Source organism: Aedes albopictus, chromosome 3, assembly GCF_035046485.1.
Source record: "Aedes albopictus strain Foshan chromosome 3, AalbF5, whole genome shotgun sequence".
NCBI classification, from domain to species: Eukaryota; Metazoa; Arthropoda; class Insecta; order Diptera; family Culicidae; genus Aedes; species Aedes albopictus.
The window spans coordinates 367349643-367493821 of record NC_085138.1 but is presented as its reverse complement, the minus strand read 5'-3'; positions in this window follow the sequence as shown (position 1 = coordinate 367493821).

Genomic DNA, 144179 nt, shown 5'->3' with positions numbered 1-144179 from the left:
TCCCTGGAGAAATATCTGAACAAATTCTGCATGGTTCTCTAAAGACATCGCAGGAGATATTTCTGATGGAATCGTAGATGCATTTTTTTTTTTTCGTTTTTAGACATTCTTGTGGAAATTCTGAAAATTTTTCAAGAATTCTTGGATAAACCTAAGAATTTCCGAAGCAATCTCCGAAGGATTTGTAATTTTCGGACTCATTTCTGAAAAACTCCATAGATGAACTTTTGAAGAAATTCCTTTCCGAAATTTCAATCCCTAATATTCTGAAGAAGACTCTGGAGATAAAAATATTTCCTTAAAAACATTTCAGAAGGAACCCCAGCAGCATTTTTAGGAGATAAACTGTGAAGGGATTTCTGAACAAATCTTCAGTTAAATCCCTGTAGCAATTTTAGATTGTATTTTGAACGAATCTCTGCACGAATAGCCGAAGGCATTTCTTAAGTGCTTCATGGAGAAATGTCTCGGAAGCCTGTGGATTTCCTGGAAAAATACTAAGGAATTTACAGAAAAATGCCTGGGGAAATCATTAAAAATATCTCGAAGCATTTTCTGAAAGTATTCTAGAATTGTTTGGGCGAATTTATGAAAAAAAAATCCTGAATACTTGAAACGCATAGAAGACTAAGATTTATAAAAAAAAAACCCTTGCGACATTTTTAAAGAAATGTCCGTAGAAATTTCTATAATAAATTTTCGAATTAATATCTTGAAGAGTCCATGTAGAAATTATTGGAGTTATCCTAAAAGGAAATTCCGGATAAATTTCTGAGATAATACATGGGGGAATATCCTAAGGAAATCCTGAAGAAATCTCTACGTGGACACCTGCTTGAATCGCTTGAGGAATTTCTGCAGAAATGTGGACATGTGGAAATTTGAATTAAATCCCCAGAGAAGTACCTGAACAAATCTCTGGTGGACTTCGTGAAGAAATACCTGAACAAATTTTTGAAGGAACATATGGAATATTTTCAGAACAAACCGTTGAGAGAATTTATTGAAGAATCTATGAAAGAAAATCTATCTAAATCCCTGTAGAAAATTCTAAAAGTATCTCTGGAAAAATTTCTACATGATTTGTTAATGTTTCGACACGGGGATTGTGTCTTCCTCAGGGGGTACTGTAATTTTACATATATTCTAATTGTTTGTGTTTATGTCTAATTGTTTTAACTTACAATATTTGTGTCGTTATTTGTCCTATGTTTGGTCTAACTATAACTGTCGGGTTTAGCGGTTTTTGGTACATGCTGTAAGGGTCAAGTTTGTTATAAAGTGGAAAAATTAACATTAAGTTCACTTATTAAAAATCTTACACTTTGAAATTTCTAATTTTTCCCGCACAACTTGTACTGCTCAATGGCGCAATCTTTCTAATTTCTAGTCCTTCTTTCTTCTATTCTACGGACTGGTTAACGTGCCCTATCGGTGTTATTCATTCCCTCTCATCTATGCTATCGTTTCTCGGTGTCTTACGCTCCCTTCTGCTTTTTATGTCGTGCAACACTGCTGCGTATGTCGTACTCAGTCTATCTATGTCGGTTCGTTTATTAACTGTGTTGTCGGTGTTCGTGATGTGATACATCTCTAAAAATGGAAGTGTGGATTGTTTGTAGCTGTCAATAATTTGTGTGTGTTCTAAATCGAATCGGTGATCTTGTTCTATACAATGTTGTATTAGTGCTGTGGTTGTTTCTATCAGTGATGTCTTGGCTATTTCTGTGTTAGTATTGTTATCATTTATCAGTTTATCTAACCTATTTACATTCGATCGGTGCCCTGCTAGTCTTTTTCGTAGTGTGTTAGTGGTCATGCCGATGTAGCAACATTCACAGTTACTACATGGTATTCTGTATATTGCATTACATAAGATTTAAAAAAAAAAGCGAACTTAATGTTAATTTTTCCACTTTATAACAAACTTGACCCTGACAGCATGCACCAAAAACCGCTAAACCCGACAGTTATAGTTAGACCAAACATAGGACAAATAACGACACAAATATTGTAAGTTAAAACAGTTAGACATAAACACAAACAATTAGAATATATGTAAAATTACAGTACCCCCTGAGGAAGACACAATCCCCGTGTCGAAACGTCGGGCAAATAAAGAACGTCGTTTGTTCAATAAATGACTGCGTAGCCAAACATAATCAATTCCACCGAATCAGTCGATTTATCATCAGCCTAAAAATATATATATATATATATATATATATATATATATATATATATATATATATATATATATATATATATATATATATATATATATATATATATATATATATATATATTTTTTTTTTCAAAAATAAAAGCAGAAGAGTTGGTGCTCCCGGATTAAAGTTGTTTACACATGTTTGATACTGAAAATAAGAAAAGAAAAAAAACATAAATGTGTGAACAAATTTCTTCCATAAAAGCACTGCCGGTCAGTGGGAGATGGATTGTACACACACATTATGTTGTAGAAGAGTTGGGTAGAAGATCCCTGAAAAAAATTTAACTCGGGTCACAGACGGCTGAGAACGAGCTGTTCAAACTTTTAGTTCCCACTTTTTTCCTATCACGGTATTTTGAGTGTTAATAAGGGAACCAAATGCCCCTCCGTCTGAAAAACGGAAAAAGTGAAAAACCCCTCTCTTGCCGCTTTTTCTGTACATGGGCGTTGAAAGTACAAAAATGTCGAAACAATCACCTAGGTTATTTTTTTATATCCAGTACTTACTTTATTTTCAGTCCTGGTCACCCACGGTGGTGCAGAGGGTCAAATTGAAAGATTTCCATCCTCTGCGATTGCCAGGCATCGCCTTGACCTGTGGCCAGGTCAAATTTCTGTCGACTTGCTTGATTTCGTTGTTGAGGCTGCGCCGCCATGAGTCTGTGGGTCTGCCTCTGCTGTGTTCCAGTCTAACGCTTGTTTGCAGATTTCGTTTCTGCCCCTGCTTAGAGTGTTGGCTACCCTCCTCCACATTCGCTCCAGAATTTCTGTCGCTATCGGCTTTTGATGGCATCGACGATGGAGCTTCACGTTGGAGATCCAATTGTGAGTAATGGAGACCTGCAGCCGTTGCGTGTTCTCCACTGATACACACCAGCTTTCACTGGCGTATAGCAGCAGAGATTTCAAGGTTCGAGTTAAAAATTCGGATTTTGGTGCGTCGACTGATCTGGTTGTTTTTCCATACATTTCTTAAACTCGCAAAAGCAGCCCTCGCCTTTTTGATCCGTGCACCTATATCGATCTTGGTGTCGCCATCGGCCACCATTTGACTACCAAGATATTGGAAGCATTCTCCACTGATTGCTCAGTAGCGTGGGACACAAAAAGACATTTTACTCCTGTACACTTTTTGAGTTCCATTTTGGCCCCATATCAACTGTGCAAAATTTCAGCTCGATCGGAGAAACTATATTTTAGCGCTAGCTGTTTTAAGTTTTCATACGATTTACTATGGAGAAAATCACTTTTTTAAAGAAAAGTAAATTTTCCCCATAGTAAATCGTATGAAAAACTAAGAATGACGGGCGCTAAAATATAGTTTCTTCGATCGATCTGAAATTTTGCACAGTTGATGTGGGACCAGAATGGAACTCAAAAAGTATACAGGAGTTAGAGTTTTTACATTTTTTATATTTTCCCATATAATCCGTGTACCAGGCTATTGCCCAGTTACCGTAAAGCTGGAAGTGTTTACATTCAACGATTTGGTCTTGTTGACGTTGATGGTAAGACCTGCCGCTGAGGAGCGATTGGCAAGATCCTCGATCTTGTTCTGCATATCAGAGCGCTGTTGAGCTAGAAGAGCAACGTCATCGGCCAATTCTAAGTCATTTAGGTGCTCCATGGTAATGGGCGATTTGGTACATCCAGTAGGGCGGAAACAATTCCTTATTTCACTGAGAAGCTATTTTCTAGCATGTATGTATGAAAGCACAGAATAAAGGTTTTTCCTAGGCTTTTCCTTATATTCGCGAGGGCGTTCATATTGGGATTTTATTTTTTTTTTACCTCAAGAGCTGGTTACTCAGTAAGTAATTTGGAGTAACCACGATATCACCACTGGTCCTTGGTGAAAATTGTAGACATTATTGTAAACAACAATGAACAAGTTTGCCGAACATTACTTTTTAATGTAAGGCTCGACAAATGACTCAAACGATTGCCAGGTGATCAAAAGCATCCTTGTCTGTAATCTTGTCTATTGTCGTGATCACCAGGTGTCACGTTTGGAGAGGGTTCATTGAAAAGGTGAAGGACATCAATTCTGACGTATTTGCATACTTATATGGTACAACAAGAGACTAACTTCTATAATGCTGTGCCATCTGTAACTAACGATGTACCCTAATGGTTTCTAATAAAGAGATATTAAAATAATTTCTGTAAACGAAATTCATTATACTAAAATTGATTTAAAAAGCTTCCAATAAAAGTTTTCCTCACAGCAGCTCAATAATGATGATTTCCACATAATTGCAAAAATTGATTTTACATGTTACACAAGCGTGATAAGTATCAGCGGGTCCGTGCAGCTTGCTGTCCCATCCCATCATCGGTAGCAGCCGGTCAATCCCCATCTAATGATCGATCAATTACCGTTGGTATTCCCCACCTGCTCCTTACCACCTCTCCACCAACAATGTTGCAAACTGAGCAAAATTTGTCACGCGCTTTGCATACCCTCACCGTAGGGGCTCACGCCCCTGAAACGAACCCCAACACAAGAGATTGATTCGTTCAGAACGCAACCCGGACAGGTCCTATCTTATCATCCGCTCGAAAAATTACACTCTTTCGGTGACGACGTCGATGACGACATGGATCTCGCCTCGTCTTTCATGGTTTTTTTTTTCTCTTGGCTTAGTGCTCGACTTCAAAGCAGAATGTTATCAGACTCAAATCTACCACCACCCGTCTGCGTCCTGGAAAACGTTACGGGAAATTTAAATTTAATTTTGAAACATTAACAGCATAATTACAGCGTTTCTCTTCGGGGCAATGGCATGGCAGCAGTGCTTTTGGGATTTTTTTCTTCAGCATTTGGCATTTTCAAGTCCCTCATTACTCGGCAACTGCAAGGTGCTGGCACACGTCGTGTCTGATAAGGCAAATAAAATACAGTTTTATTTGTTAGTTGAACCATGCGTTGAGCTCATTTGATGCGTGATCGAGCTACTGCTGACGGTATATGTACCGCAATTATTAACAAAATAATTAAGCACGGTGGTTTTCGGAAACGACGATGAAACTTTGTTGCAAGGTTGCAGAGTGTGGAGCGCCGAAGCACTTTGGTTTTATTTTGGTACATATCAGGAAGTGAAAATTTTGTGTCAGCATGTTTGAAAGTTCTTGCAATTAAATATGTCATTTCGATGTCATTCGTTCATTAGGCAGATGGAAATAGTAGTTTTCGCAACAAGGTGCAGAATGAAGATTTTTACAGAACGAGTCGTACGTTGATCAAACGAGGCTTGCCGATTGACCATAACTCAAAAACAAAAATTGAGCATAACTCAAAATGTGCATTCCAAAAATTTAAGTGATTAAAAATTATGAAATAACCTTCTCAGAAATATTTTTTTGAAAATTTTTCACGAGTTCGGGCATTGTTTTTCCGGCTTTTCTTTACGATTTTTTTAACTGTGGAAAATTTTGTGGAAACTTTCCCAGTTCATATTTTTTTTTATTTCTGAGAAAATTTACTTTGATTTCCTAAAAAAAATGTTTCTATGATGCTTCGTTCTCGTGTTATGATTTTTCAAAGTAAGTAGTATCAGGGGAAAACAAAGAATTCCCACCTGAGTTTTCCGGGAAAAAAGGCGACCCTAAATTTTTCTAATATTTTGTTCATATATTCATGAGCCCAGCCTGTAGAAAAAAAAATCATGAAAATCTGAGACCCTTTGGCCCAATTTGTATGATAATTAAAAAAATGCCCACCTGCCACATGATATGCACATACAATATGCTTTTTTTTTTTTGTTTTTATTAACGTGTATTTTAACCTTTTGCCAATTCTACACTTAGCAATATGGTTATTGGCAGAGAAAACTGAAAACTCTCAGTTAATATCTGTGGAAGTGCTCATAGAACTCTAAGCTGAAAAGCGGGCTTTATCCTAGTTGGATCGTTGCGACAAAAGGCCGTTGTTTTATGAGTTCTGTTTAAAAACAACATCAAATTAATTTTGTCTATACCGTAGCTCAACGGTGTACGGCCATGCGGCCGAATATCGTTTGGCCGAATATCGTCGTTTAGCTGAACGTCATTGAGCCGAATGCCAACTGGCCGAATGGGTGGTTTTGCCGAATCATGATCCAAAGAAATTCAGGAATGCGGACAAACTCCGGGTCATTACAAAGCGTAACAATTTATTGCTCAAATTTTCATCAAAAATTATCCCTTCTTTAAACTTGTACAGGTCTATGTCAATGCAAACGAACTAAAAATCTCGCTGTTCTGCGTATATCTATCAGATTGTATTTTTTTTTTGCAGTATAGTCGTACCTATGTTTAGTTTGTAAAAGTGGACTGCGAGCGTTTGAATGGTCCCTGTGGCCGGAGTTATTGCGGTAGTGGGTCAATGATAATTGAAGAATTCCCTGGAGGAATCACGGAAGGAATTTTGGAGAAATTCCCGTATGGAACATAGGGTTCCCGTAGAAATCAATGTTGGAATTCTAAATGCAACAACAATCACTTGCGTATCAACTTTTTATTTTCTCACTCATTCTCTTTGATAAATATGAAAAAGAGGAAGAATAAATACTGTCCTCCATCCTCCTCTTTCTCGTGTTTGTTTATAGAAGAGTGAGTAAGAAACAAAAAAAACTGCTTATGGTAGTAGTTTATGCTGTGATTCCTGCAAGGATTACAGCAAGATTTTTTTTAGAATTTACCAAGCAACTCCTGTTGAAAATCCACTTACGATTTCTTCTGGAAACTTGCTGGGGTCCAAAGAAGCTGCTGGAATTTATTCAAATATTTCTGGTAGAACCCAGCAGGATGTTTCGCTCAGGTTCCTCAGGAAATTCATGCTAGAAATCTTTTAAGAATTCTTTGAGGACTCTTTAAAGCATATACTGAAGAAATCCCCTAAATGAAAATACTTGAAAAATTCCATAAAGAATTACTGGAGAAATCCCAGTTACGATCAATGACAAAATCAGCATACCCAAACTTATATCTAACACATCTGCGTAGGAAAAAATGCGAAAAGTTCAAGGCACTATTACACGCTAAATATGGGATATATATGACTATTTTTTCATGACAGTGTATCAGTCAATGTCTATATTCTAGCACTGAAAAATAAAAATGAACACATTTGATGTTTAACATGTGATAATGTAGGCCCAATAAGCGAATATCAATAAACTGCGCGCCCAATGGTCATTAAACAAAATGACTATAACAGTAACAAAATTAGCTCAAATTCGATGAACAACCAGACCACACTGATCCAGAGCCATGTAGTTTCACATACCAGATGAAATAAGTACATATATTTGATGATATTGTAGAGAAAATCCAAAATTTTGTTTTATCAGATGCGAAATTTAGCAACCTGTGCGATTTTCTGCGGTTTGAAAATTCTGGTTGAATTCATCTTCAGGCGCCGTCCTGTAAAGGTTAGTGACCAAAATGGGAAATTTTTTAATTAACTTTTCAGAAAACTAGCCTATTACACTAGTTTACAGCATTTTTTAACTCGGTAAGCTGATGATCATTTTTGGTGTAGAATCAAGCCCTGAGTTCGAAAACGTGAAAGAAAAAAATTACAGTAGAGAGGAAATTTTTTCGACTTTCCATACAAGGTTGATGATTTGAAATCGATTTTTGTTCTATTTTAAAGCAAAGTCGCTCACTTGTCATATCTCATTCTCCGTTATCAATGCTCCGATTGAGCTGAATTTTTTACTGTAACTCGCCTACATATGATATGTCAAATAAACGTCGAGAAAGAATTTTTAAGTTGTTTTTTTCTTATTGAAAAAAAAAAATACATTTCTTCAAAAAAAATTGGAAATTATGCGAAAATTTAGGAAGATCGTCCCTAAAACTCGCCAATATTTTGAATTTCATCAATCTGACGCAAAACCTGTATTCAGATAATCGAATGGTTTTGTATTCAGCTTTCAATTTATGGAAAAAGATTTAAAATTGGTTGAGCAAAATGCAATATATTTGAATTTTAGTAAATCGCATATTTTGAAAAGTTGCAAAATTCAATATTGAGCTAAAACTCAAAAACTGTTCTACTTAAATTTTTTTGAAGGTCGGTTTCGAAATCAGCACTAAAATGTGCTTCATAAATTTTGGTCGTTGACAGATGTTCACGACTTTCGTTTTATTTTGTAAACTTGTGTTATAGATCATGGAACGTTGAAATATAGATAGGTTAATGTCAAATGGACGAAAATGAGGTTTGAAGTTGAAAAACACTTTCGCATTTTTTCCTGCCGCATACTGTACATGTGACCAGTTTCATGCAAAACAACATTAGATCTAACCTTAGTGGAAATACTTTTATCAAACTTTGAATTATTACTTGCTTAAATTTTAAAAGTATGTTGTGATCTAAAGTGGCCAACTATACAAATATGGAAAAAATTTTAAAAGATTTTTTGGAGAAAACTCTGGAGGAAACCTGGAAGAAACCTCTGAAGCAATGTTAACAAAATTTTTAGAAGAATCTCATCAGGCATTTGTGGAGGAATTTCAAAAAGGATTCTTCAAAAGATTTCTTCATAAATGCCTCCAGGATTACCTGGCAGGATTCTCTAGAAATGTTTGCTGCAGAGAAAATTTTTTCAAGTATTTCTCCTGGGATTCCTCCAAGGAGTCCACCAGAAGCTCCCCCATGAATTCCCATTGTTCCCATTTCTTCAAGAATTTCTTCATAAATCTCTAAAGATTTATACGAAAATTCCCGCAGCAATTTCTCTAATGATTTATCCAGATTTTTTTTCCTATGGTTACTTCAGAGATTTTTCCAAGGATTCTCTTGACAATCCTTCAAAATTTATGCAAGGTTCTGTCCAAGAATCTACTGGCATCAACAAAAGACGCTCATTGTGGGATTCCTCCAGCAATTTCTGCTGTAGTATATTCATGGATTTATTCAAAAATGTGGTATTCCTACTGCTGGAAGACTCTCAAGAGCAGCACTTGGAGAAACTCCTGCAGAAAATGCTTGAAAAATTGCAGCATTCACGAAAAATTTCTAACATGAATTCCTGAAGGAATTTCAGCAATAATTACTGGACCTGTTCCAAAAGAAATTCCTCAAGAAATTAGTTCAACAACTACTTTACAAATCCTTCCTTAGATTCCTTCTGAAACTGATCCATGGTTTTTTATTAAATCCTACAGGAATTCCTGTCAGAAAGCCTTCCACGGAGTCCTTTTGAAAGTTCTTTTGGAACATCTAGCATGTGTTTCTTCAGAAACTTTCCTAGAATTTCTATCAGAATAACCTGTAGAAAACCTTTCAGATATTTCTCCAAGAGCTCTTTTACTAAAGCTTCCATGGATTTCCTCATGCAATCCTTCATAAATTCTTTTAAAATTCCACACGAGAATAATTTCAAGAAAATATGCTCGGATTTCTCCAAAAAATGGTTTCAGTGATTCCTGCAAAAAATCAAAACTTCAGAAATGTCTGTCCGGATTTCGTTAGAAAATATTACCCAGACTCCTTCAGAAAATCATTCGGAAATTCTTTAAAAGATTCCTTCGGAAATTTGTCTAAGTAGCTTCCAAAACAGCTTCAAAAGGTTTTCTTCAGAAATTCCCATAATGAATTCTCAAGAAATATATCGAGGAATATTTGTATTCAGATTTCCATATATTGCAGTGATATATATTGTCCTTTACTGGCTTTGACAGATTTGCTGGTATGTCATACAGGAAAATTTATAGTCAGAAGGTACAGAATGTTGCTAATTGACCAATTGAGAGATTAATATGTGAAAAAATGCGTTCTGGTGGGATTCGAACCCACGACTCTGTATTCGCTAGACCGGCACGTTAACCAACTAAGCCACAGTACAGGTAATGATTCTGCGGCATAGAAAGCCAAACTGATTCCGAAGCCACACTATGAACACTCCTTTTTCACAACTCCATCTCTCTTTCGACTTAGATGCCAATGCCGCTACCTAAATATACGTAAAACGTCTATATGGCTATTTTTAAGTTTTTACACCCTCATATGTATGAAAAAAATACCAAGACAATGGATTTTTTTCTTCCGCTCTACCAAATATAAGGAATTCTACTATCTCAGGGTTTTGATATGTTTGCGTACTCACAAAAAAAAATCTACTGGAGATGTTTTTCAAATATTCCTTCAGGGATTATTTTAAAGATTTCTGCGTTGACTTCTTCCAATATTCCGTCAGAAATTCTTTGGGAAATATCTTCAGAGACTTCTTCAGATTTTAATCGATATTTTCAGGAACTTCAGTGAGCGATTCCTTCAGAAGTTCACTCATGTTTTTTTTTTAATTCATTAGAGGCTTTCTCCAAGAATTCCATAAGAAATTTCTTCAGGGATCCCGGCAAAAAAATCTACATTTTTTTGATTACTCCTGTTGCTATCTCCCGCAGTTGTTTCAAAAAACCCTGTAGGAACTTCAGATATTCCACTGAAAAAACTTGGAAAAAATCTTGAAAGGAACTCTAAAGAATATATTAGAGAAATACCTGGATGATTGGCTCAGAGAATCCCGTTCTTCAAAAAATCTTTCAGTGATAACGCTGGACTTTTAAGAAATTCTTAAAAAATCTAAAACTATTCCTGGACAGTAAATACTAATATATTTTCTGAAATGTCATGGTTGGATGCTTTAGAAAATACCTAAAGAAATACCTTAATGTGACTGATTAATTCCTGAAACAAATCATTAAAAATGTGTGGAGGAGCCTAAAAGTAATGTCAGGGAAAAAAATGCTTGAGAAATTTCTGGAAGGAACAAAAATATTGGAGAATATTTTCGCACAATTAAAAAAAACCTTAAAATAGCAGTAGAACTCTCTGCCGGTATGGGTGGTCGAACCATGCCAAGAAAATTTCAGAAAGATTCGCAATAAGGCCGACACCGGGTGAAACATTCGCTAATTGTTCAGTGGTTGTCAACAGCGTGATGCAATTTAATCCAAATCGGTTCAACGGTTATAAAAAACGGTGCTCTAGAAGTTTTGAGCAATGTACTCCCAATACCTTGTCCTTATCATGTGTATTATTTTTCATACTTTTTTGATAAATTTTAATGCAATTTATTGATGCATAGATACATCAAATCTTGTGCCATCAGAACGGAAAGCATATAGAAAAATCCTCAATCCTCAATGAGAAATACGAATAGAAAATGTGATGGAAAATGTTTGCATCGATTTTTCTCAGTGTTTACATTCTGGGGATCAGCCCTTTTCAAATGTAACGCGAGAAATGCCACAGAGCTTTTGTGTGGTATGAATCGCAAGTGAATCTGGAGAAGTGAAAATTGAACGGTGATGAAGATCAATTCGGCTAGCTGCTGCTTTGGTACGGTTGCCTTCGTCGTACACAAAAAGATAAAAAAAATGTCAACTTGTAAGTGGAGTGAATTTGATACGTGAAATTTAGTGTAATTATTCAATTTCTAGTACTTAAGAGGCAGGTTATTAACAGTCTGCATCTTTTGCTTCCATCGCCATTGGCAAAGTAAGTCAGAACATTTGTAATAATTGGTCATCTTCCGTCTGATGTAACGGGAATTATCGCATAAGACGAAGTAAATGTTTACCCTACTTCAAATCATATGATGGCGGAGCGGATCTGGTGTGATGGTTAAAGCCCGTGACTGTCACGCCGAGGACCTGGGATCGAATCCCACTCCCGACATACTCACAAAATGTGAGTTCTTCCTTCGGAAGGGAAGTAAAGTGTGGGTCCCGAGATGAACTAGCCTAAGGCTAAAAATCTCGTTAATACTCTGTATTAAACAAAAAAAAATCATATGATGTTCATTCGAATAATACTGGTGTAGCGATGGTCACTTAAATTCATCATTCCTGTTTCGGCGAAACGTCGATCAGCTAAATTACTCTTTTTGTCAAATGGCTTTATACCTGGTTCAACCTCTGTGATAGATATTTTTCGTTCGATCAAATTTCCTTGAATTTCATTTGCATTTTAACAGAAGCAGCACTATTCCATACTAATTTCTCTACACCCATTTCAAGTTCAACAAACCAGACGTGCATCCTTCCAACAAGGATCATTCACCCTTGCTGTTTTATTCCTTTCCATCATATGGCGCGGTTCGTCCTCCGCCGGTTGGTACGTACGTCACTATCCAACGGCAACGAATGAAAGCGAAAAACGGAAGGAAATGATCAATTTGATTCGCCTTTGAAGTTCGAACTCCATTGGGAAACAAAACCCAAAAGAAATAATTAGGAAATCCAAAGTTAGTAGGTACTTGTTGGCAAGCCACTCAACGCAATTGCAAGTCGCGCTTACCTAAATGTTGGCGGATAACAGGGCGATAAAAGTCCAATGTGGTTGTTCACGCCACACGTGAACTATCTTTGTTCCAAGCTATTATAGGTGTGTTGAAATCTGGGGATTTGCCATTTGACCTGCTGCGTCCTGTTCCCGAGGGAGCGTCCGCACCGGACGGGATCCCGATGAAAGGAAAATCGTTCGGTATCTAAGGTGAAAACGGAGCGCAGACACTGGCTGACCGGGAGCAGATGGGTTCTACGATTTCGAAGGTCAATGGCATCCGACAATACTCAACGAAATTGTAATTGATTCATGTGCATGGGATGCACTGCACACGGTACATGTATCGCACCTCATCGCTCAGTATCGCAATTACCGGCTTTAATTACTTCCTTCCCGACCATAAATGGGGATACTCGAGTGTCGGATGCCATACTGGATGATTTATTGCTACTCCTTCGGTGACCGTTCCGATTCAGATTGAGTTGTCCACATGGCACACGGAGAGCAAACATCCAAAATCTCCGAAACATTTCATATTACTTCTTCCTCTGTGCTTCGACCGGTTGATATGGACTCTGTACGGTATCCAAATTCATAATTGATTATTTGGCGAAAGAAAGGTGAATCAATTTCTTCCATTCAGGACCTCCGTTGCAATCGATGCATCTTCCCTAAATGGACAGGGCTCCCATGGTCCCGAAATTGGACATGGAGCGTGTGGCGCTCGCTTTTCGGAGATTTTTTTTTCTTCGCTGGCAGTTGTTACTTTTGGCAAGAGGATATCAAACCATGTTTGGCCTGGGCTCGCTGACAGGTTTTGAAAGGTGCCTGCCAGAAGTGATCAATTAAATAAGTATTTTATCCCGTGTCTTGATTATTCGTCTGCTGCATTTTCCGAGGCACATTGACAAGGCACAATCGGATGCGTGCGAACGTGCTCCCAATGACTGATGGGTTGAACTTTTTGCTTGACACAAACGATACAGGTCAACTGACGCGGTGTCAGTACCTGAGTATTGTGTTGAACTACAGGTGGCTCGATGAGAAGATTAAAAATAACCTTGTTTATTTTGGTTCTTTGATCATACATTGCATACATTGCAATCACAAAACACTACTTCACCGGAGTTGTATGTATGAAAATTCTATCGCATTTTTTAGAAAACAATGTTCACTGGAGTATCCAAATGAACATTGTTATACTTTTTTGGCAGAAGAACTTTAAGAAAGGATTAAGGGGGAAACTTTAAAAATATCTAATGGAATTCTTGTGGAATGCCTAACCAAAGTTAATATCATTAATCCCTTTGTATAAACAGGAGCTTAAATTTCCTTAAACGTAACAAAGCTCACGAACAGATAAACCGATCACCATTGTTTTTGCACGGTTCTTTTCATCTTCCTGTTGGCTGTGTTTATAAGTAGAAAAGGTTACGAGAATCAACTAAAACTTAATCTCCAGGCGTTTTCCCGACCGTTTAGGATTCGTCCCTATGTTTCGGCAATTAAATTAAGCACCAGCATTTTCCAAAATGTTGAGACGAATTCTAAACGGTCGTTATAGAGATCTGAGAACTCCAAGCCGAGCTCCCACGAGTCAAGTAGAATTAAAAGGAACAGTACTTAACCCGATTTTCTTTTTACTCTCACGAATCGTTTTTCTCCTGGGATTCCTTCAGGGATAGCTTCAGAATTCTTTCTGGAATTCCGTTTGTAATAGTAATACTGGTTTGGTTCATAGATTGATTCCTTCCTTGATACCTTCATGAAATTCCTCCGGGATTACTTCATGGAATTCCATCACATTTTCCTTCTGGGATTCTTTAAAGAATTACTTCCAAGATTCCTGCATTATTTCCACTTGGGATTTGAAAGAGGCTCCCTCTAGGCTTCCCTAGATTTTCCCTGTAATTCTTTCATCAATTTCTCTAGTGTTCTTTCAGAGATCTATCTCGAGATTTTTTTTTTGAAATTCATCTGGGATATTCAAAGGAATTTCTTTTGAGACTTTTCTAGAAATTTATTAATTATTATTCAGGAGTTTTTCTCCCGTGCTATTTCATGGATTACTTTTGCGAATCCTCCAGGAACTTCTTCCAGGATCCTTCATTAAGTTCTTTCGATATCCTTTCATTGTTTCTTCCAGGGATTAGTTTAGAATTATGAAAATATTCTTTCAGATATTACGCGTTGCAAGAAAAATTTTGATTCCAGGAAAATCCAAACCCGTGGGAAGGGATATTTTCCTGGACAACGATCGTAGGTAGCTATGCTCAATGTTGTTTTGTCTTTTGACAGAATGGAAACTCGGTAGAACACTACCCGGAAGCTCATGAAAAATGCCAATTTGAGCGAGCATGTTGCAGATTGGGAGAAACCGATCATTAGCTTGGAGGATGTGTGGTCTTTTGATCGTGGATTTTCCCTTTATAATGTGAATCGTGATACTAAAGAGGACAGAGGGGATCGCTAACTTTTTAGATTGTTGGATGTTCGTTTATGATCCGGCGGGGTCGGGTTAATATCGGAAAAAAATAGATGAAGCAAGACGGTATTCGGCAGTGTTCTATTCTGGAATCATCTACATATTGTGGGAACTTAGTGTCGTACTCTAGAGGAGTAAATTTGCACTGGAGAACAGGCCATTTACGGGGAAATCTACATTTTACTCAACAACCGACATCCACTTACACGGACATTCATGTTCTGGAACCAGTACGTCAATGACAGTAAATTTTCAAACTGCCTAGATAAATCAAGGCATACTGGGCACATTTTCTTCTACGCGGGGATAGCCCTCTGCGCGTTAATTCCGCACCGGAATCTAAATTTTTAAATTTCCGCGTAATATTTTTTCACATATTTATCCCACGATTTCTTCATTGATTTTCAGAAATAATCCCGAGATTTTTTTCGGATTATCTAAGATTCCTTTAACGATTTCTCCAGAAGTTCTTTCAGGATTCCTTTTGGGATTTCTCTCTGGAGTCCTTACAAGATTACTTCTGGGACTTTTTCAGGAATGTCTTCTCACATTATTTTAGAGATCCCTTCAGGATTTTCTGAATAATTTATTATGTTCATTTCATAGATCACTCCAGTATTCTTTCTCGGATTGCTCCTATGTTTTTTGCCAGAGATTTTTTCCGGGTATCGTCTCGAGATTCCTCCAGATATTTCTCCCAGAATTCTTAAAAGGATTCCTTTTGTGTTTCTTTTCCGATATTTCTTTTAGCACTTCTCCCGGAATTTATTCTGAGACCAGAATTCTTCAGATATTTTTTCCTGGGTTTCTTCAAGGATTACTTTAAGTAGAAAAGCAAACGGTAGAAAGAACATATTTGATAGCTGACAGGTGTTAAGGCTTTTGTCTTGTTTGGGAATCCTACTAAAAATTTATTTGTTCTAAAGGAGAATGGGCAAAAATTTATGGGATGTGCTCCACCCCATGTACAAATGTTTCCTGGTTCTCAAGTCCACCCCCATATTTTCATTGGCAATTGGCATCCTAAATTAAGAAACAGGTTAAAATTCCAGCCACATCCATAGAAATTAAGAGGTGCAACAAATAAACTTTGTGTTTTTCGACTACTACTAACTATTCCGAGGAGAAATTTTTCCAGGATTTCTTGAAAAGTATTGGTGACAGAAACAATTACCTGAGACAGGTCGGATGGAACTGCTGGATAATTCTCCGGAACAAATTACTGGAGTTTTCCTCACAAGGGATTTCTAGAGGATCCCTAGGAAGGAAGTTGTGAACTCTTGGGAAATTCTTTCAGGAGATCCTCTGGGGAATTCCTCCAGAAGTTACCGCTGTGGACTGCTCTAGATGTTCCTTTTAGGGGTTTTCCTAGTGTTCTTAAGAAGAAGGTATTTGAAATACATAGCTCAAACTTTCTAGAGCACCGTTTTAACCCTTCAGCGCGCGCGTTGTTGTAAAAAGTACAAAACCTCGCTTTTCGTATACAGCGCGAGTGCGGTGCAGTTTCGGTTGTTTGATGGCGCGCGTCCTGGAAGGTTAAAGTACAGTTCAACAGATATAGCTGAAAATGCAACATAATGGTTGATGAGTCATTGTCAACATCGGGATGCATTTTCAGCCAAGGTTCATCAAAACGGTGCTCTAATAAATTTGAGCCAGGTACTTCAAATACTTTGTCTTCAAAGAAGCAGTTTCTGGGGATTCCTCTTGATCATCATTTTGAAGATATCTCCTGGAGTTCCATCTACAGAAGCATTTTCCTTTACTTTCTGTACACACTCAGTTTTATTTCACGAGCTCAGCTGTGCAAATCTCGATTTCTGAATTTTAACCGAGACTCAGCTATCACGATGGTAGGATGCTTAGCAACAGGGCGTGTTATACTGTTACTGATTCTCGGCATTTTTTAGCTGATATTTCATCAAAACATTAAGCTGACTACTCAGCTGTGTAAATCTCGGCATTCTTAAACCGAGATTCGGCATTCTAAATGAAGTGTGTAGAGATTCCCTTATAAGTTACCTCTGGAGATTATCACAGGAATTCCCTGTGGGTATTCCTCCAGCATTGTACTCTGTGGGTATTAATGAAGGGGTTTTCTCCAGGGCATAGGTTCCCAAACCTTCAGGTCGCGCGACCCCCTTTTGCACCAGACGTAGTTTTCGCGACCCCCCATAGAAATTACCTCATTTGTTGTCTGTTACAGTAAAATATTTTATTGTCCCTCGCGACCCCCTGGATGAAGACTGGCGACCCCCCTGGGGGGTCGCGACCCACAGTTTGGGAAACCATGCTCCAGGGGCTTCCTCTGAGGGTTACTCCTGAGGTTTCTTCTAGATTTATAACTCTTCAGGGATTCCTCCAGGGGTTCCTTTTGGGGATTATTTCAGGAGTTATCTCTGGGGATTCCTCTAGGGATTGCTTCTGGGGATTTCTGCAGGAGTTTCCTCTAAGGCTCCCCTCTGAAAATTCACTCAGGGGTTCTCTCTAAAGTTTTCTTCAGGAGCACCTACTGGAATATATTCAAGAGTTTCTTCTAGGGATATCTACAAAAGTTATTCGTGAAGTACCTCCTAAGGATTTCTCTATGAGTTTTCTGTGGGGATTCCTCCAGGAGTTCCCTTTGAGGATTCCTCAATGGGTTCCCTCTGGGGATTCCTCCAGAAGTTCTCTCAGAGGATTCATCCAGGAGTTTCTTTTGGGAGTTTTCCAGGAGTTCCTATTGTGCACTCCTCCAAGAGTTTCATCTAGGAGTACCTGCAATAGTTATTCTTGGAGTTCTTCTTAAGGATTCCTGTAGGGGATTTCTGATGGGATTCCTATGAAGATTCGTCCATGGGTTTCCTCTGAGGGTGGGGACTCCTCCAGGAGTTCTCTCTGAGGATTTCTCCAGGGGTTTCCTCTGGAATTTTTTTTATGAATTCCTGTTGTACACTCCTCCAAGAGTTTCATCTAGGAATACCTGCAAAAGTTATTCTAGGAGTACTTCCTATGAATTCCTCCAGGAGTTGTATCTACGATGTCTTTCACGAGTTCTGGAGTTTCCTTCAGTGGATTTTCTTGAAGATTGACTTGGGGGTTCTCCCTGGAGCTTGTTTTGATTCCTCCAGAAGTTCCTTCTAGCGAATAATGCTGCTCTTTGGATCTTCAGGAGTGATTCTACCGAAAATTTCGTCCTTGGAGTCCGCCAAAAATTTCCTGTGGACATTTTGCTATGAAACCGTTTGCAGATTTTGTCAGCAATCCCTTTGAAAATGTCTCCAGTAGTTTTTTTTTTGAGGATTTCCCAGGGGTTCCTGCAGAATTCCTCAGAAGATCCGTTTGGAGAGTTTCCAGAAGCACATCTGGGTATTGCATCAGGAGCTCCTTTGAACAATTTCTATCGATGATCGTTCTAGGGATTCCTCCAAAGACTAATTTTAAAGATTGCTCCACAAATTCCAGGGAACTCCTGAAGAAATCTCTAGTTGAAATTCTAGGCATCTCTATAAGCAATTACTGGAAAAAGAATTTCCTAAGAGGTAATACCTTAACGAAGTCCCAGAATGAACTCCTGGAACTCCTAGAGTAATCTCCAAAAAATATACCAAGAATTTCTCGGAACACTTCTCCAATAGTTCCAAGTAATCGTTCAAGGACTCGCCTGGCAAATCTTCTAAGAACTACCTCAAATTTATAGGATTCCTCCAAAAAAAATTCCGCTGATTTATTAGGGATTTTCCAACGTTTTCTTCAAGAACTCCTTATGTTAGCGGGGATTTTCGACTTCCAGTCTCTAAGCAACCATAAAAGGATATTGGTTCAACAGCTGAGGTTTCGGTCACATATATTGTGCCTTTTTACCCTTCTTACACCCATAAGAAGGGTATAAATATCGCTCGAAAACCGACTTTCGATCCGAGGCCCGGAGGGCCGAGTCTCAGCTCGACGAACTGAGCAAATGTCTGTGTGTGTGTGTGTGTGTGTGTGTGTGTGTGTGTGTGTGTGTGTGTGTGTGTGTGTGTGTGTGTGTATGTGTGTATGTGTGTGTGTGTGTGTATGTGCGTTACAAAAAAAAGTCACGCACGTTTCTCAGCCGTCTGTCAACCGATTTGAGTTCTCTTGGAAGCAAATGAAAGCTACTACATCCTAGTAGAACGCTATTGATTTTTTTCTCGATTGGACGTTTGGTTACCGAGATATCTCTCGAAGAGTACTTATGAGTCATACATTTAAACTTCTTAAGATTTTTAACCAAGTGTATCATAATAAATATTTTGGCCGTTTGTCGATCGATTTGGGTTCTCTTGGCACCAAATGAAAGCTACAGCATCCAATATTCCAGAATATGTACGCTATTTTTTGAAAATTTCACACAAGATTCTAGAAGGTGTCTGGCATTTCTGGTAGTTTAGTCCATGGTCCATGATGCTATTTTGGAAACCAATGCCAAATCCACAATATTTTCTAGAACTTTTGATCCATCACACAAAATAAATATGTTAAATACAAATAATACAACAATAGTTTTAATAAGTGTAAGAAGGGTTCTGTTCACCATAGGTGGATTAAATCGGGTTTTTATTATTATACTAGCTGGCCCGGCAAACCTTGTCTTGCCAAGCTGTGGTGGTTTGACAACTGTTGAGCTCATAACAACACCGCACTCTAGATTGGTTTAATTTCGATCGTGTTGATTTCCTTCCCAGTTCATAAAAAATCAGTAATTTATCAATTTTCTTACTTTTCAAATTGATTTTCGTAACCTTTTATACATATAAACACAGCCACCATGAATACGAATCTAACCATGCAAGAGTCATCCTGATCGGTTCAGCCGTTCGTGAGTTTTGTTGCCTCAAAGGGATTTCAAACTCATTTTTATATACATAGATTCGCTTGATATCTTGCATGAGCTTTTGACTAGCCTAAGGAAAATTATTTTTCTATAAATAATGCTGACCTCACATAAAGTGTATACTAGCAGGTTATTATTTTCCACAAAATTATAAATAACAAATTACAAATAAACTGGAATTCTATGAAAACTAACAATATGTTAAATGAAAGCTTTGAATTTATATATTGTGGGAAAATGCAAGAGCCGGACAGCCAAAATAACTAGTTAATGCCAAAACTGATTTACATAATAGATATATCATTTTTTCACCATAACCATGAATACCAAGTACTTCGGAGCTAATTTATTCGACTGATTAAGAGATATTAGACAAAGTGTATCTCGCTGATTTTCTTATCCATTTGTTAATCGATTCAAGATCTTTTGGCAGGTCACAAAAGATACAATATTCCAGAATATGTAAGCTATTTTTTAATCATTCCATACAAGTTTCTAGGAGGTGTCTGGCATTTCTGGTAGTTTAGTCCATGATCCATGATGCTATTTTGGAAACCAATCCACTAGATGCCAAATTCACAACATTTTCTAGAACTTTTGGTTAGTCACGCAAAATAAATATGTTAAATACAAATAATACAACAATAATTTTAATAAGTGTAAGAAGGGTTCTGTTCACCATAGGTGGATTAAATCAGGTTTTTTAAGGATAGATACAGTCCCTCCGTTTACTCGTGAGGTTATCTACCGTAAAACGGGGTGTTAAGAACTCATGGGGTGTTAAGGGATTCGTCTTCACATACTACTTCGAGAAATCACCAGACCGTGTAAAAATTGATTTACAATTTCCAATTTCACTTAAAATGTGTGTTGGAAATAAAGGCATACTATAAGGATTATCACTCATGAAAATACGTCTTTGACTGGACACTAGATGTCAAAAACTGAACGGCATCTCGCTACCATTGAAACATTAATTTGTATGGTCAGAAATATTATTATAAAAAATATTGTGAGTAATCGTAAGGTGTTCTACAACTGATTTCAAATGAAACTAGGGCTAAATATTTGATGTTACCATGGTGGTTTTCGAACCCTGATACTTTTTATATAAAAAGTCTAGTTTTTAAAACTGGTGGGGTATTAAGGGATGAAATTCCTCATGTAATCTCCCAAAAAATGACCACGTGATTTATGGACAGCCCCTAGGGGCTGTACCGGAAATTAACTATAAACGTTCACAACTTCCTTAAAATAATCAATTCGAAATAAACATAACTTTATTTTTGGAGATACTATATAAATCTCTTAAATAAAGAATGGCAGTTCTGATTTTCAAAAAAATATCATTTAACTTGGACTTTTATCTCAAAGATTGCACATATGTTATTTACAATTTTGTGCACCTCTAAAAAACTTGAAATTGCAAAACTTTGGCAAAATATTCAGTTTTTTATCTAATTTTTGCGCAAATATATTCTTTTCCAGAATGCTCATGATATAGGAAAATTATTTTTATCAACAAAAATTTCCTCCGCAGTTAGCGCAATGAAATGAAAAAAGATCATTTTTCGAGGAACGCTTTTTAATGCGTTTCTAAAGAACGATTACGCAAATGAAAAATACACAAAGTTGAAAATTCGCTTTTTTATCCATTGGGCATGTATTTAAATTTATTTAAAAGGTAGTTTTACCATAGATCGTAATTATATAACCTCTGAAGATATTTAAAACAGACCGTCAAAGTTCGACCCAAAAGTAGGTGTTTTTTTTTGGGGTAGATCATTTTCTAAATGTTGGAGGTTTTTCTAACCAAAATAAGAATTTCAAAAGTCAGTATTGAGTGATATGTTATGTGTACCTAACTGCGTGTAATAATCGTCATTTTGGTGATTTTTCCCCGTACAATTTATTAACAAATTATTGTAACGTTAAAAAATTAAAAAGAAATGCATTTTGTATAAATTATTATTTTGTGTGGTGTGCTCATAGTACTAAACATTTTCCAAATTTCTTCAAGCAATTCTAAACATAACTATAGCAAAATAGTAAAGATTTCATGGAAGAACCGGAATAAAAAGACCAACCGTGCTTCGAGATAGAGCATTTTAAACATTTATAGTTCATTTCCGATACACTCCTTAAGCATAAATGCTCCCAGGATATGCTACTGACATTTCTAAAGTGCAATGTTTTGTCGTGATTGAGCTTAATATTTTTTGGGTTTTTGAACCAAAAGGTTCATTCAACTCTGCAATTTATGCTTTTTTTGTGTAGATTAGGTATATATTTTTCTAATTTCATATCTCAAATAATACCTTTTTATTTAAGAAGGCGAGTGATTTTGGTGGGGACATGGTTGTTGCATATACACATGTGAATCTTATACATTATATGTCATGTTATCAACCTTCGAAATCATACTTCCGAAGGAAATCGAAGATAGCAAGTAACAAAAAACCATCTGAATACATCACAGCCCAAATCGAGGGTCCCAATCAAACGATCTATAAACCAAAAATCCTCTCGTTTAACACATGTCGTCCTTAATATCGATCAGACTGTGCACAGCTCCGGTGAGCTAAGAAGAAGAAGGAAAAAACATCCTAAAAGAAACCCACCTTCAAAAGGAAGTCAAGAGGCGCGTGCCGGTTTTTATTTTTATTACACTGCCCACTTCTCCTCACCTCGCCGCCTTTATTGCCAGAAGCAGGAGAGCAAATAAACAACTGTTGTAGTTCACGGTTCGGACCTCTTCAGGGATGGATGAATCTCGCTTTTGACTGAGCACCTTCCGTCGTCGTCGGTCCCCTAGTCAAGAGGGGGAGAGCGACGACCACAATGAAACTGCAATATGGTCTCAGTCGGTTTCTTCTGTCTCTCGGTTTTCTCTTAGGGGTTGCTGGGTAGAGTGTATATAAATATAAATTCACACAGAGTTTACTCACCCTCTCGAATTTTGGCGCTTGAACACTCCTATTGATGAGGTCTTCATGCCATTGACTGCAGATGAAGCTTGCAATCTTTTTCGGAAATTTTTGTTCACCCAGAGAAAAAGTAATTGTCACTCAAAACATAATTTACCTAATTAAATGCTCAGATCTTACCGAATGACATGTGTTTATAAATTACGGCCGTTAATCCTCTGGCTGAGTGCAAATAAACCCAACAGCCGGTTCTTCAATGGTCTCGCTTTTTGTCTTAACCACATTCTCACCCCTCAGTCAGGAGAACCAACAGAACCAAGCAAAAAGTGGTGTTCGTTAGGGTGTGACATAACAAAATGATATGACAGAAGTGTAAGGAATCTTTGGTATTGTGAGAAACCTTCAACTAATTACCGGTAGTGTACTTAATTCCTTATACATATTTTTTTTTCACGTTCAGTTTTCTATCAGAACTTTTTGAACTATTTTAAACGTTTGTTCATAATTTGGATAACTCATATTAACTTCAGTCCTGGAGATATTACAAGCCCTAAGCCTACATGACCACATGCGCCCTTAGCTTACATGCTGAAGAAGTCGCACCCTATCGTGCAATTGCAGTTAATTATTTTGATTTCTCATTCTACTTTTGTACGATTCCTCCTGTCGAGCGAGCAACCCTCGCTTTCGAGCCCCGAAAGTGCCAATCGACAATCTGTTGCGGCGTGACTTGGCGCGCGAATCGCACACCGTGCACCCTCCGTTCGCGGTCGAGCCCTTCTTCTAGTTGATCAGACGTTACTTGGCTGGGCGCGCATTGCACATCGGTCGAAACTTTAACGAGCGTTTCCGGAGATGATCCATATGGGATATCCTTGCTGCTGCTGCTGCGGCTGCTTTCCACAGCTTGTTCAATGGAAATAGACGCGGAGCAATTACACACAAAATGCCTCTCGGAGGGTGATGAACGTTCGATTTCGACACTCGGTATGCATCCCTACAGACTAATTGCTCTCCGCCGCGGAGCTCTTCGATACCTATAGGAGAACGGAGCAGCTGGTTGCCAACCACATAGCCGTCGCTCGGGTTCGTTGGCCTATCGCGTTGAAGTCTTTTATTCAGGTTTTGGCAGCGAGATGGTGCTGTAACTAGAATTGATCTTTTCGTCAAATAAATCACCCATTACTGAACCCAAATAGCCGCAGTGTTGAATGCAGTGGTGTCATCGAGGTAACTCCTAGTTACTCACTGAGTACCCAGCTCTTGAGATATAAAAAAATCAACTCCCAATATGAGCTCCCTTGCAAATCTAGGAAAATTATCCTTCATATGTATTTTTTATTGCGCTTCCATACGTATAAGAAAATAGGATTTATATGAAATTCCAGGAAATGCCGTCAGAGATTTCTCGAAGAATTCCTTCAGGAATTATTCCACGGTTTAATAAATTCAAAGATTCTTTTAAAATTTTCTCCAGATTTTTCTAGAAACAATTCCTAAAATTATTCCTTGGATTCCTCCAGAAACTGCACCATGCATTTCTTTAGAAATTTCTACAAGAATTTCTTTCAGAAAGTCTTACACGAATTCCTTTTGAAGTTCTTTTAAAACATCTTTCATGGATTCCTTAAGAAATTCCTTTTATATTTCTTCATAATTTCCTCTAGAGGATTTATCCAAGAACTTCACTAGAAAAGCGTCTATGGGCTTCCTCAGAAATCCGTAGGAGAGGTAGTCCACGGGTTTCTTCAGAAAAGCTAAAGTTCAGAATTTATCAAGAACTCATTTATAAGATTTGAAATTTCCCTGGAGATTCCTTCTTAAATTCTTTATGAGATACCTCAACAAATTTGTCCCAGGACTTTTTTAAGACATCTTCTTTGATTGTTTTTTTTTTAATTTCTCCGTAGATTTCTTCAGAAATCACTCCAGAAATTCGATCTTAACATCCACAGAGGATTCCTTCAGAAACTGCTTCAAGGGTATCTCCAGAAAACTTTCATAACGCCAGCACTTTTTTTCAAATCTTCCTAAACGAATTTCCAAAACCAATCCTTCAAGAACTCTTTTAGGAAGATTGCTTATGAAATTTGCCTTGGGAATTGGGATAAAATGTAAAAAAAATCGTCGGGAATTTCTCCAGCATTCCTTTATTAATTCTTTTAAAGAAAATCTTCCAGAGACTTCTTCAGAAATTCGTTCGGATATTTCTACAGAAATATTCTAAAATTCTACAGAAATTGCTACATACTAGGATTCCTTCAAAAATTTCCCTGGGATTTCAACCGATATTTCTCCCGAGATAAATTCAAAAGTACTTCCTGAGACAAGGATCGGTATATTCGCCTCACTCCATTCATATTCACTCCTCTTTGCTGAAGCGAATCGAGAAAGATGCAGCAAACGGATCGTCGTGATCAAACATGCAAACCCATCACCAGTGGGAAGCGATGAGCCAGCTGCTTGATATGAATATTCGTTGCCATTCGTCGCCGTTTGGATCGCAAGCGAATGAATGGATGGCGAATGGTGAAGAATGTTGGTGAGCGATCGAAGCGGCTATTATCATAAGTAGAAGAGAATTTCTGCATGTAATGCATACATTTTTACTGTATTGTTGCTGAAATGCTAGATTAGCAAAGAAAATAATAAGAAAACATCAAAAATTCGTATGCACAATATCAATCGCATCACTCACAAATCGCATTCGCTTGCGATGCGAATGTGGACGAATGAGTAATTTCCAAGTGTGGCTTCCCACCGTTCGCCGGAGTTTGCGGTCGTCGCTGACAAGCATACACACGAACTAAAGCGACAACCGTTCGCTGCTGACTGTCTTCGAATGTGGAAGAAGATGAAAAGTGGAAATCAGGAACCCTGTCCTGAGATATCTACGAGTACTCTACTAGCGATTTCTTCAGATCTTTCCAGATATTCAAGGTAATTCTTCAAAAGTTTTTCCATGGAGGTGATTTTTTTTCAAAAATATCTCTAAACTTAAAAAAAGCAGCGGAAGTTCCTTCCCACACTAGTTCAAGAGCTCCAAGAGATTTTTCTTAGAAATCTGGGATTCCATCAGGGGTTCCTGCTGAAACTGTTTCAAATATTGATCCAGGATTTTTCTCAGATATTTTACAAATAATGAACAAATAATACTTGAAAGAATCCCTGAAGTAATTCATTAAAATCTATGCTTTTGAAGATTCCCGGAAACAGTTCTTGAAAATTTTCTGGAGAGATTCCATGACAAAAAGTCCTGAAAACGTTTTTAAAGTTACCCATAGAAACTTCTTAAGACACCTTTTTAATTCCCGAAGCTATTCCTGAAGAAATCAGTGGATGAATTTCTGTAGAAATCATTTTAAAAATATCTACATAAAGGGCCCATATAGCCGAGGCGGTAAACGCACGGGTATTCAGCATGACCATGCTGAGGGTGACGGGTTCGATTCCCGGTCGGTCCAGGATCTTTTCGTAAAGGAAATTTCCTTGACTTCCTTGGGCATAGAGTATCTGCGTGCCTGCCACACGATATACACATGCAAAATGGTCATTGGCAGAGGAAGCTCTCAGTTAAAAACTGTGGAAGTGCTCATAGAACACTAAGCTGAGAAGCAGGCTTTGTCCCAGTGAGGACGTTACGCCAAAAAGAGGAGGAGGACATAAATTGCTGAGAAAGGTGCTTGACATTCAAAAAGAAATTCCCCATCAAATTTATGAGGATCTTTTCGTCCTCTGGAGATACCCCTTTAGTTTTTATGAGAATTTCGAATACAATTTCTGAAGGGATTAGTACACAAAAACCTTGAAAGTGCTACCTGGAGAAGTTTCTGTATGAAATCCTGCAGAAACAAAACAGTAATCCTGGAGGAATTCTCCAGAGAACCATTGAAGAAATTTAAGAAAAAATCTAAAAAAAATCTGAAGAAATTTAAGAAAAAATCTTCGAAATTTAAGAGAATACCAAGAAGAGCTGTTCTAAATAAATCTTAAGCAATCCCTGCTGGAGGAACTTTTGCAGAAACCCTTGAACGACTTTCACATCTATTGGGAATTTTCTTTTGGAATTGCTAAATTAATTCCTGAGAGAATCTTTGATTGTACGTAGAAATACTCGAACGAATCTCAGAAGAAATTCCAACTATAATTTCTGAAAGATTCCTTGAGAAAAAATCTGAATTTCTAATGGAAAACCTTTAAGGAGTTTCTTAAAAAAATCCTAATCTTTGCAAAAAATCTCTAAGAGTTGCATCGTTTAAAAAAATTGGGGAAATTCCTAAAAGAAGTGCTTCAGAAATTTCTAGAGTAACTCCGGGAGGATTCCGAAAAAAAAACTCAAGAAAATTCCGATAATTCGGGAGGAATGCACTCAAAATGTTTGAAGAAATACATGCACGAACTCTTATAGCAATCCTTGAAGTAATTTCCAAAAGAATCACTTTAGGAGCCCCAGAAGGATTTCTTTTTGGGATACCCGTGAACTTGTTTTAGGATAGATCTAATTGACGTGTGAAGAATTAGCTTTAGCTAAAATTCACAAATAAAAAGAAATGAAAAAATATAATAAATCTTTTGAAAATTTCTTCAGGAACTCCTGAAGAACATCCAAGGAATATTCATGGAGAAATTCCTCAAAGAATTACTGGAGGAATTCCGGGTGAAATTTTCGGAGAAAAGCATGGATGAGAATGCATTCCAAAGGGATTGTGGAGAAATTTATGAAACAATTCTTACTGGAATAATTTTATGATATTCTTTAAATTTTTTTTTTTTGTGAAAGAAAATGATGAACACTGAAAGATTACATTCTAAAAGAGTGCTGAGGGTTTTCACTGAGCTCATAAAAGCAATTCCTGCAAAAATGCCCCTTCCACGATAATTAGTAAAATTTAGTTTTAAAAATTGTGAAAAACTACTTTACGGTTTTCGTGGAGGTTTCCCAGCAATAATTCTTAATTAGGTGCAATATTGAAGTTTCTTCTATGGGGGCGTGCTAGTATAGAAGCGCTGGAATTTGGAAACCTTGAGTAACCAGCTCAGATCTTACCATGATAGCACTGCTTAGGGAAATCATCATGTGAGTTGTAAGTTTCGCGTTTGAAAATAGTGTTTTCGCTAGGGTTCGGTTCGCAAAAAGGAAAAACTTGGACAACTGTTTGTGCCTCCATTTGTATTGGAAATTTCCCCTCCTGAATGATACGAATTTGTGTGCACCCCCGTTTATGTAAAAAAAATCCTTTCAGAGTTTTTTTTATTTTTTATATAAGGACATTCCTTCAGAAATGAAGAAAAAGAACAGGAATTCTATTAGATATTTGTCTTAGGATTCCATCACAAATTTGTTCAAGTGCTTTCCAAAAAATTTCCTCAGAAATTCCTCTAGAGGCTCTTTGAAAAACTCTTGCAAAGAATCATTTGTAATTTTATTCCAAGAATTAGGAATTCAGTTCCTTAAAGGAATTATTTCTGATATTTTACTAAATATTCTTCAAAAATTTCTCTAAAGATTATTTCAGAAAATATTGCATAGATTGCTTCAGAAATTTTCTCAACAATTTCTTTAGAAATCTTTGAGAGATTCCTTAAAAAATATCGAAGGAATTATTTCTAAAACTATCCATGGATATTCTTAGAAATGCCTCCATGAATTCTTGAAAAAAACAATCTGGCATTCTTTTAAAAAATCTTCCAGGGCGTTTTTGAGAAATAAGTTCTGTAATTTTTATGAGAATTGCTTCAGGAATTCTTCAAGGGATTACTATGGGAAATGCTTAGTTTCTGTTTCTTTTTTTTTCATTTTTTTTAGAAGTGAACCCGGAATAAAATTTAAAATTCCTTTATTAAACCTTCCTTGAATTTCTTCCCAAAATTGCACCATGGATTGATTCAGAAAGTTCACTGGGAATTTCTTTCAAAAAGTCTTTCACGGGTTCTTAAACGTTCTTTTATAATATCTTGAATAGTTCAGCGGTTATCTGGAAGAGATGAACTAGTCCAAAGCTGAAAGTCTCTATAATAAAGCGAATTGAATTGAATTGAATTCCTCTGGGATTTGATTCAGAATTTTCTACTGGGGATCCTTCAGAAATTTCTTCAACAATTCCTCAAGAAAAGCTCCCATGTGTTTACTCAGAAATTACTCCATACATTCTGCCTAAAACAGAACGAGACAAGGATTCTTTTAGAAATGCATTCAGCGATGTTTTCAAAAAAATATCAAAGGATTTATTTAGAAAATCTTCCATACCCTTCAGAAATTCGTCAAAGTTTCGTCAACAAATTCTTCCAGAACTTTTAATAGATTTTCCAAGAGATTCCTCCAGAAATTATTTCTCGCGCTTAGTATCAAATTTGTTCAAGGATTATTTTAAGAAGTCTTCTAAGGATTCCTACCAGAATTACTCCATGTGTTCTCTCAGAAATACCACGAGAAATCCCGTCTGAATATCTACGATAGTTTTTTCAGAAACTTGTCCAGCGATTTCTTTAGAATTTCTTTTAGGGATTCTTTAAAGGAATATCTCCATATATCCATATTTGCTCAAGAATTTCTACGGAAATTTCTCCCAGAGTAAAGGACTGGGATTGCTTTCTATGTTTTGGCCTAATACTCCATCAGGGATTAATTTAAAAGTTTTCCAAGGGTTCGTTTACATAACTCTTCAGAAAATTCTTAGGAATTCCTTCAGAGTTTTCTACAGTGGCTCCTTTAGAAATTCTTTCATTAACTCTACCATTGGTTTATCAGGAAAATTTTTAGAATTTCTTCTAAAATTTGTACACGTATTTGTTCAAGAATTCAGTGATTTTTCCAGAAAATCCTCCATTAATCCCTCCATAGATTCTTGCATAATCACTTTTAGTGATTCGGGCAAGAATTTCTTCAGGTATTCATACAGCGTTTGCTTCAAGATTTCCTCCAGATATTGCTCTAAAAAATTTTCCATGGATTCTTAAAATAGTTTCTACAGGAATTCAATGAGAAATATCTCAAGAGATTTTAATAAATATTTCTACATAAATGTTTCTATTATTTCTTCGAAAATACGCCACAGATTGCTCCAAGAGTGCTTCCAGAAATTAATTTTGAAAATTTAATCAATTTTTTCTCCAGGAATTGTCTTAAAAGTCGATTTTTTTCTGGGAATTTCACAAAGGGTTTCCTGAGGATTTCAAGATCTATCTCTAGAAATGCATGCAAGTGTACTTCCTGAGATTTTTTTAGAGATTTTAATGAATTCTTCAGGAAATCCTTCAAAGATTCTTTCAGAATTTCCTGTTCGAATTTATTCAAGAATTTCAGCAAGAGTTTTCTTCAAAAAAAATCATACGGTTTTCATTAAATCCTTTTAAAATATTTCTAGCATTTGAGAAGAGCTTTCTTCGGAAATTATTCGAATGGTACTTCCAAGAATCCCTTGAGAAATTCCCTTAGAGATTGCTGCTGAAATTATTTCAGATAATACTCCAGGATTTCCAGGAATTCTGCCAGAAATTGCTTAACTCTAAAAGGGATACCTAGGGTCCATTGGACCCCAGGCGCCTTTCAGAGCTCGTCTTTGATGGAACACACTCAGCGTGGTGACGAAACTGAGGCCATGAAGGTATCCCTTTTAAGGTTAAAAATAATTAGAACAATTCTTGAAAGAATCTCTGAAGGAATTGATGAAGTAATACATGGAAGATTAAAAAAGCTTAAAAAGCTTGTGATGTTACCTTAAGAAATTCCCAGAAGAAATTCTGTAACATTTTCTGGGAGGATTCCTGGACAAAATTCCTGCAATTCAAACAATTTCTGAAGTTATTTCCGGAAGAATTCTTGGAGGAACGTCTGAGTGGAAACATTAGAAAGTCTTTCAGATACCTCCTCAATTCCCAGAAAAAAGGAAACGAAAAAAATGCTTTGAAAATTTCTGGAGGGATTGCTGAACAAATCTTTTATAGGATACTAAAGAAAAATCTGAAAAAAAAATACTGCAGAAATTTCACGCTATAGAACTGACGAAGTGCTTTAAGAAATCCCTCAACACACTTTTGAGGGATTCCTGGAATAATTTCTGAAGGAACCCTTAAAAGAACTCCTGGAGATATTTATAAAAGAATTTCTAAAACAATTTTCGGAGGAAATTCTGCAGAAAACAATCTGGAAGATTTTTTTAGGGAAGCACCAGAAATGGATTTTTTTTTTCGAGAAACCTCTAGAAGAATACTCAGAGGATAAATCTTTGCAGGTATTAATGGAAGAGTTTCTTGAAAAAATCCCTTAAAATGGTCAGAAATCCCGAGAAAATAGCTAAATTTCTGAAGGAAACCCCAAGAGGAATTTCTGAAAGTATCTACCGACGAATTTCTTGAGAAATTTCTAGAATGTTCCTGAAGAAATTCCATAGAAAATTCCTGGAGCAATTCTTTCAGAAATATTTGAAGGAATACATGCACGAACATGTGCAGCAAACTTTGAAGGAATTTCCTAAAGAATATCGGAAGGAATCCCAGAGGATTTTTACCAGGAATTTATGAAGGAACTTCTCGTGGAAACTCTCAAGACGAATCTTTTGAGAAATCTGTTTAAAGAAAAAAAAAAACAAAAGAAGGAAAGTTAATGGTGAAAATCCTTCAAGAATTTCTTAAGGAATCTCGAAGAAATTTCCAAAGAAATTCATGGACAGAAGTGCCATCTTAAAGGGCACATGAGGAGGAATCTTTGGGGAAATTCATTCAATTATTCTAGGAAATCCTGCAAGCATTTTCGATCTAAGGGTATTTCGGAAAAATATTGATAGAATCTTGAAACAAAACCCTTTAAAGATTCTGGTGGTTTTCGTGGCGGTAATCGTGCAGAAAATTCTATAAAAAATACATGAGGTGAAACACATTCTAAGAGAATTTTTTACAAGAATTTAAGATAATCTCGTTAGAGAAAATGCTGCAAGAATACTTCTTCCACGATAATTGCAGAAAAAAATCGTGAGAAAATTTATGGAGGATTTTCCTGGAATTATTTAAAATTAAGCGCCGTATTGAAGTCATTCCCATGGAGCGTACCAGTAAAGGGGGCGGTGAAATCTAAAAACCTTGAGTAACTAGCTCTGATTTTACTATGACAGTACTAGTTAAATGTAGGTTTCGGTCAGCTCAGGAGCTTTTCGTCGTAAAAACTGGCTTGACTTCTTTGGCATAGAGTATCTACGTGCTTGCCGCACGATATACACATCCAAAAAAGTCATTGGCGGCAGATGAATAGCTGTGGAAGTGCTTATAGAACACTAAGATGAAATGCAGGCTTTATCCCAGTGAGCAAAACACGTTAAGAAGAAGAAACCCACTCGAAAAAAACATCTTTGCATCCAACCGAAATTCCTCCACGAGTTAATGGCTTAACCGTTCATCATTTTCATCTGGCGTCACCTTGAGCGCATCACAATCAATCTTCGCGGACCTCTCCCGGTACTCGATCCTGCAGCAGCTGCCTGCTTCCGATTTTCACCGAAATCCGGATGAGCGTAGCGCAAAACTGATATCCCCTCACCTAATCGCCGCCACCTCCACCGCCCGACTCCGTCCACTCCGGAACCGACTGATTTATATCGATTAGGAAATTGGACCAATTTCCTTTGTCTAACTGTTTTTTAATTATCTCACATTGCATTGGTTCCTCACAGCAAACGATGACGGAGGACGATTCTCCGACGGCTGCTGGTGAACCTTCTGTGACCCACATTTTATCTGCCGTGCAGAATCTCAACTCCGGGACCCTATCCCGCCTTCGTCGTCGCTGCGAGGATTTTATTGGGCATCATGGATCGAAATCGATTTATTTCACTTCCTTCGTCGCCTTTCGACAGTACCTACTGACTGTGGTAGCAGACGCAGTAGCAGCAAAGGGTATTTTTTTTTTATTTTCGGAGTAGACATCTATCTCCGTTGATCAGATGTTACCGGTAAAGCTTGAACTTTTTCCTCCTGTTTCCAGCTTAGTGGTTGCTAAGCTAGCTTCTGCCTAAACGGGGAAGAGTGATGAGATTTTGACCCTCGCTCGGCGCGCTGGTGTGTTGAGCAGGCGGAGGGACATCTCGATAGAGGGTGCAACAATGTATAGTCTTTCGTTATAAATTCATCTGAAGGTAACACGTGTTCAACGTCAGAATAAAGCAGACGGTGAGGAATTTAGTAGGAGGATGTCTCTTATATACCTATTATAAGCAAAAAGTTTTCGGAATGACTAAAAAACGTCGGCTCTTTTTCTTAGGGCAATATTGGGCAATGTGGAACTCGAGTTGTTCAAATTACACATTCGATAAGCTCGACAAAATCTTTGCTGTGATAGCTGAAAGAGTGGTAAACTTGGTCAACTGAAATAAGTCTAATTTTACCAATGCCAATTTTTGGACTGCACGATACGAAATTCACTGAATCAATCGAAATACAGTACTTTTTCGATTATATCACGAATAAAAAAAATAATCGCGTGATATACTGGAGCGTGATAAAATTGAAACATATTTTTGCGAGTGTTTTTATTTCTCAAAATACACCCAAATACAAAAAAGCAAATAAAAAACTAACAAAACATCAAACCACGCAATAAAAATTGAAAATTTCAAGCAGCATTTTGAAAAAAAAAAACGACTGTCAATAAAGATCAAGGAGTCATCCTAGACAGTATTTATGCTGCATTGTAGAGCAATGTGAAGATATCCCTTCAACGCCTCAAATAACTAGTGAAGACGAAATGGAGCCACATGAAATGGAACGCATGAAGTCTGAAATGGCACTCAATAGTTTGCTCAAGTAAGCAAGCAATGAGTAGCATTTTTAGTCTTGAGTATTATTAAGTTATGACATCCGTGCTGTCGGTATTTGCATGGTAACAATTGATCATTGATCATTTCATAACAGCCGTTTAAGTGATTTTAATGGTCTATTATGACTAACATCTTTGGATTCTCTTATGCTAGGAATCTTCTAAAACTTATATGAAGTTGCGAACGGAATCCCTTTTAAAGCTTGGACGTTTTGTCAAACCAACTTTTATTGAAATGAGTTAAAATTGAAGTTTTATACAGCTTTTCGTATGTTAGGTAAATATTTGAGATGTTTTAGAATGCGATTCTAGATAATCAAGTTCAGTACCCGATCTGAAATCCCTCATCATCTTTACCACTGAAACCATTTAGGGTAGAAGCATTTGTTTTAACCATAATACAGATTGAAACCTTTCATATTGGCATATTGGTAGTTTTAATTTATTAATTTGTATTTTTTTAGGACTGGTTTCCCTTAGACTGACCAAAACTGGTGAACGACCCTACTAATGTGCAAAAGTAGCATAATTATGACAATTTATATGTCCTACTTAGTTTGGAATATGTACTTGTAAATATTTCTATCAAATATCATAGCGTGATAAAATCGAAAAAATACCGTGCTAGAATCGAGCGTGATATAATGGAGCGTGATTAAATAGAACCGCGACAAAATCGAAAAACCACTGTACTTAAAAAAGTGAAAGGTAACTTTTAGATGCTGGAAAATTGTAAGGAACAATACGTCTTTCGGGGTGGTTCAAAACGACCGACGACATTTTCCATTTTGGCATTTGTTGAAATACCAGGTAGCTCCAGCTTTTTAACTATTCCCGCTTACTTATTTTCAGTCCTGACCACCCATGGTGATGCAGAAAACCGAATTGAAAGATCTCCATCCTGAGCCAGTGTCAGCCTTGGCCTGTGGCTAGGTCAAATTTCTGTCGACTTCCTCTATTTCTCTGTTGAGACTGCGCCGCCATGAGCCTCTGGGTCTGCTTCTGCTGCAGACATTAACACTTGTCTGTAGATCTAGAGTATGGCCGACCCACCTTTACTTACGCTCCCGAATTGCTGTCGCTATCGGCTTTCGATGACATCGTTCACGTTGGAGATCCAGTTGCGAGACCACCATGCACGAATTATATACCGCAGGCATCTATTGATGAAGACCTGCAGGCGTTGAGTGTTCTCCACTGATACACACCATGTTTCACTGGCGTACAGCGGCACAGATTTCACGTTCGAGTTGAAAATCGGATTTTGGTGCGTCTACTAATCTGATTGTTTTTCCATACATTTATAAAACTCGCAAAAGCAGCCCTCGTCTTTTTTATCCGTGCTCCTATGTCGATCTTGGTGCCACCATCCGTCGCTATTTAGCTACCAAGATGTTGGAAGCTTTCTACAATCTCCACTGCTTGCCCAGCTACCACGAAGTTGGAAGAGTTGACCGTGTTTACATCCAACGATTTGGTCTTGTTGACGTTGATGGTAAGACCTGCCGTCGAGGAGCGATCGGCAAGATCATCGAGCTTACTCTGCATATCAGAGCGCCGTTCAGCTAGGAGAGCAACGTCATCAGCCAATTTGAAGTCATTTAGGTGCGTCATGGTGACGGGCTGCCACAGCAACCCACGATTTGGTTCACGATCAATCGCTTTTACCAGGATCTCGTCAATGGGAGCAGGCCGTTAGGCCGAAAGCCGTTAGGCCGAATGCCATTAGGCGAAGGCCATTAGGCCAAATGCCGTTAGGCCGAAAGGGTCGTTAGCCGAATAGGTTGTCATTATATGTGTCTACTGATTTTATCGTTTTATATTGAACAAAACAAAATAAACATGAGAAAAGTCGACATCGTTGGGGAACTGTGGGGGGAATCAATTTGGGAGGCGAAGTAGAAAAGATTGATAATACAGCATCTTGAAAAGCATATTTTTTGTCAGGAACAAAGAGTTATGGTGAACGGACACAACCAAAGCTATCGACAGGATAAAGATATTCAATACAATAAAATTGTCAACATAATTATCAGCGTGGTTCAAAAAATCGTTTTTGCTCCACATCGTTTATTCGATTCATAACCAGATTCTATGCCCTCTCCCAAAATTTGAGCTGAATTGGTTGAAAATTGAGAGTGCACAAGCCCTTCAAAGTTTGTATGGGTATTACTATGGGAAAATGACGTTTTTCACCGTAGCATTTCTCCAAGTATCCAAGAGTGTTAGTTGACCATTGGTACTCCCAGGGTACTCAGCTACAACTTTTCCGAAGACCACATTCAAATCGGACGTCTCATTGATCAATTATCGATTTTTATCCAACTGGAGAAACTTTAACAGTGATCGTTCAGCTTTCCAGCAGGCAACATTGCTACACATGGCGCCAAAGATAGCACACATGAATCTTGGCTATTATGTTTCAAGGCAAATTGCAGTGATGCCCATCGAATAGTGTAACCATCATGTTCATAGAATTTCATTCTGGATAAAAATCAATAACTAATGAATGAGACGTCCGATTTGAATGTGGTCTTCGGCAAAGTTGTAGCTGAGTAGCCTAGGAGTACCAAGGGTCAATTAACCCTCTAGGGCACTTGGGGAAATGCTACGGTCAATTGAATGAAAAACGTCATTTTCCCTTAGTTAATCCCATACAAACTTTGAAGGGCTTGTGCACTCTCAATTTTCATCCAAATCAGTTCAACTTTTGGGAGAAGGCATAGAATCTGGTTACGAATCGAATAAGCGGTGTGGAGCAAAAACGATTTTTTGAACCACGCTAATAATTATACTACTTGCAAATGAATGTAATACAAATCAAAAAGGCTACTATACCTAACCTCATACTCGGTAAGTAGGCCTTGACCAGGCTAGACGGTCTTTTTTGTGCTTGTCAGATTTTTTCTGCGTTTTTCAAATATTTTTCAATTACAGGTTTTCGAGGATTGCGGAATAATAGGAAATCGATTTGGGATCAGCGGATTTTTGCAAGACGGATTGGTGCGGTGAAGTCAGTGGCGTTCATTGAAGCTTTGATTCAAGATCATACATTTTCGATGATTTTGGATTCACAGGAGCAGTGAACGGAGGTTACGGATTGGAGAAGCAATTTATTGAAGAAACGTTTGTTGTCCAGGAAACCTTGAGTATAATTTTATTTTATTACCTTTCTATTTCTATTATTTTATTTATTAGTATTAATTTTTTTTAATTATTGTTGTTTGTTATGGATGTTGATGGTTCAAAAGAAGGTGACCCTCCTCCAGGATCTTCTTCATCAAAAACGAATCCATTTCGTGTGAAGCTCTATCCTGCTACATTCCCTGGCCCATTTTTGGTTTATTTCCGTAAAAAGGATAAACCTATAAATGTTTTACTAATATCATCAGAAATTTACAAAAAATATTCTTCTGTCAAGGAAATCAAAAAGATTTCTCTTGACAAGTTAAGAGTTATTTTTGGTAAAAGAGAGGATGCAAATTCTCTACTTGAATCACAACTTTTTGCAAACTCTTATCGCGTGTATGCTCCATGCGATTTTTGTGAAATAAGTGGGGTCATATATGACGAATCCTTGGAATCTGAAGATGTTAGAAATTCTGGTATTGGAGTTTTTAAAAACAATTCCATTTCACCTGTTCAAGTGGTGGAATGTAATCGTTTATCGAAATTGATTTTGAGTGACAAAGGTTCAGAATATGTTCACTCTAATTGCTATAAAATTACTTTTGCTGGGTCAGTTCTACCTGATTTCGTTGTGGTTAACAATGTAATGTTTGACGTGAGGCTTTATTTTCCAAAACTCATGCACTGCGAACGTTGTTTACTATTTGGACACACTATTAAATTTTGCTCAAATAAACCCAAATGTGGTAAATGTGGTGAACCTCATTCATCAACAGATTGTGGTAAAATTTCCAATATCTGTATATACTGTAAACAGAAACATTTGTCTCTCAAGGAATGTTCTGTTTATATTGGTAAGCAGGCAAAATTAAACCAAAAACTAAAAAATAAAAATCAAACATCTTATTCGGAAATATTGAAATCTTCAGGTGATTTTTCTGATCCAAATATATTTGACAATTTATCTGTTGATGTACAGGATGACTTCACTAATGCTAATGAATTCGTTTATAAACCTCCGATAAAAAGAAAAAAGATTACAAATTTGAATAAAAAACCAAACTTCTCTTTTGAACCGGCAACATCCTTTGATAGAAATTTTCCTCGTTTGGACTCTTCCCAACGTACCATACCTGGATTTCAAAAAGTTGATGAAGATGCTTCAACTAGTAGAAATAATGCCAATACGAATGATTCTTCTAATAATACTACACATACTAATGATAAAACATCAATTTTGACAATTTTGGAAGAGTTAGTTGAACTTTTAGGTTTTAGCAATTTTTGGAAATCATTGATAAAGAAAATTTTACCGTTTTTGGCAAACCTTTTTGAAAAACTAAACTCATTTGGACCCTTCATTGCTTCATTTTTTTCATCGTAATGGCTCCTAATGATACTAGAAAATTAAATGTTTTACAATGGAATTGTCGTAGTATAATTCCAAAAATAGATAGATTAAAAGCTTTGATTTCAATTTATAATTTAGATATAATTTGTTTAAATGAAACATGGTTAATTGAAACCAAATATTTCCGTATTCCATCTTTTAATATGGTTCGGAAAGATAGAAACAATTCCTTTGGAGGTGTGTTGGTTGGCATTCGAGAGGGAATTGAATTTAAATATTTGAATTTTTCAATATGCACTCAAATTGAATATTTAGTTGTCTCCATTACTCAGAATAACTTTAATTTTAACATTGTTTGTTTTTATATTCCACCCAATATTTCATTTTCAATTTCTGACATAAGAAACATTTTGGATAATGTTCCTTCTCCATTTTTCATTTTGGGTGATTTTAATGCTCATAATTTTGCTTGGGGAAGTGATAAAATTGATGGACGAGGTACTCTGATTTTGGAATTGATTGATGAATTAAATTTGAATATTTTAAATGATGGATCATTTACGAGGATTGCTGTTCCTCCTTTATCAAGTTCATGTATTGATTTATCCATTTGTTCAAGTAGTTTGTCATTTCTTTCTTCTTGGAAAACTATCGATGATCGGAATGGTAGTGATCATCTCCCCATTTTAATTGAAATTTGTCATCCTGATCGCAATCATGTTTTTCAAAATAATCAAGCTCCTGATTTATCAAAAAATGTAGACTGGGGAAAATTTACTGATTTAATTTCATTGTCGTTAATAAATATAAATAATCTCAATTCTCCAGTTGAAAATTATGAGCAATTTAAAAATATTATAATTAAATGTTTGATTAAATCTCGTAAAAATAGTTCAGTATCAGCAGTTAAAAATAAAAAACGTCCTACTTTTTGGTGGGATGAAGAATGTTGTTTGGCATTGAAAGGTAAGGCTGCAGCTTTTAAAATTTTTCGTCGTACTGGATCTAGGGATGATTATTTTAAATATCGTAAAGCAGAAGCTATCTTCACTAGAATTACTAAATACAAGAAACGTAATTACTGGAAAAATTTCATTGATGGTCTTGATAGAGAGACTTCATTATCTAAATTATGGTCTGTAGCAAGAAATTTAAGAAATTGTGATTCATCTCCTCCTTCTATTTTAGAATATACAGATAATTGGATAGATCAATTTGCGTCTAAAATTTGTCCTGATTTCGTTCCACCTTCAGTAACTTATAAACATTATCAATCAATTAATCACTTCCCTGAGTTATCTGCTGCTTTTTCATTAGAAGAATTAGATTTGGCGTTATCATTAACCAATAATACTGCTCCCGGAATTGATAATATAAAATTCGTTGTTCTTAAAAATTTGCCAATTGATGGCAAAGTTCATTTACTTTCTATTTTCAATAGTTTTCTTCTTGAAAATATTTTTCCATTAGAATGGCGATCGATTAAAGTGGTTAGTATATTGAAACCTGGTAAGGATCCTTCTTTGGCTGATAGTCGTAGACCAATAAGTTTGTTATCATGTCTTCGTAAATTAATGGAAAGGATGATTTTGAATCGTTTTGAATTATGGGCAGAAAAAAATAATACATTTGCAACTTCTCAGTTTGGATTTAGGAAAGGTCGTGGGATGCGGGATTGTACAGCACTTTTGACTTCACAAATTCAATTAGCGTTTAATAGAAAACAAGATGTAATTTCAACTTTTCTTGATGTTTCTGGTGCCTATGATTCTGTTCTTATTGATTTACTTTTTCATAAAATGAATAATTTTAAAATTCCAGTAATAATAACTAATTTTATTTATAATTTATTTTCCTTCAAAATCATGAATTTTTATCATGACGGGTCTTCAAAAATGATTCGTTATAGTTATTTTGGTCTTCCTCAAGGCTCATGTTTGAGTCCATTTTTATACAATTTATTCACAAGCGATATGTTATCAATAATTCCTAATGGATGTTATTTTATTCAATTTGCCGATGACAATGTAATTTCCATCAGTGGAAAAAATAGGGAAGTAATTCGACATTTCATGCAATGTTCATTGGATAATATTAGTCTATGGGCTCATAATAATGGTTTTACTTTTTCAGCTCAAAAAACTAAATTTATTATTTTTTCACGTAAACATTCTACCATTAGCATTGATTTGGATCTTGCTGGAAACGAAATTGAACAAGTTTTTGTTTATAAATATCTAGGTATTTGGTATGATTCAAAACTGATTTGGAATTGTCATATTAGATACATTCAAAAAGTTTGTGCAAAGCGAATTAATTTTCTCCGTAGTATTACCGGTACTTGGTGGGGTGCTCATCCTTCAGATATGATTACTCTTTACAAAACTACAATTCGCTCTGTGTTGGAATATGGTTGTTTTACTTTTGGTTCCGCATCTCAAACACATTTTTCAAAACTTGAAAAAAATCAGTTTCGTTGTCTAAGAATTTGCCTAAAATTAATGAATTCCACCCACACAAAATCTATAGAAGTATTAGCAGGGGTTATTCCGATTAAAATTCGCTTTCAAGAGCTGAATAATAAATTTTTAGTGCAATGTTTTTCAAATAATCATTCAATAATTAGTATATTGAATGATTTATATGAAATCAATCCTTCATGTAGAATTTTAGAATCATTCATACATTGTAATGGGCAACAAATAATTCCTTCAACTAATAATTATTTCAAAAGCTGTGATATTCAGGCACATTCATTTTCATCAATAATTGATACATCTTTGCAATTGGAATTAAAGCAAATTCCAGATACTAAATATTCACGATACGCTAGAATATTATTTGAACGTAAATTTGTTGGAATCAATCAAAATCAATTGTTTTATACTGATGGATCTCTTATTGGAAACAATGCAGGTTTTGGTGTGTATAATTCATGTTCAGCACATTTTTTTAAATTACAATCACCTTGTTCTATATTTGTAGCTGAATTAATCGCTTTATATTTTGCATGCAATTTAATTAAAGATTTATCTCCTAACTTGTTTATCATTTGTTCTGACAGTTTGAGCTCTATTAATTCAATCAGAAACAATCAATTCAATTGTAAATCCCATCATATTATTTTAATGTTGAAGGAATTATTATACAACTTGCAATCTAGGGGTTATATAATTAAATTCGTGTGGATTCCTGCTCATTGTCTAATTTATGGAAATGAACAAGCCGATTCTTTGGCTAAGCTAGGTACCAATCGTGGTATAATATTTAATCGTGAAATTTTTCCTTCAGAGTACTTCGCTCAAATAAAAAGGAATTCACTTGAAACTTGGCAAATTGATTGGAATTCAAGTGAGAAAGGGCGATGGTGTCATTCGATATATCCGTTGGTAAATAATAATCCATGGTTTCAAAATTTGAATGTAGGGAGAAATTTTATTTGTACATTTTCAAGACTTATTTCAAATCATTACATTTGTAATAGTCATCTATATCGAATTAACATTGAAGAACCAAATTTATGTGATTGTGGTGAATCATACCAAGATATTGATCATATTGTTTTCCATTGTAAACGCTATAATTTACCTAGACAAAAATTTATTGATAGTATCATTAGTTTAAACTACTCCTTACCTGAATCCACACGAAATATTCTTGGCACTAAATGTTTGCCAATAATGAAGCTTCTTTATTCATATTTACAAGATATTTCTTAAAATATTTGATACTACTTTGTTTTTTTTTGCTGAAAATAGCATTCAAAATTAGATCGCCATACAGAGTACCTCGGATCATGGACCTTCCCTATCAAGTTCTTATCAAGATATCGGCTCGGCTATGGATTATTTCCGGAGGAGCCTTTATTTAGTTTTACAAATTGTTTATAATGTATTTTGAAAAGATTAAGAGTTTTTATGCCTTTTTGAGAACGATTTAAACATGTAAATTTGGAAATCACTCAAAGGGGCTTTTCCCTCTTACAAAATTTAAAGTTAAAAATAAATAAATAATAGTTATTTATGTAACGAGTTGCAAAAAAATGATTTTTTCAGCACGAGTCGTACATTTATCCAACGAGGCTTGCCGAGTTGGATAAATACGAAGAGTGCTGAAAAAATCGAGTTTTGCAACGAGTTCCATACAAAATTTTATGCAATGATTTTTTCATAATGCAACCCATTTGAGTTGCATAATGTTCATAATGCAACTCAAATGAGTTGCATTATGAACATTATACAACTATTTTTCATTATGCAACTCATTTCAGTTGCATAATGAGCCAGTTCGGAAAAATTGGCCATTATGATACCAAAATGAGTTATATAAAATGTAAATTATGATACTGAATTGCATAAATAATAGTTATTTATGCAACAAGTTGCAAAATGATGATTTTTTCAGCACGAGTCGTACATTTATCCAACGAGGCTTGCCGAGTTGGATAAATACGACGAGTGCTGAAAAAATCGAGTTTTGCAACGAGTTGCATACAACATTTTTTGCAATTATAAAAAATACCCTTCAGTACGATCATTTCTGACTGCCACATATGCATCAAGAGAGAAACCACGTGCAAGCATCCATGCGCACAAATCCTTTTTCAATCAGGTAGGCTGTGTTCATAAGTAACACAAGTACTCGGAGTTGCGTCAAAAACAAGCGTTGTTCGCTACTGCTGGTTGACATTCTACGTCTGTCTGGCTGACCAAATCAGAATTGGAATCACTTGTAATCAGATTTGGTCTGCCAAACAGACATAGAAGCAGCCATCGAATCCTCGATCGAATTGATATTAAACTACGGAAGGCCATTAGTGTTTTGAAAAAACCTGTGAAAAGTGTAACCTTGCAAAAGTGCCGAAAAGTACTACTTTTCGGCACCCTTAAAGGTGCTAAAAAGTACTACTTTTCGGTACTCTTGATCTAGTGAAGAAAAGTATGCCTTTTTGGCACACTTTCGACGATTGAAAAGTCCAATCTTATGGCACGTAATTGCAAAAATAAATATACCTAACCTCAAAGCATCAACATCATCGTGCTTATCATTCTACCATGAGCAGGATACAAAAAAAAAACAGCGCAAAGGCAACCAGTTCAATATAGTAAAATAGAATACATTTAGGCGCTGTACAAAGTGTAAGTTCAGCTGCCAATTGGAATCGCTTACGTAGTGGACAAAAAAGCTGTAAGCATAAGTGGTGAAGAATAAATATAGCATTTCTGGCATTCGATTTGAATAGGTCGAATCTACATCTGCATAACTGCAAACATACGACTAATTCAAATCGAACGCTTGATTTAAGGTGAATATAGAACGAAGCCACACCTTGAATTTTCAAAAGCACAAATCCGAAGAACCAAATACCGCACAGCGCTGAAAAGTTAATCGATTGATTAGCCGCTGGTTGTGACCAATCGATCAACTTTTCAGTGCAATCCGTCATTTGGTTCATCAGGTTTGTGCTCTTGAAAATTCAAGGTGTGGCTACGTAATATCTTCACCTTAAGTGATAAAATTTATCATCGAGGATTTGTTCTTCTTTTAAACATAGATTGTTCTTTGTATTTATAAAGTTCCACTCACTATGAGCATTACAGCAATGACATTTTTTATCGAAGATTTTTCCTTCTTTTGAAAATAGGCTGTTCTTTCTAGTTTTACTATTCTACTAATTATAAGTTTTTCAGCCATAAACTTTTCCATAAGAGTATTTCCTTCTTCTGTACATAGGCTTTTCTTCTAGTCTAACTGTTATACTCACTATAAACATAACGGATATTGAATTTTTCATCGGAAATTGTTCCTTCTTTTGAAAATAGGCTGTTCTTTTTTCATTATAAAGATTACAGCCATTAACTTTTCCATCAGAGTTCCTTCTTCATCGGAACATGGGCTGTTTTACTCATATTCGTATTATAGCTTTCAAGTTTTTCATCTGAAATTTTACTTCTTCTAAACTCTTTCTAGTTTAACTGTTCTGTTTCACGGCGGTAGTCTACTGCTGCTCTTTCTAGTTTAAATGTTTTACTCATTATGAGGATTACAGCCCTCAACAGAGTTTTTACTTTTTCTGAACATAGGGTGTTTTTTTGTAATATTACTTTTATACTCACTATAAGCATGACGGCTAACAACTTTTTTATCGAATGTTTTACCATCTTTTAAAGATAGGCTGTTCTTTCTAAGTTTTAGAGAACTCGATTCAGTTGCACTTAATCTTGTTAATCATGTTCGTACTGGAATTCTGAATTGGTTCCCGGTGTAACTATAATTTCGACTTTAAAACGCGAAAAACTATTAGGGGCCATCCATAAACCACGTGGTCACAAGGTGGGAGGGGAGTGGTCTGGCAAAAGACCACGAAAACCCACGGAGGGGGGTGGGGGGTTGCGACCAAACCACGTGTTTTTTTTTATTTGGTATTTTATTTTTTCTGTCTATTCCAAAGCATAAAATCAATTTTGATTTAACTGGCTAAGTAGATTTTTTTCTGTCCACAGCATGAAAAATGGTGTTGTCCATTTAGAGTTCGTACAATCAAACAAGCTGTATCTTGGAAAAAATAGCATCAGAAAAGGTCAAGCATTGAGAACAAAGATATTTAGCGCTCTTTAACCTTCCGTCAGTCGTGCGATTGTCCAACACTACCAGCATCACGCTAATGCTGAGAACAAAAAGCGAGGTTTTATCAACGTGTTGTGCTAAATACAGGTTAATGAAAAATTTCCAAGAAATTTTTCTTTATTTTTTTTTTTGGATACTATTTCGCTTTTTTCTCATGAATACTTGAAAGTTGTATAATCTCAGCTGAGATTCTAAGCTAATCTAAATACATGTTTATTCTACAATCTGATCATTTATGCAGGTTTTTGAAAAATCTGGTTTCCTAGAATTTCATGTCACATATTTCTCTTCTAACAGAATTAAAATAATACGAATAAATTCAGGAAAGGAATAACTCGGGTGCTTTTATTGATGATAAATAATGTTTTCGATCACCTGGTAACCTTTTCATTCATTTGTCTATAAATCAATTCAGAAGCAAACATGTAATTTATTGTTTTTCCTATAATTTTCTCCAAGGACGCCATATTCTTACTCTAATATTTACGGCGTGAGACCGCAAGTACTACCTACTCATACTAAACGATCGAAAAAACCGATCGTTTACTATGAGTAGGTGATACTAACACTTTTACGACGTAAATATTAGAATTCGTATTTCTCGTCCGTGGTGAAAATTGTAGGAAAAAACAAAAATCCACAAGTTTGTCGAGCATCACATTTTAATATTAACCTGGGAGCGGTCGCGTCGTGTACTGAGTACACGCGCCATGAAATATGCACGCTTGTGATACACAGCGTGAACGTAGTGCCGTTGCAGGTAGTCGAATACGCGACTGCTCGAGGGTTAAGTTTCTGAACTGAGTTATAGCCGAGTCAAACGGTTTCCAGGTGATCGAAAACAACCTTAAACACTATCCAACTATCCAATGATACCTCTGAACATCTCCTAATCATCAAATCAGATTAATCCTTTACAGACCATTTATTTTTACATGTTCTGCTGTCGATATAACAAATTGACATGCACTTGTGAATGTTTTTCCCTTAGCAGATCCGGTCGCCCTGTTCGGGTTCCTTTATTAGGACGCCTTGCATCCAGTCGACCGGAAAAATTTAATGTCGCGGTTATCTATATGTTGCAGTATAGTTGATGCGGCAGTTGAATAAATACTAGAGGGTCAGCTTTGAGCATCTTGGCTGATATGCGATCGACCCCCGGGCCCTATTCGATTTCATGCTACGGATGGCTGTTTCTATCTCCTGCACTTGACACGGGTAATGCGTCGAACCTTGGGGATCATTCTGAAGTGTTGTTAGCGTACTGACACTTGAAAAGGGTTTCCAAAGTGCTCGAACCAGCGTTTCAGATGGTCAGCTAGGTTGGTCAATAGCTGTCCAGATGTGACTTTCACGGGCATCATTGCAGTTATCTTGGTCTCACTAAGGCGACTTGAGACATCTCAGGGGAAACGAATGTCTGTATTTCCGGCTTTATCGCCTTCGACGGCTAGGGAGTCCACCCACGCTCTTTTGTCCCGCGTACATGAGCGCTTTCACTTCCTTCTCGAGAGCCAAATAGCATTGACGGACTACAGCTTTGGCTCCTCGTGTTTTAGCTCGCTCTATCGCGACTTTGGCGTTCCTTTACTCCTCTATCTTCCTCCAGCTGTCATCTGTGATCCACTGCTTTCTCTGGGTGCGTAGTACACCCAAATTATTTTTGCCGGTGGCGATGAAGGCGTTCTTGATGGCGCACCATTGATTTTCTACGAGAAATCACGAGCCATCCCGAGAAACCCATGTCACTTTGTGCACTGATCGATGGGGGAAGAGCGATCCTCCAATCACCATATTATTGTTGCCACAAAACTCTGCAAACAGCTCACCGTTCTCGCTCATTTCTCCGAGACCATGGCGTCCCATGACGTGCTCATAGTCCGAGTTATCAGATCCAACCTTCGCTTTAAAGTCGCCCATGAGGATCTTGATATCATCTTTCGGAATCTTGTCCACGACAGCATTCAGTTAGCTGTAAAAGTTCTCTTTGTCTTGCGTTTCGACAGCATCGGTTGGCGCGTAACATTGGATCATGGTAAGGTTTCGAACCCGTGTTCTGAATCTGGCTACAATTAACCTATCAATGGTTCCTACTTCATGAGCGCTGTGACTGTAGACTGTAGAAGAGTGATTCAAAATTTTTTTTAGTCGAGATTTTGTGCCACCTGGCAATCACGCTGAGGACTTCGGAATGAATCTTACTTACAAATCAAACTTACAACGTCGTAGGAGAAGACGTTGGTTACGATATGAACTAAACCCTGACCAGAAATATTTCCTAATTAAGAAATAAGTAAATTAATGTTTATAAAGAGACGTTACCCCGGGAGCGATCGCATGTAAAAGCACACATATTATGCACAGAATAAGCGTGTTAACGCTGAAGGTAATCATTAACTCAACCCAATTTGCGTTTAATTTCGATATGTTCTGCCTTTCTGATTACACCAGCTAGGACTGCAAAAACAATAATGATGAATTCAATCCACTATCATTCATTGATAATGTCGGCAAGAAAATCACTCCACTTTCGTCGCGGCATAAATCATTCCATATTCCGGTTCCTTTCAGCGAGTAGTCAATTGACTAACCAAAGTTCCAGTTTAATGCGATTTTAATTAATTTCCCGTTTATTTACTCTACTTCTCATTCGGGCGTTTTTTTTTCTCTTGTTTCAGCCTTCCGTCCAAAGCGTAACAACAGATGCGGGAAAAAGCAGAATTTTTGAATAATATATTGTACCGTTCGCAAGTGATGCATTTTATTCAAAAAATACATCCAAGAATTGCCGAGATCAGGAGAATTGCCAAAAAGAAAGCGGACATAAATCATTCACGAGCCTCCTCCGAACCTCATTTTGGAGGCCGGGGTCCAGGAATAATCTCGCTGGCAGTGGCCGTGGACGGTTGAACGGTCGGAATTTTTGCCTCGGCTATTGGACAACGAAGGACACCGGCCGGGGTAGGACAACGAACGGTGCGCGGTGGCCAGCGGTGTATTTATTTTACGAAATTAGGTCCGCGATAAGGCGAAATGTGCGTCCCGGGCGAAAAACTGGTTCAACATGAAAATTCATTCAATCAATTTCGATTCCTGGCATGTGTGGAGAGGAAAAAAGCTGAATGGCTTTCTCGACCGCAAATGAATAAGTTTTGGCACGGGTGTCGTCGTTTCCGAGATGCGCACTCTAACGACCGCTAGGGGGATGACGGGGTTATCTGCGGTATGGTTTGAAATAAAAGAGGGTTTTATAGTTAAACCACCTGGCATAATACTAAGGAATAGCATAGATATTTCAATATTGCAACATCTGACAGACGTCGAAAGTCTGCCAGTTGATGTTGAACGCAGCCACAGCCATTAAGAAACGTTCAACTGCGAATTTCTCAGGGAACTTGGAATGCCTCTACAAGTTCCACTGAGAATTCTATAAGAAAAGGATTTCCTGTAAGTGTTGTACTGGAAACTCCTGAAAGAGTCCAAAGAGAATTCTTAAAAAATTTCAAGCAGCAATCCTTCCGGAAGTTGTTTCGGGAACTCTTCAAGAAGTTCCTCCTGGGTTAAGCTAGAACTTTCTTTGCGAATTTCGTGGTCTCCTCAAGAAGCTCCTTCGGATGTTCATCCGAATTGCTTGAAGGGACCCTCGGGGAATTCCTCCAGGGACTCCTCCAGGAATCCCTGGAGGAATTCTTGGAGGAATCCCTGGAGGAATTCTTGCAGTAATCCCTGGAGGAATTCTTGGAGGAATCCCCGGAGGAGTTCCTGGGAGAATCCCCGGAGAAATTGCTTGGAGAAACCCTCGGGGGATTCCTCCAGGAACTCCTCCGGGGATTCCTCCAGGAACTCCTCCGGGGATTCCTCCAGGTCCTCCCGGGATTCCTCCAGGAACTCCTCCCGGGATTCCTCCAGGAACTCCTCCCGGGATTCCTTCAGGAACTCCTCCCGGGATTCCTCCAGGAACTCCTACCGGGATTCCTCCAGGAACTCCTCCCGGGATTCCTCCAGGAACTCCTCCCGGGATTCCTCCAGGAACTCCTCCCGGGATTCCTCCAGGAACTCCTCCCGGGATTCCTCCAGGAACTCCTCCCGGGATTCCTCCAGGAACTCCTCCCGGGATTCCTCCAGGAACTCCTCCCGGGATTCCTCCAGGAACTCCTCCCGGGATTCCTCCAGGAGCTCCTCCCGGGATTGCTCCAGAAACTCCTCCGGGGATTCCTCCAGGAACTCCTCCGGAGATTCCTCCAGGAACTCCTCCGGGGATTCCTCCTGAAACTTCTCCGGGGATTCCTCCAGGAACTCCTCTGGGGATTCCTCCAGGAACTCCTCCCGGGATTCCTCCAGGAACTCCTCCCGGGATTCCTCCAAGAACTCCTCCCGGGATTCCTCCAGGAACTCCTCCCGGGATTCCTCCAGGAACTCCTCCCGGGATTCCTCCAGGAACTCCTCCCGGGATTCCTCCAGGAACTCCTCCCGGGATTCCTCCAGGAACTCCTCCCGGGATTCCTCTAGGAACTCCTCCGGGGATTCCTCCAGGAACTCCTCCGGGGATTCCTCCAGGAACTCCTCCGGGGATTCCTCCAGGAACTCCTCCGGGGATTCCTCCAGGAACTCCTCCGGGGATTCCTCCAGGAACTCCTCCGGGGATTCCTCCAGGAACTCCTCCGGGGATTCCTCCAGGAACTCCTCCGGGGATTCCTCCAGGAACTCCTCCGGGGATTCCTCCAGGAACTCCTCCGGGGATTCCTCCAGGAACTCCTCCGGGGATTCCTCCAGGAACTCCTCCGGGGATTCCTCCAGGAACTCCTCCGGGGATTCCTCCAGGAACTCCTCCGGGGATTCCTCCAGGAACTCCTCCGGGGATTCCTCCAGGAACTCCTCCGGGGATTCCTCCAGGAACTCCTCCAGGGATTCCTCCAGGAACTCCTCCGGGGATTCCTCCAGGAACTCCTCCGGGGATTCCTCCAGGAACTCCTCCGGGGATTCCTCCAGGAACTCCTCCGGGGATTCCTCCAGGAACTCCTCCGGGGATTCCTCCAGGAACTCCTCCGGGGATTCCTCCAGGAACTCCTCCGGGGATTCCTCCAGGAACTCCTCCGGGGATTCCTCCAGGAACTCCTCCGGGGATTCCTCCAGGAACTCCTCCGGGGATTCCTCCAGGAACTCCTCCGGGGATTCCTCCAGGAACTCCTCCGGGGATTCCTCCAGGAACTCCTCCGGGGATTCCTCCAGGAACTCCTCCAGGGATTCCTCCAGGAACTCCTCCGGGGATTCCTCCAGGAACTCCTCCGGGGATTCCTCCAGGAACTCCTCCGGGGATTCCTCCAGGAACTCCTCCGGGGATTCCTCCAGGAACTCCTCCGGGGATTCCTCCAGGAACTCCTCCGGGGATTCCTCCAGGAACTCCTCCGGGGATTCCTCCAGGAACTCCTCCGGGGATTTCTCCAGGAACTCCTCCGGGGATTCCTCCAGGAACTCCTCCGGGGATTCCTCCAGGAATTCCTCCGGGGATTCCTCCAGGAATTCCTCCGGGGATTCCTCCAGGAATTCCTCCGGGGATTCCTCCAGGAATTCCTCCGGGGATTCCTCCAGGAATTCCTCCGGGGATTCCTCCAGGAATTCCTCCGGGGATTCCTCCAGGAAATCCTCCGGCGATTCCTCCAGGAAATCCTCCGGCGATTCCTCCAGGAAATCCTCCGGCGATTCCTCCAGGAAATCCTCCGGCGATTCCTCCAGGAGCTCCTCCGGGGATTCCTCCAGGAACTCCTCCGGGGATTCCTCCAGGAATTCCTCCGGGGATTCCTCCAGGAATTCCTCCGGGGATTCCTCCAGGAATTCCTCCGGGGATTCCTCCAGGAATTCCTCCGGGGATTCCTCCAGGAATTCCTCCGGGGATTCCTCCAGGAATTCCTCCGGGGATTCCTCCAGGAATTCCTCCGGGGATTCCTCCAGGAATTCCTCCGGGGATTCCTCCAGGAATTCCTCCGGGGATTCCTCCAGGAATTCCTCCGGGGATTCCTCCAGGAATTCCTCCGGGGATTCCTCCAGGAATTCCTCCGGGGATTCCTCCAGGAATTCCTCCGGGGATTCCTCCAGGAATTCCTCCGGGGATTCCTCCAGGAATTCCTCCGGGGATTCCTCCAGGAATTCCTCCGGGGATTCCTCCAGGAATTCCTCCGGGGATTCCTCCAGGAATTCCTCCGGGGATTCCTCCAGGAATTCCTCCGGGGATTCCTCCAGGAATTCCTCCGGGGATTCCTCCAGGAATTCCTCCGGGGATTCCTCCAGGAATTCCTCCGGGGATTCCTCCAGGAATTCCTCCGGGGATTCCTCCAGGAATTCCTCCGGGGATTCCTCCAGGAATTCCTCCGGGGATTCCTCCAGGAATTCCTCCGGGGATTCCTCCAGGAATTCCTCCGGGGATTCCTCCAGGAATTCCTCCGGGGATTCCTCCAGGAATTCCTCCGGGGATTCCTCCAGGAATTCCTCCGGGGATTCCTCCAGGAATTCCTCCGGGGATTCCTCCAGGAATTCCTCCGGGGATTCCTCCAGGAATTCCTCCGGGGATTCCTCCAGGAATTCCTCCGGGAATTCCTCCAGGAATTCCTCCGGGAATTCCTCCAGGAATTCCTCCGGGGATTCCTCCAGGAATTCCTCCGGGAATTCCTCCAGGAATTCCTCCGGGGATTCCTCCAGGAACTCCTCCGGGGATTCCTCCAGGAACTCCTCCGGGGATTCCTCCAGGAACTCCTCCGGGGATTCCTCCAGGAACTCCTCCGGGGATTCCTCCAGGAACTCCTCCGGGGATTCCTCCAGGAACTCCTCCGGGGATTCCTCCAGGAACTCCTCCGGGGATTCCTCCAGGAACTCCTCCGGGGATTCCTCCAGGAACTCCTCCGGGGATTCCTCCAGGAACTCCTCCGGGGATTCCTCCAGGAACTCCTCCGGGGATTCCTCCAGGAACTCCTCCGGGGATTCCTCCAGGAACTCCTCCGGGGATTCCTCCAGGAACTCCTCCGGGGATTCCTCCAGGAACTCCTCCGGGGATTCCTCCAGGAACTCCTCCGGGGATTCCTCCAGGAACTCCTCCGGGGATTCCTCCAGGAACTCCTCCGGGGATTCCTCCAGGAACTCCTCCGGGGATTCCTCCAGGAACTCCTCCGGGGATTCCTCCAGGAACTCCTCCGGGGATTCCTCCAGGAACTCCTCCGGGGATTCCTCCAGGAACTCCTCCGGGGATTCCTCCAGGAACTCCTCCGGGGATTCCTCCAGGAACTCCTCCGGGGATTCCTCCAGGAACTCCTCCGGGGATTCCTCCAGGAACTCCTCCGGGGATTCCTCCAGGAACTCCTCCGGGGATTCCTCCAGGAACTCCTCCGGGGATTCCTCCAGGAACTCCTCCGGGGATTCCTCCAGGAACTCCTCCGGGGATTCCTCCAGGAACTCCTCCGGGGATTCCTCCAGGAACTCCTCCGGGGATTCCTCCAGGAACTCCTCCGGGGATTCCTCCAGGAACTCCTCCGGGGATTCCTCCAGGAACTCCTCCGGGGACTCCTCCAGGAACTCCTCCGGGGATTCCTCCAGGAACTCCTCCGGGGATTCCTCCAGGAACTCCTCCGGGGATTCCTCCAGGAACTCCTCCGGGGATTCCTCCAGGAACTCCTCCGGGGATTCCTCCAGGAACTCCTCCGGGGATTCCTCCAGGAACTCCTCCGGGGATTCCTCCAGGAACTCCTCCGGGGATTCCTCCAGGAACTCCTCCGGGGATTCCTCCAGGAACTCCTCCGGGGATTCCTCCAGGAACTCCTCCGGGGATTCCTCCAGGAACTCCTCCGGGGATTCCTCCAGGAACTCCTCCGGGGATTCCTCCAGGAACTCCTCCGGGGATTCCTCCAGGAACTCCTCCGGGGATTCCTCCAGGAACTCCTCCGGGGATTCCTCCAGGAACTCCTCCGGGGATTCCTCCAGGAACTCCTCCGGGGATTCCTCCAGGAACTCCTCCGGGGATTCCTCCAGGAACTCCTCCGGGGATTCCTCCAGGAACTCCTCCGGGGATTCCTCCAGGAGCTCCTCCGGGGATTCCTCCAGGAACTCCTCTGGGGATTCCTCCAGGAACTCCTCCGGGGATTCCTCCAGGAACTCCTCCGGGGATTCCTCCAGGAACTCCTCCGGGGATTCCTCCAGGAACTCCTCCGGGGATTCCTCCAGGAACTCCTCCGGGGATTCCTCCAGGAACTCCTCCGGGGATTCCTCCAGGAACTCCTCCGGGGATTCCTCCAGGAACTCCTCCGGGGATTCCTCCAGGAACTCCTCCGGGGATTCCTCCAGGAACTCCTCCGGGGATTCCTCCAGGAACTCCTCCGGGGATTCCTCCAGGAACTCCTCCGGGGATTCCTCCAGGAACTCCTCCGGGGATTCCTCCAGGAACTCCTCCGGGGATTCCTCCAGGAACTCCTCCGGGGATTCCTCCAGGAACTCCTCTGTTGATTCCTCCAGGAACTCCTCCGGGAATTCCTCCAGGAACTCCTCCGGGGATTCCTCCAGGAACTCCTCCGGGGATTCCTCCAGGAATTCCTCCGGGGATTCCTCCAGGAATTCCTCCGGAGATTCCTCCAGGAATTCCTCCGGGGATTCCTCCAGGAATTCCTCCGGGGATTCCGTCAGGAATTTCTCCGGGAATTCCGTCAGGAATTTCTCCGGGGATTCCGTCAGGAATTCCTTCAGGAAATCCTCCAGGAATTCCTCCAGAAATTCCTCCAGAAATTCCTCCGGGAATTCCTCCAGGAATTCCTACAAATATTCCTCCAGATATTCCTCCAGGAATACCTCCAGGAATTCCTCCAGGAATTCTTCCAGGAATTCCTCCAGGAATTCCTCCAGGAATTCCTCCAGAAATTCCTCCAGGAATTCCTCCAGGAATTCCTCCAGAAATTCCTCCATGATTTCCTCCGGGGTTTCCTCCAGGAATTCCTCCAGAAATTCCTCCAGAAATTCCTCCGGGAATTCGTCCAGGAATTCCTACAAATATTCCTCCAGATATTCCTCCAGGAATACCTCCAGGAATTCCTCCAGGAATTCTTCCAGGAATTCCTCCAGGAATTCCTCCAGAAATTCCTCCAGGAATTCCTCCAGAAATTCCTCCAGGAATTCCTCCAGAAATTCCTCCATGATTTCTTCCGGGGTTTCCTCCAGGAATTCCCCAGAAATTCTTCCGGGGATTCCTCCAGGATTTTTTCGGGGATTCCCCCAGGAATTCCTCTATAAATTTTTCCTCTAGGAATTCCTCCGGGGATTCTTCCTGGAATTCCTCTGGGAATTTCTCCAAGAATTTCTCACGGGATTCCTCCAGGAATTCCTCGGGGATTCCTCCAGGAATTCTTCGGGGATTCCTCCAGGAATTCCTCCAGGAATTCCTCGGGGGTTTCCTCCAGGAATTCCTCGGGGAATTCCTCCAGGAATTCCTCGGGGGATTCCTCCAGGAATTTCTTCGGGGATTTCCCCAGAAATTCCTTCGGCGATTCCTCCAAGAATTCCTCCGGGGATTCCTCCAGGAATTCCTCCGAGGATTCCTCCAGGAACTACTCCGGGGAATCCTCCAGGAACACCTCCGGGGATTCCTCGAGGAACTCCAGGAGTCAAAATCTTAAAAATTAACATGGGACAACTATGCTGCACACGGCAGAGATTCAAATAGAAATCATAAATTACTTTAAACAAATAAAAAATATAAAAGAAACAAAAAATAATCATAAATTGATCATTTTGCCGAAACACATCTTTCTGATAAAATAAGACAGTAACATCGTGTTATCTTCAACGACTTCATTTCACGCCGATTCCCCCTGTTTGGAAGATCTGGTGCGTAATTTTTAATTATTTTGACGTCCAGTTTACAACAATGTAAGGTGCTGAAGCCCGTGTCGTAGCATGTGTTCTTCCAGCAAACCGTCTCCTGCCAAGCCAAGTGTGCGTATTTGCCAATGTTTCCGCCGCAGTTTATCAATGAATATTCATCACGGGCGCCCGATTGGTCCTCGGACCGAAATACAGTTATCGTTTGGTTAATGAGGAAGGACTTTCAACGCTGCAGCCAGCAACTGCAGCTTTAGCGCCAGCCCCAGCGGGTACGTGATTTTGATGAGTTCTGATAAATTGTCACCGATAATGTCGTCTGGGGGCACATGTCCGAAACGCGCGCATCCCAAGGGCGCTGCCTGACAGACAAGTGCAACAATTTCTGGTTTTTCTGTTCAATTCCCCGCAAATGTAATCAGTTGCGAAAAATAATTAATTACTTTCGCGAAACGTTCGCTTTGGATTGGCATTCGAGATATTTAATGATCTCTTCAAGTTTTTGCCTCCGGATTTTGTCGATCAATTGTGCGTCGAAATATGACAACCAAACGAGCAGCTTCTGGCTGGAGCCTTGAAAAAGTCTAAAAGCATCTTTTAGAAACGCCAGAAAGTAAACGTTCATGTTGAAAGGACCCGAAATCGGGTGGAAGAAATTTTTGATTTCTGACATGTGTATGGCGTGCGTTTTGGTGAATTATTCAACAGAGGGTGCACTACACACACGGAGAGGGCACCCATGTCGAGAATGGCCCATCATAAAAGACACACGGACATTAATATTAATTGCAAAATGATTTCCATGGGTATAAAAAATTGACAGGAAATTGGGGTCAACTGGTGTTTTAAGTGGCAGCAGAAGCTTGAAAAAGGTCACATATAAAGAACAAAAGCTCATGTATACATTTGAAACGGAGGACAGCTGATTGATGTTTGGCCACCAACGGACTGACTTATTCAACGTTTTTGAAATTATCATTTAGCCAATTGAGCCGCATCGTGATATCTGTAAGTGTTAGGGGCTGTCCATAAACCACGTGGTCATGAGGGGGGGGGGGGGGGTTCGGCCAATGACCGTTTTGTATGGATGAATTAAAAAATTTGTATGGACTAATGACCACGCGGGGGGAGGGGTTGAAAAGTCCCAAATAAATGACCAGGGAGATGGTTAATCCACTAAGGCGCGTAACTCTTCACAAGTGGATTAGGTATATTTTAAACAGTTCCAATCAAGGCGGGCGAAAGAGATCCACATAATATGTTAAACTGAAATCCGTTGTGTCATTTCGTTTTCCGACACCTTCAGGCGTCTCACAAGACTGCCATATTGAACGACTGATATTCGTGTTATTCGTCGTCAATGATCTTTGCTACCGAATAAATTCGCATTACCTCGTGTACGTCGACGATCTTAAGATATACCGGATCATTAGAGGCTGCCCAATTTTAAACAGTCGTTATATGTGTAAGCTGAACTCTTACCAAAACTATCTTTTAAATTATCCAAAAATTGTACAAAAAAGCAATGACCCGGATAAATGAATTAACTACATCGGCTGTTTTCCTACTCTCCGCATCGACCAATGTGGCGCTAGCTTCTATGCGCGAAAAATCGCTAAAAGTAAATCGCAAAAATATTGTATGGCGAATACAATCTAAAGGCAAATTTCTCGAAGTGGAACACATTAATCGAAAATATATTTGGTAGTGGTTGGTGACCACTATTAAGGCTACCAAATATTTTTTCGAGAAAAGCTTTCTATTTCAAGTAATTCGAGTTTAGATGCATTTCGCCATACAAAATTAAATTGATTTACTCCTGCTGATCAACTGTGGCTGCGCGCAAAGCGGGTAGTCCATTGACAAACGCAAATGCAAATTGTAACAAGGACAAGGACGATAGATAATTTTTCCCTTGAAAAAGGCCAAAATCCATGGCCGAAACGTCGGGTAAAATAAAATAAATCGTCATAAATTAAGACTGAGATAGTCGTTTCTACGCAATATATGACATATAATATGTACATACTCAGTAGCGCCACCTGTGTGGGAAGTTCCAAATCAAATTTTACATCATTTGTAAGTCCTTGATCTATCAAACAACTCTCACACACAATCTTTCTATGGGATCAAGATCCTGAATTTTTCATGCTTACTTGTTACTAGAGAACAATTCCTGTCTAGAGTGTTGAGGCCAGAAGGGCCCTGACACTCGGAATCCCCTGACTTCTGGTCTAGCCACGGAAGCCGTCCGGGGTGGGCTACACCCGCCTCTTCTCAGGGACGGCTTACACGAAAAGAAATTTAATAATTTTCTTTATAAGGATTGATTGATATCTTTTATTAGATACGCCATAATTGTTTTTATAACATAAACTTTTTTTATTCATATATGAACCTTATAAGAGCTATAACATTTTCTTATACCATGTATAAGTTTTGTGTTATGGCCACAAAGTATTAGTTTAAACTAATATTTTAAATAAGGTTATGCTTTGAAAATTCGTTCCACTACAAACAAACGACCAAGCAAACGATGTCGTCATTTGTTCAGCGGACGGAGGAAGCCATTGTGGCCGTGGGTTTGTTCGACATCGCAAAAAGTGTTCTTCCCCGCATAAATCGCAGAAAAGCGCTTCAAGATCATGGTACGTATTCACTAAATAACATTGATTTGTCTGCTGCAGCTAACAAAAAAAATCTTTTCCACAGAGTATCCTTAGAAATAGCCTCACAACCGGAACATGCTCTCAAGAAATCATCCGGATCTTGCTCCGGATGCCTGGAACCTATTCCAGTGCTCTATCCTGAGCTTTAATTCAAGTTCCCCGATATCGGAACAAGTGCCAAACTACCTAACAGCCCGAGACCAAGGTCAAGACGCAGCAGCAGATGAAGGAGCCATCGCCGTCGTCGTTGTCGCCTCCCCAGGGGGAAGTCAACTTTCCCGAACGTGAACGAACGCTGGTGGTAGAACCCCACTAACAAGAGTTGACCACTGAGGAGCGGTTTTTCTATATTCAAGGCAGACAGAAGCGAGTGTACTTTTCAATGTAATAATAAAGGAATTATACATAAATCAAAACGTTAACTTTATTTCTATCAAATAAAAATGAGAAAAAAATTAAAATATTAGTATTATAATCAAAATACATGGTAATAAGCTTCATTAGGTTTGACGCATACATACTGTTCGAAATCGGACCACCCTAATCAAACCTAATTTTCACAGCAGCACTTGATTCGTAGTGTGACAGCTTGAAACTTTATTAACGGGATAGCAAAATACAAACATTTCATAAATATTGATTTCTTTTTCAGCTTATTCCTAATAACTTACATTTAATGGTTTTCTTCACTTTCCCCTTCCAGGTTTGGCGGTTTCTGGCGCGATTTGAGCCCGATAGGATCCTGTAGATTATTGAACTATCAAAATAAATCACCAAACGAACTTTTCTAGTTTTGCTCACCTCGGGAAATCACAAAAACTACCTCAAACAATTTAGCACAGCAACAGCTATTTAAATCTTTTTCAATCACTCTAACTTCAACTTAAATCACTTTCAACTTGGCTTGAACTCTTGAATTCTAATTTGCTTCTAATAGCTACAAACCATTTTGTTGCTCTTCCCTACTATCTTATTTATATTTTTATTTACCTTCCCACTCTCTCTGGCCCAACATACTCACTGACGTCTATGCTTAGCGCACGGTTCATCCATACACTGGCGTTGTCTTGTCCTGTGTGGACCGCATGTTGCGCCCTGGTTGCACCGTCGCTGGGTGGTACGGAGCTGTGCTAACACACCCCCTCCCGTAACTCTGGTGGGGCTCCTCAGCTGCACCGGATTTACCTTCATGCACCTCGAGCACAGCCAGTCTGGTCACCAACCTGCTAAACTTACCCTTCACCATGTCCGGTCGGATTATGCCGTTCGTACTCGGGTAGACGTCCGTTACGATGCACCGCACCCAGTTCTTCTGAACTTCGTCATCAGTGATATTCTTCAGGTCGCCACACGGTAGTGGCGGCGACTCGAAAAGCCACTTCGTCCGCTGGTTGAAGGATGGCAGATACTCGGACACCCACCGAGTGCACAGCTTCTCCGCCAGCCGCTGTGACCGCTTGTAACGGTCCCGTAGTGCTTCGGCCTCGGTCGTCGGTGGAAAGGAACGCTCTTCGCTGATCGCGCCAACGCCGTGAACAAAACGGTTCGGCGTCAACGCTTCCTCTGCTTTTGGTTCACCCGTCCACCCGTCGTTCAGCACCGTCGGTGCTACCTTCTTCGACCTGCAGCCAATCGGGACAGTTATCGGCAATTTCGTTGACTGTTGCTGCTGGTACGACAGCTGCTGGTGTCCGGAGCATTCGGTTTGGACTGACCTGCGGATATACGCATCCGCTTCCCGGTACTCGTCCCGCTTCAGTAGCTTCCTCACTACGCTTCGTACATCTGCAGCAGCTGGCACGACCTCGATCTTCACTTCATCTCGCTTTCTTGTACCATTCGATGCAATCCAGTAGACGCGCGCTACCACCTGAACTGAAACCTTCCAACTGTGCTTCGGCTGGTTAACTGCAATCTCATGGAACGGCAGACACGCACGGGTCTCCTCGCTAGTGTTCGGTATCATTGCTGCTTGCTCCGGCCAAAACTCCTCCGTCTGGTTCAGGAACTCTGGGCCAAAAAAAACAGGGTCCGTTTGGTTGCAGGCTGTGCGCTTTCTCCCACTTCATTGACGCGTCGGTCACGTTGCACTTCGACGGCACCAATCTCCTTTCTGCAAGCCTCGTTATGCTGCGGATCTTGCCGATCCGGAACTCCTCAATCTGCTTATACCGAGGGTGGTCGGAGTGGATCCACGACAGCACGGTCTTCGAGTCTAACACTGCAGCTTGCAGCTCCAGTCGCAATATGGACGTGTGCTTCGACCTCGCCATCACGAGCGAACATAACGGCCCGGTGGCTGTCTCGATGCGGACGTACGCCACGGTACCGTGCACGTCCGGGGCATCCTGTCCTGAGTCTACGAAAACATGTAGTTGTATGCTACTGGAATAGTAGCGGGGAACGCGGACACATTCCTCTACCGGAAGCTTTTGGATACAGTTGCTCTTCTCCTCGCACGGATTGCTGTCGATGTTCAGCGGAACGTGCCACACCTTGCTGCATTCTAACGCTAGCCGCTCCAACGCCGTCGCTTCGTACACGTAGTCTTCGCCGAGGTTGTCAGCGATCACGCAGTTGACTTTGGCATCGATCTCCGGATCCTTCCTCTGTCGCTTTTCCAACGTCGACTTCTTCACCGCTATAGGGTAGCTGTTTGTAGCTTCGGTGTCATCGTTCTGTCCAGGCAGACCTGCCACGAAACGATCGTTGATGCTCCTCGTCGACTTCTTCAACATCTCCATCGCTCTTCTGTCTTCTTCCGGCTTCGGAAGCAAGGCGGTGGAAATGTCAGACTCCTCCAGCATGTAGTGGCTCTTCGGGAGATCATGCAGCTCCTGATGAGACACCAGGCTGCACGAGTGATGAGCGACCATTCCGCTGATCATGTTTCCAGGTCCCGTTGGTCCGTATACGGTCCAACCTAGCTTCGACCTCACTGCTATCGGCTCCTCCGGTTGACCAATTCGCGACTCCAACGGCGCGTAAAGATGAATGTCCTTCAACCCGATCAGAATTTGCGGAGCGGTATGCTGGACGTCGATGATCGGTAGGCCTTGGAGATGTGCGTACTTTCTTACCACTTCCGAAATAGCTACCGTGTGCTGCGGCAGCTTCAAGCTCTCCACTGTGTGAGCGCTCTTGATCTGGAAGCGTTGCGTGGATCCTCTCGCCGAGATGAACAGACTCACGCTCTGTGAATCCTTCTCCGTTCTGGAAACTCCGGCAGTCCAAGTCACGCGCAGCGGCTGTGTTACGCCTCGAACTCCTAGTCGATTCACCAGTGCCTTTTCGACCAGCGTATACGACGATCCTTCATCCAGAAACGCGATAGTGTTCACGGAATATTTGCCGCAGTGAAGAGTGACGGGCATCATCCGGAAAATCACGGTTGGCTTTGGCAAGGGTTCTGGCTGAGCAGCGGGAACGGCGCAGTTCAGTCCTGCGGCTGACCTGACGAAATGAAGCAACGGGTTGTGACGCTCCTCGCAGCCTTCGATGTTGCAGCGGAAGCTTAGCTTGCAGCCGGCGGTACCGTGCTCATTCAGGCACAGTTGGCATAGCTTCCATCTGCGCACTGCTTCCCATCGCTCTCCGAGCTGCAGCAACCGAAACTTCTCGCAGTTCCGAATCCGGTGATCCACTCTGCCATAAATCCGGCAGGGCTTCCTCTCCCTCAGGGGTGGACTCGAACTCCTACACTCTTCCACGTCGTGCGAATGCACGTAGCCGTCGTGCGTTCTGCTCGTCGATCCTCTCTTCGAAACGGATTCTTCGGAACGGGGGTTTCCTTCTCCGTACGCAGCAACTTCGCTAGCGTCCCGCACAATCCTTGTCAAGAAGTCGGATAACGTCCGCAGCGTCACCACTTTTCGCTTCCTGCGATACCGTACCCATTCCAGTTGGGTGCCAGCCAAGTGCCGTTAGTCCGGTCGCCTCTAGGTGATCGGCAAGCTGCTGCACTACCACTCCGAAGCTGATAAAACTCGCCAGCCGATCCGCTTTTGGTGGCGCTGCATTACGAACCTTCGCTAGCAGCATGTTGAGCAGTCGCTCTGGCCTGCCGTACAGCATGCGCAGTGTCTCGATAATCTTCGGGACGGATTTCGGCAGAAGTAGTCTGCTCCTCACCGCCTCCAGGGCCTCTCCTTTCAGGCACTCCTGTAGCCGAGCCAAGTTCTCCACGTCGGAAAAGCCGCACGCCTTCGTCGACGTCTCGAAGCTGCTGATAAACATCGGCCATTCTTCCATCCTTCCAGAAAACGTTGGCAACTTCCTGGACAGGAACTGCCGAGCGGACATCTGCGCCTTCGTCGGTCCTCGCTGCTGATTCTTCCGCCCATCCTTGCCTTTTCTGCTTTTCGGACGAGGCTTATCTTCCTTTCTCTCTTCTTCGGAACTTTCCGAACTTTCTTCGTTGCTATCTTCCTCCTCTGCGGGGCTCTCCTCATCTTCGCTGGAAGTTGCTTCTTCTTCTTCGCAGCCTTCCACCTCCTCAACGGTCTCTTCTTCTTCTTCATCTTCGTCGGAACTCGCGCTTTCCGACTCGACAACTTCCACCACTCTCTTCATCTTCTTTGCTGTTTTCATCTTCTCGGGTTTGGGAACCCCTGGTCGTCCGAGTGGCGTCGAATCTCCGCCGCGCCCGATCAAAAAACTCTCCGACAGACTCGATGGACCTCCAACCGGCTTCGGTGTCAGCTTGCGACAAACTTTCGGAGTCGAGTGATTGTGGTACGCTCCTCTCGGATCTTCGAAGTCCGCTACCGTCGCATCCGCTTTCCCAGGCTTTCCATTCCTCGACTTTTTCTTCTCGAGTCCTTTCCCCGGCTTCGACTGCTCCGATTCCGTCTTCTTCTTTGTTCCGCTTTTCGAGCTTCCCACTTTACTGCCTCCGACAGCGTGCTCCAGCTCCTTTTCACCATCGGCCGCTCCTGAATTCCGCTTCAGCTTCAACTGCTTCAGCTTCTCTTCCGTCTCTGTCCGCATTTTGTCGAGTTTCTTCTGATGGGCTTCTTCTTCGGCGAACTTCTTCACCATCTGCGCCTGCTCGAACTCGAGTTCCATCTCCCGCTTCTCTTTTTCCAGCTGCTGGCGCATCTCGAACAGCTCCTGCTTCATCTCCAGACGTTTCCGGTGCAAAATCTTTTCCTTCTCCATTTCCCGCTTCTGCTTCGCCTTCTCCGCTTCGAACTCTTCCAGCCCCTCTTGCACGTCAGCAGGAACACCTTCACTTTCACTCCCGATGCACTTCTGACAGCACCAAGAAACGTCCTTGACATCAGCTGTGACGCCAACACAGCCGAAGTGATACCACCGCTGGCAGTGGTCACAAAATACCATTTGTGATTCCTCACTATCCGGACGATCGCAAGCCGCGCAATTGAAACCTGTCCTGTCAGGACTTTGAATTTCGGGATTTGGTCGGAACATCATTAAATTTTCAAGAATGTTCGAAATCGGACCACCCTAATCAAACCTAATTTTCACAGCAGCACTTGATTCGTAGTGTGACAGCTTGAAACTTTATTAACGGGATAGCAAAATACAAACATTTCATAAATATTGATTTCTTTTTCAGCTTATTCCTAATAACTTACATTTAATGGTTTTCTTCACTTTCCCCTTCCAGGTTTGGCGGTTTCTGGCGCGATTTGAGCCCGATAGGATCCTGTAGATTATTGAACTATCAAAATAAATCACCAAACGAACTTTTCTAGTTTTGCTCACCTCGGGAAATCACAAAAACTACCTCAAACAATTTAGCACAGCAACAGCTATTTAAATCTTTTTCAATCACTCTAACTTCAACTTAAATCACTTTCAACTTGGCTTGAACTCTTGAATTCTAATTTGCTTCTAATAGCTACAAACCATTTTGTTGCTCTTCCCTACTATCTTATTTATATTTTTATTTACCTTCCCACTCTCTCTGGCCCAACATACTCACTGACGTCTATGCTTAGCGCACGGTTCATCCATACACTGGCGTTGTCTTGTCCTGTGTGGACCGCATGTTGCGCCCTGGTTGCACCGTCGCTGGGTGGTACGGAGCTGTGCTAACACATACTATAACACTCCTAATAATGATTATTACAAATTGTGGATGACATTCATGAGGTAAAACTTATACATTTTATTAAATGTGCGTTATGCTTCATATAACACTCTCAGATGAGTTTAATTAGAAAAACGAAATGGCAAAAATGTATAACATTTTCTTATACATTCAATATGGATTTTTTTCTTCGTGTAGACAACGGATGTGAATGCTGACTGATCAAAGAGCAGCACAACTTGATCTGTCTTCTCTGTACACTATATTTTCACTGTCCTTACGCTACGTGTGTGTGGTGTGTGAATGTGTATAGTGCAGTCCTGCTGGCCGGCCGGCGTGATAGATCGGGAACCTCTGGGAAGTTGGATCGGATGTCGGCGAGTGCTGTCGTCGGATGAAGAGAAAGGGGCCTCTCCGGGATGCCCGGTCAGCGCCAGACTCTCTCGTTGGATCGATGCTTATCGGCCTTGTTTCAATCGTCACTCGACCCCCATGAGGAACCCACGTGCTCAAAGGGGAAGGTCGCAGCCGAGAATCGTCACCTGATGTGCACGGTTGTAGCACCATCCAAATCGAACTAGCCGACGGTACTATGGAACCGGCGAGTGCGAAACGCTAAACAGCGAGGTCTTTCACCAAATGGGTCCTAATTTATCGAACTACGGCTTACTTAGACTGCACAAATCAGGGCAAGCATCTATTGGGTTTATCCGATTCAATTTGTCTTCCGAGTTCCAAACACTTTTCCACTTTCGTAAACTATAATCGTTGGATACTCCAACGTGGCTTAATATTGATGGCTTCTTAGCTCAGCGCTTATAAAACTTTTGCAAAAACCGACTGTATTGGCTCACTATCCGTGTGGAAACGATCTTCTAGTTTCGTTACAACCCAATAGATACCTTCGATCTTCCCTTTTATGAGTCTGGATCTTTTCGTTCCTCTTTCCTCGTGAAAATCCCCTTTAATCCGATCTAGTTGGAAATATTTCGTATGTAAAGTGTACCTAGTAGTGTCAGTGTTGGGAAAAACTCAAAATCTCAAATCTCATGCTTGAGTTGTTTCGCGCGCGATTCTTGACTCGCCAAACTGACCGCCGAAAAAATCATGCATGAGTTGACTCGCGATTTCACTCATTGCGTGATTTCTTGGTGTTCTTATTATTTACATCGAATCTTTTAGAATTATATGATAGAACAAAAGCAAACTTATCGTACAACAACATTGGATGTCATTCAAATTGATTTGGATTCGTTTGACAAGCGAACGAGATTTCGGCGCTTGAATCGTGAGAGCGAGATTTTGCATGAAAATCTCGCACATGAGAAAATGATTCAGAATCGTGCGCAAGTTTGCTCACGCAGGAGCGGTTCATGAGTGTGTTTTGAGTGTGATTTTACCAACACTGCCTAGTGTTTAACAAGCTGTGTTCTGTGTTCTTTAATTTGACCGTTGCTTTAGGAGTGTTTTATTCAGATGAATGCCTAACTTTTAAGTTTACTTTCAGGTTTAAGGAGATGATTTAGGATTTATAAGAATGGTATTCTTAATCTAGTACCGTCGTTCGGGGTGACATTGGGCCTAGAGGGTGACATTGGTCCATCGATCCCACGCATTCAATATAAGTCAGATAATAAGACGGTGAATGCTAAGTATCTTAAAATTCTGTTTTCTAGTAGTTTAGCACACCAAATGCATTCTCGTAGTATTCTAAACGAGCGGAATAGTGGCCCAATGTCACCCCACTTTGGCCCAATGACACCCCGCACGACGGTACATCAAACTATACATAAAACATAATTCTGATTGGAGAAAGAACATAACATAAATTAACGAATATCGTTTTATAGCACTTTTATGTAGCCGTGCGGAAATAGATCATACTGAATAGCAGTATGGGTCTCTCTGCTTGTTCTCTCTGCCTGTTCTCTCTGCTGCTCAGATGGTGCTATAGGGTAAACCACCCAAATGGCAACATAATAGCGCCGTCACTTAGGTATGTGTGGAGATTCAAACCAAATGGCTCATCATCTGTAAGTACTTGACCTACACAACAACTTTATCCCGAGCAAAGGCGGATAACAAAGTGAAATCACTTTGATAATAAACTGTATGTATTATCATTTTGATATTTTGATTATTATCTTTTCAAAATCAACTTTGGCGAATTTGAGGTACTTTACCCATGGCTGGTACACTGGGCCTTCACATTAGGCCTGTCCACTTTTTCTCTGATTCTCAAGTCCACCGCCATATTTTGATTGACATCCTAAAAGAAGTAACTGGTCAAAATTTCAGCCAAATCCATTGAAATTAAGAGGTGCATCAATTCAATTTTATGTTTTTTTTAGTATTTTCAAACTTCAAAAAATCATAACTTCACTATAACTTGTCAAAAATTAATTCTTCAGCACAAATTGAATAATATACTTGTATGCTACAAGTTCTCCGAATCACATATGCAAATAAAATTAAAGAAACAAATGTAATTATCACATTTGTAATTAGAAAAACCTTAAAAAGTTGATTTTTTGATAGATTTTGTTCTGGAACACCCTAATATACGTAATAACCCAAGTAACATTTTCATGACCAATTAGTCCTAAAGGTTTTTAAAACTGTCAACAAACATAACACCTTTGATTTTGGGTTAATGATAGTTCTCAGAACCTCTTCTAGTCTACTTGACTAAAAAATGTTACTAGGGAAGTTTTATATTTTGATTGATGTTAAAGAAGCAAAGAACCATAACACATTAGAGAATTACATACCGATCAGGCTAAGGCCGTGGTGGCCTCTGCTGTACATAGTAGCCGTCTCCATTCCACTCGGTCTATGGCTGTTTGTCTCCAGTTCCGCACTCTGCGTAGGGTCCGCAGATCGTCCTCCACTTGGTCGACCCACCTATTACCTGGTTGAGGCAACGAGAAAAGCGGGCTGTCAAAGCAGTTTTTATTTAAAAATTCAGTATTTTCGACCCTGTGTCTAAATATTAAGAATGGGGGTGAGATTGGGTCAACCAAGTTATCGAGTGCACATAACCTTAACTGAAAATTCAACTTGTTATCCAATCGTTTGGACAGCTTCTCTGATCATCAGCTAATCTTTAGTGTACTGCAATATCGTAAGCTCACAAAATAGACTTGACAGCGTGTCTCTTTTCCACTCATTTTTTTAATTTTCAGGAAATATCGTGGAACTCCCAGACGGTAGTGGCATCCAGGAAATACCGGGGCCATAAAATCGGTAACATGACAAAATTTCGGAAAACGAACGAACATCGAAAACTGTCATTTTTTTTTTTCAATAAATCTTTCAATGCGCCTCTCCCTCATTGTAATCCCCCATCCACTCATGGAGGTTGAAACTAAAAATGAGGATGATTATGGTGGCTAAAAATGCTGATACAACATACAAACCCTCTAAGGAGAGAGATTGGGTCAATTTCCAATCATTTGTAGTATAGTAGACGATTCATATAATGTGATACTTTCTTGCTAAACTATCATTACCATATAGAAGAGTATACATACCAAATAAAAAGTTGTTCCGACTTCAACTGCATTTGTTATTTAACAAACAATCTTTGAGTATCCTTTTTTTACCCATTCTCACCCCCAACGACGGTATTTATGATTTTTTTGAAGTTTGAAAATAGTAAAAAACACACAAAATTGATTTGATGCACCTCATAATTTCAATGGATTTGGCTGAAATTTTGACCAGTCACTTCTTTTAGGATGCCAATCAAAATATGCGGGTGGACTTGAGCATCAGAGAACATTTTTGAAAAATGGGACAGGTCTACTACATATATATTTAGTGTATGTATAGCCAAAACTTATTTTATTATGATTTACTCGAAACACCCACAGACTAGTAAGAAATTAGAAAAAGCAGCCATCCTGATATTAAAAACCTTGGACAGCATGTTGTTAAATTCATACCATCAATTCATTAGCCAATATGTTGCTTTCACTTCATGTTTCGAAAACGCGTAATATTGCAACTTAAACTTCATTGCGCTCAGGCCTTCACTACGCATTAAAAAGCATCGTAAAGCTCAAATCAAAATTGCCCCCGAAAAAAAGAGCCCCCAACGTACCGCCGTTGTAATTTTCGTTCTTCAAGCCGAGAACAGCCGCCGCACCGCGTCGCCGGTTTGAGTTTTTCCGTTGAATCTGCTGCGCACCCAAGGATGACCATAATTATTGTTTATTATCTTAAATCATAGCTTCCCTGTGCGTTCGCTGCAAAAATAACCCATCCAACGCAACGCGAACCAATCGGAGGTGGTTTAGGATCAGACACACACGCGCATGCGGAAGGCTGAAATGTAATCGGTGCCAAGCCAACCGTCAGGATCGCGCACAGCCGGGCCTCCAGGACTCTAATTATTTGGAAGTCATCGAACTTGTCCGAAAACTTTCAACAAGAAGTCAAACGGCTTCACGGTAATTTCGGCTCTGCTGGTAAATGTAATGAGCAGAACTGTAGTTCAATGGGGATTGATTTTTCCCGAGGCAACACCAGGGGAGAAGAAGTGAACCCTTGGGGCACATATGTTGAATTGATTATCCGCGAATCATAAATGGCTCGTAATCTTACAATTGGAGCCTAGGCTATAAGTGTCTCCATAGTTTAACGGATAACAAATGGGCAAATCATGCTATTATAGTGAGTTCTGTGTTCGAACCGAGCTCCTGTGGCGCCTGGGCGTCCGAGCAGCTCTTTTAATGGTATGTGATGTGCATTTTCAAATAACTAAATATGTATGAACAAACACTCGGAAAATGAAAAAGAAAATAATGAAAATACCGAAAAGAATATAAAACCATAAGTAAACTTTAAGAAAGTATGCAGATGAATAAGTAATTAATCAAGTAAGTAAGTATCTTATACCCTTACTTAATAGGTATGTTCATGCTCATTCGGTAAACTGTTGAGTCATAACAGCAATAGAGTAGTCTGTTGCTACACCGCAACCAGATTCCGTTTTAGGATTTGATTAATTCTCTCCACCCAACCAGCAACACCGTTGCGTAACCAAATGGGGCCGCACTGAATGCAGGGGGTTTGTCATAAAAGTGCAATTGTTGTCCATTCAGAAATTGTCCGTATATGCATATGGGAACGACAATCGTATCTTCTGAACGGGCTAAATCCCCACGCACACACTCACACGTGTACCTATACCTTGTCGTCGCAGAAGGTTGTAGCTCCAGCATCATCCTTCTGATCCGCGATGCGTATAATAACGACAATAATACTAATGATAATTTCATGTCGCCACTATGCGCGAGCATCCAGGAACACCCATACTCATCCCTGGTCCAAGTGCGGAGGATGCTTTCAACTATAAATCAAACATTTATGATTTCTCCGCCCATATCACCGCCACCATACCCTTGCAGTCCCGATTCAGTCCGTGTTCTTTCAGCAGAAGAAAACGTAAATTAATATCAATTTCATCTCATTATTGCATATCGTCGCCGACGCTGCTGTTGCGGTTGCATGGCTGGCTGTAGACGACCAATGCTTCCTGCATTGCAGATTGCGGTGCGCGGTGTCATAATGCGACATTAATATTCATTAAACCATGCCTTAACAAAGGCTTCGTAGGGGTATGGAGTACTCCGTGCCCGAGGGTTTGTACGGACGGTCCACTAAGGCGAATAAAAGTATGTTGGGATTGGACGAATTTCACGTTTGATAGCCTTTGAAAATATCCTACTGATTTGTGGAACTGACAGACTTACCTTTCTTTTAAGAATAATTTCTTATCTTTACACTTTTTCTCTTTTTTATATCAGTAGTCAAATCTTAAATCTTGGATCAATCCCTGGCCGTTCTCCTTATTTCTACTATGTAAATCGCTGTCTTGCTATCTTCTTGATCCCTCTTTTTACTACATGTATAACTTATTAATATTGGCACAGAACTACTAAAATGATTAATTTTATAAATACAAAGTACAAAATAACTAAGCTGCAAAATGGTGTGACGATAAGGAGAGCGTTCAGCATAGCTCTGGTCCTCAGAAGTTCCTACCTTATGCTTCCACGGGTCAAGCGATGACAAAGACCGCCAGCTAAGAGTTGTGTGTTTAGCTGGTACACAGATCGAAAAAAGAGTGTAAAATTCTGTGACATATAATGCACATAATTGGAGCGTGGAATATCACAGAAGTTTACATGACATATCATGTAAAGTTCATGAAATATCATGTAAACTTCCATTTTATGTCATGTAATTCAGCATGACTCTGAGTGTTTACATGACATATAACACAAATTTACATGATATATCATGTAAACCATCATAACATTAAGTTTACATGACTAAAATGAAGTTTACATGACGTGTAAATCTCATTATTTTTATCTGTGTAGTGCAGCCTAAGCCAAGCCTGAACACTGTTGTCCTTCTGACTTCAGCTAGATTTAGAAGGAACGTCCCAAGCGTCTGTTCAACAAAGAGGTGCGGCCCAAATAGCGTCTGTTTTGGCATCCAGCGGCTGAGTAAGAGATGCCTCCTCATCGGAAGCTATTCCAAAGGTGACAGCCCCACCACGGTGGATAGAAGACCTTAGGCCAACAACCTCTCCTCTTCTTGGCGTAACGTCCTCACTGGGACAAAGCCTGCTTCTCAGCACTGAGCACTGAGCGCTGAGCACTTCCACAGTTATTAGCTGAGAGCTTCCTCTGCCAATGACCATTTTGCATGTGTATATCGTGTGGCAGGCACGAAGATACTCTATGCCCAAGGAAGTCAAGGAAATTTCCTTTACGAAAAGATCCTGGACCGACCGGGAATCGAACCCGTCACCCTCAGCATGGTCATGCTGAATACCCGTGCGTTTACCGCCTCGGCTATATGGGCCCTCTACCTACTGTTCTCGAAACTCAAAGAACCGTTTCAGAAACCGAAAATGAAAGGTTATGAACTGAGTCAACGGCTGATACCTAAAGGAAGTTAGAGGGTCGAAGGAACGCCAAAGCCGTGATAGAGCGAGCGAAAACACGAGAAGCCAAAGCCGTAGTCCGTCAGCGCTATTCGGCTCTCGAGAAGGAAGTGAAACCCTCACGTAGACGGAACAAAAGAGCATTGACGGCAGGGATGCCATATATACAGATTTATCTGTATTATACAGATTTTTGAGCACCCATACAGATTTCGTTTTACATGAAATACAGAATTCTAAGCTAGAGGAGCCATTTTATTTTTGTATGGGATACAGAATTTTTCAAAAAATCATCTGACATCCCTGGTGGGCGGACTCCCTAGCCGACGAGGGCGAGAAAGCAGCAAACTCTACTATGTTTCACGTCGCCTTAGTAGGACTAAGATGAATGCTACGATGCCCGTGAAAGACACGTCTGCACAGTTATTGACCCGGCTGACCAGTTGAAACGCTGCTGGTTCGAGCACTTTGGAAACCGTTTGTCAAGTGTCGGCTACGCCACCAACATCTCAGCATGAAGCACCAAGAGCTCGACGTATTACCCGTGTCAACACCGAAGCTCCATCAGTGCAGGAGATAGAAACAGCCATCTGTAGCATGAAGTCGAACAGGGCCCCAGGGGTCGATCGCATATCTGCTGAGATGCTCAAAGCTGATCCCGTAGTATCCGCACAAATACTGTATCAATTATTCTGCAACAAATGGGAAACCACGACATTTCCGGCCGACTGGATGCAAAGTGTCTTAGTAAAGGTACCCAAAAAGCGTGACCTGACTGTATGCGATGATTGGCGGGGCATCATGTTACTGTGAACCCTCTGCAAAGTGATCCTTAACCGGATATAGGAGAAGATTGACGCAACTCTCCGATGGCAGCAAGCAGGATTCCGTGCCGGACGATCCTGTGTGGACCATATTGGCACGCTCTGTATCATTCTGGAGCAAATCAATGAAATCCAAGAGTCTCTCTACCTGGTGCTCATTGATTGCGAAAAAACTTTTGACCGTCTCAATCACGGAAACATGTGGAAAGCCCTCCGGCGCAAGGGTGTCCTTGAGAAAATCATCGGCCTCATTGAAGCACAGTACAGGGCATTTTCATGCAGAGTACTGCACAACGGAGTTTTGTCCGAGGCAAGGATGTATACTATCACCGCTACTGTTCCTCATCGTAATCGACGAGATCCTGGTAGGTGCGATTGATCGTCAACCCCAAATCGTGGATTGCTTTGGCAGCCCAATACCATGAAGCACCTGAATGACTTCAAACTGACTGATGACGTTGCTCTCCTAGCTCAACGGCGCTCTGATATGCAGAGCAAGCTCGATGATCTTGCCAATCGCTCCTCAGCGACAGGTCTTACCATCAACGTCAACAAGACCATGGCGGCCGATGGCTGCACCAAAATTGACATAGTTGCACAGATCAATAAGGCGAGGGCTGCTTTTGCGAGTTTAAGAAATGTATGGAAAAACAACCAGATCAGTCAACGCACCAAAATCCAAATTTTTAACTCAAACGTGAAATTTGTGTTGCTATACGCCAGTGAAACCTGGTGTGTATCAGTGGAGAACACGCAACGGCTGAAGGCCTTCATCAATAGATGCCTGCGGTTTATAATTCGTGCATGGTGGCCTCACAATTGGATCTCCAACGTGGAGCTCCATCGTTGATGTCATCAAAAGCCGATAGCGACAGAAATTCGGGAGCGAAAGTGGCGGTGGGTCAGCCACACTCTGCGCTGGAACGGAAACGAAATCTGCAAGCAAGCGTTAGATTAGAACCCAGCAGGACATCGCAGCAGAGGCAGACCCAGAGGCTCATGGCGGCGCAACCTCAACAACGAAATCAAGCAAGCCGACAGAAATTTGACCTGGCCACAGGTCAAGGTGATGGCTGGCAATCGCTCAGGATGGAAATCTTCCGGCCCTCTGCACCACCGTGGGTGCCTAGGACTGAAAAGAAAGACAAAGAAGTTCCTCCTAGAAACCCTTTGGAGATTCCTTATTGATTTCCTTTGAAAATTCTTTCTGGAATTCCTTTGGGGATTCCTTCTGGACTTCCTCATGGATCTCTTCTGTTTTTTTTTTTCGGGGATTCCTATTGTTGGGTGTTTTCCCCTGGGAATCCTGCAAGGATTTCTCCTATAAATTCACCGAAGACTTGTTTAAGGAGATTGCTCCTAAAAATCCTTCGGTGTTTCCCCGTGGAATTACTTCAGAGATTCTTCCTTGAATTTCCTCGGGGATGCCCTAAAATAACTTAGTGGATTCCTCCAGGAATTCCTTCGGGATTTCTTCCTGAAATTCTTTCGACGATGCCTCCTAAAATTCCTTAGGGGATTCCTAATGATGTTCGGTGGGAGATTCCTCCTGGAATTCTTTCGGGATTTCCTTTGGCGATTCCTTTTCGAATTTCTTCGGAGATTCCTCCTGGAATTCCTTTGGAGTCTCCTCCTGGAATTCCTTCGGTGATTCTTCCTAGAATTCATTTAAAAACTTCTTCTGAAATTTTATCGGGGATTCCTCTTGGAATTCCTGCGTGGGTTCCTCTTAGGTTTTCCTAGGTTATTCCTTCTAACCCTTCTAACCCCCCCATAACCGACGCTTCATATACTAGGCGCCCCTCCGCCTTTTGTCGAAATTGGGGACCCCCCCTTGGCACCACTTCTGTGCACGGGCCTGCCTCCAGGAATTATTTTGGAGACTCCTGCTGTAATTTCCTTGAGATTACTGCTTGAATTCATTTTGGGAATCCTCTTGGGATTCCTTCGAGGGATTCTTCCTGGATTTTCTTCTGAAATTCCTCTGAAAATCCAAAAAGAGATTTCTTCGGATCCCTGCAGAATCTCTCTAAGAAAGATTCTTGAACCACCAGAGATTCCTACAGAAGTTCCTTCAGGGTTTTATACAGCAGTTTCTGCACAGACTAGTCCAGAAATTTCTTCATGGATTCCTCCAGAAGTTTCTTTCAGGCTGCTCCTGGAATTCCTTCTTAGATTCCTCCATGAAATCAAGCGAGGATTCTTTAGTGTAAAAATGCGACCTTCTTATCAAATGTAATAGCTTCTGAAGGTTCTAAGAAAACAAAATAAAAACTGTAGCAAAACTGATATTGTGTTGCCCTTTATTAGCAATCTAGTAAAGCAACAGGCACTACACTAAGGATACGGGTAATTTCAAATTAGGTCTTATCACCGGTCGCAGTGACGGACCCGAACAGAAACAAAAAAGGTATTCATTCAAACGTAATAGTTTATGTTATCAATGGTCATGAAAAAGCTCAGACTATAAATTCTAGAGCGTAATAACAACGTCTTTGCTTTGCCGATGTTGATATTATGGTCAAATTTTGGTCACGCTGCCGCCGAAAGCTGCCACCGGCGTAACGCCGATGACACCGGCTGAAAATGGCCCTCACGCCGACGCCTATCAAAATATAGTCGGCGCGCAGGTCTAGTCTCAAGGTATCCAGAGGATCTCAGGAATGTAATGCAGGCGGTTTTGGGGGTTTCTGAGTGTCCAAGTTGTGCTACTTGGGGTCCGAGGGAGATTGAGGAGGATTCCAGAGGTATTTCAGCAAGTTTAGAGATTTTTCGGCGATTCTCGGAGGTTTCGGAGGGTATCATGCGCGTTACTTAAGCTCCAAACGGGTTTAAATAAGACATTATACCGTCCGTCCCAGGAGTCTAGAGTAGAACTTTTTGTTTGACGAGATGTTTTCACCAACTGAAGCGGGAATCGAATCCACACTCTAAAGGTACGGAATTGCCAGACACCCAGCCGTCCGGCGCCCCTAGACGCACGGCCACGAAGCCTAAGATAAGCGAGATTGATGCGGCATTTCAGAAAATTTTCAGACATTTTTGGCGATTTTCATAAACGTAATACAGGCGTTTTCGGGAGTCTCGAATAGTGTCAGCAGCATTACATGAGGTTCGAAGGAGTTTAAGTGGGTTCTCAGCGGCATTTCAGGAAGTTTTAGAGGACTTTCAAAGGCGTTATGTTTGAAATGTTCATCCATTTAAAATGTATCGAAACGCACCTGAAACCTCCATAACCCTATTGAAACGAGCTTAAAATAGTCAAAAAGCTCCAAACCTCCTGACATGCTCCTAAAATCTCTCTAAAAGCCCTTAAAACGTTCCTGAAAGCCCCTGAAACTCTCTGAAATACCTTAAAACGCCCCTGAAACCCCTTGAAATCCCCGTAATTCCATTAAAACGCCAAGGAAACCTGATAGAATGTCATAAAAAGGCTCTGAATTAGAAAAAAATAAATGAAAAGACACGGACACCGTCTTCAGCCAGAGGTTGTACAGACTGAACGAAATTTAACACTAGGCAAGGGACACACGGAGCATGCACCAGTGAAAACGGGGAAGAAACTGTTCTCACGAAAAGAATCATCGCCCGGAACAGGAATCGACCCTAACCACCCGGCAACGAGGCTCCACAAACCTAAAACAACCCATTGAATCGCCTTTGAAGCCCTTCGGAAAACCCTTTTCCTGTATTCTCTCGGAACGTATTGGAAACCCCCTTGGTCCCATCTCAAATTCCCTTGTTAATGATTGTTGAAAATTTCATTAACTTCCATTCACTGATTTAGGAGATATAACAGCTCAAAAATTAGTTTTACGAGAACGGTTCCAGCATCACGAAAGATTAACCAATCGAGCCCAAATTTGTTTCAATGATGCACATATATTAGGTTGACAAACAGTCAAAATTTGAGGGATTTTGAACCACTCTATGAAAACTTACAGCTTGTTGAACTTTTTTGTGAGAGAAAAAAAAAGTTGCTCAATCATTTTGACCACCTGTAAGTAGAAATCCAACAGGCTACTTCACAGAATCGTTACCTGTTTTGTGGCGGAGTTGGTTAATGTACCCTGCCTAGCGAACTTCAGGAGACGTGGGTCCAAACCCCACCACGACTACGTAGATTTTTTTTTCAACTTTTCCATTTTATTTATTATTAATTTATTGGTCAACGTCTAAGATAATCCCATCGTTTTTGGGCCTTGTCATTACGTTTTCTAACATACCATTTCGGTTAGTTATCCAGAAAACAACAACATTCGAGTAAAAGATTTCTTTGTTTTTAGAGCCATGCAGTCTGGTATCCATAACATTTCTGGATGAAACTTGTACTTCAATTCAAAGTCAAAACCTTTCCGCTGTGCGGTAAGTTGCCAACAAGCTGAAATTGCACCCATTTGACTTTATTAACTCTCCGGATCATAATGACCATCATTATTCTTGCAATGCAGCGCGAGATGATCCAATCCGCTGTTCCTTCCAGCATCAAGCTCCGGTACCTGCTCATGATCTTTAAAAGCTCACGCAGATAAGCATGCTTGCTCCTCCGTTCTCCACCCATGAACCGAAGCAAATTCCCAAAAAAATTCAATTGCATCTCAGCCTCCAATCGACTGCACTCGATCTCCCGTGAGCAAGATTCAAAGGGAAGCGAAAAGCTGTTTTTGAGAATGTTTTATTTCTGGAAGCACCGCGAAAATGAAAATTGATCCCCATTGTTCACGGTTGGTATCGAGATTGCCCCCCGCGCGCTGGATCAGCCATCAGAAGCTCGTTCGATGTAATTGAATAACTGTAATTTGTACGAATTCAACTACTGTGTTGAAAGGATTTTTTGAGTAATTACTGCTGTTCTGAGTTGATCAAAATCAACCAGCCCAGTGAAAGTCAAATTGTCGGGGAAAATGGAAGAATTTGCCTCCACGTGCTGGCATGTCTTTGCCGGGGCAGAGTTTGACAACCTCAATTAGTTCGGAAAGGGGTTGCCTTATAAGTCGCGTAATACAATTAGCTTCAAATTCCAGGTCGAGCCAACAAATCCTGCAAACAAATCTCAAAAATCCAATAATCATCGTCTGTTTCGATGGGGAAAGACTGCAGCATGGAACCCAGTCGATGCATTGAAAAATGACTGAGTGAAGGTTTAAAATGCAGTACAAAGGATTAGCAAGAAGCCATAAGTGATACCGTAGAAAGGGGTAACACTGTTAAGTTTGTAACTTTTCATGACAATTGAAAAATCGATGTGTTATGTGCATTTCGATAGAAGATGGCGAACAACATTTTAATGGTCGCTTTTCTACGCCATGATTTTTTTTTTGAAAATTTCAACGCCATTAAAATCGATTATGGAATGATGAGTTCGTTTCATGCTTTTACCTTAACATAAGGGGCTGTCCATTAATTACGTAAGGGTTTTTTTGCGATTTTCCGACACCCCCTCCCCTCCTTGTAAGATTTTTTGTATGAGAACCCATTTTTTTTTGTATGGCGCGTAAGATTTCTCAAACCCCCCCTCTCCCCATGAACCCTTACGTAATTAATGGACAGCCCCTAAAATCGAATATGTCATGTCTTATTCAGTATTAGAATGGGTTACGATGGGATAGCCACCGATGACTTCGATTACTCAATTCAACGGTACTCAACTTTCCAAGGGGAGGATCCACCATAGGCGAATAGAATTGATTTGTTTGTCGCAAGGGGTGCGGATTTTAAAACAAGGAATCCCTACAAATATCCCAGGCGTTGCAGCTTGCCTGTACCTCTCTTCGTACTTCGTAATTTCGCTCTACCGCAGTGCCAAAAAAAAAAAAATGCAAGAAAGCTGCAGCACTCGGTTCGGCGACAATAATTAATACATAAATATGGACAATTTAGATCACCTGTGATAAGCGAAAAGTGACAACTGCTGCCATCTGCTACCTGAAGAGAGAGGGGGAAAACCGAGAAACCCACGCGAGCTCACTCGCTGTGCCAAGACAGCAGGAAGCCGTAACGAATTGCTCGATCGAAGCGTGAGGTAATTGCCTCAAGCATTCGGCAGTTTTTAAAAATTCGCCTTCACTTGGGCGGCTGCGAAGAACTACGGGAAGAAATTGTCAATAGATCTTTTTTAGTTCGAATTATCTGAAAAAGTAAGCTATCTAAGCCATTTGGAGATGGAATGTATTAACGATGAGGTTGCCGCTTTACCGGTCGGGTACAAAATTGTTAGTATGTTTTTCGTGTCATCGCCGGGGTTTTATATGGCCACTCCGTTCCCAAAGAGTTATAATATCAATGTTAGCTAGCGAAGACAATTGGTGTTTGGATATACAGTGATACAAATTTGTTTAAAAGCACTTGATTTTTAATGATAAACTTTACTCGAAGAACAACTGTGTTTAATTCCCAAGTAACCAAAAGTACTGTTTCCCATGACAAAAAGCACCTTGAAGTTCCACGAAGTTCAGATGAAGTTCCGAACGCTGCTTAAGAGGCTAAAAATGAGCCTTGTTGAAACTTTGCACATAAGCAGCTTAAGATGCTATTCGTAACATTATTAGAACTTTCAAGTTCTTAAAAGTTCACTTCAGTAACTTGATGGGCCAAGGTCCTGATCAACTTTGCCGGAGACTCCGTACTTAACCCAAGAAAGGTTTCAACTTAATGTAGGTACCAGGCCTACTAAATATCAGTCTCAGTGCCTGTTTTTCAGCCGAAAATGAATGACTGCGGCGGTCGTTTTCAGTTCCTCGATGTGAGAACCGACAGAGTCCGAGGGCTCTATTCGTGAGCGACCCAACAAGGTCAATTCCCAATCATGCTGAAATGCCATTCGTCTCAAGCGGTTGCTTGTGAGAGTGCCCTATACGCTACCACGTGTGAAAACACTCAACTACAGAAAATTGAATGGAAATTTGGTACTGTCAGCTCTCGCTTTCAGCGCGCTGCGTGCGAGTGTGAGTACCTATTTCATTTCGTTCCCGTGTTGCTGATCGGAAAACAACAATGGCAGGAAACCCAAAACGGAGAAAATGAATAAGCAAAATATCGCTATCATAAAGGCCTGTCGAAAAATTGCAGCACTGCTAGTCAGCAAAAATCGAGAAATTGACATGTTTAGCAAAAAAACTGGATACATTTGTTCATTTTTAGTTGTTATATTTTATATTGGGAAATGGAGAAAACAACAACACTGTTGCCCAAAGTTTTGCACAAACAGCATCAAATTAGGCAAGGAGTCATAATACCCACACTTTTTGCACCATTTCATGCAGAAACGGAGAATTGACCTTCTCACCATACTAAAATTCAGCTCATTACTACAAATCTAGTACTTCACCTATCTGTCCTATTAATAGATCATCATGCGACAGAAAATTCTAATGATTAAAATCATTAAAAGTAATCCACATATTTGCGATAATCAAAAAAATAGTAATGGGAAAAATATACGTTGAATCAACTCTTTGAAATTTCATGTTACCGATAAATTTTGAAGATTCCTCAGAAGTTGATTGAAAGACGTGATAACCATCGATCAAGTTAAAAAAAATTTTAAACGCAGAGATTTGCTGTTAAATGAATATCCAAGAAAACTGTTAACCTAATGCCGTAGAGAAAATCATCATTCCTACCAAAACAAAACCACGATACAAGTTCAGCGATATGAATGTATTGGAAAAACTAGCTTTGTACCTGCTACACCGCGCTCAAACTGGGTGTAGCATTTTCTTGCACCGGTGCCAATCGGGTGTCAAAACAGAACAGTATCTGCGAATAAACGAACGGTTTCGGTGCAAGTTTGCTACACCCGGTGGCAAAGCGGTGCAGGCGGTGCAAATAAACGAATTCGACATTAGATTCACCTCGTGGAGAGTTGCTTTCGCAGCTCCCTCACGATTTTGGCATACGTGTGCGACCTAAACTGTAGACAAAATCACAATGCAAAAGTCGTTCATACATCGTTTCTTGATTGCACGCTTTTGAGCTGAGAAAACAGCAAGTGAGTGTAACTCTTTGCAAGTGAATGTTCCCATCCTTGGCTCTGATGTCATCTGGCGGATATAATTTGGTTCAACTAGATTATCAACGGACCTGATTGAAGATGACATTTTTCTATGTGATATGATTCTTGATACACAGCAGCTTGAAATTTCTTTGACTCCCTAGCACCCTCTAGAGTCTATTAGTTCAGATAGCTCTTGATATCGTGGTCAACTTTTCCGAAGACGAAATTCGTCTAAGTGCTCTGGTTCTTGAGATATAACAGTTTAGAATTTCTTAGACTCACTAGCGCTACCTAGCGGATAAATCTAGAATCGTCTCGTTCAATATCGGATAGCTCTTGATGTCCTGATCAACTTTGTCGAAGACGAAATTCTTCTTAAAGGGCTGATTCTCGAGATACAGCGGTTTATTATTTCTAAGGCCGCCACCTAGCAGATAAACCAAGAGTAATTCAATTCATTTTCAAACAGCTCCTGATGTGCTGATCATCCGCCGAAGACGAAACACGTCTAAGTAGTCTGGTTCTTGAGATACAACAGTTTAGAATATCTTGGACTCACTAGCGCCACATGGCGAAAAAAACCTAGGATCAACTAGTTCACTATCGGATAGCTCTTGATGTCCTTATCAACTTCACCGGAAACACCGCACTTAACTCAAGAATAGTTTCAACTTAATGTAGGTAGACTACGCTTTGCAAAACCACGCTTGATATTCACAACACGAGCGTCACGATACTTGCAATAGCTGTAGACAAAAAGCTAAAAGTTTCATGATCACTAACGCCTCCTACTTGAGGAAATATGTACTGAATTACGAACTATCGTAGAGTCCCTAACTTCCTCAATAACTTTTCTGAAGACACTACACGCTAACCTGAAACTACCCATCGGCTGGGTCGATTCTACCCGGATTTTCATGTTGTTAGTAGTTGTCAAAATACGGGTAACCCGAAAACCCAGATTTGTTGAATCAGGGTAAAGCTCTGGGTAACCGGCACTTTGTCACTTTGCGGCATGAAGGCATGGCGGCGGTCACGGAGAACGCTGCAAATTGAGAATGTTTTCGACGTTTTCACGAAAAATATGCTAATAAATGACGGGAAATAGTGATATTATTGTTTTCCTGCATCAGGTAAGTCAGCAGTATATGGAAATTTGGAGCTTTTTTATTTTAAATCTAAATTGGAAATAAATTAACAAAATCATGGCCCCGGAGGAGCTGGGTACCGTTTACCCAGATTTTGCCACCAACATCGGTAACCCAGATTTGAGTAAAGGTGCCTTTACTCAGATTAGAGTAACTGCAGTTTTGCTCAATCTGGGTCGCTTTGACACCAATCTGGGTAACTGGGGGTTAGCGTGTAGTCTTCCAACATTCCTCATTTCTCCACGGAAATCGCAAAAGTTACTGATCTCGAAACAGATTACTAGGCGTTTGAGGCATGGGCAGAAATAAGTTGAGTAGAAACCATTCTTGGGTTAAAAGTGGGGTCTCCGTCAAAGTTGATCAGGACATCAAGAGCTATCCGACAGTGAACTATTTGATTCTTGGTTTATCCGCTAGGTGGTGCTAGTGAGGCAAAGAAACTCTAAACTGTTGTATCTCAAGAATCAGACCACTTAGACGAATTTCGTCTTCGACAAGATTGATCAAGACATCAGGAGCTGTCGGATAGTGAACTATTTCATTCTAGGTCTTTCCGCTAGGTGGCGCTACTGAGTGTGAGAAATTCTAAACTGCTGTATCTCGAGAATCAGACCCTTTACAAGAGTTTCGTCTTCGACAAAGTTGATCAGGACATCAAGAGCTGTCCGATATTGAACTAGTTGATTCTAGGTTTATCCGCTAGGTAGCACTAGTGAGTCTGAGAATTTATAAACTGTTGTATCTCAAGAACCAGACCACTAAGACGAATTTCATCTTCGGCAAGATTGATCAAGATATCAGGAGCTGTCCAATAGTGAGCAATTTCATTCTTATAACATCCGCATATATATCCCCTAGGAGATACTACTGTGGTTGAGAAATTCTGAACTGCTGTATCTCGACAATCAGACCACTTAGGGGCCGTTCATAAACCACGTAGACTTTTTGGAGGGAGAGGGGGTCTGGCCAAAGTCTACACTCCATACAAATTTTGAAATTTTTGTATGGACAAAAGTCTATGAGGGGGGAGGGGGGGTTCTGAGATGACCAAAATTTGGTCTACGTGGTTTATGAACAGCCCCTTAGAAGAACTTCGTCTTCGGAAAAGCTGCTCACGATATTAGAAGCAATCTGAACTAATGGTCTTAGGGTTATTCACAAGGCGGTGCTAGTGAGTCTAACAAAATTCAAACAACTGTATATCAAGAACCATACCAAATATAAAAAAAAAAATTGTCTTTAAAAAATTGATCAGCTCCATATATATTCTGGTTGAACATGAATATATTCGCTTAGTGACGCTAGTAAGTAGTAACGCTTAGAAATTCTAAGCTTATGTATCTCGAGAATCAGACCACATCAGAGCTAACCGATAATGAACTAGTTAATTCTATGTTCCGACATGAATTAGGTAATTCAAATGTTCGACAATGTTTTAGTCTAACACATGTTCAGTACATATTTTCACACTGCTTCATAAAAATTAATTTACGAGACGAACCAGCCAAGGGTTGAAAGTCTCGTTAATAAAGACAATAATAATAAAAATTAATTTATTGATTGCACAGTGATTTGCAGATTCAAGTAAACATCAATATCTCAGACTCGCTGTAAAATAGGCAATTTTAATTATTGACAATGTTACACTGTATCTCAAGCCAGTGTTCCCAGATAACCAGTCATCGTATAAGATGTTGCATAAGATGATACAGTGGAGGCCATATGCGTGCATGCCTCCATTTAGGCGCATGTAAAATGTACGCATATCGCCTCCACTTTATCATCTTATGTAACATCTTATACGATGCCTGGTTGACTGGGTTAGTGCATTGTTAGACATTGCGACACAACGAGTTTATTTATTGACGGCAACAGTGATCATGCAGTGCTTTTTTCACATTGTGACGAACAGTGTAAAGAGTATGTAAAGAGAATGTTTTGAGAAGTATGTGCGTTTCAACGAATTTGTACCACTGTATCTGATATCAGCAAAGCCCTGGCAGCAGGGTGCAAAATGTTCATAGTCATTGACTGAAAAAAGCACGAATTTGAATGATTCTGCACTGAATATTCAAAACAAACAAATTCATTTTCGCTCTCCCTCTTCACACAGTCAGTCAATTCGTAGTCATTGAATACGAAGCCGGTCGAGAAACATCTTCCTAATTACCTACGTTTATGGCCACGATTCCTTCCAAAAACACTCCACAACAATCAAATGGTACAAGATCTGTGTAAAGCACCGTTAAATGTAATCGAAACGTTAATATTTTATCAGCAATTTAACACTTTGTAAGATGTTTACAAATATTCATTGACTTTTATTCAGTTGACAAACGAGTATCGAGCAGCTGAATATGAATATGCAGGCAAGTGAATGAATATTGCCGCACGGTGAACTTCAGCTCGTCTGCTCAAAAATTTTGCGCCCTGCCTGGCAGTATCTCTACGGGCCAGTCCTGCAAAATATCAGTCTCAGTGCCTGTTTTTCAGCCGAAAATGAATGACTACGGCGGTCGTTTTCAGTTCCTCGATGTGAGAACTGACAGAGTCCGAGAGCCCCATTCGTGAGCGACCCAACAAGATCAATTCCCAATCATCCACACACTACTCATGCTGAAAGGTCATTCGTCTCAAGCGGTGGCTTGTGAGAGTGAGTGCCCTATACGCTACCACGGGTGAAAACACTCAACTACAGAAAATTGAATGGAAATTTAGCCTTGTCAGCTCTCGCTTTCAGCACGCTGCGTGCGAGTGTGAGTACCTATTTCATTTCGCTCCCGTGTTGCCGATCGAAAAACAACAATGACAGGAAAACCAAAACGGAGAAAATGAAAAAAAGCAAAATATCGCTATCATAAAGGCCTGTCGAAAAATTGCAACACTGCTACGGGCCATACGGGTCGAGGGACATATCTCTAAAACCCGTCGTTGAAAAGACTCTTTTCGACACCGTTAATGGGTATGGGTATGGGTATGGATCGCGATAATACAAAGATTTAAGGCAATATACCTCCGTAAACTCTTTGACAATTCGTAACATGAATCTATTTATGATCGATGTTTTCCCGATCATGTAGCCGGTATGCTATTTTGGAGCAAGACTCTTGCTTCAGAAGACGAAACCGACATTGTTGTGATTTTGTATGGGATTTTGACGTTTCTTAGCCTTGTTTTTTTTTTCAGAATTTCTGTAAGAGTGAAATAGAAGGAGAAGGAACTGCATTCGGCTGTGTCTGTGAATTTTTTTCTAAATCTGTGACGTTTCGTGGCTTTGTTGTTTAAGATCTGGATTCCGAAAAAAAAAATGTTGGCTTCCTCGGGTGGTGTGATTTAAATTGAAATGAATGGTTGGAATGTGCCAATTCATAACTGTTGGGTAGATTTCTGGGTGAACCAAGAATATGATAGAATAGAATAGAATAGAAGTAGTATGAGAAGTGTGCTACTTTATGACTTGCTGGTGGGGTTCCGGTAGGGGCTCATTCTGAGATTCTTCCAGAACTTCTTCCTGGAATTTCTCCAGGAGTTCTTTTTTCCGGTTTCTCCAGGAGTTTCTTCCAGGATTTGTCAGTAAGCTCTTTACAAAAATCTTCGAGGAATTTATTTAGGATTCCTAAGAAACTTCCCTCTGGGCTGCTTCCTGGAGTTTTTCCTAGATACGTAAGGAGATTTCATCTCGAACCTTCTCGAACCGAGAATTTACTTCTGGGTTTCCTCTAGGAAGTCCTTCCGAGCTTGCTCTTGAGATTCGTTCCTCAGGGGTTTCTCCCCAAATTCTTTCTGAAATTTCTTCAAGAATTTCTTCCAGGGTTCCTCCTAAGATTTCTTCAGAAATTCTTTCTGAAAGTTCTTCAAGAATTCGCTTCGAGAATCCTCCAGAAATTCGTTCCGAGATTCCTTCTGAGATTCCTCTAAGAATTCATATCAAGATTCCTCTAGCAATTCGTACCAAGCTTCCTCCAAGAGTCCCAGGAGACCTGCAGGGATGCCTATTCGTGATCTCTTGGAGGAGGTATAGAAGGAACTTTTGAAGGGATCTCAGAAAGCTCCTCAAGCTCCTCAAGGAATTTTAGAAGAAAGGAGGGTTCCCAGCAGAAAGTCCCTGTTGAGTCTCTGAAAGAACTTCCACAGATATGACAGAAGGAACTCATTAGGAATCCCAGACAATCTCATAAAATAATGCTACAGTTACACCGGAGTGCGCCCCGAGAAAAGTCATAAAAGAAACATCTGGAGTAATCCCAGAATGAGCTCCTGGAGGAATCTCAGAAGGTATAATCTTCAAATGGAGAAGCCCTGGATGGTACATTTTGGGGAATGCCTGAATAAGTTTCTAGTGGATTCTCAAATGTAACTGCTGGAGAAACCTCGGAGGAAATTCCTGATGGAGTCTCTAAAATAATTCCTGCAGGAATCCCAGACGATATTCCTAAAGAAACCGTTGAAGGATTCCTTGACGGAATATTTTTAGAAGTTCTTGGAAGAATTCCAGAAAGAACTCTGGGTGAATCCCAGAAGGAACTCTTCTGGTAATCTAGGATTTTTGTTTCCTAGAAGACCTGAGGAGACCTAGAAAGAACTCCTAGAGGAGTCCCATAATAAATTTGAGGTGGAATCCCAGTCCTAGAGGTAATCTTTTAAGAAATTGCACTAATAGCAGAATAAACTTCTGGAAGAATCCTACAGGGAGCCTCTGAAGGAATTCTTGATTAACCTTTGAGGAATTGCCAAAAGAACTTCTGGAGCAATATTATAAGCAATTACTGGAACAATCCTAGAGGACATTGCAAGAGTCCCTGAAAGACTCTCAAAAGGTATTCCTGGAGGAGTCTCGCATGAACTCCAGGAATCCCGGAACTACTGGAAGAACACTACCCCCGGAGACATTCCGGGAAGACACTCTAGAGGAGGTCCTAAAATTTTTGGAAAGAACTCCTGGAGAAATCCCAGTGGAGCTTCTGGTGGAATCCCACCAGTAAAGTAGCAGACAAAGTAGCATAGGATTGAACTATTCAAAAGTGGCAAAATTGTATGCAAAAAGAAAAATTTCCGACTTTCTCACGATTCCTCTTTTTACCAACTGAAAATGACTAACCACATTGACAAAAACGAAACATTATGATATTATAAAAGTACAAAGTTTTCAGCTGATTGTGCATAACTGTGAAATTTTATTCATAAATCTGGCATCCATATTTCCAGCTCACACAGAACGGTGCGGGTCAACGCCGCAAAGGACATTATCGGAGGCAAAAAATCAGTGGCACCGGAAAATTATCGGTTCGCGACCCCGGCAATCTTTCATCCAGCAATCGGGCGGAACGCAGAGGTAATGTGGTCCAGGCCATGGGACTCCACAGAGCATGGACGGACGAGATTGAATGAATTAAAATTAATAACAATGTAAAGGGGTAATTGCTGCTCAGTGAGCATCATTATGCGCAGTTTTGGGACTTCTTTTTTCGAGGTTCTGAGACCATATGTGAGCAGTACTTTGGACCCGGGGCTGGTGGGTACTTGCAGGAGAAAATAAATTATCAGATTTTTGCATACATTGATTGGATATTCATACAGGTTGTAAGTAGGTACGTACTTGTATATGCAGCAGCGAACCGTGTGCGTAACAGAAGGCAGTAAAAGTAGTCATTGTCGTTGATTTTCTTTTTGTCTTCGCCCACTGGGACAAGTACCGGCCAATGCCCCGTGGAACTGCCGGGTCCGTAAATGAAGAAAACCGGGAGAAATTTTTCGGTTTTTGAGATTCTTCTCAGCTTTTTTTCCTCGCGGTTCTGGCGTCATCGGTGTCCGTCCGCGCAATCACTAGAACCGGGCTCCTGGAGGACGAGAATCCGGTTCTTGATTAAAATTTACAGTTTGCCCTACTAACACTCAAAAAGCTGTCCTCGACGAAAATTGATTTGACCCGGACCGGTTTTCCGGGGTACGCTGATGATGATATAATTAGTGATTGAAGGACATCGATCTCCTCGGAGTTCTGACGCCGAGTGCTGTCGGAGAACGTTTATGAATAATTTACTGTTTGGTCTTGCTTATTGGTTATTGAAAATAAACTGTTAATGCTCGGGACGGACGGACAGCTGCTGGCCAATGCACCGAGCGAAGAAATATGGCGCATAATTTCTCCTCAATCCGATCAAGTTTAGCACCTTTCGGGTTACACGTGCTCGCTCCCCGTACACATCCTGCATCATAGTCATAAAAAGACCAAAAAATCAACTTTCTTATCAGGGTACCGAGCGGGTTCAACATTGTTGCGATGGTGCGTTGGTTTTTTTTTTTGTGCGGTAGAGCAGTACCAACGCTGCTGGCTGTCAACTCTGCGATTATTTTAACCATTTTTGTCAATTTCTCCACGCACAGCGTTGCGCTGGCATTTTAGTTGGTTGTATCGTTTCGTGAAAATACACCTTACTGTTATGGGTCCACCGGACGATAACGGCAGTTACGAAGTTTTATAAAGAGCTGGTTTGGGTTGATCGATGGGTGGTAAGCTGCCGGATATTGCAAGGTGGATTTTAGTGGAAAAACGATGTAACCGCAGAAATAAACGTATCACAGATGTAAGGTTACATATTGATATTATGATCCACATAGCCGAGACATTCTTAACCCTAATTAAATACTCTTGCCCTCCTGAAGCAAAACTTCATTTTGAATTATTCAAATCAATATCTTTACATAGAAAAGACTGAGTCCACAGTTCTACGCCAAATCGTTCTTCTCCCAAATAGGATTACGTCGTTACGCAGTTTTTGAACGGCCTCTTAGAATTTGTCACTCGAGCACTCCAAGTGCTCGCAAGTCCTCCTCGAGCATATCCCAAGTTTCATGACCGTAGGTCCTGTCGCGTTCTGTGAATACATGATGCATTTGATTATTTCTTATGGAAACCTAGTAGGTGTTTTAGTATTCTACGACTGACGTTATTATCAGCCGTTGTAACTCTGTTGTTCACTTACCAGCATGTACCATGTACCTACCTCGTTTATGACGCATTCACTGAGAGTCTTACCTTCGCAACTATGTGTAGATATCAGGCGAATGTACAGCAATGTCAACGATCCAAATGTTCCATATTCCCAAGTAACACAGAAAACATCTTTGAAAATGAAAATTAAAAAAGATGTTATAGACACATTCTACGGGCCCCGTATCATCAATACCAACTTTTCAAAGTTGAGTAATGACATATTTGACATTTTTATCACATTCTACATTACTTTTGTCATCCAAAAATGTATTCGACATGATATTAGTATGACAATAAATATAAATTGAACGACGATTAAGATTAACATTAAAATCGTGATTTTAAGTCTTTTAGGCACACTTTTCATCCAAACCATCGTATTTCAAACACCAACACACTGATTTTTCAAAAGTATTCCATCATTTGTAGATAAATGTATGTAGATTTTTTAGCAAAAAAAGATTTTTAATCGGAAGACTTTACAACTTTGAAATATGGCTGATCATAGTATGGGTTTTTATTGCGTTGTAACGTCACGAAAAATCAACATTTTTAAATTTTATTCAAATACGGAAAACGTTACAAATATGAAATTTTGTATGCTCTTTGTACTCGAAAAGATCTTTCGAGTGAGCTAAAAAAAAGAAAATCGGTTCACGGAAGCCTGAGTTTCACCTGGTTGAAGTTTGCGTTGTAACGTCACGAAAAAAAATTCTGTGGAAAAGACCAAATCTTTCTGGCTTGGACGGCTTCTGAATTGGACAAACGTAGTTCTATATTCAAAACAGTTCCGTTCTCGTTGTGTATGAGCTCTTTTTCGAGATATCGTTTATAAATTGCGTACCATTGCCGGCTAATAAACTACGTAGATTTTCGAAGAACGGGGGAGATGGTGTTTGGCCAAAATCTACGATGTAATTGTACTGCAATAATGTAAAAACTTTTAATCGTCATCTAATACCACTCAAACCGAAAATTTCTGTGATATGAGTGGTCAACAGGCGAAACACTGACGAAACTACAAAATTATTGAGTTGTTCAAAGACTTACAGTTGATGGACAGTTTGATTTAAAGTTCCACCAACAGGCGGCGCTAGAGAACTTACAAATTTTAAATTTCATACATCTCAGGATCCCTTTTACATAAAAATACGATTTCTTCGGTAACGTTGTTTGGTAAATAAAGGACTTGCAGTTGACTTACCAATAGATGTGAGATTTTGCCATTAGAAGACGTTAGTTTCCATTTTGCAAAAGCAGGCAAGGGGTTTGAATTTCTTGAAAAGTATTCTACAAGCTGGAACTTTATTCACTTTGGACATAGTTTATTCAAATCAAATTGTAATCAAAGATCAATATATAATTCTTAACTCTCAAAATTTAATTTGATTTGATTCACTTATTCCTTAAATATAAGAGTTAATAGAACACAGTCAAAAATACGATTCTGCTCAAAGCGCTCCATCTTTGTGTAGAGCTAACCAACCAAGTCCAAAATTGTAGAAATTACAGATAACAAGATGAGGAAGTATCAGTCAAAATTTGATAATTTTTGATATATTTTATAAAAAGTTGCGGCTTGTTGAATGTGTTTTGGGTAATTATTAAAAGTGGTATGCCTTTGAAAATTTGCAACTGCTACCACTGTGTGGCAGAAATTAATACCATGCGGCTATTAAACTGAAAGTCTAGTGATCTACCAAACAACTTTAATGAAGCAACCATCTTTCCAATTAATCACGATCCTATGATAAGTAAAACTAATAATGTGTATGCCCTCTAGCGCCTCCTAATCATACGACCCATCAATTGAAAGTTCTTGACCAGCCAAACAATTTTGTCGAGGACACCAACTGTCTAAATAGTTAGGATCTTGAAATATATGGGATGGATATTACGTCAATGTTACATCAATTTTCGATATAACATGAATCACCGACAAACAGACGTAACACCTACGAAATTGAAACTCATATATCTCGGGACTCTAATTACTTAAACTTTAGACTTTTAGAATGTTGATGTCTTGTCAAGAGTTTTCAGTTTAAAGGCCGTTTGGTTCATGTTTCTAACTGACTAGTGGTAGTTGAAATTTTGAAAAATAGGGTAATTTTCCAATTGTTGCACGGTTAAAAACTCGCCTATTGTTGCACACTCCATGATATTCTTATGAGGTGTGCAACAATTGGCAAATTTTTAGCCGTGCAACAATTGGAAAATTACCCTAATGCGCTTTATATTTATTCAAAAAATATTCAACATGTTCTACCTTCTTATATTGTGCCCAAAGATTTTTCCAAAAAATAGTTGCCTAACTAATCAAAATTTGTTGAAAACTTTTTGGAAAATTCTAAACTATTGTAAACTTTTAATAAGCGTCGCCCAGTGTGTCTGAATCTCACATCAAATAGTAAATCAGATGTAAGTTTTTGACTTATCAAACAACTTTGCCAAAGACACTAACTCTCTAAGTAATTATGACTCTGACATATATAGGATGGATTTTTTTTGTCAGAATTAAGTCTATTTGTCTCTGGATCACAGAAATTGATGCCCCTAAGGTGAATATATGACGAAGCCACACCTCGAAATTTCAAGAGCACAAATCTGAAGAACCGAATGTCGGTTTGAGCTGAAAAGTTGATCGATTGGTTACCCGCTGGTGGTGACCAATCGATCAACTTTTCAGCGCAAACCGACATTCGGTTCTTCAGATTTGTGCTCTTGAAAATTCGAGGTGTGGCTTCGTCATATATTCACCCTAAGTGGTATGTAGATCCTCAGGTATGCCTTTGGTTCAATAACTGCTCGCACATCTTAAAGCGTTTCTAATTGAATCAATGACATTGCATAAATTATTGAAAAAATGTTTAATTCGACGGCGTGATTAGTTTTATGCTGCAAAATCTAAATATCTGGCGGTGCGAAGTAATGAATATCAACGGTTTAGTCTATGAAACAATCTATATATGTAAAAATGAGTTAGAAATCCCTTTGAGGCAACAAAACTCACGAACGGCTGAACCGATCAGCATGCCTCTTGCACGGTTCGATTCATATTCGTGGTGGCTGTGTTTATATGTACAAAAAGTTACGTAAATCAACTAGAAAAGCAAGAAAATTGACAAGGAACTGATTTTTCATGAGCTGGGAAGGAAATCAACACGATCGGAATAAAACCAATCTAGAGTGCGGTGATGTTTTGAGCTCAATAGTTGTCAAACCACCACAGCTTGGCAAGACAACGTTTGCCGGGACAGCTAGTATTAGATGAAAATGGGTGGCCGAAAATGGGAACCATTAACCTTCATGAAGGAGTTTTCATACTGCTGATAGCAATAACTTGGCCCTCCGAGCCATTTATCACAAAACGGATTTTTAATAGAATGAAGTTGCTCTTGGAGCAGTAAAAATAAAGCAACAATATATTCACAAATTCGGACAATTTTGTCTGATTATTCTGATTCAAAAATGATGTGCATTTTCGTGACGTTACAACGCGAGCAGAACCCTGTTTGAAACTGAATGGGCGTTGTAACCTCACGAAATGTAAAAGTCGATTATCCAAAAACGAATCCGAAATGTATATGTTTTATTTCACTGCATTGAAGAACAAACCAATTAATTTCAATGGTGGGAGAAATTTTCAGTTTAAAATAAAAATCCGAGCAAATTTTTCAAGATGTTGGTTGCGCGGTAGAGGGGGTCGAATTCTAGCGCGTTGTAACGTCACGCTACAAATACGCATTTTAAACAAGATTTTCCAATGAAAACTAAATGTTAAACAGGTCAAACCTATCGGAAATTTTACAAGGAATCTGAATATGATAAAATATTTTGAGGTTTACAGTCGTTTTTATGAATTATAGTGAAAAGTCTGACTGAATGCGTAGAAACGTTGTAACGTCACGGTAGAATGTGCCTTATCTCAACGGCGTGATGAGTTATATGCTGAAAAATTTAAATATCTGGCGGTGCGAAAGCGCGTTAGTCTTTGGAACAAAACTAGAAGAATATGGGTGATACTAAACCAAAGATGGGTGCCGGTGTCATTAACCATCATGAAGGAGTATTCATACTATTGATAGCAATAACTTGGCCGTCCGAGCCATTTATCACAAAACGGATTTTCAATAGAATAAAGTTCCCCTTGCAGCAGTGAGGATAATGCAATGATATATTCACAAATTCGGGTAAATTTGGCTGATTATGCTGATTCTAACATGATGTGCATTTTCGTGACGTTACAACGCGAGCAGAACCCTGTTTGAAACTGAACGGGCGTTGTAACGTCACGAAATGTAAAAGTCGATTATTCAAAAACAATTCCGAAATTTAAACGTTTTATTCCATTGAATTGAAGAACAAACCAATAAATTTCAATGGTGGAAAAAAAATCAGAATATCATAAAAATCCGAGCAGATTTTTTAAAATGTGGGTAGCGCGTTAGAGAGGGTCGGATTCCAGCGCGTTGTAACGTCACGCTACAAATACGCATTTTGAACACGTTTTTATAATGAAAACTAAATGTTCAATAGGTCAAATATATCAGAAATTTTACAAGTAATCCGAATATGAAAAAATATTTTGCGGTTTACGCTCGTTTTCATGAGTTATATAGGAAAATCTGACTACGAATGCGTCAAAACGTTGTAACGTCACGGTAGAATGTGTCTATAGTATCGTACTATAATCGTATTTGAGCACATCTTGTGTTGAAATCATGTTTTATCTATGTTTGACAAAAACAAGTTTCTAAACAATCTTATCAACATCATCACAAGTTTGAAAAACGTAAATTCAACGTTGATTGTACAAGATTTTTGTATCATCATCTGCTTCAATTAAAGATGTTTTGTAAAACATTATCTGAACATAGTTAAAACCTTTGGTCCCACATATGTTACCAATACGTTATTTTTAAGTATTGGATACATTAATGTACAAGTTTATCAGTTCACAGTCTCTTCATGAACATCACTGCCCCTTGAATATAATATATGAAATATCTTTTACACAAAAAAGACACGAAAATTAGGCCATAAACACTCATCCAACACTCATATTTTTGCTTTGCTGTTTGCTTAACAGATAAACACAGGTATCGAAGTACTCTTTACAAGGGTTGGCGACTGTGGAAACGGCGAATCGAATCACTTTTTACTTCACCGAAATGTCAGTCCTATTATTACCTAATAAAAACTTTAAATACTTACATACGTGGCGGCTCAATCTCACAAAAAAGCCTAGTTTAAACACTATAATTGACCCCGCGAAATATTAGATATCAATTTATTAATATTGGCTCCGTAAATCGCACACTTAGTTTGTTATTGTTATATTATTGTTCAAAATAGGTATCCAGAACAAACATCCCATCCATGCATGCGATATGCAAATGAATGTTTAAAATACGTTGCAATGATGTTTTTTCAATGTATTTTTGAAGGTATTCGAGAAACATGTTATTGAGATGTCCATAAGATGTAATTTGAGCGTATATCTAATATTTTGAAATTTTCTATATCAGGCCAGATGAATTACAGTGCCTGTTAAAAAGTTCCATACTAACACTTCAGCAATTGATTTATCTACAGTTTTTTCTCTCAATAATTATTCATCTGGAACAATTAAACATCTATTAAAATCATATAATTTCCTTATCGATACTTGTTAAAAAATCTACATTCTAATAGCACATAGTTCATACAACATAAATGAAAATGGCATTCCAAAACTTCCTTACGGCTCTGTGTCATGAAGCCACCATGTTGCATGTCTGAAAATTTGTTCGAAATTCTCAAACAAATCAGAAAAATGACAAAAATTTCCCTTGTTGTTTGAAATCCGATGAAAAGCCCAAGCATTCATGAGGAGTGAATGTGTTTAAATCACCATAAATTTTGAATGGCACATGGAATAAGGTCATTGTAATCAAGCATCGAGATAGTAAATTACAAATGAAATGGGAGACTTAATAATTATTTTCAGCCATGACCAAATAGCACCATAATAGGTGTCACATTTATTTATACAGTGTGTGTTTCATAATTTATGATTTCTCTACAAGCAAAAAGTAAGTATTTACGATGTTTGCAGAGAACATATTCTAAACTTAATTTTATGTTATAATAATGTATTGAAAAACATCTTCGGTAACATCGAAGATGTTTTATAAGCCGCCATTTTTTGCGCTTTTTCGGTGTTATAGGTGTACGAAAATACGTTTCCTATATTTGAAACAAAACATGGACGTTTGTATGAAACATGTATTATTTACTTTACTATAACAAGTTGTGTTACTTGGGTTGGCATTTATCAACCTCGTTCAAATTATCGTTTCCGGTGGTACGGAAAATCTTGTAATTGTTGAAATTTCTTCAAGACTTGCAACTTGACATATCGGCTTAACTGGCTTCTCAGTGTTTATCGTGAGGCAGGCACATAGGTACTCTATTCCCAAAATTCTGTTTAAAAGTATATGTGATATTCGAAAGGTGTTTCCGAATGTGTCGGAGTTTGATTCTGTCATGGGTCGTTGAAAAGCTCACTGCTACAAGAAGTCTAAGCTTACCTAGAAAAATCCCGAAGTAAATCTCCTTGAGGAATCTTTTAATGTACTCCAAGAGGAATCCTTGTATTAATGACTAAGAGACCCTGAACGATCTCATGCAAGAATCCCTAGAAAACACTACTGGAGAAACCACAGAAGGAACTCATAGATGAATCCCTGATGGAACTTTTAGACAAATAAAAAAAAAAACATCCACCTGCAAAATCGCTGAATGAACTTCATGAACTTCAAGGAATTTGTGGAAGAATTCCTGAAGGAATCCCATAGTGAGTGTCTTGAGGAACCCCTGAAGGGCTTCCCGGAGAAGTCTCTGGAGGAGTTTTGGAAAAAATCTCTAAAGCATTACAAGAGAAATTTCTCTGGATGTAAACATCTAAAAGAATTCTTGAATGAACTACAGTAGAAAATACTGAGGGATTTTCTAATAGAATCTCTAAAGGAACTTTGAAATAAATTCCTGAGGAAATTACTTATTCAATACAAGAAGACATTCCCGAAGGAATCCCTGGAAAAGTTCCTATAGGAATCTTAGATGACGTTTCTGGAGGAATTCCAGAAAGAGTAACTTAAGGATTTCCTGAAGAAGCTCCTAAAAATCTCTTCATCAATTCCAGAAAAAAGAATCTAGAAAAATACTTCAATGAGTTTCTGGAGGAATCCCCAAATAAGTTCCTGCAGAAGTCCAATGAGAGTTCCTGAAAAAATATCTGAAGGAATTTGAGTTGCAATGTGCTGAAGAAAAAATACTGTAGGATTTTCTGGATAAATACTTGGATTCATTTCTAGAGAAGAAATCCTTAAAGGAATTCCTGGAAAATCTCTGAAATCTCTGAATTCCAAGAGAAATCCCTGAAGTTCCTGAGGCAATCTTTGGCAGAATCCCTGGAGAAATCCCAGTAGGAATCCCCGAAGAATTTATAGAAGAAGCCCTGCACAAATCCCTGAATGGATTCCTGGAGGAATTCCTAAAGACCTTCCTGGAGAAATCCCTCTAGGAACTCAAGAAAAAATAAATCAAGAAATTCAAGGAGAAATAATAGAAGAAATTCCTCTAGCAATCCCTGAAAAACTTAATGAAAAACATATTGAATCCCTGATGAAATTCTTGAAGATATCTCTGATGAATTTTCTGGAGATATTTATGAATGAACTTCAGAAGAAACCCCTGTAGGAGCTTTTGAGAAACTTCTGCACAAACCCTGTAAGAACTTGCTAGATCAATCCCTGAAAAAAAATATTATTAATTCCTGAGATATCCTGGAGCAGTCTCTAAAGAACCCATGAAGCAGTTCGTTAAGAAATCTTTGAGGGAGATCCTGGAGAAATTCCTGAAGGAATTCCCGGAGCAATCCCTGATAGAGTTACTGGTGAAGAATTTCCTGGAGTTAACCCTGAAGAACTTCCTAGAGTAATCCCTGAAGGAGTTCTAGGAGAAATCCCTAAAGAAGTTCCTGGAGGAACCTTTATATGAATTCACAAAGAAAGCTCTCCAGCAATTTTTGAAGAAATCTTCAAAGAATTTCTTGGGGGAATTCCAAGGAATCTATGAAAGGGTTCTTAGAAGCATCCCTGATGGAGTTCCTGGAGAAATCTCTGAAGGAATTCCTCAAATAATCCCTGCTGGAGTTTCTGAAAAACCTTCCCAGCAATTCCGGAAGAAATCTCTTGAAAAATTTGGGAAAATCCGTAGGATTTCAAAAAGAAATTTCTGAGGCATTTGCTGTTTTAATACCTGACGAAACTCCTAGAGAAATCCTTGAAGGATTTTTGGGAAGAATTCCTCGAAAAAATCATGAAAAAAAACCTCAAAATACCAAAAACTCGAAATACCTCCATGGATTCCGAAAGAAATTCTTAAAGGAATTTCTAGTAAAATGCTCCTGGAGAAATCCCAGAAAGAGTTTTAGGAGGATTCCATCAAGGAGTTTCTGTATAAAGTTATAAAGGAGTTTCTGGAGAAATCCTAGTGGGAATTAGAAAAAAAACTGAAGGACTTCCTGGACGGATCCGTAAAGGATAAATCAATTTAAAAAATCAAAAAAAAAACTTAAAAGAAATTTCTTCGTAAATTCATAGAGCAATTCCCGAAGAATTTTCGTAATAATTTCTGGATAAATCACTGAAAACGTATCTTCAGGAATATCTAGAAGAATTAAGTAAGAAATCCCTCAAGGGATTTCAGAAAAAACTGCACAAAACTTCAAGGAGAAATTCCTGCAGGAATCCGTGAATCCATGAAAGGCTTCCCGAAGATTTGGGATTTTTCGACTGGAACTGCATGTTATTACGTAGAAACGGCTATCTCAGTCTTAATTTACTGGCGATTTATTTTATTCTACCCGACGTTTCGGCCATGGGTTTTGGCCTTTTTCAAGGGAAACTGTATTTGTTCAAAATATTCATTAGTTATCAATTAGTTAGTCTAGTTTAGTTTGTCTTACATTGTCTATCGTCTTTGTGCTTGTGAACAAAAAATCTTAAGAAGTTCATGGAGACATCCTTGATGGACAAATATCAAAGCAAACCCAAGATTCAATGATTTCCAGGAAAATCCCAAAAGAAATTTCGAGAGAAATTGAGAAAAAAAACTATAAGAAACCCCGAAGGAGTCGCTGAAGGAGGAATCCCTGAAGATATTTGCGAAGAAATCCCTCTAGGAATTCCAGGAAAATTCCCACGAAAAGTTCTAGGGCAAATTGTGGCATAAGTTAAAATACACAATAATAATAAAAATCTAGGGCAAATTCCTGCAGAGTTCCTTGAGAAATCCCTGAAAAAGTCCCGTATGAAATCTTACCAGAGTTTTAGAGCAGTCCGTGAAGGAGTTTCTTCAGAAATCCATGTCGGAGTTTCAGGAGAAATCCATGAAGGAGTTCCTGGACAAATCCTTATCCAGAGAGAAGAAATTCCTGAAGGAGCTCATGAAGAAATCTCTCTAGCAATTCCAAAAGAAATTACAGGAAAATCCATGATACAATTTCTGGAGAAATACAAGAACAAAACCTTAGAGGAATCCCTGAAGCGTTCCTGGAGAAATCCCTGGAACAGTCCGTGAAGAAATCTCTAAAAATGTACCCGGAGGAATCCCTGAAGAAATTTTTGGTGAAGTCCCTCAAAGAATTTCAGGAGAAATCCCTCAGGGAGCTTAAAGGGAAAATCCTCGACGAGAATAGCAGGAGAAATCTTTAAAGGAATTCCTAGAAAAATTCCTGGAGGAATTCTTGAAGGAATCCCTGAATAAATTCCGGGAGGAAACCATTAAGAAATTCCTAGGTGAATCCTTTAGGAAACTCAGAAATAAATTCTTAAAAGAATCTCAGAAGAAACTTCCATACCAATCGTTGAATTAACGTCAAGAGAAACATCTAACAGTACTTTTGGAGGAATGTTCGAGGGAGCTGCTGAATGAATTCCTGAATCAGCCGAGTGGATTCGTTGAAGAAATTTTTAATGAACTCCTGGAGAAATATCTGACGGAGCTTTAAAAAAAATCCTTGAAGGAAAATCTTGAAGGAATTTCTGGAAAAAGAATCCTGGAGAAATCCGAAAGGAAAATGATGGAGGAATCTGTCGAGGAACTATTAGAGAAATCTTCGAAGTTACTTGAGTAAAACATCCTGTCAGAGCTTCTGGAGGAGTAACCGAATAAATCCCTGGATAAATAATTGAAGGAATTTATGGAAGATTGGCAGATTTTATTCTGGGGAAGTACAACTCTGCGGACGAGCATTGTTTTGAGCCATGCAGCCAGCATTTGCGGACGCTTTTATCAATTGAATGCCCTTTACTTTCAGTTTTGCTTGCGTCTCGCAGCCAAGATTGCCAGTGACGTTGTTTCGGTGCAAATTTCTAGAAAATTCAATTTTCCGTTATTTTATTTGTTCCGTCAATCGATTAGGGACACGTCCATGCTCGGCAAAGAACTTTATCTTCTCCATGTATCCAATTCTTATCTTACGGCTTTTACTCAATCATTGCAGATTGTTAGTCATGGGCAACCGAATAGGACAAAACAGGACACAAAACAGTTTCAAAGACTAGATGATCACGTATTATATTTTACTTGTTGAACGTCGTCTGGATTACGTTTCGACCACAACCAAAATAATGATAATTGGTGGGGCTCTACGTTATGAGGGTGTCTCCAATTTGGGTTTACTGATTGGTTCCCATCATCTGCCACGTTGATTTAGGCTCTTCCGCTGCCTTGATCCTTTTGACACTATTCAGATGTTATGTTCGCCAAAGTACTGCTTCCACCTTTCGATCATTTCACGTTGTTCCACTTCCGTTTATGCCCTAGGTTCTGCCGCGTCCCATGCTGTAGCATTATCGCCCTCGCTGCAACTCTCGTTTGTCGGCAGTGATCTTCACGCGTCCAGATTTTAGAACTATTGTGATATACCCTTTTGCTGTGAGGTACGCAAGTTATCTCAGTAACATATTTGTCACTGAGATACCTAGGTATCGACTAGGCCTTAGGCCCTCGCTGCATACTTAACCTCCAAAATTTTCTACATTTCTCGTCGAATCAATCGTTCTTTCATTTCCGCTACATTTTTATCCGCTCTGGATCTCGATATAGCGGAGATTGAAGCTTTACTTGACAACTAGCGCCACCTAGCGGCGAAATCACAAACTAATTGTTGCTCTTGACTTCCTGAGGAACTCTGCTGAATACGGCACTTTCTATCTGCACTGCATCTCGAGATAGCGAAGTTTGAAGCTATACTTGGCAATTAGCGCCACATAGCGGCGAAACCATCAGCTAAATGTTGAATGATTGCTCTTGTCTTGCTTAAGAACTTTGCCGAAGATAACACTTTTCCATCTGCTCTGGGTTCCGAGGTAGAAAAGTTTGTAACTTTACTTGACGACTGACGCCTCCTAGCGGCGAAATTACCAACTAATTGTTGAATCATCAGATTGCTCTTGACTTCCTGAGGGCCCGTTCATGAACCACGTGGACTTTTTGCGGACAGCGGGAGGGGGTCTGGAAAAGTATACGATCCATACAATTTTTTTTTATATGCTCAATAGTCTACGAGGGGAAGGGGGGGGGGGTCTGAAACGGCCAATTTTTTTTTTCTAAGTGGATTATGAACAACCCCTGAAAAATTTTGCCGAAGACAACACTTTTCTATTTGCTTTGGATCCCGGGATAAAGAAGTTTGAAACTGTACTTGACGACTGGGGCCATCTAGCAGCGAAATCACAAAATAGTTGTTGAATCACCAGATAGCTCTTGACTTCCTGAAAAACTTTACCAAAGACGGCCCTCTTCTATCTGCTCTAGATCCCGAGCTAGAGAAGTTTAAATTTACTTCACGACTAGCGCTACCAAGCGGCAAAATCACCACTAAGTTGAACTCGCAAGAAATAAACTACTCCTTAAATTGTGCCTAAATCTAAGTTCCAAGCGAATAAAGTTATTGCTAGAGTGCCAGAAGTTCACATTTTGAAGAAGAAGTTCTCCTAGTGCAGTGGTGCTCAAACTGCGGCCCGCGGGCCACATGCGGCCCTCGAAGCTCTTGAATGCGGCCCGCAGGGTACTTTGGAAAAAAGTAACTTATTGTTCAAAATAATGAAAAAAAAAAATTAAAATGCTTAAAACTTTCATACCATTTGTTATTCATTTTTGATAAGATTAATAAAAAATGACAATATAAATGCTTTTTAATAGTTTTATATGATAAAGTTTTGAAAAAGTTAGCAAAGTTCTTACAAATATTGACTGTCAATAACTTAGTTTATTTCAATCATTATATTGAAGCTTTTGGTCTTACTGAGATGAGATTGAAGATGTTACCATAAACAACGGTGAAACACTTTTTAGAAGAGATTTTAATACTGTCCACAGTACATTATTAAACATTAGTTTCTTCTGGTTCTCTATTTCAAATTAATCAAATTAAACTTCATTAAAAGTTACAAAGAGATGGAATTTTCGATGTCTGCCATGTTTTCAATGACCAAACTAAGTTTTTTGAGGCAAAAGTATTTAAGTGACAAGAGTCGAGAATTTATCTTTGATTTTTGTTTAAAATTGCATTTGTGAAAGATTATCTCTATCACCCTTAATAAGTGCAAGAGTTAATTTAGGTTTCTTTCTATTCAAATGATGATTTTTATTTTGCGGCCCGCGACTGAGCCGCAATATCACAATTTGGCCCGCGGTATGCTTCAACCTGAGCACCACTGTCCTAGTGGCAGTTAGCCAAAACTGCGTGAGCTTTGTGGAACGCGAAGTAGCTCAAAATCCTATACCAGCGCCACCCGCACAGCTTAGAGCTACTCTACAGCCGAAATCCGATTTTCCACCTGTGAAATTCCACCGGAAATCCCGAACCTGCCCGAAAATATTTGTTGAATCATCAGATAGCTCTTGACTTCCTGAAGAACTTTGCTGAATACGGCCCATTTCTATCTGCTCTAAATCCCGAGCTAGAGAAGTTTAAAATTTTGCTCAGGGCTAGAGCCACCTAGCAGCGAAATCACCAACTGATTGTTGAATCATCAGATAGCTCTTGACTTCCTGAAGAACTTTGTTGAAGACGACACTTTTCTATATGCTCTGGATCTCCAGATAGAGAAGTTTGAAACTTTACTTGACTACTAGCGCCACTTAGTGGCGAAATAGAAAACTAGTTGGTGTAGAACCAGATTGCCCTTAACTTCCTGAAGAACTTTGCCGAATACAGCACTTATCGATCTGCTCTGGATCTCGAGATAGCGGAGTTTGAAGCTTTACTTGACGGTTAGCGCCAGCTAGCGGCAAAATCACCAACTAGTTGTTTAAAAACCAGATTACTCTTGACTTCCTGAAGAACATTGCCGAAGACGACACTTTTCTATCTGCTTTGGATCTCGAGATAGCAGAGTATGATGTTTTACTTGACAACTAGAGCCACCTAGCGGCGAAATCACAAACTAATGGTTGAATCACCAGATTGTATTTGGCCTACTGAACAACTTTGCCGAAGACAGCATTGTTCCAAATAAAGTAGATCTCGAGATATCGCATGTGATAACTTATGAGTGCTCGTACTGGCGAGTGTACATAGCAACCACTTCTACATAGCGCCTCTATCGGCCAAATTGCCAACTTATTGGATGATAGTTAGCATTGTGTGGTAGATCTATTCTAGTACTACAACTTTGCCAAAGAAAGTATGATGCTATCTTGTAATACGCCCGAGATATTCGCCCACACCCCCAATTAGGTAAAATCCCATAAGCTCTGTGATACCCACAACACGGATTCCTACACCCCCGAACTAACCGTGTAGTAGGAGTCTAGACTGTACCTGACGATGCTCTCAGCTGTTTCATTGATGGCTGCATTAACTGTACTCCAGTAGCTCTCCAACGGGACTTCATAGAGCTGGTATCGTTCGGAAGCTCTGGCTTTAGAATTTGCGCGTTTGCTGAAGCGACTTACGCTTGCGCCAGTCGCAATAAGTCGTACCAAGATAGGCGTCAGTACCGTACATTGCATGGTTGATGACGAAGAGTTTTGATGACGGAGAGTTTTGAGCGCAGATCGACCATCATTAAGCAGTGGTCACAGTCGATGTGAGCGCCTCGGTAGATCCTGACGATTACAGATATCGGAATAGTGCCGTCCATCATCGATTTCGGACTCCGTCTGCAGTGGTGATCTTCAGGTGTAACGATAAATGAGGTATTAGAAAAAGGAACCGCGTATCATGTTTTTGAAGGTGATGAAATCGATGGGGTGTGGGCCGTAATTATTTGTCGGCTAATGGGCGCTGAACTTTCCAGTCGTCATTCTGAATTCCTCCTCTTGGCCTACCTGACCGTTTAGGTCTTCTCTGATGATCTTGACGTTGTGGCTTGGGCAAAAAAGCTCTCAGTTACATAATAACAATGAACCCTTCAATCATGGTTAGTGTTCTGTGGAGCAGGTGCAAAAGTAGAAAAGCCGAATGAAGCTACAAACATTAGATAGACTTTTCTAATAGCTCGGCTAGATCGGCTAAAATTCGGATTGTATCGACTAAAGGCTGATAATAAAAACTACGATCATCAGAAACGGAAGTGTATTCAACTACACCATAACCCCCACTCGGAAACCATGTTCAATTTCTTTCGCATATTTTACTTCAACTGAGGCTTCCAATTTCCCCACTTATATTCCTCTGCTCGCGAAGACAGAACCATAATCATCAATCCTGCAGGAACGGCATCTCCTGTGCACAAAGAACAAGGTAGCACCATGTGTTGAAAGGTTGATGGGTACGAGTGACAGCGGTCGGTGCGCGTTGATAAAGGCTGCTGTGCTGATGGGTCCTGCCGATTTGGCGTCGCTGGCGACAGTGATCTTGACCATTTCTCCTGCGGGTGCCACTTTCTTGTTGCACTTTGTGTCCGAGGATGAAAAATGTATTTATTTATGTGCGTAAATATATACTTTGGTCGGCCGAAACACTGATTGATGGTATGATTATGGAAATGATCGCAACGTTGACATTCTCCGAGGAGAAACGATGAATTTGTTATTATTCTTTTGGCATCTATCAATTTTTGATGATCTTAAGGTTTTCCTGATAATTAAAAGGAAGGTATTTAGATCAGTGCCGGCAACCTTAACCTTCCTTATCATTATATTGTTTCCTACAACGTCATTTATAGCCCTCATATTTGGAGTTCTCAGCATCTATCTCTGTCAAATGTCATTAACATTCTTCGGCCCATCCTCATCTAAAACACAGCATGTGTTATTATTTATCAAAGTTTTTGAGAACTTCCATTAACCATATTCAAAATTCCCACGATACGTCCAAGGACCATCCGTCATCAGGTCTAATAACTTCACCCGAAGCGGTGCACCGCTAATCAAACGGCCAATTTTCCGATCACGAATTTGTACGGCGGCAGCAAAGCATTTTCCAAACAAGGAACCGGGACCAGATTTTTGGCAAGTCTCCGCACCAAACATGCTCCGATTGTGCGTACAACAGCTACCGCTAGCCGGCAGCCCACTTTGCGGGCCATAATTGAACCAGTTCCTTAAAAGGATTGGAAATTAATTTTATCCTCCCGCTGCTGCAGCCACTTATGCGGCTTTCCATGTGTCCGTCCAGTAATCGAAAGGGCTGAACCGCCAAATATCGGTCGCCCTGCCGAACCGAGCCAAGCCGGACAATGTCACGGGTAGACAATTACGCGCCACTACTCGTTCATGTGCGATCAAAGCGGTCGCGATTCCGTCGCAAAGAATCGATTCGTGATACCATCCTTCTGTAGCTTTAACGCTGAATCGGCCGAGTTTGCGCCCTATGGACGTGTGAAAATTTGACGATTCAATTAAAAAGTTTCGCGGGATTTTTTTTTTTTTTTCGTTTTGTTTTTAGCCGGTAATGAACGTGGATGTTTTTCTTTGGCTAAAAGTCCGAACGAACGCAGAGACGCGTACGTACAATTCCGTTCGTGATTTGGGGTTATTGGGCGAAATCGAACTGGACACATAAAACCGTTTAATGATTTCATCTTTTTACCGGGAATAATGGAAAATAATTGGTGCTTTCAAATCGATGCGATCGGAAGACACCAAGAGAAATGATTCCCGGCAATACTTTTGGCTAGTAAAGTATTTTCATAGAGGGGCCGAGTAAAGGTTGGCTTTGGCATAATATAGAACTCGTTGAATCCATTAGTTTTTTTTAAATAGCTACCTTGACTAAGTAGGACAAGTTGTAAAGCAAAACACTTGGACGAAAGTCGGAGAGTTTAAAATTCATCTTCGGTGTGAGTGATAAATCGTAAGGTTTTCTTGGCTTGAGCTTGATTTATTGACCGCCCGTAGATGCTACTCCAGTATCGCGAGACCAGTTACACTCACACAAGGAACCAATGAGATTATCTGCCGGGGACTAGCAGGCATCTTCAGTGTGTAAGCGTTGAAGAGCTTCTATTTTTAGAGCAACAATGGCGCCTGCCACGCCAGGTTGCAGGTCAATGTGGGGAAGGGGAAGGAAGTGATGATTGCAATCGTTTGTATCCACATCAGACCGAATATACCTCTGTGTCTACACAAACTCATTCGGATGTCGGAGTGTTGGTGCGATATGGTTGGCAGAGGGTTCACACATTGGTGCGTGGATGCCCAGCGTAAGGTGATAGATTAGTGCGATTATTACTACTATGAAGCTAAAGCGGCACAGTTCACTTGATTGCATAGGCTTTATCTGATAGATTAACACCGTGCTGTGAAAGTTGGAATCAAGGGAAACAGCTTTCCAACCGTTTCTGGTTCTAGCGATAGCTATGAACATATGAATATACATGAGTTGTATATTTAGAGAGGATAGTATAGAGAAAGTGGATAGAAAGATACAAAGTAGAAGGAAAGGGATGGGCCAGGGATTGAACCCAGCACCTTCTGCATACGAATCAGAAGCGGTAGCCACTACACCACCAAGCCCGTCTCTACACATACTATACAGTAACTGTTTAAAAAATCAGTTTTTCGGATGCGTTCAATCAAAAGTTATACATTATTTTCTGTTATGCATTATTTTTCGAGTACAGGCCTAATGCTGAAGCTAGATCGGTTGGTGGCCAATCGACCAAAGAATGTTCAAGGTTCGTGTTGAGAATCAAGGGTCAATTCTTCGACTTTAACATAAACAACGAAGTCAGAGAGAGGCAGGAGAGGCGTGCTCCCCCTCACTGGCCGACATAGTTTTTCTTTTAATTTGAGTCAACTCTAGATTACACTAGTTTACTGCATTTTTGAACTCGGTAAGCTGATGATCGTTTTTGGTGTAGAATCATGCCCTGAGTTCGAAAACGCGAAGGAAAAAAATTACAGTAGAGCGGAAATTTTTTCCACTTTCCATACAAGGTTGATGATTTTAAATCGATTTTTGTTTTATTAGGCAAAGTCACTCACTTCACACACCTCATTCTCCGTAATGAATGCTCCGATTGAGCTGAATTTTTTACTGTATCTCGCCTACATATGATACGTCAAAAAAACGATGAGAAAGAATTTTTAAATTGTTTTTTTTTCTTATTAAAAAAATACATTTCTTCATATATTTTTGGAAATTTTGCTAAAATTTAAGGAGATTGTTCCCTAAACTCGCCGATATCTTGAATTTTATCAATCTGACGCAAAACCTGCATTCAGATGATCAAATGGTATCATATTCAGTTTTTTAATTTATGGAAAAAGATTTAAAATTGGTTGAACAAAACGCAAGATATTAGAATTTTATTGAATTCTATATTTTAAAAAGTTGTAAATCTCGATATTGAGCTAAAACTCAAAAACAGGCCCTACTTAAAATTTTTTGGAGCACGGTTTCGAAATCAGCGCTAAATTATGCTTCAAAAATTTTGGCCGTTGACAGAAGTTCACGACTTTCCTTTTATGTTGTAAACTAGTGTTATCAGAGTTCCAGAAAAATTCTTTCAAGAAATAAACTATTTTGATAATTTAGGATTTTACCCATATTTTTTAAACTTTTTTTCTCTAACATCACCATAAATTTTGCCAAGTGTTTCTTTGCTGAAGTGATGCTTTCTTCAATTCCATCATACACTTATAAAAAAACAAGCTTGGTGTTGGTTGAATGTAATGGAATACAAAAACAACATGCCAAATTTTACCGATATGTCTGAACCGGTTCCGGTAGGGAAAGAGAAGGACTTTCTAGAACCATTTGCTGATGTAGACTATAACAGCTTGAAATTCACGAACTTTCACTAGTTAACAAACAAACGTCATACTAAGAGCAAAACACCTTGGATTTCTTTAAGAATTCCTTCAGGAACACCTTCAGAAATTCATTCAGGTATCTCAGGAACTTTTCCAGTGATTCCTTCAGAAATTCTTCAAAGGGCTTCTCCAGAAATATCTCTTTTGTGAATTCCTTCATTAATGTTTGCGGGGTTCCAATAGTGATTGTTTCAGAGCTTGTTCCAAGAAATGCTTAAAAAATTCCTCCCACGGTTCATTTTATTCAGATTTTTTTACAGATACTTTTTCAAGGATACATCAACGAATTCCTCCAAGATTTTCCATAGTTATTCATAATTTTCTTCAGTGATTCCTCCAGAGATTCCTTCGAAAATTTCTCTAGGCATTTCATCAGACATAGGCATTCCTCTGGGAATTTCGCTTAGAATATTTTTAGAGGTTCCTTTAGGATTCTAGTGCATTTTTCGACGATTCTTTCAGGAATTCTTTTAAGGATTTCCATAGGAATTTAACCAGAGATCCTTTTAGGTATTTCTGCAGGTATTTCTTCAGGGATTTCTCCATATATTTCTTCTAGAATTCCGCTAGAGATTGCTTCATCTGGAATTATTCCAAGTATTTCTGTAGAAATACCTAGCAGCATTTTTTTTTTCAGAAAATTTGACCAGAGATTCGCCTACATATGATACGTCAAAAAAACGATGAGAAAGAATTTTTAAATTGTTTTTTTTTTCTTATTAAAAAAATACATTTCTTCATATATTTTTGGAAATTTTGCTAAAATTTAAGGAGATTGTTCCCTAAACTCGCCGATATCTTGAATTTTATCAATCTGACGCAAAACCTGCATTCATATGATCAAATGGTATCATATTCAGTTTTTTAATTTATGGAAAAAGATTTAAAATTGGTTGAACAAAACGCAAGATATTAGAATTTTATTGAATTCTATATTTTAAAAAGTTGTAAATCTCGATATTGAGCTAAAACTCAAAAACAGGCCCTACTTAAAATTTTTTGGAGCACGGTTTCGAAATCAGCGCTAAATTATGCTTCAAAAATTTTGGCCGTTGACAGAAGTTCACGACTTTCCTTTTATGTTGTAAACTAGTGTTATCAGAGTTCCAGAAAAATTCTTTCAAGAAATAAACTATTTTGATAATTTAGGATTTTACCCATATTTTTTAAACTTTTTTTCTCTAACATCACCATAAATTTTGCCAAGTGTTTCTTTGCTGAAGTGATGCTTTCTTCAATTCCATCATACACTTATAAAAAAACAAGCTTGGTGTTGGTTGAATGTAATGGAATACAAAAACAACATGCCAAATTTTACCGATATGTCTGAACCGGTTCCGGTAGGGAAAGAGAAGGACTTTCTAGAACCATTTGCTGATGTAGACTATAACAGCTTGAAATTCACGAACTTTCACTAGTTAACAAACAAACGTCATACTAAGAGCAAAACACCTTGGATTTCTTTAAGAATTCCTTCAGGAACACCTTCAGAAATTCATTCAGGTATCTCAGGAACTTTTCCAGTGATTCCTTCAGAAATTCTTCAAAGGGCTTCTCCAGAAATATCTCTTTTGTGAATTCCTTCATTAATGTTTGCGGGGTTCCAATAGTGATTGTTTCAGAGCTTGTTCCAAGAAATGCTTAAAAAATTCCTCCCACGGTTCATTTTATTCAGATTTTTTTACAGATACTTTTTCAAGGATACATCAACGAATTCCTCCAAGATTTTCCATAGTTATTCATAATTTTCTTCAGTGATTCCTCCAGAGATTCCTTCGAAAATTTCTCTAGGCATTTCATCAGACATAGGCATTCCTCTGGGAATTTCGCTTAGAATATTTTTAGAGGTTCCTTTAGGATTCTAGTGCATTTTTCGACGATTCTTTCAGGAATTCTTTTAAGGATTTCCATAGGAATTTAACCAGAGATCCTTTTAGGTATTTCTGCAGGTATTTCTTCAGGGATTTCTCCATATATTTCTTCTAGAATTCCGCTAGAGATTGCTTCATCTGGAATTATTCCAAGTATTTCTGTAGAAATACCTAGCAGCATTTTTTTTTCAGAAAATTTGACCAGAGATTCGCCTACATATGATACGTCAAAAAAACGATGAGAAAGAATTTTTAAATTGTTTTTTTTTTCTTATTAAAAAAATACATTTCTTCATATATTTTTGGAAATTTTGCTAAAATTTAAGGAGATTGTTCCCTAAACTCGCCGATATCTTGAATTTTATCAATCTGACGCAAAACCTGCATTCAGATGATCAAATGGTATCATATTCAGTTTTTTAATTTATGGAAAAAGATTTAAAATTGGTTGAACAAAACGCAAGATATTAGAATTTTATTGAATTCTATATTTTAAAAAGTTGTAAATCTCGATATTGAGCTAAAACTCAAAAACAGGCCCTACTTAAAATTTTTTGGAGCACGGTTTCGAAATCAGCGCTAAATTATGCTTCAAAAATTTTGGCCGTTGACAGAAGTTCACGACTTTCCTTTTATGTTGTAAACTAGTGTTATCAGAGTTCCAGAAAAATTCTTTCAAGAAATAAACTATTTTGATAATTTAGGATTTTACCCATATTTTTTAAACTTTTTTTCTCTAACATCACCATAAATTTTGCCAAGTGTTTCTTTGCTGAAGTGATGCTTTCTTCAATTCCATCATACACTTATAAAAAAACAAGCTTGGTGTTGGTTGAATGTAATGGAATACAAAAACAACATGCCAAATTTTACCGATATGTCTGAACCGGTTCCGGTAGGGAAAGAGAAGGACTTTCTAGAACCATTTGCTGATGTAGACTATAACAGCTTGAAATTCACGAACTTTCACTAGTTAACAAACAAACGTCATACTAAGAGCAAAACACCTTGGATTTCTTTAAGAATTCCTTCAGGAACACCTTCAGAAATTCATTCAGGTATCTCAGGAACTTTTCCAGTGATTCCTTCAGAAATTCTTCAAAGGGCTTCTCCAGAAATATCTCTTTTGTGAATTCCTTCATTAATGTTTGCGGGGTTCCAATAGTGATTGTTTCAGAGCTTGTTCCAAGAAATGCTTAAAAAATTCCTCCCACGGTTCATTTTATTCAGATTTTTTTACAGATACTTTTTCAAGGATACATCAACGAATTCCTCCAAGATTTTCCATAGTTATTCATAATTTTCTTCAGTGATTCCTCCAGAGATTCCTTCGAAAATTTCTCTAGGCATTTCATCAGACATAGGCATTCCTCTGGGAATTTCGCTTAGAATATTTTTAGAGGTTCCTTTAGGATTCTAGTGCATTTTTCGACGATTCTTTCAGGAATTCTTTTAAGGATTTCCATAGGAATTTAACCAGAGATCCTTTTAGGTATTTCTGCAGGTATTTCTTCAGGGATTTCTCCATATATTTCTTCTAGAATTCCGCTAGAGATTGCTTCATCTGGAATTATTCCAAGTATTTCTGTAGAAATACCTAGCAGCATTTTTTTTTCAGAAAATTTGACCAGAGATTACACTAGTTTACAGCATTTTTGAATTCGGTAAGCTGATGATCATTCTTGGTGTAGAATCATGCCCTGAGTTCGAAAACGCGAAAGAAAAAAATTGCAGTAGAGCGGAAATTTTTTCGACTTTCCATACAAGGTTGATGATTTGAAATTGATTTTTGTTCTATTTTTAAGCAAAGTCACTCACTTCAAACATCTCATTCTCCGTAATCAATGCTCCAATTGATCTGAAATTTTACTGTAACTCGCCTACATATGATATTTCAAGTAAACGTCGAGAGACAATTTTTAAGTTGATTTTTTCTTATTGAAAAAAATACATTTCTTCAAAAAGTTTCGAGAATTTTGCTAACATTTAAGAAGATTGTCCCCAAAACTCGCCAATATCTTGAATTTCATCAATCTGACGCGAAACCTGTATTCAGATGATCGATTGGTATTGTATTCAGCTTTTAATTTATGGGAAAATATTTAAAATTGGTTGAACAAAACGCAATATATTTGAATTTTAGTAAATTACATATTTTGAAAAGTTGCAAAATTCGATATTGAGCTAAAACTCAAAAACTGTTATACTTAAAATTTTTTGAAGGTTGGTTTCGAAATCTGCACTAAATTTTGCTTCAAAAATTTTGGTCGTTGACAGAAGTTCACGACTTTCGTTTTATTTTGTAAACTTGTGTTATTGAAAAAATATCAAGGGGTTACCAAAAATCCTTAAGGAGTCCATCCACGGATTCTTTCAATAATTCGTTCAGAAAATACTGCAGACATGGATTCCTGCAGACGTTTTCCAGGGATTCCTCCAGATATTTATCTATGCATTGTTCCAGGCATTCCTCCATGGATTCCTCCAAGATTTCATCCCGGAATTCCTCAAGGAACTCCTCCAGGAATTATTTCAAAAATTCCTTCAGGAATTACCCCATTAATTCCTTCATACATTTATCCAGAAATCCCTTTAGGAATTCTACAGCAATTTATCCACAAATTTGTCCAGGAATTTCTCTAGAAAATCCTCCAAGGATTCTTCCGGAGATTCCTTCAGGGATTCTTCTAGGAATTCTTTCAAGGATTCCTCCAGGAAATTAACCTGGAGTTTTTTCTAGGAATTTGTCCAGAAATTCCTCCAAGATTTCATCCAGGAATTTTTCCAGGGACTCCTCCAGGAATTCCTACAGGAATTACCCCTGGAATTTTCTCCACGAATTCTGCCAGGAATCCCTCCAGGAATTCCACCAGACATTCTTGCAACAATTCCTCCAGGAATTTCTCCAGAAATCCTTCAGAGATTCCTTCAGAACTTCTTACAGGAAATCCACCATGAATTTTTCCACGAGTTTCTCAAAGTATTTATCGTGAAATTTCATCTCCAGGATTTCCTCCAGGGACTACTCTAGGGATCCCCCTTGCTCCAAGCCTTCCTTTAGGTATTCTTCCAAACCTTCCTCCAGGCATTCCTTTATACATTTCTCCAGAGATCCAGATCTCTCCTCCTCCAGGAATGCCTCCAGGAATTTGCCCAGGAATTTCTCCAAGAATTCGCCTAGGAATTCCTCCAGATTATTCAGCAATTCCTCCAGGATTTTTTTTTCAGAGTTTCATCCATTAATTGCTTAATCGTTTCCTCCGGAGATTCTCCTAGAAATTTTTCCACAAATTCCTCTTGAAATTTCTCCAGAAATTTCTTTAGGGATTTCTTTAAAAATTTCTCCAGGGATTCCTCCAAAAATTCCTCCAGGAGTTAATTCAGGAATCCAGCAATTTTGACAGGGATTCCTCCAGATATTCCGCCAGGAATGTGACCAGTAGTTCGTCCAGGCATTTCTCCAGAGATACCTCCAGAAATTGATTGATGGATTTCTCCATAATATCCTCCAGAGATTTCTAAAAAAAATTCTCTAGGAATTCCCCAACAGATTTCATCAGAAATTTCTCCAGGGATTCCTCCCGGAATTTCTCAAGGTATTTCTCCAGTAATTCCTTCCGAAATTCTTCCAGGAATCCAGGATTTTTCTAAGAATTCCTCGAGCAGTTCCATCGTCCAGGATTGCTTTCAGGCATTTCTGCATGAATTTCTCCAGTAGTTTATTCAAGGATTACTCCGGGTTTTCATCCAGAGATGGCTTTGAAATGTCCTCTAGTGATTCCTTCAGGAATTTTTCTCGAGATTTCAACAAAAAATTATTCAAGGGTACCATCAGCATTTTCAGAAATCCTTCCATCATCTTTTTCAGAGATGCACCCAAGAATTTCTCTATGATAACCTGAAGACTTTTTTGAATTACTTCAAGGAAAGTATCTACTAGAGAAATTTCTCCAGAAATTTGTATTGGAGTTTCTTAAGAGAATTTTACTTTGCATATAGTTAAAAACCTCACCATCTGAGGCTAAACTCAATGCAAAGGAAATCAAATTGGGTTAGGGATCCATGTATGTACTAACTCTTCGAAGACAGGAAAGTGCTAGTACGCAAGGAACATACTAGAATCCTTATTACTGAACACATGTCCCATTATTGGAATGATATTGCTGCTAATGTTAAAACCCGGGTCCTAAACCTGGGGAGAATTTAGCAGTAAAACAAGGGTGATGCTAGGTTTCCGATGCATGGCCAATATCAGTACTCTTGTTTTGTTTTCTAAGAAAACAAAACAAAAACTGTATCAAAATCGATACTTTATTGCCCCTCAATGGCAATTGAGTAATGCGACATGCACTACACTAAGGATACGGGTAATGTCACAATAGATCTAAAAACTGGTCGCAGTGACAAACCCGAACAGGAATAAAAAAAAAAAAAAAAAAGAGAATTTTAGTGGGATACATACAGGAGCCAAGAAATTTTACAAGAAGTCATCCAGGAATTCTTTCGCAATTATCTCCCAGAATATTTTAGGAGTTCATCCATGGCCAAAAACGGCAAAGATAGCGCCCCACAGAAAGCAAAGAGGGATCCGCTACTGGGTGGTCGTCATGCTGGATGTGAATAATGCGATCACCAGGTCAGCTGGGCCGCTATCGAGTGCGCCATTTAACCATTTAGAAGTACCGAATAGCTTATGCCGGATACTGGAGAGTAACTTCTAGAATAGGGTGGTACTCTTAGATACCGAGGAGGCCAATAGTCAAATAGCTCGGCAATACTCTCGAGTAAGCGTAGACTTCTAGCTACAGTAGCGATCTCCATATTAGGGGCTGTCCATAAACCACGTGGTCATATTTTTGGGACTTTCCGACCCCCCCCCCCCCCCGCGTGGTCATTAGTCCATACAAATTTTTTTATTTGTCCATACAAAATGGTCATTGGCTGAACCCCCCCCCCCCCTCATGACCACGTGGTTCATGGACAGCCCCTTACGGTATTCTGCCGCTGCAAGGTCGAGTGCGCCAGTGGTCAACCGAAACGTGAACCGACTCGAGATTACCCGCTGGCCAGCTGTGCCTTAGGGTGGTCAGCGCATTCCGCACGGCCTCAAAAGACGCGGTATGTGTGCTAGCGGGCATGATGCCCATTGCATTAGTGGTGGCAGAGGATGAAGTGTGCTTCGAGCGACGCGACATAAGAGGCGCGAGGCAAATCACCAGAACATTGTCTATGCTGAAGTGGCAGAAGAAATGGGATTTCTCTAGCAAGGGTAGAAGGACACATACGCGCAGCAAAGGTCGAGTATGCGGTAGAGTTAACACGCAGGACAACATTGTTGAAAGGATGTGTGCGGGGACGCACAAGTGGGATTCCGTTAATTCCACCGTCTCCCGAATCGTACTTGAACTACAGAGAAAACGACGGACCGACCAACAGCAAGTACCATCAATTGCCATCACCCCCTTCCCCAACCAGGAATTTGGGTCCAACGGGTTGTCTATAGTACTAGCCAGGACCCAATCTGCCAGGGGAGAGAGGTCAATTCAAGACGATTGCTGATGGAACGCTTTCCAATAGAGAGTACTACTGTACACACGCAGAACTCGATGTACACAGCGCAACGAGTAACTTTCACGCAGCGACCGAAAAGACAAAAGAATTTTCACGCAGATTTGTGTAACACCGGATCAGCACATTTTTTTGTTGATCCAGTCGTACACAAATATGAGTGAAAAATCCTTTGTCTTTTCGCAAGTTACTCATTCGCTGTGTACTTTCGTTTTAGGGTGTAGGTACGGTCCTCCCTTCCCGAAGGCGTTTCTAAAGAGGAGAGAGAGAGAGAGAGAGAGAGAGAGAGAGAGAGAGCGAATGGGGTTTTAGTGGATCGCTAGATGTTGGTTCTCTCGCTCAGAAAACAGATTCGCTGGACGAATTTCTGGTCCAAACTCGAGGAAGTGAGTCGCCAGATGAGATCCTTGTCCACACTCGGAGGAAGTTTCGAGCATGGACCAGGATCTTTCGACCGATCCATGCCCTTAGGACGATCTTCGGCAGGGTAAGAAGAACGGTGATTGGCGGCGAAGCATGATCTACGACCACTCTGCACTCGATGACGAACCCAGCTATCAAAAGGCGGTTAAAGGCAGAAGTATACGGTGGTCCGGACAGGTTGCAAGTACGCTGTTTTCCGTAAAATGGAAAATTCTGGAAATTGTTTATTTTGTTTTGGAAAATAGATTATTCTCAAAAATTTCACAGGGTACTCTAGACAGAGACAGAGAAATGATATTTGCAATCAATGATTAGACTGGAATTTAGCAGAGAGTCTAAGCAGTTGAAGTCCCAGAGGCTCGAAGGGCCAAGTAACATTTTTAGGTCAAATAGACTTGAAGAAGTTTTTAGAATCATCATGTAACCAAAATAAAACGTATAATGTTTTATGACGCCCTGGCCCGTGGCGCAGTGGCTACACGTTCGCTTCATAAGCGGATGGTCATGGATTCTATCCCAGCCCCGGCACTTCGTCAGTTGCTCTTCTCCCCGAGAGCGGCTGGCATATGACCCTGAGCTCTCATAGCTCAAACGGACCCGGATAATCGGATATCGGCGAACGGCAACCCATAATGGACGGCCCCCAATCGGACTGGAAAAGGAACAACAACTACACAACATTTCATCATCGTGCTCATCATTCTTTCAAGGACAGGGTAGAAAAGTGAAAGCAGCACAAAGGCAAACCAGTTCGATATAGTAGAATAAGAACATAATAGAATACATTTAGGCGCTGTACAAAGTGTAATTGCAGCCGCCAATTGGAATCGCTCACGTAGTGCCCTAGTGGGCAAAAGAGCTGTAAAATAGGTTAAGTGCTTAAGAAAAAAAAAGGTTTTATGACGGTTGTCAAAGCCTCTACAAGACTAATTGGCCATCAAAATGTTTCTTGGGGGTAGCCTCAACAAGGATGTAATAAAAGCCGATGAGAATTAGATCTCACAAAGAAAGATGACTATCTTTATCTGCGACCCTCTGTACCACCAGGGATATGTTAGACCAAAACTAAGTAGATTAGTTATTGTGCAAAGATTCTGCAATGTGAAAATCTTTTCCCCTAGTGTCTGTCGCAACAATCCCAGCCAATATGTGTTCAATAATTAACAACAATCGCTAATAATTGCACCAATTCTCCCGGTTGCCAGTGCCGATTCACCATCAACATCGCGATCGCGGGGAAGTATTCCCAGCAACGCGACATATCGGAATGGTTCATACGCAGCGCGAAAGAAGGACACGCCACTCTCAGTGCAGTGGCGGCTAATTTGCAGCCGGTGCATTCTGGGCTACCTACGAGAGGACTTCCCGAAACCCCGAGACCCGAAAAGAAATCACGCAAAAATGTATCCGGCACTCGCAGGAATGCTCACTCGTGCAGCCTCAGTGACAATCCCAACACTCAACCCCAGCACAGCCAACGGTTGCGGGCATGCAGTTTTAAATGCAACAATGTCTCGTCAGCACGCACACCGACCACGGTGCGCAGTGACCAGGAGCAGCAATCTTAATTGTCTTGACATAAAAATACCGAAATCAATGCGCGCTGGAAAATGTGACGAAATTATAGCAATTTTTATAATTTCATTTTGCTTGGCTGTGGTTCAGCTGTGGGGGCATCATAAAGCTGAGTGAAGGAACAGGTATCCCTCTGGGTACGGTTCTTGGGAAGCGTTTTGTGAAAGGATATTTTTTCGCAAGTTTGGTGGATGTGGAAACGGGAATTTATGGAACAGCACGCTTATTAGGTATCTCCAATCGATCGTCCCATTTCGATGATGGGCAAATTTTGATATCAAATATTTTAGCTGACACCGATGCCTTAGAAAACATAGCAATCTGAAGTCCTATGAAAATAGTAAGCAATAGGATAGAATTAAAAAGGAAATTAGGACAATGTGTTGTCAGAGCAGAGAAGCCGTTCTCGTCCAAGATTTTCCATAAGTCTGTGCGGTCAGATCTGTAATACATCGCCTTGAAGTCGATGAACGTGGTGCGTTAGGACCTGGCATTCACAGCACTTTTGAAGGATTTTCCGCAAGGAGAAGAACGATTGTGCGATATTTGCCAGAAAACCGTTCGCCAGAAAACCATTCGCTAGAATGACAAACGCCAGAAAACCATTTGCCAGAATGTACCATTTGCCAGAATGTACCAATCCCCAGAATTAAATATTATGTAAATATCACATTCTGGGGATTGGTACATTCTGGCAAATGGTACTTTCGGGCAAATAGAAATTTTATTCATTTCCTAAGAATTAATTTCAGTCCATTAACATAAAAAATGTCGTTAGTTTCAATCTTTTACAATAATTTGATATGTTCACAGCTAGGATGATCTCTTGGTTCGTTTCGATAAAGAACGACTAGGGCTAGAACAACGAAAACAACTGGAAATGATTCACCGGTAGTTATTAAGCAAAGAGAAAGTCGATGAAGAGATATCGATCATTACAGATACGCCTGTATGATACTAAGCTCAGACTACGATGTATCTAGGCTATAAGTGCATAGGTCCACAAACATCTGGTATGGTGAAAATACTGCTGACCGAAGTACATTAGGCCGATTGGTCAATGGATAGAATGGTGATCACGAATCGCTATTCAGTGATTATGGAACAGGAATCGGAACGGTTTCTTAAATTTGTTCGGTTTTCCAATAATTAGCTGATACTTCGACAATGATTTTTCATAAGGGCCTAACAGACTTGATCGATTTCTCTTCGTCGACTCTCTCTTTCGCTAATAACTTGATCAAAACGAACAGAATAATTATTCTTTTTGTTTCTATTGCAACATGTAGTCGTTTTCTTCGCATTTTAGCCAAAAAATCTATGGAAAACTCAATACATATGTTATCACAAAGAGAGGATCGATGAAGAGAACTCGAAAATGCCAGTTAGGCCCAAATGAAAAATCAGTGTCGACTTCTACAATATTAATATTTCCGTGTTGTTTTACCACAATCAACAATTAATGTCAAAATCTAGTCTTACTAACTGAGAAGAACAGCCTATGTTTAAAAGAAGGCAAAATTCCCTAGTTGAACATCAATGGTTTCGATGCAAAAATAGTTATTTATGCAACAAGTTGCAAAATGATGATTTTTTCGGCACGAGTCGTACGTTTATCCAACGAGGCTTGCCGAGTTGGATAAATACGACGAGTGCAGAAAAAATCGAGTTTTGCAACGAGTTGCATACAACATTTTTTGTAATTACGAAAAATACCTATCTATGTCACAACACAATCATGTATCAGGAGGAACCACGTGCGAGCATCAATGCTCATCAGTGTAGTTTTTTTATTCGATCAGGTAGGCTATGGTGTAGCATTTGATCGAGCTCCCGTTGTCAAACAATTGTTTGTTGGCAAAGGCAGAAGTCGCTAAGGTACCTCCACCAGCTTCTTTCTCACCCGTACTGCCATCGGAATCAGAATAAAAGTCGTCTAGATTCATATTCCTGCTAGAGAGTGGATGTAGAATCATCAGCTGAATCTACGGATAACACGCAATTCAGTTCAAAGTGTGTGCTGGCAAAAGTGCCGAAAAGTGCTACTTTTCGGCACCTTTAAGAGTGCCGAAAAGTAGTACTTTTCGGCACACTTGCATCAGAAGAGAAAAGTAGGCCTTTTCATGACACTTCAGCCAACTTAAAAGTGAAGCTTTTCAGAACGTAATTACAAAAACTATTTTTATGCAATTCAGTATCATAATTTACATTTTATATAACTTATTTTGATATCATAATGGCCAATTTTTCCGAACTGGCTCATTATGCAACTGAAATGAGTTGCATAATGAAAAATAGTTGTATAATGTTCATAATGCAACTCATTTGAGTTGCATTATGAACATTATGCAACTCAAATGGGTTGCATTATGAATAAATCATTGCATAAAATTTTGTATGGAACTCGTTGCAAAACTCGATTTTTTCAGCACTCTTCGCATTTATCCAACTCGGCAAGCCTCGTTGGATAAATGTACGACTCGTGCTGAAAAAATCAACTTTTTGCAACTCGTTACATAAATAACTATTATACAACTAAACTAATATCTCCCCAAGTAACCATGGTGCTGAAGCCTTTTTGCGTGCAGATATACGATGTATTTAGAGCAATCATTACTTTACATGCAACTTTAAGGTTAATTTAAAGTAGAAATGGTCAATTATAAAATCAAATAAAGATTAAGATTACACTGGTATAATCTTAGTTCAGTCGCATAATTGCCATTTTCACTTTAAATCAACCTTAAATGTTCATGTAAAGTAATAATTGTTCTAAATACACCGTATATCTGCATGCAATTAGGCTTCAGCACCGTGGTTACTTGGCTAGTTCAAATAGTGAAATTTTCCTTCTTCTAAACACAAGCTGTTCTTTCTAGTTTCATTGTAAGACTAGTTTTTGGCATAAATTATTGATTATGTTAGAACCATAAAGCAATATTGGTATTGCGGAACTAATAGTTTAATTATTGAAAAAATAACAGATCTTAGACCCGTTCATTGTTCCTATTGTAACCATACGGTAACTTTGAGTTATTATTTATGGTGGGGGACTGTAGGGAAAATATTATATAGTGAGTCAACGATCATTTTAAATGAGTGGGCGTCGTGCGTTTCGGCCCAACGCGCGAAACCGTGCGCCAATACGCGCGGAAAGGGTGGTGAGTTTCGCTAACCGTCTGAAGTGGGCAGCGATGTGAGCGGAGCACGGCAAATCTCGGAGAGAATATCGAGCGATGGGCTACGAGATAGGGCACGACGGATGATCGTGAGCAGTCTTTTGTGGCTTGCCCAGAAGAAAGAAGTGTCGCTTTAGCGAGTGTCATTTTAACACGTTTTGATGTGTGCGAGAGCGATTTTGGCACGTTTAAGAAATTGTGTAGAAGAAGTATTTATTCTGATTGTGCATCAGTGCCATCCTTTTTCTCGGCTGTTCATCGGAAGTCTGGGTATTTGACGCCTCAAGACTTTGCACCGTGCTGACGTGCTGGTAACGGCCCGCACCACCTCTACGACAACCCGCGGAAGCCCCAAGCCGATCCGCCAGCTACAATTCTCCTGCGACGGAATCCCGCCGAAATCAACACTTCCCGTCCGAATTTCCAAGCATTGGAGGGCGAACCCGCCCGAAGCTGAAGACCGAGGTTTCTGGCCAAGTGTTTCTTCGCCGGTCAGTGACCGCCACATCCGCGGGGGACAGCATCGGGAAACCCACGTGGCCCGCAACGGCCCGCCAGCCCTCAGTCCTTCTTCGAACTCCTCGCCCATCCCCCGGGGTGAATCAAGCCTATGACCATGCGCAGGACAGCCCCGACGGGCGTATCCCCGGCCTCGTGGACGAAGCCAATTTCCGCTCTACGGTCACCTTCGAGGACTAGCCAAGTTTCGGCCGCTACCTGGACGCCAACTGTGGCGCGGACGAACTCCGACCTCCAACCACCCGTTACTTCCGCCGGCGACACAACCGGAATCCGACGTGACACGTGTACCTTTGCAGTGCAACACTTCCAGCTGCTCGACGCCACTCAAGGAAGAATTAATTTGTTAAAAGGTAATTCTAATCCATTTTTTTAGGACCGACCCCACCGAAAGCTCCCCCATCCGAAACGCCCTGGAACCCGAGAGTCGGAAGAGGCCTTGAGTGCCCACCCCAGAAGCTGCCTTTGGCTGGACCAGCAGCTTGGGGCTTAGGCACGTCCCCTTCAGGGACGGCGCGAATAACTCCCGGGGTCAAATACAGTTTCACTATATTTAAAAGAAGGAAAGATTCATGGTTAAAATACAGTAGCTCCAACTTCAACAATTATTCTAACAGCATAAAAGGAGAAAACGACAAAAAATATGGCCATTCGGCAAAATAACTTTTTGATCAAATGACATTCGACCCAACGGCCTTCAGTCGAATGCCCTAACACCATTGATGTTAAGATTCTACAACAGTAGCCGGAGCGCCATTAACCATAATACCAAAGCCCAAATATGTTAAGCTCACATATTACAATTACCGTGATAAGAGAATATATTGGTTAAAAATGGCGCAAATAAACTAAGAAGTTCATCCAGAAAGAACAGCAGATGATTAAAAGAAGGAAAAACTATGCTGGAATTATTAGAATTAATTTTCTCAAGAACAAGCTTTTTATAGCATTTGATCAAGTGATATTCGGCCTAATGGTAATGGCTTTCGGGCAGTGACAGTCAGGCTAATGATATAGGTGAAACCGCCACTTGAGTTATTATTTCTGTGTATTTTACTCGTTGCTTCCGAAAGGTTTTTGTTTATGATATTCAATTGACTTAAGTGTGTGATCAACAATTCCGGGTAATTTTGCTGTTTGGTACAAAAATTATTATATAAAGAGATCATGTTATTGTTATTGTCAAGAATAAGCTTAAAAAATTACTTTCAATTGAAAGCAGGGAATCTTTGAAAAATAAAAGTAAAGCCAAAAATTCCATATCAGTAAAAGCTGGGAAGAACATCCTATGTGTTAAAGAAATGATAATCTTTGATGAGTATGGATCAAATTCCGTCAAAATAATATTTGATCAACTGGATCCACATCATGATCAATTTCTCCACAAGACAAATTTGTGGAAATGTACTTATTGAAAAAATAAACTGTTGTGTGCAATAAAATATTTGAATAACATAAAAGATTTAATGTATTGTGAAGTTTGAAAGGTTTGATTTCACATCATTTTTTTGCTTCAGAGTGATTTGCCCTTCTTCAAACTATAGGCTTTTCTTTAAAAGTTACTCTAAAATCATTTCTAGTTTGCTCTTACATCAGTTCCGATAATTTATTTAACTTTGGCATATAAATCTGAACAAAAATAAAAAATTTTTTTTATAAATTATCATTAGATTGGGAACACTTCTGGATTGAGAACTATGGAAAATTTCTGGGAAATGGTACTTTCTGGGGAATGGTACATTCTGGCAAATAGTTTTCTGGGAAATGGCTCTTTCTGGCAAACGATTTTCTGGGAAATGGTATTTTCTGGCAAATGTCTTTCTGGCCAATGGCATTCTGGCGAATGGTTTTCTGGCAAATGTCGCACAATCGAGAAGAACTGATCTCTTGTCGAGCGGCCGACGACGATGCCGGCTTTATAACGTCTCACGTCTGGAGAAAGACGACGGAAGATCGTCTGCATCGCTCGGATGTTCTCACACTTCCATTTTTGCCTTTCTCGTACACTAAGTGTACCGGAAAGGTTATATGTTCACTCCAAAAATGACTTTTTGATAGAAGGCCCGGAGGGTCGAGTCACATATACCAATCAACTCAGCTCGACGAACTGAGGTGATGTCTGTGTGTGTGTGTGTGTGTGTGTGTGTGTGTGTGTGTGTGTGTGTGTGTGTGTGTGTGTGTGTGTGTGTGTGTGTGTGTGTGTGTGTGTGTGTGTGTGTGTGTGTGTGTGTTTTTTTTTTACTTGGTGGTAAAGCCTTTATGCCTTCCCGACACGCGTTCGATAAGCATGACCAGTGCTACCGATTTCGTCCATCGCGTGCCAGTTCGTGCTTCCCCCGGATTCCACTAGAAGCGACTACGAGTGTGTGTGTGTGTGTGTGTGTGTGTGTGTGTGTGTGTGTGTGTGTGTGTGTGTGTGTGTGTGTGTGTGTGTGTGTGTGTGTGTATATATGTGTGTATGTGTGTATGTATACAAGAAAACTCCCATCACTTTTTGGCAGTAAACCTCAACCGATTTTAATGACCGATGGTTCATTCCACGCGGAATCTATTCCCATTGTTTCCAATTGAAAATGGTTCGGATCGATCGAACCGTTCCGAAGTTATGGCCATTTAGGTGTTCCGGACCAGTACCCTTGGAAGGGGCCATACATAAAAAATGTAACAAACACATACATGCGACACATCAAACTGCGGCATTTTCGACTACCTGATAAACAGTTAGCATGAAAACAGTCTCAGACCATATCTGAACCGGTAGTGTTCCGTAATCGGTTCCGGATGTCCCGCTGGAAGTGGCCAAATATAAAAATGATCCAGAACTATACATGCAACACATCAAATCGCGGCAATTTCGATAACCTGATGAACGGTTAGCAAGAAAATAGTCTCAGACTATATCCGAACCGGTGGTGCCGGAACCGGTTCCGGAAGTCCCGCTGGAAGTGGTCAAATATAAAAGTGAACCAAACCCATGCATGCGACACATCAAACAACGGCATTTTCGATAACTTGATGAACAGTTAGCAAGAAAACAGTCTCAGACCATATCTGAACCGATAGTGTTCCGGAACCGGTTCCTGTATCCCGCCGGAAGTGGCCAAATATAAAAGTGATCCAAATCCATGCATGCGACATATCAAAGCGCGGCTTTTTTGATAATGAAAGGTTGGCATTAAAAAATACTAAGGCCATATTTGAACCGGAGTGTTTCGGAACCGGTTCCGGGTGTCCCGCCGAAAGTGGCCGTATATAAAAGTGAACAAAACTTATGCATGCGGAACATCAAATCACGACTTTTCCGACAACATGATGATCAAGGAAGTAGACTAAGACCACATTAGGGACTGCCAGTAGTGCCGAAACTCTTTCCGGGTTTCCCTCCAAAGGCGGCTAAATATAAAATTGAACCAAACCCATGCATGCAACACAGCAAAGCGCGGCTTTTTTGATAACCTAATAAACGTTAGCAAGCAAATAGGCTCAGACTATTTCAGAGACTACCGGTAGTGTTACGCAACCGGTTCCGGGCCGGAAGTGAAACCAAACCCATGCATTGAGGTATCGTGGCTTTTTAGGTAACATGATGAACAGTTGCAAAAAAATTGACGCAAGACATATCAGTGTAATATGGAACCGTTTCCGGGTGTCCCGTTAGAAATGGTCAATTGTAAATGAGAACCAATACATGCGGCATATCAATGACTTATTCAGTAACATGATAAACGGTTAGCCAGTAAATAATCTCAGAACATATTTGGGAGAACCGGTAGTGTTCCAGAACTGGTGATGAGACGAGTAACCCGCCGGAAGTGGTAAAATATAGAAGGGAACCAAACAATAGCGGCGTTATCAGTGTACGCAGAATATGGCACCGCAAGCGAAAAATATGCAACAACGTTCTATTCACATCGTGATTTTCGCATTGTTTTTCAACTGAAACTCGACTCTGAGGATGGCAAGAGTCTTAATTCGTCCAAATGCTCTTTTCGGCTTTTTAGATAACCCAATGAACAGTTGACAAGAACATAGTCTCAGCCCATATGTGAGACAACCGGAATCGATTCCAGGTGTCCCGCCGAAAGTGGTCAAACGTAAAATTTAACAAAACCCATTCGGCTGGTTAAACCCTCGCTCTTCTCATTGCGATTGAAATTTGCATTTTTCTAGTAAGGAGGTCAAATTTCACATGAATCGTGTTACCAATGATACTAAAATATAGCTCAAAGTGTGCTTAAAAAACTTTGTCGAAGATCACAAAGTGATCTGTGGTTGAGGATAAAGTTAACCTATTTTACGCATTAGCTGATGCTCACCCCGCTGCCGTAGTGAATGGAATGAGGTCATAATGATCCCAATACACGACTAGGGTTAAGGTGGTCAAGCAGTCATATTTTTTAGCCTTGTTTTGCTGTTGAACATAACATCGGAATATGTACCATCAATAAGTGTCCCAAATCGATAAAAGATGAAAATTGTTGCTTTTTGAAAGTTATTTTTTTTTATTCTTCAACCACTTAACTTCAGCTCTTTTGTCCACTAGGGCACTGCGTGAGCGATTCCAGTAGGCAGCTACACTTACACTTTGTACAGCGCCTAAATGTATTCTAATCATGTTACGGGTATTTTCGGCTTTCAGTCTTCGCGTAATCATAAACGGATTTATGCTCTACACCTGACGTTTCGGCTACATGTATTGAGCCTTTTTCGAAGGATAGATAATCACTCCGTTCAATCGTGAGTTATAATGTGTTGAACATAGTCGCACGTCATCCATTCAGTGGTTGAGTTCGATCGTTGGCGCAATTTTTAAATCTACCGGTTCACTTATATTGGGTTTTGTTTTACCTCCTACACTTGTCGGTCACTTTCGCGCCAATTTCGGATTCTGTGCATATTCTGCATATTCTAATCTAATAAGAGTTCTACTATATCGAACTGGTTACCTTTGCGCTACTATCATTTGTCTACCCTGTCCATGGTAGAACGATGAGCACGAGGATGTTGATGTGTGGCTCTTGTTCCTTTTCCGGTCCGATTGGGGGTCCATTATGGATTGGCGTTAGCCGATATCCAAGTTTCCGGGTCCATCTGAGCATATGCTCAGAAGAGGGTCAGGTGCCAGCCGCTGTGGGGGGGGGGAGAGCAATTGGCGAAAAATTGCAAGTGCCGGGGCTGGGATCGAACCCATGACCATCCACTTATGAAGTGAACGTGTAGCCACTACGCTACGGGCCTCGACTAAGTTAAAATTGTGCTTTTCTTATAAAGTGATTCAGGAACATTTTGGCTAACGTCGACAGAAACATCATGAGTACATATTCGACGAGAAAGGCACTATCACCACTATATGGAATAATCTGGGTTTTTACCTTTCTGGTAGATGATGCATCCCGAGCAGAAGAAAATAACAAGTGAATAACATATCAAGGTATTTATCTTAAATACTATCATACCTTGATATGCCCTTCATTGGGTGGTAATAAGAGGCAAAATAACCAAAACGAATACCAAAATTTTGCATAAATAACACCTAGAAAATAACAGGCCTTGTTATTCAAATAATGGATGCATACCTTAAATTTAAAGTGCTGTATTTGTTATTTCAAAGTTATTGAATAACAAACTAATAACATTTCATGTTATGAAATGTTTCATTTGTTCGATAACTTCATGATGTAATAGCAAATCTTGTTCTTTGGTCATTTTCACTGCTGAACCAACAAATACTACATCAATACCAAACTTTGCTCAAATACCTCCAGCTGTTATTGCGATGTTCTCATAACATTTCGTAGAATAACGCAGCAATAACAATTTTTGGTATTACAGCACATGTTGCTCTTCGCATGGTATTTGTAAGGTATGCCCTCTGCTCGGGATATGATTCTTTTAATCTTGTGGTAGCTATTCGGTCGCCCAGATCTGGAGTATTAGCCGGTAGAGGCAGGTTGAAAACTTTTCCGTTCCAACTTTTTATAATTAACGTTGTTTCTAGAATATCACTAACCAATGTGAGCTTGATCGAAAACTACTTGAATTGCGCCAGTCTGATCCCACTGCATCAGGCACGTGTGTTTGATGACTAAAAGTGCATTGTATAAGATCAGGTGCTCGCCTGCATGTCATCCTCTTCCTGGTTCCTTCTTGTATGCATTGTGATTCACTCTCCTGGGCTGCAACTGCTGTTACCGCACCCATCAGAGACAACACCAACTGCCATCCGATCTCCAACCAAATCAACCGGCGACCGGCCGACCGACTGTGTGCCGTGTAATTGAGCAGATCATTTTTCGTTGTCCCCTCGCCTGGGTCTGGTCCCATCCTCTGGCCGGAGTCTTCATCGTCGTTCTCCTCCTCCAGCTACAGCGTATGCAAAATCATGCGGGAAATGATGGATTTGTTGATATTTTTATTAACCCTCTTACTTTCGATCTCGATTGGGGTTCATTTGTCTCTGGGCTTCTTTGTCGTTCGTTTGCTTCCCCGCAAAGACGATTTCAGTGGACCCGGCTGCCACACGACTACCACACGACACACGACGACGCACAATGTAGACCGGGGCAGGGTGATCGATGGCAAAGGGACGACGACGTCCAAGACGGTTCCGAAAGTTTTTTTTTCGTCTTGCATTTCGGAACTTGTCTGACCTGACCCGAGAACATATGTCATCTTGGAGGCGATCGATTTTCCACCTTTCTTTCTGGTTCCTCTTTTTTTTTGTGGGTCTCTGGGCTCTGTGCATTGTGCAAGTTTTCAGCAACCGAAAGTCCTGCAGCTGATTTGCATGCTACATTTTTGCTGCAGAGTGCAGAGAGTTGCCAATCTGTTTCCACTTTGGGTTTCACTGTTTAATTTTTGGGTGAATGAATCAAAATGTACAATGTTGTATTTAAATGAAAGATGCGAAAAGATAAGATTTCCTAATTCAAAGTTAAATGGACGACTTATTAGTAGTCTGTAAGAAAAGGGATCTTAAAATGCAATTATGCCTGCAAGCGAAGCTTGCATTTCCATAACCGGTCTTGTTATCAATAATTCTTCTTTTGATTCTTTGCGACTAACATACAGATTATTTTTAAACTTAATGTTCATCGAATGTATCCACAGTACTTAGAGCAAATTGGTATTTTACATCGTGTTTCACCAAGATACACTTAGGTATGCCTAAGACAGCTAAGGAAATTTCCAATATAACTCTTGCAAGTAAGGGGCTATTAGCCAACACACAGAAGAACGTGCCGACATGGGGCCTCCACCTGTCCCGACCTTGCCGGGGACCCCGTTCCAACCACGGGCTCGGATCCAACCCAGCAGACCGACGCCACGACAGCAACGCTACCAGGACGTTCTCCCCGCGGCCAGCAATTAATCACTGTAAAAGTAAGGGATTCCGACCGCATGCCACCGGTTTTGGCCTACGTTGCCGACTCCGAACCCTTAGACCACCTCTTGTATATCCTCCCCTGTAGCTCCAAGGTTATGTGGGTGATAGCCGTTGAAGCGGCGTTCCAGCCAAACTCATCCCGATGTCTCCTCTGGACAAGATTGTCCGGAGTTGTGTCCACCCGCATGTGGCAAGCATGTGATAACGCATCGAAACGCGAAAACGCGAGTACACGCACAAAACGTGTTCCGTCGTTTCCCCTAAATGCTCGAAACGATGTAGATAGGTACTGTCGGAAGCAACCATGGCCCGAAAGGTCCTGGGTCAGATGGAATGTTACTTCCCCATGGCGCCTGTTAACCCAACTATCTACCCTCTGGATCAACCTGTGGGTCCACCTTCCCTTTGTGGAACTGTCCTTCGCGCACTGCCATTTGAACATGAAGGCCATTTGGCAGTCCTACACTCTATGTCTTCTTCAATATGGACACCGATGGGCACCATACCAGTGATGACGCAGAGTGCATCGTGTGACACGGTAAGGTATGCGCGCGCACCCCGCCGGCACTTTAGCCTATATTAGGGGCTGTCCATAAACCACGTGGTCATTGGGGGGGGGTTCGGCCAATGACCATTTTGTATGGACAAATAAAAAATGTTGTATGGACGAATGACCACGCGGGGGGGGGGGGGTGGTTGAAAAGTCCCAAAAAAATGAATACGTGGTTTATGGACAGCCCCTTATATACTTTCCAGCTTGCCACGTTAGTTTTTAATACTTGGCGCCGTGCCCCCTGGGCCGCCTTATTGTTGTAATATGCCACGATGTATTATAAAGTAGCACTTGTCATGATAAAGAAGATCCTGCTCCGAAGTCCTTCTACAGTAAGGACGAGGCGACACTAGCCAGAAGCTTGCGCTTGCAGGCATACACCGCAGAGTAATGCAGATCATCACCCCGAAGTGTTTGACGGAACGGAGCGCTTTGAAGTGATAGTGTAGTCGCCTACACTGATCATAGCATGTTGCTCCGACTTTCTGTTGTTCACAACCATCTCAGTTTTGTGGTGAGTCAAGTCCAGTTTCCTGGATTTTATCCACTCCTCTACAACTGCGATCGAGTGGGCAGCAGTCATTGCACTTCTTCAATCGATTCACCGTAGACGTCCAGCATAATGTCGTCAGAAAAGCTGGCGATTACCAATTCTACTGGGAACTTCAACCTCAACATCTTGTCGTACGTGACATTCCATAACACCGGACCCAGAATGTAACCTAGCGGGACTCCTGAGATTATGTGAAAGCACTTCCGGAAGTAGCTTCCGAGAATCTTATACAGGTATCCGGGTATCTCCAGGCGCAGGAGCGCATCGGCAATAGCCGGCCAACTGGCGCTATTGAACGCGTTCCTTACATCCAGAGTCACTACTGCACATTAGCGAATCCCCCTTCTTTTACGCTGGAGCGCTATCTCGGCGGTTTTTGTTACCGACCGGATAGCGTCTACGGTCGACCTCCCCTTCTGGAAGCCGAACTGGTTTCTCGAGAGATCATTTACACCCTCGGTGTACCTCAACATTCTATAGAGGATGATCATTGCGAGCACCTTACCCGCGTGTCGATGAAGCATATTGTTCTATATACCGATGGGTCCCCACCTTTGACAATAGAATCAGGCTCTGCCGCTTCCAAAGCTCTGGGAAAACTCCCTCCTCCAGGCGTTTCTGAATAACAGACCTTAACATCCCGGGAGCCTCTGCAATAGCCACTTTAAAGGCCAGGTGCGCAACTCCTTTCGGACCAGGAGCCTTACCTACGTTAAGGGGCTACCCCCTAAGGTCTTCATTGGTGACCCTTTCCTCATCGCCAGGAAAAAGTCTCTCGGTGATTCACTAACACATCTCTGGAGAAGACTCTTCTTCTTCTTCTTCTTCTTCTTCTTCTTCTTCTTCTTCTTCTTCTTCTTCTTCTTCTTCTTCTTCTTCTTCTTCTTCTTCTTCTTCTTCTTCTTGGCATGACGTCCTCACTGGGACAAAGCCTGCTACTCAGCTTAGTGTTCTATGAGCATTTCCACAGTTATTAACTGAGAGCTTCCTCTGCCAATGACCATTTTGCATGTGTATATGGTGTGGCAGGCACGAAGATACTCTATATGCCCAAGGAAGTCAAGGAAATTTCCTTTACGAAAAGTTCCTGGACCGACCGGAAATCGAACCCGTCACCCCCAGCATGGTCATGCTGGATACCCACGCCTTTACAGCTGTGGCTATATGGGCCCCAGAGAAGACTCTGTAGAAGCCATTATAACTCTTGTCTCGACCATCACGATACTGTAGGCATCACCCCACGGATTCGCATTGGCACTCAGACAGACACCCTCAAAGTCTGCATTTTTGCTTGCCCTTATCTTATAGTCTTCAGCGCGACTTTAGTAGTGACGAATACCACCCGGCATTCGTTTCGCTCTTCCTCAGTTCGTGCTCGCTGCATCTGATACCTAGCCCGTACTCCGTAGATAGACTTTTGAATCCATCAGTAAGCCTGCGTTTGGCCAGGTTGGCCCCCGCCAAGGGCGCCAGCCTCAGAGGAACGCTTAAAAAGCCAAAGGCTAGAAACAAAACAGGATAATGCTATTATTTTCATGAATGTTAAGTATCAAGGTTTCACTATTTACAGTATCTAAGATTGATCATTTGTGTTTGACGTTCCGTATTCTAAAAATTCAGAACACTCTCCAGAAATTGTTTATTTGGCCTTAAACTCTTGTTAATGTAGCAAAAGTTTTTTTCTGTTTATTTTATTTCAAAAGAAAAACGATATTCCAGGAATTCCTTCATAAACTTTATGGGGTCTCTCTCTCTCTCTTCTTGGCGTAACGTCCTCATTGGGACAAAGCCTGCTTCTCAGCTCTTGTGAACTAAACCATCCAAGAAATTCCGAATAAATTCCCAATAAATGGGCCCATATAGCCGAGGCGGTAAACGCACGGGTATTCAGCATGACCATGCTGAGGGTGACGGGTTCGATTCCCGGTCGGTCCAGGATCTTTTCGTAAAGGAAATTTCCTTGACTTCCTTGGGCATAGAGTATATCTTCATGCCTGCCACACGATATACGCATGCAAAATGGTCATTGGCAGAAGAAGCTCTCAGTGAATAACTGTGGAAGTGCTCATAGAACACTAAGCTGAGAAGCAGGCTTTGTCCCAATGAGGACGTTACGCCAAGAAGAGAGAGAGAGAGAGAGAGAGAGAGAGAGAGAGAGAGAGAGAGAGAGAGAGAGAGAGAGAACCTTTAGAAAGCCTTCTATAGATTCCGTTATAAAGAAGAAATCTCTTACATCACTTAGAAAATCTTTCATGGATTCCTTTTGAACTACTCCTGCGTGAGCAAACTCGCCCGCGATTCTGAATCATTTTCTCAAGATTTTCAAGCAAAATATCGCTCTCAAGAGTCAAGCTCTGAAATCTTGTACGCTTGTAAAACAAATCCAAATGCATTTGAAGGGCATTCAATGTTGTTGTACGCTAGATTTGCTGTTCTTCTAGCATACAACCCTAAAAATTTCGATGTAAATAATAAGAACACAAAAAAAATAAGCAATGAGTGAAATCACGAGTCAACTCATGCATGATTTTTTCGGCAGTGAGTTTGGCGAGTCAAGAATCGCGCATTTGATTTGCGCATTTGAGTTTTTACCAACACTATATTCTGCTGAAATCTGGAAATCTGGAAATCTTTCATGAATTTTCTCATAAATTCCACCGGAAAACCATAAATTTGGAATCCATAAATTGATCTAGGGCATAGGTTTCCAAACTATCAGGTCGCGCGACCCCCTTTTGCCAGCAGACGTAGTTTTCGCGACCCCTCATAGAAATTCTCTCATTTGTTGTCTGTTACAGTAAAATATTTTACTGTCCCTCGCGACCCCCTGGATGAAGGCCGGCGACCCCCCTGGGGGGTCGCGACCCACGGTTTGGGAAACCATGATCTAGGGATCTCTTCATAAAACGTTGTAGGAATTTTATTTTAGAATACCTTTTCATGGATTCCTTGGTGCCCTGCAGTACAACATATAATTGTAAGACCTTTCTGAATTATATTAACCTTCCGTAGCTCGCACGGTTGGCCACCACCGTCAGCACCACGCTAATACTGAGTACAAAAAGCAAGATTGTTTCATCAATTTGGCAATAAAACGTAGTTTGGGAGGCATCCATTAAGTACGTCACGCTCATAGGGGGGAGGGGGTTCAGGAGAGTGTGACAAGTAATGCATTAAGTATACGAAAAACCCGTACGAAGGGGGGAGGGGGGGCTAAAATTCCCAAATTTTGCGTGACGTACTAAATGGATTCCCCCTAATGCCTAAAAAAACTTCAAATTTTTACGTCTGTTTCATCGTGTTGTACAAAATACAACAGCGCGATTGCTCGACGATTACTGTGACTTGATAAACAGTGTTGTTTTCGCAGCGCCTGGAAGAGGATCAACTAGGGTGATAAGAGGATTCTACAGTGTGGACGATATGCGGCTGGGTATCGAGGGATTCCGGAAGATTTGTGGAGTAGTCCATCGAGTAGGATTAGTGGACTCTCATGCCTTCAAAAATTCTTCATTCAGGAATTCTTCCAGTAATTATCCACAAATTTCTACAGACATTTCTTCACAAACAGATTCAGGAATTCTTGCAAGAATTACTCCATGAATTCCATTAGAAATTCTTGCTGTAAAGCATCCCGGGTTTTCATAATATAGGTATCATATTCCTGCAGGAATTTTTACGTAATTCCATTCAGTGATTTTTTTTATTCTTCAATCACATAACCTAATTTACAGCTCTATTCGACACCAACATTTCAAAAGGGCGTAACTGCTTTTGGAATCATCACCTTCTTTTAAAGCTGTGGATCATGTGTTATGATTTCCATGTTTTTCACAACAAGTACCAGATTGGAAAAACTCTCCTCTTTTCGACAACCACGGTGGTTTGAGTGTAAGGGAGGCAGTACGACCTACAGCTTTGAAAGAAGGTATTACTTCCAAATGCAGTTGCGCCCTTTTGAAATGTTGGTGCCGTATTGTTCACTAGGGCACTGCGTGAGCGATTCTAATTGGAAGCTGTACATACACTTTGTACAGCACCTTAATGTATTCTATTTCTAATTGTACTACATCGAAGTGGTGGCCGTTGCGCGTTGCGTTTCACTTTCTACCCTAGGATGTTGATGTGCGGCTGTTGGTTGTTCCTGTTTCCAGTTCGATTGGGGGTCCATTATGGGTTGCCATTCGCCGATGTCCAAGTATCCGGGTTCATTTGAGCCATGGGCTCAGAAGAGGGTCAGTGTCAGCTGCTCTCAGGAGGAAAGAGTAACTGACGAAAGTGCCGGGACTGGGATCGAACCCATGACCATCTGCTTATGATGCAAACGTGCAGCCACTACGCCAAGGGCCCCGGCCATTCAGTGATTTAAGCAGATTTTTTTTTTTCAGAGATCCAAACAAAAAACATATAGAGATTCCTTCGGGAATTCCTCCATGTCAATGGTTCGTCTAATAATTACTTTTTTTACAGATCTTCTAATGGGAACTATTTGGACAAACTTTTGAAAAAACCTTTAGTAAAGTTTTTTGAAAGTTCTTACAGTTAAAAATACTGTAAGATTTCTTGAAAAAAAATATGCATAATTTCTTGGCCTTGGCCTAGCCACCTCTTCCTCTACCCGCTGTCTGTTGTAATTGTATCAGTATGTCGGCTCCAGAGGCACGTTCTCCTCCATTTGGGAAATTTGTGCCAAATGTGGGTTGTTATTGTAGTCGATACTGTAGTAAACCGCCAGCCGATCGCTGCAAGTGTAGCCATCGAGTACCTTCCAGCTCGAACTACTAGTAAGGTCAGTACTACAAAAAGTAACGTCGATAATCAACTTCGCTCCTTTTCAACTAAAGGTTATTTTGGTACCGACATTAGCCAGGTCGACATCTAGCATGGCCAGTGCCTCTAGTGGAAAAATCACCCAACAGTGGGACTGGGGCCTTTACCGACGTACTACTCGGTCTGCTGCTGCCTGGAGAAAGAGGCCGAAATGGTGGTTGTAGCTCTGACGATGTGATGTAAGGATGAGCCTCTTGTTATTCCATTTGGCACTTCGCTGGAAGACAACGCACTGGAAATTACACAATCATAGATGATTACTCATTATGCCTATGCCTTATAGGTCACCCCACAGACCCCACTGGTTCGTAAAACGGCTTCTCCTCGGCCCCAGACATTGATGTCACCAGCTATTACCACCAACTTTCGTCTTGTCAGGACGGTTAACTTGGGCGACCACGAAGTCCTCGTATGTTAGTAGACACCAACTCCTGGACGACGAATTTACCCGTCGTCCATATCGTCACCATTTTTCCCAATTGGGGGGTATTCGGTATGGGTCCGCTATGATAGTGATATCTCTCCCCTATTCAGAAACTATTTGACAAAGCAATTGCTGAGCTGCATCACAAATGGGTTAGTTTCAGCTACTTTTTCTGTACAGTTTGCTCTTTCCAGGGCCTTTACAGTCCCATGACTTGTTTGCTGGTTCTAGACACCTGAAGCAAGCCTCCAGTGGCTCGTGCAAGGTCAGTACGCATACTGACCAGCCCTCCTTAAGCTTCTTAGTTTAACGGATCTATTTTCGTCCGCCGCAGGTAGCTGTACCAAGGCTACCTGTTTCCCTACCGGCCTTTTCCGTAGCCGAACAACTGTGGTGCCCACCTGCACGTCCGCTTCGGTGACCTCGTCTAGGTTCTTTACCTTCAGAGTCGACTTTGCTGTTAGAGCCCCCACCTCGACCCCTTCACTAAGGACATTTTCCGCCTGACTTTTATAAATGGCGTCTTTGCGTCCCTTGTCGCGCTGAGCTCTAGGATCACTTCACTCGTACGAGTACGTCTGATACTGCTTACGTCGGCTACCACGAGCTTGGCGTCGCTGCGCATCGCCTTCAAGACGTCCGAGTACTAAGGGTACGGCCAGAGTGGACGCGTCACGCGACGCGACGCGGATTTCCCATACGATTTGACAGCTCCTTATTATTGATTGTTATTCCTTTGCGTGCAAATTTCCGCGCCGCGTCGCGTTGCGCGTCCACTCTGGCCGGTACCTAAGATTATTCGGTCTTGATGACAAGCGGCACCTTCTTTTTACGCCTTCTTGGTTTGACGTCCCTGACTTTCTCGACTATGTTGGTGCAGCAGAGGACGGGAACAAACCAACTCCCACGTTGAGTGAAGTTAAGGATGCCATGCCCGGAAAAGTTGGCCACCTGTCTGCAACTGTTAGTAGCCAAGATTTGGATAACCGAACAGCTACCGACGGAATGTAAAGAACTTCTTCTTTAAAAGAAGGGATAATCTGTCCCATCCACAAGAAAGGCGACAAGTTAATGAGTGAGAACTTCCGAGCGATCACCATTTTGAATGCCGCCTCCAAAGTGCTATCCCAGATCATCTTCTGTCGTCTTTCACCAAAAGTAAATAAGTTCGTGGGAAGTTACCAAGCCGGTTTCATCGACGGCCGGTCAACAACGGACCAGATCTTCACCATACGGCAAATCCTACAGAAATGCCGTGAATACCTGGTCCCAACGCACCACCTGTCCATCGACTTCAAGGCGGCACACGACAGTATCGACCGCACAGAGCTATGGAAAATCATGGACGAGAACAGCTTTCCCGGGAAGCTTACCAGACCAATAAGAGCAACGATGGACGGTGTGCGGAACAACGTAAGGATTTCGGGTGAACTATCCAGTTCATTCGAATCTCGACGGGGACTACGACAAGGTGATGGGCTTCCCTGCCTACTATTCAACACCACCCTGGAAGGTGTTATGCGACGAGCCGGGGTACGATCTTCACGAAATCCGGCCAATTTGTCTGTTTTGCGGATGATATGCATATTATTGCCAGAACATTTGGAAAGGTGGTAGAACTGTACACTCGCCTGAAACGTGAAGCAGCAAAGGTCGGGCTGGTGGTGAATGCGGCCAAGACAAAGTACATGCTGATAGGTAGGACTGAGCGAGACAGGACAAGCCTTGGCAGCCATATTACGATAGATGGTGATACTTTCGAGGTGGTAGAAGAATTCGTCTACCTCGGTTCCTTGCTAACGGCTGACAATAACGTGAGCCGTGAAATACGAAGACGCATCATCAGTGGGAGTCGTGCCTACTACGGGCTCCAGAAGAAACTGCGGTCAAAAAAGATTCACCGCCGCACCAAATGTACCAAATGTACAAGACGCTAATAAGACCGGTGGTTCTGTACGGACACGAGACATGAACGATGCTCAAGGAGGACCTGCAAGCACTCGAAGTTTTCGAGCGACGCGTGCTAAAGACGATCCTCAGCGACGTTCAAAATGAACCACAATGTTGCAAGAATGCCGGATAACAACCCTGCAAAGTTGGTGTTTGCTAACCATGCGGTTGGTACAAGAAGGCGTGGAGCGCAAAAAGCACGATGAGCGGATCAGGTGGAGCAAGAAGGCCAAAAATGAGTCTACGTAGTTAATGGACAGCACCTAAGTGATAAAGTACTGTGGGTGGTACCGAGGTACCCAACAAGCTCCGTTTACCATAGAGCATCTTTTTCACTCCCTCGATCACTCATGCCTCGGCACGGGTCGCTTGACACCCTGAATTGGGGTTAGTTATCCTATTATTAACCGGCAACGACACGGCTGACCGACCATCCTGTTTGGTGCAACATATTTGTGTTCTACATTAGCAGGCCATTTGGGGAGATCGGCCTGTCTATAACGAGGATCCTACCTTATGGGTATGCTTCGGTATTTACAGAGCGCACGATGCATTTAAGTGATAAAGATGGGTTCTCTGATTCTGTTGTTGAGTGTCAGATTTGAAAACCTCAACATTTATTTTCATTCCGGTGGGTTGATTTCCATTCGATGGTAATCTCTGACCACAACAAGGGGAATGACATATGCTTTTCTAACCGGAAAATCCGCATTAATCCGTTCCTAACCGTCGCTAACCGCAGGTAACTGAGCAACAGTTAGATGCGGTTAACGACTGTTAGCAACGGATAAATACGGATTTTTCCGGTTAGCAAGGAAAGTGTTATTCTCTGGACCACAATTATTCAAAAGCGGAATGGTTTCTGACTTCTGATCATCTTATTTTACTTACACTTACATATTAGGTATGTGGCAAAGTTACATTTTATGGTATTACATAGTCTCCACGGAGAATTCCGAATAATCTCAAAATGTGCTTGATTACAATCAGAACCACAACTCGATACCAAATATTACATCATTATTCAGACAAAAGGGTCAAAGCAAAACATACGTATGGCAGTTTCACCTGTTGAAAGTATGTAATAACAAATTGTGCCTCATTATTCCGTTAGCCATAGCACAATGCACTGAGGTAAACCTTCACCACAAATCGTTCATTTGCATTGATATGGCGTTCTTCCATAGCACAGACGACAGCTCGTAACAGAGCAGAGCAACAATGAGGCAGAGTCCCGTTTCGAAATTCGTAAACTTTTGCACATGTCTGTACGTATACCTACTTGCTACTTGTGTAACTGGCGTGGCTTCGAATGTCCTCCTCATCCTGATGGGTGCTTTTGCTTTGTTTACCCTACATTGCTGTCCCCATCCGTGAACGGTTGTTACATTTAACTGCACTCAGCTCGGCTGCAAACCAAAGAATCGCCGATCTTATCGATCCGATCAAAGTGTTTGTCAAATTACCTTTTATATCCCTGAGGGAGATGATTACAGAAAAGGTGCCTCTGGGTTGCGCAGCTTTTCTTTATGCAATGCTCCGTCTAAGTACAACAGGACAGTCTTCTCGAGTGTCAGCTTCGAGGATAATTGAAAATTTTGAACTTATTTTATGTGTGTGAATTGCTTTTCAGAACATGTAGCACGCGGTTTTGCGATATAGGTTCTTTGACTTACCGTGATGGGTTTGCGGGTCCTCCAGTGATCAATTTCGGAAGCAGAAATTGATTGTTATTACAAGAGTGCTGGGCATTAGATTTAATGACAATGGGCATCATTTCACTTGTAAGCGATTTTGATCGAGAGCAGTACGATATTTTCGATCGATTGACGATCAGAGATTTTCGGCCGATTTTGATCATCGCATCCATTTTTTTTTTTTCGAAAACCGGCGATCGGTTATTAGTAGGTAGTGAGACGGAGGAGGCAAGGACGGCGAGGACTGCAATCTAAACGACAGGTAGGTTCGTAAGAAAACGGAACGATTTATGAATACACCTGCCAAAAGGTACCATTATCGTCATCATAATCATCAGCAGCGGAGAGCGGTGTGCTTGCGACTTGACTTGACTTGCGTATGAATATGAAAGCGAAGAGGAAAGCGATCACCGCCGATCAAGAGTGGATTTCCGAATGGCTACCAACATCGGCTACCTTTTTGCTCCGATCGGAACAGGTCACAGGTCCCGGTGTGTGCAGCGATTAGGTAATCGACCAAAGAGCAGCTGATTTCCATCCGTGATTTTGGGCTTTTTATTCGATCTGATCGTTTAGATACAGAGCAGCTGCAAATGATACTGTAGGAAAGTGTTGGTTCAGAAGAGATTCAGTCGTGAGCTTTTCTTGCTCATGGGTCGCCAAAAGTGTTTATGAGATTTTTAGCCCTAGGCTAGTTCATCTCAGGACCCACGTTTTACCTCCGAAGGAAGAATTCACATTTTGCGAGTTTGTCAGGAATGGGATTTCTTCTTTTGCCTTTCTCGTTGGTAGCAAACCTTAACCGTTTTTTATGACCGACGGGAAATCTGGTCCCATTATTGTTTGCTATTGAAAATGGTTTGGATCGGTCCAGCCGTTCCGGAGTTATTGCCATTCACGTTCCAGAGTGGGACCAAATATGAAAATGCTACAAAACCCATGCATGTGATGCATCAAACTACGGCATTTTCGATAACTTGATCAACGGTAAGCAGGACCAAAGTCTCAGACTATATCTGAAGCGGTTGTGTTCCGGAACCGGTTCCGGGTGTCCCGCCAGAGGTAGCCAAATATAAAAATGAACCAACCCCATGCATGCGACACAGCACATCGTGGCTTTTTTGATAACCTCTGATACACAATTAGCAAGAAAATAGGTTCAGATCACATTAGAAATTGCCAGTACACGCTCAGAAAACCGTTCTGATAAACGTGAACAAACAAACGCAAACATGAGAACAAGCAAACATACACCGTGAACTAGAACTAGTTCCAGCTGTCAATATGGGCGTTCTAGAAAACGTAAAATCTAGTTCACGGTGTACATTTCTTATTGTTGTTATCGTTGCTATGCATAGTTCCCGTTTGTTCCCGTTGCCGTGACGTGGAGTTCACGTATATCGGAACGGATTTTTTTTGCGTGTAGTGTTCCGGTATAAGTTGCGGGTGAAAGAGGTCATACATAAAATATTGACAAAACCCATGCATGAACGGTTAGCAAGAAAATATGTTCAGGCCATTTTTGAGCCGGTAATGCTCGGGAACCGATTTTGGGTATCCCGCCGGAAATGGTCAATTATAAAAGTGAACAAAACCCAAGACTAAACCCATACATAAGATACAGCAAATCTCAGAATTTACGATAATCCGATGAACGAAAATAAACAGCAATAAGCAAATAGTCTCAGATCATATTTGGAACAATCTGCAGTATTCTGGAACCAGTTCCGGGTGTCCCGCCACAATTGCCCAAAATTACAAGTGAACCAAACCCACGCGACACACCAAACCGCGGCTTTTTCGATAATCTGATGCACGGTTAGCAAGAAAATAGGCTCAGACCACATTAGAGACTGCCAGAAGTGTTGGATCCTTCGCCGGAATTACGAAAGTGAACTAAATCAATGCAAGCGATAAATATGTATGACAGAACAAAAACAAAGCTAAAACGATCTCTTCAAATCACACCATTTCAGATTTCTGAGGAGTATCTTTACATTCTACTGAATTGGTTGTATGTATGAGAAAATTAAAGTAAATTGCAACAACCCTGAACAAATTGTACTGAAACGGCCTACTTTTCTTCACTAGTATAAGAGTGCTGAAAAGTACTGCTTCTCGGCACTTTTGCATGGGTACACTTTTCACAGGTTTTTCCGAAGCATCAATGGCCTCCGTAGTTTTTTGTCGATTCGATGGCTGCTTCTATGTATTTTTGGCAGACCGGATCTGAAAAGAAGTGATTCCTAGAGAGATTCCAATTCTGATTTGGTCAGCCAAACAGACGTAGAGTGAGAAGCAGCACCAGCAAACGCTTGTTTTTGACGCAGCTCCGAGTACTTGTGACACTTATGAGCACATCCTATCTGATTGAAAAAAAAGGAATTGTGCGCATGGATGCTCGCACGTGGTTTCTCTCTTGATGCATGTGTGGCAGTCAGAAATTCTTCCAAACCACACCAACAATTTAATCTAAAATACTGCCTAATTGAATACTTCAGTACAGTGCCAACAAAATTAGTGAATCCCTAACAAACATTCCCCTTAGTAAAGCTTACAGACACAGAACGAATCAAATGATTTTTCCCCTGAGGATAGCAATAAAAATTGCCGAAACGTAGGGACTAATTGAAACCGTTGTCGTTCCAATGAGTTCGTTGACTGCATAGCCAACATTCAGTGCATCCAAACGGTCGAACATTCAAACCTTCAGTTCCTTAGAACATATTCCATGGATTGCTTCAGAATCTCTTCTAGAATTTCCTTTCAAATTTTTGCTAGAGGATCCTCCTGAAATTTCTTTAAAAATTCCCCCATTAAAGCTTCTATGGGTTTCCTTAAAAATATATGGAAGAGACTTTTTCAGAAAACGGTATACGTGGAATGATTCAGGGAATCATTCCTTCAGAAATCCTTTCGGCGATTCTTTGAGAAAATTAAAGAATTTTCCAATGATTTGTTCAGAAAATCTTCAGCAGACTGCTTCAGTAGTTCTTACAAAGATTTCCTCAGAAATTCCTTCAAAACTTCCTTATAAGCCTAGTTTATAAATTTGTCCAAGTTTTTCAAGTTAAAGGAAATCTTCTATGACTTTCTTCCACAATAAATTCATGAATTTCTTCAGAATTTCAGTTATTTCGCCATGAATGTCCACAATTTCTCAAAAAAAATAGGCAAATGTCTATGGGCTTCTTCTGAAACTCCACCAAGAATTACTTCTGATACTCTTCTAGATATTCCTTTAAATGAATCCTCGGAATTTTCTCCGGGGATTCCTCCAGAATATTCTACGGGGTTTTCTTTTTACATTATTTCAAAAATTCTTCCCGTCCTGGGTTCAATCCAATCCCTTGCCCGTCCCTTTCCTTCTACTTTGTATCTTTCTATCCACCATCTCTATATTCTCCTCTCTATATATACAACTCATGTATACTCAAATGTTCATAGCCATCGCTAGAACCAGAAACGGTTGAGAAGCCGTTTCCCTTCCTTCCAACTTTCACAGCACAGTGTCAATCTATCAGATAGCGCCTACAAGTTATGCAATTAAGAAAACTGTATCGCTTCAGCTTCTATAGTATTAATCGCACTAATCTACCACCTTACGTCTGCCATCCAAGCACCAATATGTGAGCCCTTTGCCAACCACTCCGACATCCGCATGAGTTTTTGCAGACGCAGAGGTATATTCGGTCTGATGTGGATACAAACGATTGCAATCATCACTTCCTTCCCCTTCCCTACATTAACCTGCATTGTCGCCATTGTCGCCTAAAAATAGAAGATCACCAACACTCACACACTGAAGAGACCTGCTAGTCCAGGCAGATAATCTCATTGGTTCCTTGTGTGAGTGTAGCTGGTCTGGCGATACTGGAGTAGCATCTACGGGCGGTCAATCAAGCTCAAGCTATTTCAAATATTCTTCCCGTGGTTTCCTCTGAAAATTCAGAAGTACGTTCAGATTTTTTTTTTCAGAAAGTTCACCAGAGATCTGTTTAGGAATTGATCTAGGGAGTTCATTGAAAATTCCAACACTAACGTGTCCAAAAGTTTCTTCACGGATTCATTCAAAAAATCCTCTGGGAACATTTTAAGAGACTCTTGCATTAATACGTCCAGTGATTCAGGCAGTAATTCCTACAAGAATTCATACAGAGATTTATTCAGGATGTCCTCCAGATATTCTTCCATTTACTCGGCATTTCCTCTAAGGATATCTCCAATAATTTCATCACTGGTTCTTTGAGGAATTCATTCTGAATTATTTCCCCGGATTTCTTCAGATATCCTTATAAAGTTTTTCAGATATCCTGATAAAAACTTCTTTACGAATCCTACAGAGATTGCCTCGGAAAACATTCCCAGCGGTTCTTCAAGAATTCTTTGTGATATTCCATCAGTGATTTCTGCAAAATTGTATGCATGTTGTATGAGAAATTGCTCTTGTGGTTTAATCAAAAATATCTCCTCGGATATCTTCCAGAGATCACTGCAGAATTTGTTAAGATTCCTCCAGGGAATTTGTAGAAATTGTTTCAGAAATTGCCAGAACAATACTACAGAGTTCTTCAAGAAATTTCTAAGAATTCCTTGGAGGATCATATAAAGAAATCCCGTAGAAATTTTTTGTAGGAATTCCTGAACAAAATTTCCCAAAGCAATTTCTGAAATCATTGTTTGTGCAATTCCTGGATTAATGCCTTGGATCAGCGTTTCTCAAACTATGGGTCGCGACCCACTGGTGGGTCGCGGGATGATTTTTGGTGGGTCGCGGAAGTTTAGGCAATATTGTAATGAATGCCATACTAAACTTACGCCAAAAAAATCAGATGGCCATTTTCACAGTCCATAAATACTGTCTTACGAAATTATTCCTAGAAATAATATCTCTCCTCACTTATACCATTTTTTTTAAATTAACCGTATTCAAGATATTGTCTGTGTTTTAAAATAAATTTTAGAACTATGAGGCTACTATAAAAAGGTTCAAGAACCTGGTATTTTTTTATTTTACCGCTTGTTCAAAAGAGATGAATTTACATTGTTTCTTGCATTTTGCATTTGTAGTTAAATTTAAGTTGATGGAACTCAATAATGGCGCCACAGCTACTGCCCTTTATTGAGCCCAATTGCTACAATTCTGAACATACTTTTTAATGCGGACCTCAGGATCTCTGGATCCTGCATGGCGACGGAATGGTTATATTTGTATTGGAAACCTAGCAAATTTCAAATTCTCATGACAGAGAGTTCAGTGAAACTCATTCACATTATTCAAATTTTATTTAAAAAACAATAAAGCTTTTCAGAACAAGTGCTACGTAATGCAAGCTTATCACAACTCTTATTTGCTCATTCTTTCCACGATGAAACTTATGCATATCACAAACAAAGTGGCGAATTGTGTTTCATTTAAAAAATAGTCTATTTTTTCAAATTATGTAAAAAAACGTATTGGTGGGTCCCCAAATTTTATTACAATCAAAAGTGGGTCGCCAGCTGGAAAAGTTTGAGAACCCCTGCTTGGATAATACCTAGGAGAATATATGGAGGAACACCTTAAGATACCCCCTTTATTCTCAGAAAAAAAATCAAGAGAGACTTATGGAAGAATTCTGCAAATAATTCCAAGAAGAAATGCTTGAGTAACTTCTGGAGGGGCTTTAGGACAGAAGGTCGAAGGACAAATGGTCGAAGGACAAAAGGTCGAAGGACAAAAGGTCGAATGGACAAAAGGTCGAATGGACAAAAGGTCGAATGGACAAAAGGTCGAATGGACAAAAGGTCGAATGGACAAAAGGTCGAATGGACAAAAGGTCGAATGGACAAAAGGTCGAATGGACAAAAGGTCGAAGGGACAAAAAGTCGAAGGGACAAAAGGTCGAAGGGACAAAAGGTCGAATAGACAAAAGGTCGAATGGACAAAAGGTCGAATGGGACAAAAGGTCGAATGGGGCAAAAGGTCGAATGGTTCATGTTCTTGCTCATTGAGAGAAACATTATGGTGCTTTTATAGTAATCATATGTATTTCAGCCACTGACATTTCTATAGGAAATTTTTCCTTCTTTTGTTTATAGGCTATTCTTTCAAGTTGTGTTGGTGTAGTATTTAATGGCAATTTAGTTTGATGTTTTGTTCAGTAATTTTTCCTTCTTAAATTTATAGGCTGTTCTTTTAAGTTTTGTTACTGAATAATTTATCGACTATTTAGGTACTTATAATTTAATCAGAAATTTTGCCTTCTTTAATTCAATAGCTGTTCTTTCTATCTCTACTGCAGAAAAAATTACTACTTGTGATTAGTGATCATCCAGGATGATTCATCCCCTCTTGGATTTATAGGTAGTTCCGACGAATTACACTGTATAAGTATAAATAATTTCTTCGAATTATTCGACTGCTGATGATTATGTTGGGAGGTATGGCGTTCAGTCTTTGCAAGAATAACTCAAAAACGGATTCTTAAGCTTTCATAAGTTATTCCTCCAAAGATTGAAAGCCATACCTCCCAGCCCGTGAACCGTATAGTACATTTTTTTTTCATTATAGGATTTTGGAGGCATTCCAAAGAGCTTCAGAGCATTTTTCGGCGGATTTCACAAACGTTACGGAGGCGTTATATGGCGTTTTTGGGGGTTTCGGAGGGTCTGAGGTGCGTTACATGGGGTTTCTGGGGGTATTAGGGGGATTTTGGAGGCATTCCAAAGAGCTTCCGAGCATTTTTCGGCGGATTTCAGAAACGTTACGAAGGCATTACATGCCGTTTTCTGGGGTTTCGGAGGGTCTGAGGTGCGTTACATGGGGTTTCTGGGGGTATTAGGGGGATTTTGGAGGCATTCCAAAGAGCTTCAGAGAATTTTCGGCGGATTTCAGAAACGTTACGAAGGCGTTACATGCCGTTTTCTGGGGTTTCGGAGGGTCTGAGGTGCGTTACATGGGGTTTCTGGGGGTATTAGGGGGATTTTGGAGGCATTCCAAAGAGCTTCAGAGAATTTTCGGCGGATTTCAGAAACGTTACGAAGGCGTTACATGCCGTTTTCTGGGGTTTCGGAGGGTCTGAGGTGCGTTACATGGGGTTTCTGGGGGTATTAGGGGGATTTTGGAGGCATTCCAAAGAGCTTCAGAGAATTTTCGGCGGATTTCAGAAACGTTACGAAGGCGTTACATGCCGTTTTCTGGGGTTTCGGAGGGTCTGAGGTGCGTTACATGGGGTTTCTGGGGGTATTAGGGGGATTTTGGAGTTATTCCAAAGAGCTTCAGAGAATTTTCGGCGGATTTCAGAAACGTTATGAAGGCGTTACATGCCGTTTTCTGGGGTTTTGGAGGGTCTGAGGTGCGTTACATGGGGTTTCTGGGGGTATTAGGGGGATTTTGGAGGCATTCCAAAGAGCTTCAGAGCATTTTTCGGCGGATTTCAGAAACGTTACGAAGGCGTTACATGCCGTTTTCTGGGGTTTCGGAGGGTCTGAGGTGCGTTACATGGGGTTTCCGGCGGTTTAAGGGGGATTTCGGAGGCATTCCAAAGAGCTTCAGAGAATTTTCGGCGGATTTCACAAACGTTACGGAGGCGTTACATAGCGTTTTCAGGGGTTTCGGAAGGTCTGAAGTGCGTTACATGGGGTTTCTGGGGGTATTAGGGGGATTTTGGAGGCATTCCAAAGAGCTTCAGAGCATTTTCGGCGGATTCCAGAAACGTTACGAAGGCGTTACATGCCGTTTTCTGGGGTTTTGGAGGGTCTGAGGTGCGTTACATGGGGTTTCTGGGGGTATTAGGGGGATTTTGGAGGCATTTCAAAGAGCTTCAGAGCATTTTTCGGCAGATTTCAGAAACGTTACGAAGGCGTTACATGCCGTTTTCTGGGGTTTCGGAGGGTCTGAGGTGCGTTACATGGGGGTTCCGGGGGTTTAAGGGGGATTTTGGAGGCATTCCAAATAGCTTCAAAGCATTTTCGGCGGATTTCACTTTCATGAATAACATTACTTTATATCCTTCTATAGTCTAGTTTACGAAACGACAACAGTGTTGATATTGATATTAACACTCACGGGCTTGGGCGCAACCTCCTGTCAAATTTTCATTCATGAAATAAGCGATCAGCTGATCCGAAACGTCTCGTAAAATGGCTCATTGGCTTCTACTTTCTATCA